At 41.5% G+C, this 125299-nt stretch overlaps 1 protein-coding gene across 1 annotated transcript; it reads right to left on the bottom strand.

Annotated features, from left to right (window-relative positions):
• Positions 1–32815: 32815 nt before the first annotated feature.
• LOC124553485 lies at positions 32816–98079 on the bottom strand. Its single transcript, XM_047127341.1, has 4 exons — positions 98056–98079; positions 83142–83335; positions 59636–59910; positions 32816–32956 (listed from the first exon to the last, which is right to left on the bottom strand). Exons 2-4 carry the CDS (start codon positions 83227–83229, stop codon positions 32816–32818), a joined length of 504 nt encoding a protein of 167 aa, XP_046983297.1. The 5' UTR covers positions 83230–83335; positions 98056–98079.
• Between the last annotated feature and the right edge of the window lie 27220 nt (positions 98080–125299).

Raw genomic sequence — 125299 nt, forward strand, 5'->3', positions numbered from 1 at the left:
TTCTTAAACGTTTTGAATTTACGTGTAGTAATGAACAGCTTATAATCAAAATCATCATGTCGGCGAGTCGCATGTGGGTCATTGTTACATCATTTTGGCGGTTCCATCTCAAAATTCGGTGCACCTTGCCAATTCCTTTCATAATTACCGAAATGCCCTGTGCTATTATTTTGTGGCTTTTCCGTATTTCTAAGTTCCTCTTCCCGTGTTGGAGCGCGAGTGTCCTCTGAAATATGTAATTCTTGTATTACCTACGTCAACTGATCTTGTAGTTCCCTGATTTCTCTTTTGTACTGTGTATTGATTTGATTTTGATTTTGTTTGAATTTTCTAATTTGTTCATACTCTTCTGTGTCAGTGAAGGCTACGGGTCTTGTCATTCAGATCATCATCTACCTTTGTAGATAATTTAGTGACCTGATCCGAAAGTTCAGCTACTTTCTCCGGTAGTGAACACATTTCCTCAGTGTGTTTTTCTGAACCAAGTTTCAGAGTGTCCATCTGTGTTGAAATCGAATCTACTGTGTTCTTCAATTTTTTTCTGTGTTTTTGCCAGTTGCATAACCGAATCGGTAGATGCAACTGAGTCAATTTTAGCCCACAAGGTCTCATGATTTTCATGAACAATGGTTTGCAGCTCTTGTATGGCTGCTTCGTGATTCTGTAATGCATTTTCATGCCGCGAAAAAATAGGTTGAAAATGCTCACAAATTTGTGTTTTTACGTCATTACAGACTTTTTGACATTTCGATTCAATGTTATGTAACTCAGTAGTTAAATCTTCACGTGTTTGTTCAAGTGTGGTATCTAACTTCCGAAGATTTTGTTCCATTGTGTCTAACTTTTGAAGCTTTTGCTGTGTTTGTCTCTGATTTTGTTCCATTGTGTCTAACTTTTGAAGATTTTGTTCCATTATGTCTAACTTTTGAAGATTTTGTCCCATTTGTCTCTGATTTTGTTCCATTTGTTGCATTAATTGCAATAATAATGTATTAGTGTCTGGAATCTGTTTCTCTATGCTTTTTGGCAGTGCATTTTCACCGGCAACATTCACACTTTGACAAGCAGAAAATGTGTCTTGACTCATTTGAGAAATCGGTGAGGACGCAAAACCTGAATCTACAGTATTTGCAAAATTGTGTCCTATCATTTCGGATTCCTGAGGCGAGCTGTTGCCGACCGATCGATCGATAATGCTTCCCTGTTCACTACCTGTTTGACTGTCTACACCATTATTTACCGCCCGCTCCATCTCCCTATGCACAAGTACCAAATTACTACTTCGTGAAATGCTTATGAATTGATGGGAAATATTCGTACATCTGCACACCTGATTATGACAAGTGTCTTTCTACGAGAGTTGAGAGCTACTGACTTACGAAATGCCACATAGCTATTGAATGATTTTTTTATGCTTTGGTTTGCGTAATTGCTTATTTCATTTGATACCTGTTTTCCAGCTGTGTTACAGCATTAGTTTTATAAAATAAACTTAGATGCATTTGCTAATCTGAACACTTTCTGTCAACAGATCTATTAAATGATAATTTTGTAATTCACATTCTTTAAAAAAAGGTGCACTTGGAAAGGAAAGAACAATAAGAACGGACTAGTAACAGTAACTGGACACATAATTTTCTTTTCAAGTACATGGTAATATTTTTTTTTTTACAATAAGTTGTTGTGGTGCACCACTTTAATTACATAGACATTAAGATGTGAATAGACATTTCCCTTTTCTGCATTGTTGTTTTTACTGTAATATTTTTTCTGCTTGAGCTATGTCATGTTTAGGTATAAGTTGCTGCTGTTTGCCAGGCATAGTGTTATTGAATTTGACTTTGTATTATTCTGTTAAGCCAGTTTTACTAATTATTTATTTTTATTGTTTGCTGCACATTGCCTTATATTAGTTGTAAGATTACAATTGCTTTGCTAATTTCTTAATGCTGATTGCTTCGCAAATCTGCGTTTTCTTTCATTGCTGTTTATATTAATTGTTTTTGTGATGCTGCATTGCCTCGTCCCTTGGTATATATATCTGAGCTCAGTAGATTTAAGTTAGCTTAAGAGGAGTAGACTATATAAGAAACTAACTATGATGAATTTATAAGAAATGCATTGAGAAGCTATCAGAAAATGGTCTGGCAAAAAAAAAAAAAAAAAAAGAAAAAGGGATACTGTACAGTGGAGACAAACTATTTTTGACAGAAGATGTGAACAGAATACAGATAGCAGGCTTAGGTAGGACTTTTGGGAATAATGATGAATGAAGGGAGATCTCCAAGAAGCAAAGAAAGTTTTGTTTGCAAAATACTGCAGTAAAACAAACCCTGTCCTTTCCTCTTTGCTGCTTTTTCTGAATATGTAATTGTGTGTTGTCCTTTCCTTTTGGTGTTATCCCACTATGTGTTTGTGTACCATTGTGTATTTGTTTTCTTCCTGTCTCTGTGTAGTATCATAGAATTTTTTCTTCTTCTAATATTAAGCTACATTCACTATGATGAGGAATACTGTTCTCCTCAAATATAATTGGCATTAATAATATGTTATTTACCTTGTAAAGATGTTTAGACATTATTTATTCTGTTTTGTTTTAATGCTCATGTGTAAAGTTGATGTTTCGAAAGTTATTCTGATCTTTTATGTATGTACTCATGTCATAATGCCTGTAAAGCTTGTACTACAAATGTTATCTGTATTGTTATGTTTTTAATGATGTATTTTGTACCTTTGTAATTGTATTCTTATGTTATAAAATTGTAATTGACACCAGTTCATCATATTATTAACTTGTAAGTTCCATTTCACTGCACACTTTTCTGTTGGTCATAGTATATGGACAATATGTGAGAAGTAGGGACTGTTAGTGTTTGAACATGTGTTAATAATTCAGCAAGGGACTGGATAACAGCATTGCTGGTTCTAAGGACAATTCCAAAAACTTTGTGAGTGCACAAGTGGTGGTTTATGGACTTGCTATCTTCTCTGCAAGACTCTTCGATGGTGATTGTGCACCTGCACAGTCGCAGCAGATGGCTGCTGGCCACCTCTACAAGGACTACAGTGGGTCTACATCTTTGATGACACACCAATACCATTATTTCTACAAGGACTACAGTGGGTCTACACCTTTGCTAACTCACCAGTACCATTATTTCTACTAGGACTGCAGTGGGTCTGCACCTCTAGTGGCCCACCAATACCATACTCTCTACCAGGACTGCAGTGGGTCTACTCTGTGATGACCTACCTACCAATATTCATCAACTTCGACTGACTCTGCTGTGGGTTTGCTCTGTTGTGGCCCATTACCTGTCAGCATATCAAAAGTCAGCACTGTCTTTCTGTTGGAAGAACACACTACTTCTTCAAGACAGCATGGAAATCCACTACTTCTGTGTGCAATTTCTTTTACTAATGAGACTTTGTGAAAAACAAAAACTGTAATTACTATTATGATGAATGATCAGGACTGTCTTTACGGACTGTGAGAAAATTTTAGCTTTTGACCAACATTGTATCAATAAGTGTGTGGAGTGGATATCTTTGTTAGTGTAATTATGAAAAATTTTATCAAATCATTATTGGCCACTGGCCAAAACAATTTGTAAAATTTTTTGTGGGGAGCATGGGGGCTATGTAAGTAGGCTGTTTATGTTTTCTTATTGGCAACGCTACATAGCGCTCTGTATGAAAATCACTGGCTGTGCTGTGTGCGGTCTGTGGCTAGTTTGCATTGTTGTCTGCCATTGTAGTGTTGGGCAGCTGGATGTTAACAGCGCATAGCGTTGAGCAGTTGGAGGTGAGCCGCCAGCAGTGGTGGATGTGGGGAGAGAGATGGCGGAGTTTTGTAATTTGTCATGAACTGCTATATATATTATGACTATTAAGGTAAATACATTGTTTGTTCTCTATTAATATCTTTCATTTGCTAACTATCCCTATCAGTAGTTAGTGCCCTCTGTAGTTTGAATCTTTTATTTAGCTGGCAATAGTGGCGCTCGCTGTATTGCAGTAGTTCGAGAAACGAAGATTTTTGTGAGGTAAGTGATTTGTGAAAGGTATAGGTTAAAGTTACTCAGGGCCATTCTTTTGCAGGGATCTTTGATAGTCAGATTGCGTTGCACTAAAAACATTGTGTGTCATTTTAAGCATAGTCTTGTACAATTTTTCTAAGGGGACGTTTAAATATGAGAAATACACAAATATGGGAAACACGCAAATATGGGAAACACACAAACATGGGAAAAACGCAAATATGGAAAAACGCAAATATAAGAAAAAGCAAATACGGGAAAATGGCAAATATGGGAAAAACGCATGTAGGTGAAAAACGCATATAGGTGAAAGACGAATATATGGAAAAAAGCATATATGGGAAAAACGTATATATGGGAAAAACGCAACTGTAGGAAAAACTCAAATATGGGAAAAACTCAAATCTGGTAAAAACGCAAGTGTGGGACAAACGCAAATAATGGGACAAACGCAAATAAGGGAAAAACGCAAATGTGGGAAAAATGCAAACATGGGAAAACCGCAAACATGGGGAAAACCCAAATATTGGAAAAACGCAAATATGGGAAAAATGAAAATATGGGAAAAACCCATATATTGGAAAAACGCAAAAATGGAGAAACGCCAATATGGCAAAAACCAAATATGGGAAATACGCAAATATGGGAAAAACAGAAATATGGGAAAAACACACATATGGGAAACACCCAGATGGGGGAAACAAGCAAATATGGGGAAAACGCAATTATGGGAAAAACGCATATATGGGAAATACGCAAATATGGGAAAAACACAAAAAAAGGGGGGTAAACGCGTATGGGAAAAACGCAAAAAAGGGAAAAACACAAATATGGCAAAAACGCATATAGGGGAAAAACGCATATATGGAAAAAACGCATATATTGGAAAAACGCAAATAAGGCAGAAACTCAAATATGGGGAAAACGCAAATACGGGAATAACGCAAATATGGGAATAACGCAAATGTGGGAAAAACGCAAATGTGGGAAAAACGCAAATGTGGGAAAAACGCAAATATGGGAAAAACGTAAATATGGGAGAAACGCAAATATGGGAAAAACCAAATATGGGAAAATCGCAAATATGGGATCAATTCAAATATGGGAAAAACGCAAAAATGGGAGAAATGAAAATATGGGAAAAACGAAAATATGGGAAAAACGAAAATATGGGGAAGTGCAAATATGGGAAAAACGAAAATATGGGGAAAGTGCAAATATGGGAAAAACGCAAGTATGGAAAATGCGCAAATATGGGAAAAATTCAAATATGGGAAAAACGCAAATATGAGAAAAACGCAAATATGGATAAAACCCAAATATAGGAAAAACGCAGATATGGGAAAAACGCATATATGGCAGTATCCAAATATGGGAAAAACGCAAAAATCGGAAATACACAAATATGCGAAACACGCAAATATGGGAAACACGCAACTATGGGAAAGACGCAAATATGGGAAAAACGCAAATATGAGAAATATGCAAATATGAGAAAAACGCAAAAATGCAAAACGCAAATATCGGAAAAATGTAACTGTGATATAAATGCAGATAAGGGAAAAAAGCAAATATGGGAAGAACGCAAATATGGGACAAATGCAAATATGGGACAAATTCAAATATGGGACAGACGCAAATATGGGAATTATGCAAATATGGGACATACGACAATATGACACAAACGCAAATATGGGACAAATGCAAATATGGGACAAACGTAAAAATGGGACAAATGCAAATCATGGAGAAGAGAAATGTTGGGCACAACTTGACTAAAGTAAGGAATCGGTTGGTAGCATGGGTTCATGAGTAATGTGAAAAACACAAATATGGGAAATACGCAAATATGAGAAAAACGAAAATATGGGGGAAGAGAAATGTGGGGCACAACTTGAATAAAGTAAGGAATCGGTTGGTAGCATGGGTTCATTAGTAAAGTGAAAAACGCAAAAGTGGAAAAAACGCAAATAATGGAAAAACGCAAACATGGGAAAAACGTAAATTTGTGAAGAAAGCAAATTTTAAAACCTTTAGTATGGGAAAAACGCAAGTACGGGTAAAACGCAAATATGGGAAGAAAGCAAATATGTGAAAAACGTAAGTACGTGAAAAACACAAGTATGGGAAAAACGAAAGTACGGGAAAAACCCAAGTACGGGGAAAACGAAGTACGGGGAAAACGCAAGTACAGGGAAAACGCAAGTATGGGATAAGCGCAAATGGGAAGAAAGCATATGCGAAAAACGCAGATATGGGAAAAACGCATACGGCACAAACGCAACTATGGGACATACGCAACTATGGGACAAATGCAAATATGGGACAAATGCAAATATGGGACATATGCCAATATGGCACAAACGTAAATATGGGACAATCGCAAAAATGGGAAAAACGCAATAATGGGAAAATCCCAAATATGGGACAAATGCAAATATGGGACAAACGCAAATATCGGACAAACGCAAATATCGGACAAACACATGTATGGGGCAGTCGCAAATTTGGGACAATCGCAAATATGGGACATTGACAAATATGGGAGAAGGTAAATTTTGGGACACAACTTGACTAAAAGAAGGAATCAGTTGGTAGCATGGGTTCATGAGTAATGGGAGATATGCAAATATGGGAGAAGAGAATTTTGTGGCAAACCTTCACTAGAAGAAGGTAACGGTTGGTAGGATAGGTTCATGAGTATTGGGAAAAACCCTAATATGGGAAAAACGCAGCTGTGTAAAACGCAAGTATAGGTAAAACGCAAGTATGCGTAAAATGCAAGTATGGGTAATACTCAAGTTTGGGGATAACGCATGTACAGGGAAAACGCAAGTATGGCTAAAATGCAAATATGGGAAAAACGCAAATATGGGAAAAACGCATATGAGACAAACGCAACAATGAGAGAAACGAAACAATGGGACAAACGCAAATATGGGACAAATGAAAATATTTGACCAACGCAAATATGGGGCAATCGCAAATATGGGACAAAAGCAAATATGAGAGAAGATAAATATTTGGCACAACCTGACTAAAAGAAGGAATCAGTTGGTAGCATGGGTTCATGAGTAATGGGAAAAACGCAAATATGGGTAAAACACAGATATGGGAAAAACGCAAATATAGGAAAAACGCGAATATAGGAAAAACGCAAATATAGAACGAAAGCAAATATGGGAAAAACGTAAATATGGGAAAAATGCAAATATGTGAAAAATGCGATAATGCGAAAATGCAAATATGGGAAAAATGCAAATATGTGAAAAATGCAAATATAGGAAAAACGCAAATATGGGAAAAACGCAAATATGGGAGGAACGCAAATATGGGAAAAACGCAAATATGGGAGAAACGCAAATATGCGGAAAACCAAATATGGGAAAAATGCAAATATGGGAAATACGCAAATATGGGAAAAACGCAAATATGGGAGAAATGCAAATATGGATAAAACGCAAACGTGGGAAAAACGCAAATATGGGGAAAACACAAATGTGGGAAAAATGCATATATGCGAAAAACGCAAATATGGAAAATACGCAAATATGGGAAAACGCAAATATGGGAAAAACGCAAATATGGGAAAAACACAAATATGGGAAAAATGCATATATGCGAAAAACGCAAACATGGAAAATACGCAAATATGCGAAAAACGCAAATATGGGAAAAACGCAAATATGGGAAAAACGCAAATCTGGATAAAACCCAAATATGGGAAAAACGCAATTATGGGAAAACGCGAATATGGCAATATCCAAATATGGGAAAATCGCAAAAATCGGAAATACACAAATATGGCAAACACGCAAATATGGGAAACACGCAAATATGGGAAAGACGCAAATATGAGATAATGCCAATATGGGAAAAACTCAAATATGGGAAAAACGCAAATCTGGATAAACCCCAAATATCGGAAAAACGCAAATATGGGAAAAACGCAAATATGGGAAAAACGCAAATATGGGAGAAATGCAAATATGGATCAAACGCAAACGTGGGAAAAACGCAAATATGGGGAAAACACAAATGTGGGAAAAATGCATATATGCGAAAAACGCAAATATGGAAAATACGCAAACATGGGAAAAACGCAAATATGGGGGAAAACGCAAATATGGGAAAAACGCAAATATGGGAAAAACACAAATATGGGAAAAACGCGTATATGCGAAAAACGCAAATATGGAAAATACGAAAATATGGGAAAAACGCAAATATGGGACAAACTCAAATATGGGACAATCGCAAATATGGGACAAATGCAAATATGGGACAAACGACAATATGGCACAAACGCAAATATGGGAAAAACGCAAAAATGGGAAAAACGCAAATATGGGAAAAACGCAAATATGGGAATAACGCTGATAGGTGTAAATCGCATGTAGGGGAAATCACATATATATGGAATGAACGCATACATGGGAGAACGCGAAAGTGCAAAAATGCATATATTTCAAAAACGCATATATTGGAAAAACACATATATGTGAAATTTGCAAATATCAATAAATTATAAAATTCTAAAAACCTCGAAATATGGGAAAGTCGCAAATACAGGAAAATCGCACATTTGGGAGATGTGAATTTTTTGGCACAACTTGAGTAGAAGAAGGACCATTTGGTAGCCCGGGTTTTTGAGTAAAGCAAACAAAAAGGAAAATATGGGAAAAACGCAAATATGAGAAAAACGCAAATACAGGAAAAACGCAAATATGGGAAAAACGCAAATATGGAGAAAAACGGAAGTATGGGAAAAACGCAAATATGGGAAGAACGCCAATATGGGAAAAACGCAAATATGGGAAAAACGCGAACATGGGAAAAACGCAATTATGGGAAAAACGCAAATATGAGAAATACTCAAACATGGGAAAAACAAAAAAATTGAAAAACGCAAATATGGGAAAAACGCAACTATGGGATAGACGCTGATATGGGAAAAAAACAAATATGGGAAGAACGCAAATATGGGACAAATGCAAATATGGGACAAACTCAAATATGGGACAAACGCAAATATGGGACAAATACAAATATGGGACAAACGACAATATGGCACAAACGCAAATAACTGACAAATGCAAATATCGGAAAAACGCAAATATGGAAAAACGCAAACATGGAAAAACGCAATAATGGGACAATCCCAAATATGGGACAAACACAAATACGGGACAAACGCAAATATCGGACAAACACATGTGTGGGACAGTTGCAAATTTGGGACAAACGCAAATTTGGGACAATCGCAAATATGGGACAATGACTAATATGGGAGAAGGTAAATTTTGGGACCTAACTTGACTAAAAGAAGGAATCAGTTGGTAGCATGGGTTCATGAGTAATGGGAGATGCGCAAATATGGGAGAAGAGAATTTAGTGGCAAACCTTCCCTAGAAGAAGGTAACGGTTGGTAGGATGGGTTAATGAGTACTGGGAAAAACCCTAATATGGGAAAAACGCGGCTTTGTAAAACGCAAGTTTGGGGAAAACGCAAGTACGGGGAAAACGCAAGTATGCCTACAATGGAAATATGGGAAAAACGCAAATATGGGAAAAACGTATATGAGACAAATGCAACAATGGGAGAAACGCAACTATGGGACAAACGTAAATATGGGAAAAATGAAAATATGGGACCAACGAAAATATGGGGCAATCGCAATAATGGGAAAAACGCAAATACGGGGAAAACCCAAATATTGAAAAAATGTAAATATGGGGAAAACGCAAATATGGGAAAAATGCGAATATAGGAAAAACGCAAATATAGAACGAAAGCAAATATGGGAAAAACGCAAATATGGGAAAAATGCAAATATGGGAAAAATGCGATAATGGGAATATGCAAATATGGGAAAAACGTAAATATGTGAAAAATGCAAATATGAGAAAAACGCAAATATGGGAAAAACGCAAATACGGGAAAAACGCAAATATGGGAAGAACGCAAGTGTGGAAAAACGCAAATATGGGAAAAACACATATATGGGAAAAACGCATATATGGGAAAACCGCAAATATGGGAAAAATGCATATCTCGGAAAAAGGCATATATAGCAAAAACGCATATATGAGAAAACGCATATATGTGAAAATTGCAAATATCGAAAACCTGCAAGATTCGAAAGACTGGAAATATCGGAAAGTCGCAAATATCGGAAAATCGCAAATATTGGAGACGAGAAGTTTTTGGCACAACTTGAGTAGAAGAAGGTATTCTGGGTTTTTGAATAAAAAAAAATATCGGAAAAATGCAAATATGGAAAAACGCGAATATGGGAGGAACGCAAGTATGGGAAAAACGTAAATATGTGAAAAATGCAAATATGAGAAAATCGCAAATATGGGAAAAAAGCAAATACGGGAAAAACGCAAACATGGGAAAAACGCAAATATGTGAAAAACGCAGATATGGGAAAAACGCAGATATGGGAAAAACGCAGAATTTTAAAAAACGCAGATATGGGACAAACGCAAATATCGGACAAATGAACATATGGGACAAACGCAGATATGGGACAACCGCAAATATGATGCAAATGCGAATATGGGGCAAGTGCAAATATGGGACAAATGCAAATATGGGACAAATGCAAATATGGGACAAAAGTATATATGGGACAAATGCAGATATGGGACAAACGCAGATATGGGACAAACGCAAATATGGGACAATCGCAAATATGGGACAATCACAAATATGGGAGAAGATAAATTTTGGGACACAACTTGACTATACGAAGGAATCAGTTGGTAGCATGGGTGCATGAGTAATGGGAGAAATGCAAATATGCAAGAAGAGGATTTTGTGCAAACCTTCACTAGAAGAAGGTAACGGTTGGTAGGATGGGTTCATGAGTATTGGGAAAAACGCTAATATGGGAAAAACGCATATGGGTAAAACGCAAGTATGGGTAAAACGCAAGTATGGGTAAAACGGAAGTGCGGGTAAAAGGCAAGTTTGGGGAAAACGCAAGTATGGGGAAAATGCAAGTAACGGTAAACCAGAAGTTCGGATAAAACGCAAGTACAGGTAAAATGTAAGTACGGGGAAAACACAAGTACGGGAAAAATCCAAATACGGGGAAAACGCAAATACGGGGAAAATGCAAGTATGCAAAAAACGCATATGGGAAAAGCACATACGGGGTAAAAGCAAATACGAGACAAACGCATATGGAACAACGTAACTATGGGACAAACGCAACTATGGGGCAATTGCAAATATGGGAGAAACACAAATATGTTACAAACACAAATATGTGACAAACGCAAATACGGGACAAACGCAAATATGGGAGAAAGTAAATATGGGAGGGACGCAAATTTTGGTGGAAACGCAAATATGGGAAAAACGCAAATATGGAAAAAACGCAAATACAATAAAATCACACATACGGGAAAAACGCCAGTACGGGTAATGCGCAAGTACGGGGAAAACGCAAGTACGAGGAAAACGCAAGTACGGGGAAATCGCAAGTACAGGGAAAACGCAAGTACGGGGAAAAATGCAAATGGGAAAAACGATTATGGGAAAAACGCAAATGTGGGAAAATCGCAACTATGAGAAAAATGCAACTATGGGACAAACGCAAATATGGGACAAATGCAAATATGGGACAAACGCAAATATGGAACAAACGCAAATATAGGAATAACGCAAATATGGGAAAACGCAAATATGGGAAAGACGCAAATATGGCAAAAACGCAAATATCGGAAAAACGCAAATATGGGAAAAACGCAAATATGGGAAAACGCAAACATGGGAAAAACGCAAATTTGGGAAAAACGCAAATATGGGAAAATCGCAAATATGGGAAAAGCGCAAATATGGGAAAATCGCAGATTTGTAAAAAATGCAAATATGGGAAAAACGCAAATATAGGAAAAACGCAAGTGTGGGAAAGAAGGAAATATGGGAAAACGCAAATATGGGAAAACGCAAATATGGAAAAAACGCAAACATGGGAAAAACGCAAATATGGGAAGAACGCAAAAATGGCACAAACGCAAATATGCAAGAAACGCAAATATGGGACAAACGCAAATATGGGACAAACGCAAATAACGGACATACGCAAATACAGGAAAAATGCAAATATGGGGAAAACGCACATATGGGAGAATAGACATGCGGGGCACAACTTGACTAAAAGAAGGAATCGGTTGGTAGCATGGGTTCATAAGTAATGGGAAAATCGCTAATATGGGATAAACGCAAACATGGGAAAAACGCAAATATGGGAAAAACGTAAATTTGTAAAGAAAGCAAATATGTGAAAAACGTAAGTATGGGAAAAACGCAAGTACGGGTACAACTCAAATATGGGAAGAAAGCAAATATGTGAAAAACGTAAGTACATGAAAAACACAAGTATGGGAAAAACGCAAGTACGGGAAAAACGCAAGTTCAGGTAAAATGCAAGTACGGGGAAAATGCAAGTACGGGGAACATGCAAGTATGGAAAAAACGCATATGAGAAAAACACATTTGGGGTAAAAGCAAATATGGGACAAACGCATATGGGACTATGTAACTATGGGACAAACGCAACTATGGGACAAACGCAAATATGGGAGATATGCAAATATGGGAAAAACGCAAATAGGGAAGACGCATATGGGAAAAACGCAAATATGGGAGAAACGCAATTATGGGAAAAACACAACTATGGGACAAACGTAAATATGGGACAAACGCAAATATGAGACAAACGCAAATATGCGACAATCGCAAATATGGGAAAAACGCAAATATCGGAAAAACGCCAATATGGAAAAATTGCAAATATGGGAAAAACGCAAATATGGGAAAAACGCAAATTTGGAAATAACGCAAATATGGGAAAATGCGCATATATGGGAGAAACGCATGTATGGAAAAAACGCATATATGGGAAACACGCAAATATGGCAAAAACGCAAATATTTAAAAAACGTAAATGTGGGAAAAACGCAAATATGGGAAAACGCAAATATTTAAAAAACGTAAATGTGGGAAAAACGCAAATATGGGATAACGCAAATATGGGAAAAACGCAAGTATGGGACAAACGCAAATATGCGACAAACGCAAATATGGGAGAACGCAAGTATGGGAAAAATGCAAATATGGGAGAAAAGCAAATATGGGAAAAACGCAAATATTGGAAAAACGCAATTATGGGAAAAAAGGAAATATGGGAAGAACGTAAATATGGGAAAAGCGCAAAAAAAAGAGAAAAACGCAAATATGGGAAAAACGCAAATATGGGAGATGAGAAATGTGGGGGCAACTTGACTAAAAGAAGGAATCGGTTGGTAGCATGGGTTCATGAGTAATGGGAAAAACGCAAATATGTTATTAACGCAAATATGGGAAAAACGTAAGTACGTGAAAAACGCAAGTACGTGAAAAACGCAAGTATGGGAAAAACGCAAGTACGGGAAAAACGCAAGTTCGGGTAAAACGGAAGTACGGGGAAAACGCAAGTATGGGTAAAACTTAAGTACGGGTAAATCGCAAGTACGACTAAAATGCAAGTATGGGTAAAACGCAAGTACGGGTAAAACACAAGTACGAATAATGCGCAAAAATGACTAAAATGGAAGTAGAGGTAACACGCAAGTGGAAGCAAAACGCAAGTACGGGTAAAACGCAAGTATGGGAAAAACGCAAGTATGAGAAATACGCAAATATGGGAAAAACGCAAGTACGGGAAATACGCTAATATAGGAAAAACGCAAATATGGGTAAAACGCAAATATAAGACAAATGTAAATATCGGACTAACACATGTATGAGACAAACGCAAATATGGGACAATCGCAAATATGGGACACTCACAAATATGGGAGAAGATAAATTTTGGGACACAACATGACTAAAAGAAGGAATCGGTTGGTAGCATGGGTTCATGACTAATGGGAGAAACGCAAATATGGGAGAAGAGAATTTTGTGGCAAACCTTCACTAGAAGAAGGTAACAGTTGGTAGGATGGGTTCATGAGATATGGGAAAAACGCAAATACGGGAAAAACGCAAATTTGTGAAGAAAGCAGATATGTGAAATACGTAAGTATTGGAAAAACGCAAGTAGGGGAAAAACGCAAATATGGGAAGTAAGCAAATATGTGAAAAAGGTAAGCATGGGAAAAACACAAGTATGGGAAAAACGCAAGTACGGGAAAAACGCAAGTATGTGTAGCGCGCAAGTACGGGTAAAACGCAAGTACGGGTAAAACGCAAGTATGGGTAAAACGCAAGTACGGATTCAACACAAGTACAGGATAATCTTAAGTACGGGTAAAACCCAAGTAATGGAAAAACGCAAGTACGAGAGAAACGCAAATATGGGAAAAACGCAAGTACAGGAAAAACGTAAATATGTGAAAAACGCAAATATGGGAAAAACGCAAATATGGGAAAAACGCAAATATTGGAAAAACGCAAATATGAGAGAAACGCAAATCTGAGACAAACACAAAAATTGGACAAACGCTAATATGGGAGAAGAGAAATCTGGGGGCACAACTTGACTAGAAGAAGGTGACGGTTGGTAGGATGAGATCATTAGTAATGGGAAAAACGTAAATATGGGAAGAACGCAAATATGGGAAAAACCCAAATATGGGAAAAACGCAAATATGGGAAAAACCCAAATATGGGAATAACGCAAATATGGGAAAAACGCAAATATGGGAAAAACGCAAATACGGGAAAAACGTAAATACGGGATAGACGCAAATATGGGAAAATTGCAAATACGGGAAAGACGTAAATACAGGAAAAACGCAAGTACAGGTAAAGTGCAAGTATGAGTAAAACAGAAGTACGGGTAAAACGCAAGTATGGGCAAAACGCAAGTACGGGTAAATCGGATGTACGGGTAAAACGCAAGTACGGGTAAAATACAAGTACAGGGAAAAAGAAATTATGGGGAAAATGCAAGTACGGCGAAAACGCAAGTACGGGGAAAACGCAAGTATGGGAAAAACGCAAATGGTAAAAACGCATATGGGGTAAAAGCAAATATGGGATAAACGCATATGGGACAACATAACTATGGAACAAACGCAACTATGGGGCAAATGCAAGCATGGGACAAATGGAAATATGGGACAAATGCAAATAGGGGGCAAACACAATAATGGGTAAAACGCAAGTATGGGAAAAACGCAAATACGGAAAAAATGCAAATATGCGAAAACGCAAATATGGGAGAAACACAAATATGGGAGAATTGAAAATATGGGAGAAACGCAAATATGGGAAAAACACAAATATGGGAAAAACGCAAATATTGCAAAAATGCAAATATGGGAAAAACCCAAATATGGGAAAAACGCAAATATGGGAAAAACGCAAATATGGGAGAAGAGAAATGTGGGTCACAGCTTAAATAAAAGAAGGAATCGGTTGGTAGCATGGGTTCAAGAGTAATGGAAAAATTCAAACGTGGGAGAAGAGGATTTAGTGGCACACATTGACTAGAAGAAGGAAATGGTTGGTGGGTTGGGTTCATGAGATATGGCAAAAACGCAAATATGGGAAAAACGCAAATATGCGAAAAACGCAAATATGGGAGAAACGCAAATATGGGCGAAATGCAAATATGGGAGACACGCAAATATGGGAACAACGCAAATATGGGAAAAACGCAAATATGGGAAAAACGCAAATATGGGAAAAATGCAAATACAGGAACAATGCAAATATGGGAATAACACAAATATGGGAATAACGCAAATATGGGAAACGACGCAAATTTGTGAACAACGCAAGTATGGGAAAAATGCAAATATGGGGAAAAACGCAATTATGATGGAAACGCAATTATGGGAAAAACGCAAATATGGGAAAAACGCCAATATGGGAAAAACGCGAATATGGGAGAAGAGAAATGTGGGGCACAACTTGACTAAAAGAAGGAATCGGATGGTAGCATGGGTTCATGAGTAATGTGAAAAACCCAAATATGGGAAAAACGCAAATACGGGAAAAACGCAAATACGGGAAAAACTCAAATACGGGAAAAACGTAAATACGGGAAAAACACAAGTACAGGAAAAGCGCAAGTACGGGTAAAACACAAGTACGGGTAAAACGCAAGTATGGGCAAAATGCAAGTAGGGGTAAAATGCAAGTACGCGGAAAACGCAATTACGTGGAAAACGCAATTACGGGGCAAACGCAAGTACGGGGAAAACGCAGGTACGTGGAAAACGCAAGTACGGGAAAAACGCAAATGGGAAAAACGCATATGGGGTAAAAGCAAATATGGGACAAACACATATGGGACAACGTAACTATGGGACAAATGCAAGAATGGGACAAACGCAATCATGGGACAAATGCAAATATGGGACAAACGCAAATATGGGACAAACGCAAATATGGGTAAAACGCAAATATGGGAAAAACGCAAATATGGGAAAAACGCAAATATGCGAAAAACGCAAATATGGGAGAAACGCAAATATGGGAGAAATGCAAATATGGGAGAAACGCAAATATGGGAGAAACACAAATATGGGAAAAAAGCCAATATGGGAATAACGCAAATATGGGAAAAATGCAAATATGGGAAAACACAAATATGGTGAAAACGCAAATAAGGCAAAAACGCAAATACGGGAGAAACGCAAATATGGGAAAAACGCAAATATGGGAAAAACGTAAGTACGGGAAAAACGCAAATATGGGAAAAACGCAAATATGGGAAAAATGCAAATATGGGAAAAACGGAAATATGGGAAAATCGCAAATATGGGATAAACGCAAGTATGGGAGAAGAGGAATGTGGGGCACAACTTAAATAAAAGAAGGAATCGGTTGGTAGCATGGGTTCATGTGTAATGGAAAATCTCAAATATGGGAACTTTGTTTCTTTGTCATTGGTAAAGTACTTAACAGTGGCGATTCGGTTATCATTTCACCTACTTTACTCCGTTTTGATTTTACTTCGGATTAATTGCCTTTTCTCCAAATATTAGGGTTTTTAGGTGCAGGGTCATATGGGAAATGATAATTAGCTGGAGTGGTAGGAGGGTTATAGTCTCACAGAAAGGAAAACAACATATAAACGGGAGTGAACTATGTTACAAGAAAGGAATTCAAAAGTCAAAGCTTCCAAAAAGAAACGCAAATTCAAAAAAGTTAAAAAAATAGTTTCGACTGAGCACAGAGAAATTGTGTGATTATGAAACTGTTGCCTTCATCATTTCCTTGGGAGTGATCACGTTCACATTCTTAGGAACACCTACATAGGGCAAACAGGCGTATGTCATTTAGTTACCGGTCGTACAAACTAGGTGCGTCGGTAAGAGACGCCTCTCATATGACGCACGTACTGTCACTAACGCCGTGTGTGACACAGCGGACATGTTTTCCGGTGGAGGATTCGGCTGACATGTCGCCTTGTCATCAAAGGTCTGCGGTTCCCATTGGAAAGCCGCTTCCTTTCGGCTGCTAATAGTAAGGTTGTGCAGAATCATCTGTCATTATAGGTCCCTATCTTACAACTCGCTGTTGCAAACGGACGTTACACAACGACACAGGCACAAATTTGAATAAAGCGAAGCACTGAAAGAAATGAAAGCACGAGAGAGATTTGAACACCGTAACCACTTAACCACGACGCCATTTTTCGTTTTGGCTGCTCTGTATCGTAGTTCTTGTTCTTTGACCGTTCACTGTTTCAATTTTGCTTTTTTTTGGCTTCTTCTTCTTTTTTTAATATTCCAGTATAAGTTGTTCCTGTTTTCATACTTGATCTGTGTGCAGTTTCTGACGGGCCATCCACTGGGGCTTTTTACCACTGAATCTGAGGGCCGGGGGGGGGGGGGGGGGGGGGGGGCGGGGGTTACGAACGGGAGCTTCCCTTGTTAAGGTGACAGCAACTACTGCTGCTATTGCTGGAGCTAATAATAACAACAATGACGTGCACTTTTATTTGCAAACGAACTGCTACAGAGTGGGCACCTGAACGTTGGTAGTTGTGAAACAAGTTACCTCGATGGTCCTTCTGGAATCTTTCACATCCACCTACTTCTACATAGATTCCGTATATAACGGACTATAAGATGTACCTTAATTTTTAATCAATTTCTTAAATGAAGAATTTTTTTACCATTTTTGTTATTGTATTGCAAAGCAGTGCTGAGAAAGATTCTTAGTTTATAAAACCGAACCGACTTTTAAAATACCGGAAAATCGTCATCTGATCTTTCTTTTTCGTCTTCTTCTTCTTCCTCTTCATCGTCATCGTTGTCCTCTTCATATATAAGACGGCCTTCACTGCCAGAGACTGTTTCTTATGTCGCACTTCTTGGGAGATTTAACAATAAGTCTTCTCTCACTCTAGACCATGCCTGTTTTATCCACTGGCACAGTTGTTTGATTGTAGGTCGCTTTAAAGCTCTCTTGGGCGTGAATTCATGTTGGATTTTATCCAATATCCATTTGTTCCACTCCTCTCTCATATACAGTTCAAATGGATTTCTCAGTCTAGTGGACTGATGACCTCAGATGTTAAGTCCCATAGTGCTTAGAGCCATTTGAACCATCTGAACCCTGCCACAGAATCTTTCAAATGACTAGTAAACTGATCTAGCACAAGAAGAGAACTCTTCTTCAAAAAAGCATTTTTCCTTGTCTCCCACACTCTGTAAATCCATAACTTCATACCACTCTCGTCCATCCAACCCTTGTCATGTACTTGATCAACACCACCTGGCTGCATTTAACAACATTTTGGCAATGTTTTGCGCTCGAAAATGACCATTGGATTAAGTTTAGTACCGTCAGCACAACATGAAAGGACACCAGTGTAGCACATATTTTCTTGTCCACTTGTTTTTATAATCACGGTGTTAGCACCTTTCATGTGAACAGTTCTGTTACTCGGCACATCGAATACCAGAGGAGTTTCGTCCATATTCGCTATGTAGTTTAGTTCCATACTGTTTTTCTTTGATTGCTGAATAATAAAACGGTGAAAAGATAATATTTTCTCCTCATACTGTTGTGGCAATTTCTGAGGTAGTTTGGTTTGGTTCGCATGCTAAGTCCATGACGCTTCATAAACCTGTAGCACCAACCAACATAACATCTGTTAAGTTGCACTGTAGCGCTAGCTTACGAGCGTGTATTTGAATCATTTTTGCATTAAGTCCCATACCATTTTGACTGTGTTCTTGAATCCATTTCAATACGTCATTTTCTAGTTTTGGCTATTTTGCACTCAGTCCTCTTTTGCACATTTAGTCTTCATTTATTTCAACTTTTTTACTAGCCCGCCCATCGCGAAAGGCTTTTTCTGTTGCTGGAGGGCCCAAGTGCCGCTCAGGTGTTCTGTTTCCGTGTTCTTCTGCATATGCTATTTATAGCTCGCACCATATGAATACCTTTTATTTTTTTCCATTACGAAACTAGCTATTACCAAGAATAATGTACTTTTACCGATAACACAAATCACTTTCAAGTCAAGTTCATTGGCACCGTAGACTGCATTGACACATCATAGGCCAGACAGTGTGTTCTGGGTTTGTGTTAGCAGGCTTGTGAACCCTCGCAACTCGCGTCCGTCGCATCGGTGCACTGTTGCTGCCAGCTGAATCGAATGTTCCCAGGTAGAGATAGTTTTGTATGGCAATTTTTAAGACTGGCGGAAATTTTAAATGAAACACTGGACATTTTTATTTTTATTTCCAGTATAAGACACATCCGAATTTTGAAAGCAGCTTTTCGAAGAAAAAAGTGCGTCTTGTAGTCCGTAAAGTAGTACAGTACTCAGCAATCCACCTTACGGCGCGTGGCGGAGGGTGCCCTGTCCCACTAATAGCCATTCCTTTCCTGCTCCACACGCAAACAGGGTGAGGGAAATTGACTGTCTGTACCCCTCCGTATGAGTCCTAATTTCTCGTATCTTATCTTCGTCGTACTTGAGTGCAATGTATGTTGGATCGTTCTGCGGTCAGCTGCAAATGCCGAATTTCTAAGTTTTCTTAATAGTGTTTCTCGAAAATAAAATTGACTTACCTCCAGTGATTCCCATATTGGTTCCCGAAGCATGCCCGCAACACTTGCGTGTTGTGCGAACCTAGCAGTAAGAAATATAGCAGCCCACCTCTGAAGTGCTTCCATGTCTTCCTTCAGTCTGACCTGGTATGGATCCCAAACACTAGAGCAGTACTCAAGAATAGGTCATACCAGTGTTCTACAAGCGGCCTCCTTCACGGGTGGGCCACTCTTTCCGGAAATTCCGCCAATAAACCGAAGTCGACCATTCGCCTTCCCTACCACAGTTCTCTCATGATCGTTCCGCCTCATATCGCTTTGCAACGCTACGCCCAGATACTTAGAGCAAGGCAAGGATCCAGTGCTGTAGAGCGCTCTTTGTGAAACCGAATTGGGATTCCATTCGCACCTGGTGTCTTATTTGCTTTTAACTCTTTCAGTTCTTTCTCTACGCCAGGGATGTTTACTACTATGTCGTCCATATGGGAGTATGTTGGATGATCAAACGACGGTATGTTTGTACGATTCTCCTGCTTGAACGATTGCTTGAACGTGATATTTACAACTTTGGCTCTCCTTTTGTTGTCAACAGCCATACCAGACCGCTCAACAAGTGACTGCATAGAAGCCCTAGATCTTTTGTTGACATAGTCATACTGTGTTTCTATACCGTGTATCGGCCTTCAAGTATTCGGAGCGGTGGTTTTTCAACTGAGATCCAAGGAAGAGCTGATAAGCGATACTAGACCATACTGTTTCTCAAATACTTTTTTATGCGTGTAAGAAAAAAACTCCTTTCAACTGAAACATGCGTAGCAGGAATGGCGGCATTTAGACAAAATAGTTTGAAAACTTCTGAATGAATTTGGTTCGTTTCATTCTCAGTCATTCGTTTGATAACGTCTCGCCACGTTTCTTTATGCTGGGAAGAAAATACAGTCTCCAGTTGTACACACAAGACCGAATGATTGAGGGACTCACTATAGTGAATCCACATCGTGTTCACGGAAGTGCTGAGCATATTTGGCGAATTGATCACCATTCCTTAAATTAAGGGAGTGAAGTTTATCACGATGCAAAAACCTTGTATCTGGCTGTGTTACGTTATTGTCCCATACCTCGAAGTACACCTCTTTTTATTTTGAAATGAATGGATTTCCAATGTATTTGTCCATGATTTCATCTCTATTAACGGAAGCTTCAGGTTACGGATTAGTAGACCATTTCGTGCAATTTAAAAAAAAATTTCTGAAGAATATTGGAAAGCAGCCAGTCTTCAGAAACCTGCTTTGAAAAAGAGGGAAAAAAGAAACTCTTTTAGAGGAAGATTAAATGGTGAGTAAGGAAGAGTTTCAACCGATTATAGATGTGGATATTAATGGTATCGAAGCAGTAGCAGTCATTGATCCAGGTAGTGAGTTGTGCGCCATAGCATAGAGGCTTTCTGACCAAATGAGAGATCAAGAACAGGTACCTAAGTTACCGTTATAAGGAGTTAGAGTCGTGGGTGCAGTAGGAGGAAAAAGCAAGGTAAGAGGTGAGATTTCAAGGAATTGTATTAGAAGTTAATGCTATAGTGCTACCTGACCTTTGCATAGGGCTTATATTAGGGATGAATTTATTGGTAGACCATGCAGCTGTTGTAGATTTAGAAAGGGGTAGTGTGATCCTGACGGTAAATGGTACTAGAAACGAGTTTAGGTTTGGCAGGGCCATTGAAGCTAAAGAGAAGGCGCAGGGAAAATTCTACCTGAAAATAATGCGTGAGTGTTTCCAGTGAGAAGCAGATTCGAAAGAGACGAGAGCCAGTTGAGGCAGAATGGTCAGTAGAAGATATCAAAGCTAAATTAAATAATATCGATGATATGGACCAAGGTGCAATAAAAGAACTAGGAGAGTTGCTGGCAAAGTATCAGAAAGTATTTTCAAATAGACCTGGGTTAATGAAAGGAGAACCTTATGAGTGTAAAGTCAAACCGCACCAACCATTCAAACTGAGACCCCATGTGATACCTTTGGCAAGAAGGGAGGCAGCAGAAAAAGAGTTACAAAGGATGATAAAATTGCAAATTATCGAAAGATGGACGAGTCAATATTGCAATCCCTTAGTATATGTGACAAAGAAAGATGGTTGAGTGAGAGTAACCTTGGATGCTGGATGCTAGGATATTGAATAAGATAATAGAGCCTTAGAATGATAGGCCAGAATCTCTTAAAGAATTATTGCAAAACTTCGAAGGGGCCAGTAAATTATCTAGCCTCGATATGACTGCCAGGTACTGGCAAATAAAATTGGCTGAAAAATGTAAACAGTACACAGCTTTTGTATATAGAGGCAGATGTTATCATTTCAAAGTTCTCCCATTCGGATTGAATATATCGGTAGCAGCGTTCATAAGGGTGTTGGATAACATACTGGGATAAGAATTTTTGTCTAGAATGACCGTTTATGTGGACGACATCCGGACTGCTGACAGTGATTGGCAAGAGCACAATAGGATTCTGGAAGACGTGTTGAAAGCGTTTCAAGAGGGCAATGTTACCGTGAATTTAGAAAAAAGGCTCTGAGCACTATGGGACTTAACATCTGAGGTCATCAGTCCCCTAGAACTGAGAACTAATTAAACCAAACTAACCTAAGGATAGCACACACATCCATGCCCGAGGCAGGATTCGAACCTGCGACCGTAGCAGTCCCGCGGTTCCGGACTGAAGCGCCTAGAACCGCTTGGCCACAATGGCCGGCCCGTGAATTTAACTAAGTCCGAATTCGGAAAGAGCGAAATACAATTTTTAGGACATATTATATCAGCAGAGGGTATTAAGCCGAATCCTAAGAAATGGGAGTCTATCAAAGAATTCCCACAGCCAAAAAACAAGAAACAAATAAAGTCGTTTTTCGGTTTGTGTAGATTTTACCGAAAATTCACTGATAAACAGGTATTAAATGCAAAGTGACTGCATAATTTAACCGGAAAGTATGTACCTTGGATGTGGACAGAGCAGTGTGAGAAATAGTCCGATGACATAAAAGAAGCTCTATGTAAAGGAGGAATACTCTACCACCCTAAACTGGACACAGAATTTTGTTTGTCAGCAGATAGTTCGGACTTTGGAATTGGTGCCCACCGATTACAAATAGAGACGGAAGAGGGGGTAGAACATCGTACTATCGGATTCGCGAGTAGATTGTTGACAAAATGCGAGCGTAACTATAACGTTAATGAAAAGGAGGCAATGGCCATAGTATGGGCCTTCAAAAAGTTCAGATACTATTTAATGGACCACAAGGCTTTATCTTTTATGAAAAGCTGCAGATTAACACATGGCAGACTCACTCGTTGGACTATAGCTCTTCAGGAATGCCAATATGAGATACATTGCAGACCTGGTAAAGACAACGTAGTAGCGGACGCGCTGTCCAGATTGCCATTGGGGATGAACCAGGAGAATCAAGATTTGTCGGATTTTCGAGAAATCCATGCGAGAAGTGCCAGAAAACGAAGACACCTACAACTAGTAGCAAGGGTCGGATGTATTGTATTATACCGGAAGAAATAGGAGAGATGGCATCGGCGCATGTATTCGGGCCACTACCGGCCTCAAGAGGGCGGTTTATATACGTTTTTGTGATAATGGATGTATTTTCGAAATTTTTGAGAGAGATGTACAAGGAAAGTAATGACAAATAAGTTAAAAAAAAAAAGATTACGTTCGCACCGTGGATAAACCAAAAAAAAATGCTCAGTTATAATGGGTCTCAATTCGTATCCAGAGTATGGGAGAAGATGTTGGAGAAGCTAGACACCAAAGCCATATATATAACAAGGTTTGACCCAGCTTCGAACCTGGTAGAGAGAGTGATGAAAGAGCAGGGACGGCTCTGCAGGGCTTACTGCCATGACCATCACACTGCTTGGGGAATGTATATTAAAGAGTTTGAGGAGATACTGAACAAACTGCCACATTCGACAACTGGGGTGTCTCCATATGAGTTGCTAACGGACAGAAAGCCTAGAAATTTGATTGAGAATATGGTGAAATTCCCAAAGAGATCAGACGTGACTGTAGAAGAAAAACGGGAATTGGTGTTAAGCAGGACGAAAGCAAAAGGGTCTTATCGGAAGGCAAGGCATGATAGGAATATTATACCCAAGGAATGTGTAGCCGGAGACGTAGTACTGTTTAGAGTCCACAGGAAATCGTCCAAAATTGACGCTGAAATGATGAACTTTTTTGAGATTTTTGAAGGTTCTTATGTGGTTAGTAGGGTACCACACCCTAATGTCGTGGAAGTGGCTCACCCTGAGTCGAAAGTAGTCAGAGGAATTTAAAATGTAGTGGATGTAAAACGATATCGTGGTAGTTACGGGGAAGCCTCTTATGTTGACGAGCATGAATAGTAGCTGCCAGGAAGATATCTCTTTAGCGTAAAAAAAAAATAATGAAAAAACACTCTAATCCGACGTAGCAACTAACTTCTTTGTGTATTAAATATAGAAAGACATGATAATATGGAAAGAGTCTGTAATAAACATAAGGGGAATGAGGAAATGATAATATTTAGTTTATGAGTAGGTCTGTAGGTGAATGACCCAGTGTCGATGAATGAGGGGCGGGGTGTTACGTCACGCGAGGCACCGGTTGGTCTTAATGAGCTTTCCTCTGACCGGCCCAGCTGACGGGTCGGTGCCCTAGCGTCTGAGAGTGACGTCATGAGGGTGTGTCTACGACTTTGTTAACAAACGAAGGCTTACATACTGACACAGTGGTGTTTAGCAGGACGAACTGTAATGAAATGTGGTACTAAATCTTAGTATTATTGTTGTTTTAGAGCTTTGTTATTTGATTTCTCAGGAACTGTTGTAAAATATTATCGTATTCTTCTGTCTAAAGTAGTCTTTTTCTGTTTCATGTACCATTGTAAAGTAGCTGATGAATGATGAGATGTAATGTGGACGCCCTTGTAAGCAGTCCAAGGAATATGGGAAACCTATCCAAAGCAATATCAATTAAAGGGGAAAACTGATAATGGCTGTTGCCTCCGGATCCCAGCGGAACCAGGGAACCGAAGAACCCTAACTTCGGGATTACAGTGGATACTGGTTCGAAAGAAAGTGTTGTCAGTGGCGCGCGAAAAAAGAAATAAATAAAACTGTCTTGAGGCATCAGTGTTCAGTGGTGTAGTGGACGGCCTGGTGCTGTAAAGTAGGGCAGATAACTTTGCTGTGTCTCTTTAGGCCGGGCCACACGAGCGGATTGTTTCCGCAACGGTCGACGGCCTGCGGCTAGACGCAAGAGCCCTGTAGCCATGCGGCTAGCTGCGGAATGTTCGTGCGGAGAGCCAAATATCTAGTCATCTATTTTGTCTCGAAAAAATTTGTTTCATGTAAACGAAGGAAAGCTACATCCGTCCATGTAGTTAGTTTCTCATTACAACTTATACTTTTCGTGTAAAAAATTAAAAACCACTGTTTTTGAATTCGTCTGTGTTCTGCGCTACGCAATCTCTCTCATTCGATTGTGAGGAAACTATTCGACGAAAAACATTTATTTTTACGCATGTTATAGCCTGATATCACAGCTTGATAACGAACTGGTTTTCTTTTCGCTGCTGCCCCTGGTTATCGTGATACTTCATAATTAAGTAAAATGCAGCGCATATTTTGAAAAGTTTGCAGTAAAAAATGTCGTCGCTGGCTACTTTGCGTTTGGTGCATTAGAGGTCGTATAATGCTGCGTACGATTTGTAGCTAAGATATCGAAATTGTTTTTTACACTGGAAGGAGAGCCATATTTCTTTCCAGTCTCGAGTAATCGAGTGATATATATAGGCGCTTGGCCGCAGCTCCCTATGGCGCGCCACGCTCGAGGCTATTCTCGCTCACAATGCAGAGTTGTGCCTCGTTTATTTTCCGCATGTCGTCCGTGAAGGCATTTACAGTCACACTTTATGTTAACGTTGCATCTTTAAGAGGTTCATCATTTTATAAGTAGAAAGAGACATTTGCAGATTCAGGTGCAGAGTTATCTATTTGCTGTATGTGTCATTTTTTCTTGTCTACACTGTTTCATTCACGAAATATTAAATAACTATTATCAACACAATTTTTAAGAAAGTAAGTAAAATCGACCCGGTAACTGTTTACCTTGCGATTAAATGACAATAGAGACGAGAATAAAAATACACTTTTCATTCTATTACAGTGCGAAATGTTCTTAGAATGAAGATAGTTCGCTTCGTAGCCGCGAGGAGGCCAAGCAAATAGACTGAATTGTTCTCTCCTTCATTTTTTTTTAAGCTGGTAGTCCCGATGGATGCTCGACACTCTGCATTAGTGGCATACGTAGGGTTAAAAACACTGAAAAAGAGACGAATACACCGAAAGTACTGGGTGCATCCAATGGTGAGTAGTCGGTTGTTGCAAGGAGCGTTTTACGTTTTATTTAACGAGCTACGAGAGGATGAAATGAAAATTTTCAACTATTTCCGAATGTCTTTCTCAAGCTTCGATGAATTACATCACACGCTTAGAAACGCTTTACAGAAGCAAGACAATAACATGAGACTCGCTATACCTTCAATGGAAATGCTGGCTATAACTTTAAGGTAAGTGAATTCTAATGTGTAAGTATCCTGTCTCAGCCAAAAATTATCTCAGCTAAAATTAATGAAATCGAGTAATGTCTATCACTAGTTTTAACAACACCTTCATTTCAATTAACAAAAAAGATAATGATTAGGTCAATAAACGAACAATTTCAATTCTCTTTTCTTTATTGATATTGAATGAAATGTTACATGTAAATCTGTCTTTTGAGGATAAGAAACATCAATTAACAGTAAATGAAATTAACAGAATGGACATGCAAAAAAGGAAAGTAACTCCTTTTAATTCACTTTTCTGCGAAAACCCTCTACTTAAGAGTCAGAATCAATAAACTCTGGTGAAGTAGAAGGCGATTGTTCTCTAGACGTCAGAATTCTTTCAGCTCGATACTGTTGACTGCATCTGCACTAATTGAGGAGCTGCACGCTGGTTGTACATATTTCCTTGTAATGTTTGGAAATGTCCTGGGCATACGGCGTGCGTTGGTGAACGTTATATAGGTTGCTGACACGCTGCATAACAGCCATGAAATGCGTTTCGGATGCGCTGAAGTAGGCGTAAAATTTCCATACGGAATTCTAGATTTTGATCTAAATCAAACTTACGCAGAGTGGGCAACAAGGAATAAAAAAAGATTTGTCTTCGTCCTCAGCGGACGGAGAACGGAGAACGAATTGGAGGACTATCCAGAAATTTGCATAATTTAGCTTCAAGATCTGTTGTCACTCTTCTCACTTTCGTTTTCTTTTGTGGAACTGATGAGCCTACTGAAATCTGCTCAGGTGTTGAGGCGTCAGCTGAAGTTACCGGATTGCCTGTGTCGTCTTCTGCCAGGGAAAATTCCTAAGGATGTTCCAAATGCTGAATTTCGTCTTCCTGTAGACTTGAAACTGAATCTCTTGTTTCTAAAACAGGTGCCAAGAACCCCAGCTGGTCAGCGTACACGTATTTTAATATTCTTACTGCTTCTCAACCAGATTTCTTCACTTTCCTTACATATTTCCGATAATAGTCCCTAATGTTACGCCACATTTGTTGTGCCTTGTGGCCTACAAAGGAGAAAAAAAGAAACGGAAATTTAACGTAACTTTAAAATCTTTAACATCATTAAATAATGACTAAATATTGAACGTAATTTTTGTACATTTATATCTCTGGTTTTAGGTATTTGGCTACTGGTTGTCACTTAGTTGATCTGCACTATACATACAGAATAGGCAAGTCGACAGCCAGTGACATAGTGAGGAAAGTGTGCTGTGCGATTTGGGGCTGCCTGCGTGACAAGTGTCTGCCTGAGCCGACAGAGGAGGAGTGGAAGAATATTGCCAATGGATTCCAAATCCGTGCAAACTTCCCAAATTGCATAGGGGCAATCGGTTGGTCAGACCTAAGACGAGTGGTTCACTGTTTTATAATTATAAGGACTTCTTTTCCATTGTTCTTTTAGCAGTGGCAGACTCAGATTATAGATTCGTTTTTGTTGACATTGGCTCGTTTGGAAAACATTCAGACAGCACAAATTTTAAAAAATCTACCCTGTGGAAACGTCTGAATGGAAATACATTGTGTATACCAGAGCCCTCTGGCTTACCAAATGCCACTGGGACAGTATGTGTTTGTTGGTGACGAAGCATTTAGACTCTCAGAACACGTACTACGACCATATGATTGTAAAATGTTGACGTGCGAGAAGAGAATTTTCAACTACCGTTTGTCACGGGCTCGTAGGTACGTTGAATGTTCCTTCGGCATATTGTCGAACAAATGGCGCGTGTTCCAGCGAGCCATGAATGTGAAATTGGATTTTGCTGTTGACATAACAAAAGCATGTTGTGTTCTGCATAATTATGTGCGCGAGAGAGATGGGCACCAAATTGAAGACACATTTATTGTGAATGGATTTGAGACTGCAACGAACTTGGTTGAAAGAAGAACAAGTGTGTCAGCAATAAGAAACGGAGATGTAATGGGAAATTATTTTGTAAGTGAGGCTTTAAAGTGCCTTGGTAGAACAGCAAAATCTGAGGTGTTACATAGAGCAGAAAATGAACTTTTTTATGCATTTTCCTTAATATTTACAGTTTTATTAATTTTATTGTTCTAGCTTGTTATTATCGGTAATTACACCTGTAAATTCACCTGAGACTTAATAAAAGTAACTAATCAGCTATTGTTGATTCTTTCAGATACTATCCAGAAACTCGTTTGAGGGCAGTGCTTACTGAACCTGGTTTGTTTAGTGTTCTATTTTTAGTGATTTATCACTCTATCCAATATTGTAATTGCCCAAGGCGATCATGTGCCTTAATTCGTGCCATGCAAAAGAATCGATACCATTGTTGCCTATTCTTACATATTATTGTCCAAATATACTGTTCTTTTCTATCGTTATATTTGTGCATTGTTGTTACATTATCAATGTGTAACAAGTCAACAATAATAGAAATGCAGGACTTTCTCAACACTTATCATTCTTCAGCAACCTCTGAAGAAAAATACTTAACGAGTTACAGAAAACTAATTCGCTATGTCGCAATTCAGAGCGATCTTTTAACCAATTGTATTATTCTAATAGTGGACGAAAAACTTAGCAAGGGATTTTTTTCTCTGTGCTCGAATGATCTGCGAAATCATCGAATAGTGCAGAGCAGATTTCATGCCATGCTGCATCCTTCTTATTTCTGTCCTTGTATTCCTCGGTCCTTACATCCCAAATTCAAGGCCTTTTTTCCACTTCCATTATATCTCCATATCTATTTTCTCAATGTCTAGTGGGCACATCGTGGAAGTCACTTTGTAGTCACACGGAACGGAGCACGCAACTGCCTGCTGCAGATGGCCCTCTACTCCGCTCCCAGCACTGACTGCTGTCAGCTGGCCCTTCTCCGCACACCTGTCGCACCGCCCGTGTGAAACGCCTAATTGATTCTCGTGACCCACAGCGCTGCGAGTGCCGCAGCGGGTTTTCCGCCTCGCTATGGGCGATGCGGCTGGCAAGCGGCAGAATTCCGCAGCCGCAGACGTTCCGCCCCGTGTGGACTGCTGCGTCTGCGTCTGCCCCATGCGCCACAGCGGTGCGGTCATTTGCCGCGCGTCCGACGTTCCGCAGCTGTTCCGCTCGTGTGGCCCTGGCCTAAGTGTGCTGAAGGTATAGTTCATCATCAATGTATATAGTGGTCTGTTTGAACGAAAGAAAGGACGCTCTTGGTAACTTTTTGAAAAACGGCGATAGAGCCGATACGAAAGTCGCGCGTCTTGTTTAGTGATGAGGTGACGTATTCTTCGACAGGCGTCACGAATTATTGAAAACGTATCTAAATAAAATGTATATCTAATGTTCTGTAAACTGAATTGTATAACAAATTGTCTTGTATCTTCGTTATTCATTTTGTATTGGTGTTATTTGGGAAATGTTTATACTCTTTCACTATTTCAATTATTCATTTATATGTTGTGCTTTATCTGAAAGTATAGATGTTCATAACCAGAGCATGGGAATTAATATTCTAATAATATGGTGACATAGAAGAGCAATAAGACAGAACGATTAGTAATTTTGTAATGAAAATTTAAAAAAAAATTGTTTACGTCCAATTACAAGAAAAAAGAAATACTGAGTTAAAGGGAAAGTTAAAGATCTCAATAGAAAGCAAATACCAAAATGTAAAGGCTACTCCTAGAATTTTGCAATACCGCGATTTTGTTATTTCAAAATTGCGATTTTGCCTCACGAAAAACGCACAGTTTTGGAAAGAAGCAACAGGGGGAATGTGTAAGATGCCTCTTACGTGAGGAAGACATTTTTACCAGTTTTAATAAATTATTGTCTCTTACTGATGTATTCACGATAGTTAGGAAGTGCTGTAGTCCGTAGCCGCTGGCTGGCTAGGTGACGACGCGACCGTGTGTCGCTTGTAGTGGGGTGGGCCTCGGCGCTGGACCGTAGAAACAGGCGTCAGCCTGGGAAATATACGTGACGGGAAGTACCGCCATCTTGGCGCCAAACTCACCGATTTTGTTTATTTATATTTAATAATTAAAGTCATTTATGACAACATGAATACTAGGAGGAGCCTCTGGATTTTAAAACTATTTATCATGATTCTGCCTCGTTAAAATTCACACCCGTTCATGAACAAATGCATATCTTAGTAAGTACGAACACGATCGGGAATCCACGAACTGTGACGAGCCTAGTAAGAGCCGCGCGCCAAAGTCGGCAGTCGGCGTTAAGAGCTCTTCCTGTCTTGTTCGATGGTAGCTGTGCTCTCAGTTACGAGTAGTTTGTGACACGAGTGTTTCATTATTGATGTAATAGGAATAAAAGTGATATTACGTAATTCTGAATGTTAGTTTCGAGTAAGTAGATGCCCCAAAGTTGATCGACAGCAATTTCAGATCATTAGCTTCCACCGACAGAGACATCCAATGCGCCAATGAAGAATCTGCACGGGACGACATTTACGAGAGCTGCACCGCGCACAGGTAGGAGGAAGTCCGACGACACGGCCCACCGAGGCGGATCGAGCAAGGTCCGACTCACACTCGCAATTTCCTGGCGGAAATGCTGACCAGTCATACTGTACGTCACATATACCACCCTCTAGGGACTCGCGGCTAAGCAGAGTAGTAACAGTACCAGTTTAGAAGCGAGGGGATCTTGCAAGTTTAAGTCTAGAAGGGTATTTCCGAAACCATAGAACTCTCTTGTAGTCCTTGCGCTAGAGTCTGGACTCCGAATTATGTCATGTAAAACCTAAATTAGCCTGGGACGATTTTCGGGATTAGCTGACATTATTTTGGCGTTAGAGTTCCATCTCGTTTCACTGTTAGAAGGAATACGTTTACTAACAATACTGTCAAGATTTGCTGTGCGTCTGGTAGACGGTTGGATGAAAGTAGGAACACCCTGAACTGTCCAAACAAAATCTCTACTCGTATTATACAATAACAGCTGTCCTGCTGAACTAAATCGAAACGATGTTCAAAACAGAGATGTCTGTTCAACAAATTCCGGAGCTTTTCTTTTACTTATTGTGCGTGGTATCCTTCCAAATACTCTCCTCCACAACTGATACACTGCTCCCAATGCTATTTCCACTTTCGGGAGCAGACTCGGTACGCCTCTTGCTGGGTCGCGCGAAGAGCCGCCTGTGCCAAATTTATTTTATCTCGTCTATCGTTGCAGGTCGTCATCCTCTGAACACGGTTTTCAACTCTGGGAATAAAAAAACTCCCTATGGGCCAGGTATGGAGAGTGCGGAAGATGCGGCAGCGCAGTGATTTCGTTTTTCGAGCGACAGTCACGCACCGACAGGGATGCACGTACGGGTGCGTTATTGTGACGCAAGAGCCACGAACTGTCTCGCCACATTTCGGGCCGTTTCCATGTTGCATTTCCTCACAGAAGCCGCAATGCGTCCCGATAGTACCACCGATCAACAGTTTGTTCTTGTGGCACGAATTCGTGACGAACTAAACCATCAAAGTCAAAGAAACCTTTCAGCACGGCTTTGGCACTTAATCCGACCTGACGAGCCCTTTTTGGAGAACCTTCCCCGACCGGCTGTCAAGATTGACCCTTGGTCTCAACATCATAACTGTAGACCCACGTCTTATCAGCATTTATGAGTCTCTTAAGCAGCATCTAGTTCTCATCTGCGCGATGCGAAAGCTCTTCGCAGATTGTGAGGCAGAGGTCTTTCCGGTCTTCACTCACCAGCAGTGGGACGAACTTGGCGGTGACACGATGCATTGCGAGATGCCGTGTCAGGATTTCGTGACGTGATCCGACTGAAATGTTACATTCTTTTGCAGTCTCTCTGGGACAGTCGGTCTTCGATTGGCACGTGCAATTTCGCTGGCGTTCCTGACACTTGCGTCGTCGAAGGGCATCCTGAACTGTGGTCATCTTTAACTTCCGCCCGGCCATTTTTAAACCTTGTGAACCCTCCGTAACACCGAGTACGGCTTCAAGCACTCATCACCGTAGGCTTCCTGCATCATTCGGCGTGTCTCCGTAAAGGTGTTCTTGAGCTTCACGCAAAATGTAATGCAGACGCGTCGCTCCTGCAACTCTGGCATCTGGGAATTCGCAGACTGTGCGACACGACGCTCTGCTCGACACAGTGCTGAACAACAGCTCAGGCCCTCCGCACTCGCAGCCGCCGCCGCCGCCGCCAGCTGCCCGCCCCACCACTCCCCGGGCTGTCAGGCTGCTGCGGCTGCGCAGGCGGGGCGACCAGCTGCGAGCGACTCGGCGGTCCGAGTTGCCTCGTGTCCTCCTGTTTTCGCGCCATCAGTGGCCATACAAAAATTTGTGTTAGATCAGGATGTGCTAAAATTGGTGCTGCTGTTAGTGCGTTTTTCACTTTTAAAAATTCTTCATTGGCTTGTTGGTCCCATACCCATGGCGTGTTTTTTCCAGTCGACGCACATAGCCGTGGTGTTGCGAGAGAGTCGATCCAAATAAATTTTTTATAGAATCCAGTGAGACCTAGAAATCCTCTGAGAGTTTTCTTATCATATGGAGTACAGAATTCGTTGCTTGCTGTTAGTTTTTCTGGGTTGGGCGTTACCCCTTTCTCTGAAAATAGATGTCCTAGAAATTTGACCTCTCGCCTTCCGAATTAGGATTTCGTTATATTTACTGTGACCCCATGCTCTTTCATGATCTGTAAAAACTGATTTAATGTGTCGTTGTGATGTTCCCAAGAGGGTTCTGCTATAATTACATCATCAACATAACAAGTAATTTTTTGTAAAATTTCAGGACTGAGTATAGTATCAAATCCCCTAATAACCGCTGCTGATGATATGTTTAAACCAAATGGCAATCGTTTAAATTGGTAACATCTACCGAATACGATAAACGCTGTAAATTTTCTACATTCTGGGGCCAATTCTATTTGCCAGAAACTACTCCGTAAATCAATTGATGAAAATATCTTAGTACCGTGGAAGTTTTGTATCAGTACCTCTAATTTTTGTGGGCGATCTGTCTCAGTGATAATGATTGCGTTGATCTGTTTGGAATCAAGCACTAACCTGATGCTCCCATCTCGTTTTTGTACAATATGGAGTGGGCTGTTATATGTGGAGGTAGCTGGTTCAATAATATCATCATCTAGATATCTCCTAGAATACTTTATTCCTGTAGCTTAATGGGATTGTATAGGGTGGCACTCTAAATGGTTTGTGCTGTTTTACTTCAGACTTGTACTGAAAGTGTTTAATACTGCCAGTCTTAGGTAAAAATACCTCTGCTTTATCTCGTAAAATACCCTCTAATTCTCTTTTACTGTGTCCCGAAATACCTTGAACTTTTTGCAATTTTTCGTCGATTTCTTTATGGACTTCTAACATGAGTTGAGGCGATTCCCCCTTTTGTGCATACCATTCTAATTCTTCATCCTCTTTATCTCGCATCATTCTAATTTTAGCTTTTGCTCAAAGAGAAGTGTGACATTCCCGAATGTTACGCTACCTTTCCCCATATCTATCATCGCTCGTCTCTCACTTAAAAAATCTGCATCTATAATCAAATCTACAGTTAGTTTAGGTATAATCACGAAGTTGGCTTCGATCTTTTGACCTTGACACGAAAGAGTTAACCTTGTTAGTCTCGTAACTTCCGCAGCATTGTTTCTAATAGGACCTCTTACTTTAATCTTACGTGTTTTCAGAACTGGCAATTCCTCATTGGCATTACACTGCATGAATAAATTTTCTGAGATCGCGGTCAGTTCACTTCCGCTATCAATTACAATATTGACTGGGATATGCTTTACCATGGCCTTCAAAATTGGTTGAATTTGAAAGGGTTGGTTCTGTTCTTCTTCTTCTTGCATCAACGAATCCTCCACTGAATCATACATGAGTCTTTTCAGGACTTTCCCCTGTGAATTCGAACTTTCTGTAGGATAGGCTTCGACTGCTACTTCTCTCTCTTTTATTTCCTCTTCTCTATTTCTTCCTTCATTTACGCTTTCTTCAACATCCTCTACTTTTTCCTCATCCTCGTCTATCTTCTCCTTCTTCGTCACTACTTCCACATAATCGCATCTAAATGCTCTAATTATCGCTTCATAACTTCCTTAATTATATACGTTGGGTTGTGTGCCCACTAATAACTTATTTTCAACTTCTGTCGACTGCGCATTATCCTCCTTGAATTCGCTTTCCCTGGTTTCCATCTCAAATAGCTCTGCAATACTCATTACTTCGTCCTGTCCTCCTACATTCGTTTTGCATGCCTCTCGTAATTCATCTTCCTCGTCAGTATTCTCCCAATTAATTTCGTCCCAACACGATATTATTATTTTCCTGTCTTCGTTTTCATCTGGTCCCTGCGGATTTGTTTCTTCCTTCTTCTCTTCTCGTGATAACGTATTTACTTCTCTGTTCAAGGTGCTGCAATTGTCCTGCGTCATTTTCTTTGGCATGGGCGTTTAGCTGTCAATTCGAACGTTTTTCGGGGTTTGGTGGTCTTACCTCCACCTCTTCTATCTGTATTCTCTTTTCTTGTTCAGCTAGTTGATATTGGTTTCTTTGTTGATAATTTGTCGGTCTATTGGTTCTCCAATACCCGTTCCAGTTGTTGTTATTCCCTCTGTAATAGTTGTTGCCGTTCCTGGGTGAATTATAGTTATTGCCATATTCTCTTCTAGATCCATAACCGTTTCTTTGTTGAAATCTGTTGTCGTTTCGTGGTGCGAAGTTATCACGTGGTTCGTAATTATTGTTTCTTCGTACTGTGTCTTGTGGATTCCACTGCTTTTTGCTTTCGTTTTCACGTGCGCTTCGTCTTTTTTTGCGTCATCTTCCGAAAATATGAACTCTAGTTCCCTTAGAATACCTTTAAATGCTTCGACGTCATTGCCTCCGCGACCTACTAATGATTGCTGGTATTTTAATGGTAACTTGATCGCGCATAATTTAATCAACTCTCCGTCACTATATGGTACATCTAAGCATTGATTTTTCTTTGCCATTACTTCGAAAAGTTTCACGGGACTCTTCTCTCCTGAATTTTCAAAATATGGGTTCTGTAATAATTCGTACTTCACTCTGTTCTGTGCTTCGCTGGACCAATATCGTGAGAGAAGCTTCTCTCTGAAATCTTCGTACGATCGGCATGTCGCTGCAATATTCTGCATGGTTTCTGCGACTGTTCCTGACATGTGTGCACATATAAAGTCTAATTTGTGTTCTGGTAATCCTACTCGGAACTGATCAATAAAAGTTCGTGGATGTAATGAGTTTCCTTCTCGAAAGTGTTGTAATTTTATGACTGCGAGGAAATGATCGTTGTTGTACTTCGTCATAGTTCCATATGAAATTCGCGATTCTTCGCCACTTTTGTTTCTGATCATTTCTCCAGTCGTTCTTTCCGGTTGTTATAGATCCATTGGATACTGTCCACTGTAACTTTCGCCTACCCTTGCGTAGCATCGTTGGAGTGGTACGCAATAATTTTCTTCCATCGGTTGTGAACGTGTAGCTGAATGCACTGCACTGTACTCTTCGCGACCTGGCCGGCCGAAGTGGCCGTGCGGTTCTAGGCGCTGCAGTCTGGAACTGCGAGACAGCTACGATTGCAGGTTCGAATCCTGCCTCGGGCGTGGATGTGTGTGATGTCCTTAGGTTAGTTAGGTTTAATTAGTACTAAGTTCTAGGGGACTAATGACCTCAGAAGTTGAGTCCCATAGTGCTCAGAGCCTTTTGAAACATTTGAATCTTCGCGACCTGGCTTTCCATTGTCAGGTATTGGTTCGGTATCTTGTCTGGCTAACCTTGCCGCTTCATTGCACGATCCAGACTGTCTTGAAACATACATTTGTGGTTCCACATGTGTTTGTGGTGCCGTTTGTTCATCAAGAATTTCGAAACGTGTTTTTTGCGGTGCAGGCTGTCTGGAAATTTTATTCTACTCACAAAACATTGTTTACAAATTACACTATTGATAAAAGGAAATATTTTAATACAGGATGATAAAAACCAACTGTGTTCAACAAAAATGTGAACGAATATTCCCTGAGTGGGTTTCCAAGTTCTACAATGGATCGAAGGATGACCTATGCCATATCACATCTATAATCTAGGTTTAAATTAAGTTTCACAAAAGAGAAAACTATCAAAAAGGTCTACAGTGACCCTCAATTATCTTTAATTACTTATGTAACAAGTCGTTAATTACAGTGGCTGATGTGGCTTCTCAATAACTATATAACAGAAAAATCATCGCGTTTCAGATTTTAGCTTACGTAGCAAATGTGAATACCATCAGCTTTAATTGGAAGCAACTCTCTCCTAACTTCTCCTTACTACAATTTACCGAAGTTGGTTTAAAAAAAACTATCTGGCTGCGTTTTCATCTGACCAATCAGGGTCTCAATGTTAACCTTAAGATCCGCCTACAAAAATTCTGTCTATCCAATGAGAAACGTTATAATTTTCGTGGTGGGGCAATGTTTTTAACGTTTGCAACGTAACAGAGACGCGAAAAAGTCTCACGTTAAAACTTGCAGCTGGTGTGGCCCTTTTAGTGTTATCGTAAGGTCTATACAGTTCTTCTGGAGGGCTCTATCTTTCAACATGGGCTGGGGGGTGGTCCTGGCGGTTGGCTGGAAACGTGGGTGTCCGTCCCTTATCGTCGGGCCTTCTAGCTTAACACGGTTCTGCCCTCGGCTTCTGTTCTCGTTTCTCCCCTCGGAACTGCGTCTGTCTCACTGTGGGAAGGTATGACACGCATTTAGGCATTCTTGTGTTAGTCTGTGGTATTCCATTTGCTCACTCGTTACTCGTATTACTTTGGTTAATTGAATGTCACGATTTATTCGGAGCTATGTGACATACTGCTGGATTTGCTTATCATGTCAGGGTTTTCATGCCTGACACCTTACATATCACCACCCTTCGAACTTCAATTTTGCGCTGAAGTTAGGCAATGATTGAATCGTTGTCTAAGTCAGTCAAAAATTATTCCTTTATCTAAATTTTGTTGCCTACTGTTCAGCCACGTTATTCTCGTTATATGCTAGTTTGTATTACTAATTTATATCTTTATATTCTTCCACATTATTCTCAAAAATATGTTTATATTGACAAGAGAAGAATATTTTATGCTATTATTATTGTTATTATTAATTTTTAATTTTTTTCTTTCTTTATTTAAGTGTGAATGTTTTTTTAAGGACTTTGTTATCGAAAGTGAGGAGTCTTTCACATCGATTTTCTTAGAAATTTTTTTAATAAATGTAGTAATTAAGTATAATCTATTCCTAACACATTTTCTAAATATCATGTACAAGTAAAATGTTTTTGTTTCTAGACACTCATTTGTTACACTAACAAATAAGAATTATTTCCAAGAATTGCTTTGACAAAGAAATATACATACACAAATATTGAGATATTATCCTAACAAATGGTACAAATGTTAAAAAAAAGGGAAAACATCCAACAAGATAATTTTTTAATTTTTTGTTTTTATAAGGAGAAAATAAATGGCATATAGTTTTAGTGTTTATTATGCCATACTTTTGTTCTTTATATACCGTCCATTTCAGAACTATTGGTTGTAATTGCCGCTCACAGGCGAAAAACAACGTTGGTTAGGACAACGTGAATTTTTATTAGTGACTGCCGGCCGGAGTGGCCGAGCGGTTCTAGGCGCTTCAGTCTGGAACCGCGCGACCGCTATAGTCGCAGGTTCAAATCCTGCCTCGGGCATGGATGTGTGTGACGTCCTTAGGTTATTTAGGTTTAAGTTGTGCTAAGTTCTAGGGGACTGATGACCTCAGAAGTTAAGTCCCATAGTGCTCAGAGCCATTTTATTAGTCACTGGCAATTGTTTACAGTTACACCGTAATTATCGGTTATTGAGGAGTTTTTAGAGTAAGCCTAAGTGGAAAAGAATGGCTTGCATCGCGTCCTAAAACCGGTGAAACGAAAAGAAGATTGTTAAACGCTTCTACACTTCGAGAATCTGTAACCAGGACGGAGCTGAACTCCCCTCTTGTTGTACGGCACTGTCAGTTGTACAAGTCATTCTCCCTAAATACGAACCGGGGAAGGACCTCATCTTGTGGTATATTTAATGTAAAACTTAACTTCAGTTCCGTAAGCATCTGGTGCATTGCTCACTTTAGGTGGTCTCAATTGTTTTTCACTAACAACAGAGCTAATATCCATATCCCTCCTTTTTGATTCTGTGCAGTGGTCAAACATTCTACGAATACATTTTTAAATTACTAATTTAAAAACTACTTGCACAATTGTCCCCATTTATTATTTTTCGATCAGGCCAGATTTTTATCACTTGTGTGTCAACCGCGGCCCTCAGCTGACTCTTTACCAACTACTGAGCGTTTCTCGACGCCTGCGGCACATAAGGTCGCTACAGCTTTCTTGAAGATGTTTCGGCATTGTGTGCCTTATTCCTGGTTACTTGCGCCTATTCTTCTAGATCTATTTTGACGTCGACATAGAAGGTTTTATTGTACATCGTTTCGAATCAAAAATCTAGAATATGCGTTTCGTCCTCTTGCACTAATTGATTGTCGCCACGTATGCAAACAGCGGGTTCAATAAGCTCTGACGTTACTTCGAAATAAAACACAATGTGGTGTTAGAGACGTGTACTGCAGTATCAGTTTTCAGCTCACATTCGGTCAATTGAAACACATTCACAGCACTGACGTAGAGGCCCTCCATCACGTTTCCACTGCCTTTGACTGAAACGATGTCCACGCTCGCTGTCCGTTGCATTCCCTTGAACAGTCCGCCCCCCTCTCCAGTAGAGATCTCAGTCTGAGCTAGAGCACGAAGCCGACTGGGACCAGATCACGGCGATATGTTAAATGTTGCAGGATTGTGTTCCTCTCTAGGCCAAAAACTGACACACGAGGGCGCTGCTATGGGCCTGGTAGCAATGACAGAAATATGTACACCATCACACACCTCGCGTAATCTGTTCGAAGCAGATGGTTGCCCAGTGATTCTAACTTAACACTGCTAGTGCACAAAACTTGAGGCTGCGTTGGTCCATAATATATTCTCATCCTAAAATTCAGTCTTGGATTCTATTGATTCTAAATACACAAGTGTTTTCTACTATCTGAAAAAGACTCGTTTCGGGGCAAAAAATAGACGAATATGCTCCTCTCTGTCGGAAAAGTGGGGAACCAGCTGCCTCTTCCTCTTTCTACCTTTCTCACAAAATATTTTGTCATGCAAACGTGTTTGCGCTATTTTTACACAAATTATTATAAATAGCTTTATCTAGACAATCTTTGTAGTAAAATCTTTATACTCAGCATCTTCCTTTCAGCGGGCGTTTATAATTAAATGCTCCCTATTTAACAAGTTATAACGCAGAAACTAATTACTGTACAAGTACCAAACTTGGTAACATTAATGTCAGGAGTACGGGGTGCATTATTTCCAAGCATCACAGTGCCACCATCCAGTTCCAGCTGTGGCCACCAGATGCCGTGATTCATAGTCTCACACACCTGACCAGTCCCAGTGACTTGGTGACGTGTCAACATTAGCTTGGACGAAAGGAGCAAGGAATTATTGGCGAAGCTCTATTATCAAAACAACAGTAATGCTGCAGTTGCACTTCGAGAATATCGCCGGCTGATAGGATTACAGAAGGGTCCTCTTTCTCCACCTGCTGTGCGGAGCATGATGAAGAAGTTTGGATCAACTGGAGAACTGTGAGTCGCTCTGGGAAGAGGCCTACGACCGGTCGTGAAATCGCGGCTGCTATGGCAGACAACGCTGTGCGCAATTTTCGATCGTCAGGGGGTGCACGTGCGGTGTCACGACAGTTGAACATCCCGCGCACTGTACTGAAGGTGCTTCGAACCATTCTCAAATGGTATCCGCAAAAGACCTGTACCACACAGCAGCTTGTACCGCTGGACACACAACCACGTGCTGACTTCGCTCTCCACAGGAACTGAAGTTGGTGAGGCCTGCCCCTGGACCATCCTATGGAAAGAAAAAGTTCATTTTCTTCTGACAGGTAAACACACAGAACTGCCGAGTGTGGGAATTTTCAGCTCCAGTCACTGTGCATGAAGTTCCTCTGTATGGTGAACGTGTCACCGTATGGTGTGGCTTACATCCATATTCATCATTGGCCCATTCTTTTTTGAACAGGTTGGCACTCATGGGACCAAAGACGTGCAGTGTGACTGGCTAGCGCTACTGTGATATGCTTCACCAACACGCCGTACCCGCTCTACACGAGAGAGACGCATTGAACTCGGCAGTTTTCATGCAAGATGGGGCCCCACACTACATCGAGTTATCAGCTGATCGTTTCCCAATGCTTGGCCGGAACGATCACCTGGTCTCACTCCCTGTGGTTTCTGGTTGTGGGGCTACCTCAAGGACAGGGTTTACCAGGACCAGCGACACATTCACACATGTGCTGATCTGAAGGGCAGTGTATCAAGAAAGGTAGCAAGTATACCTACAGACATGATTCGTTCTGCTGTAGAGAATGCAATCTCGCGCTTCCAGATTTATCTGGACACTGATGGGCGCCATATAGAGCCCCTTTTGTAGCAGTAATGGTAGCGGTATGTAATGGTATGATATACTGTAGCAGCACATTGAAAGTGTTTCAATTTAACTGATTCTGCATTATTTCTCTTCCACATGTCCTTGACATTAATGCTACCAAGTTTGGTACTTGTACAGTACCTAGTATCTGTGTTATAACATGTTAAATAGGGGAAGTTTAATGATAAACACCCAGTATCTATATCTCTCTCCCACTGCCTTCTATGCTCCCATTGGAAATTTCAGCTGTCCGTCTCTCTCACTGTCGCTGTCTTCATCTCTTTCTCTCGCACTTCCTTGCCACTCTCTCCTTCTCTGCCACTTTCTCTCGGTACCACTCCCATTGCCATTCTTTTTCTCTTCCATTGCCGTTGGCTCTTTATTTCTCGCTTACAGTCTGCTGTCAGTCTGTGCAACCACTATTGTTTTCCCTCTACACATCTCCTTGGGTATCGTTTCCTTGGAAGCTTGACCTATAGGCTGGGAAAGTTTAACATACATGTATAGGGACTGGGGAAAAGTAGGCAAAGCCGGTTTCAGAGGGGAGAGGGGTGGGGGGGGGGGGGTTTGGAAGGCAGGTGTCCAGACACCCAATACTTAGCATGTGTGCTCTGCACGCATTTATCTTTTTTATTTGCACTACCCCTCTCTCTTCTCTGATCCCTTCCTCTTTTACAACCACTGTCTCTCATTGACCATCAATGTCTTGTCTCTCTTTGGCTCCAACCGCTATTGTATTAATCCATCACTTTTCCTCTTTCCGTGCCATTTTACCTCTCCACCACCAATGTTTCCTCTCTCTTTCTCTCTCACTGGCACTGTCGTCTCCCTCTTCCACCGTTATTCTCTCTCTTGCATCCTCGTTAAGGAGAAGCGAGAGCGAGTAGTCCTCACGCCAAAATTTCTGGTGAGGAAGGCGGACTGAGCGTTGCGGGAGCTGGTTCTCTAGATTTCTGTCAGAGTCTTTTAAAGAGGGACATATTCGCTACTTTGCACCCTGAGAGGAGAATTTTCCCGGTCATTATATTCTGTTCTCTGGCACAGGAAAGTGTGGTATTTATATAAAAACGAATTTTGCACATCACAAAGCTTTGACAGCTTATTGTGTACTCCAACACATTTACATACTTTGGGACATGTAAACAACAAATCAGTAAGTGTAATATAAGGTTAACATAAAATCGTCGCTCATCCAACACTACTTTACATAAAAATGCACAAAGTTTTGTGCCTACATAGGCTACACCTACCGTATACCAAGAAATGCTACGTTTGATTTGAATTAAAAAAATATTTGATGATAAAAGAAAAATTTGTAGAGTAGTTACGCTACCAGGTGATACCCTCGAATAATTTCCGGGTGAAGAAGGGTTGTATGGACGTGAAGTGCCCATTATACAGAGAAAGCAGGTCGTAAAGTTCTAATGGTAAAACAATGATTACTAAAAACAACATTTGGTGACCTCAGAACCCTAGCGATGGCTCCAGGACCCTTGACATATGTTCACTACGTTAATTAACACTACATGTACGTCTCAGACTTGATATTACGTTCAGACGTATGGTAATTCTGATACCCTGCATGTCTTCATGAATTTAATTTATTAAACACAGAGGGTACCTGTGGTCTAGGGGTCCCGCCCCTCGTGGTCTCGCGGTAGCGTTCTCGCTTCCCGAGCACGGGGTCCCGGGTTCGATTCCCGGCGGGGTCACGAATTTTAGCCGGCACGGTAGCTCAGCGTGTTCGGTCAGAGGGTTACGTGCCCTCTCTAATAAAAAAAACTGAGTTAATCGATCATCAACGAACTTAGAAGGATGTCTCACGCCGTCCGCCCCGAGCAGACGAAACGAACAAAAGCGAACAAAATGAGATTAAGAAAAAAAAGGGGGGAGGGGTAGCGTCTTTGATTCATAATCACAACGTCTTCGGTCCCGGGTTCGATCCCCGCCACTGCCTAAATTTTGATAAATAATCTGCATTGGCGACCGAAGACTTCCGGCATAAGAAGTCAGCCTCATTCAGCCAATGGCCTTGTCAAAGAGGGCGGAGGAGCGGATAGAGGTTCAGGGCACTCTCTTGTCCTAGGGGTGGGAAATTTCCCCTAAAGGCGGAAGAATCAGCAATGATCAACGACATGAGGATGCAGAAGGCAATGGAAACCACTGCATTAAAGACACATAACGTGTATCCACAGGACATGTGGCCTGTAATTGAAGAAGTGTCATCATGATCTCTCCATTGGCAAAAGATTCCGGAATAGTCCCCCATTCGGATCTCCGGGAGGGGACTGCCAAGGGGCAGGTTACCATGAGAAAAAGATTGAATAATCAACGAAAGGATAACGTTCTACGAGTGGGGGTGTGGAATGTCAGAAGCTTGAACGTGGTAGGGAAACTAGAAAATCTGAAGAGGGAAATGCAAAGGCTCAATCTAGATATAGTAGGGGTCAGTGAAGTGAAGTGGAAGGAAGACAAGGATTTCTGGTCAGATGAGTATCGGGTAATATCAACAGCAGCAGAAAATGGTATAACAGGTGTAGGATTTGTTAGGAATAGGAAGATAGGGCAGAGGGTGTGTTACTGTGAACAGTTCAGTGACCGGGTTGTTCTAACCAGAATCGACAGCAGACCAACACCGACGACGATAGTTCGGTATACATGCCGACGTCGCAAGCTGAAGATGAACAGATAGAGAAAGTGTATGAGGATATTGAAAGGGTAATCCAGTATGTAAAGGGGGACGAAAATCTAATAGTCATGGGAGACTGGAATGTAGTTGTAGGGGAAGGAGTAGAAGAAAAGGTTACAGGAGAATATGGGCTTGGGACAAGGAATGAAAGAGGAGAAAGACTAATTGAGTTCTGTAACAAGTTTCAGCTAGTAATAGCGAATACCCTGTTCAAGAATCACAAGAGGAGGAGGTATACTTGGAAAAGGCCGGGAGATATGGGAAGATTTCAATTAGATTACATCATGGTCAGACAGAGATTCCGAAATCAGATACTGGATTGTAAGGCGTACCCAGGAGCAGATATAGACTCAGATCACAATATAGTAGTGATGAAGAGTAGGCTGAAGTTCAAGACATTAGTCATGAAGAATCAATACGCAAAGAAGTGGGATAGGGAAGTACTAAGGAATGACAAGATACGTTAAGTTCTCTAACGCTATAGATACAGCAATAAGGAAGGCAGTACAGTTGAAGAGGAATGGACATCTCTAAAAAGGGCCATCACAGAAGTTGGGAAGGAAAACATAGGTACAAAGAAGGTAGCTGCGAAGAAACCATGGCTAACAGAAGAAATACTTCAGTTAACTGATGAAAGGAGGAAGTACAAACATGTTCCGGGAAAATCAGGAATACAGAAATACAAGTCGCTGAGGAATGAAACAAATAGGAAGCTAAGACGAAATCTCTGCAGGAAAAAAGTTAAGACATCGTAAAAGATATGATTGTCGGAAGGACAGACTCAGCATACAGGAAAGTCAAAACAACCTTTGGTGACATTAAAAGCAACGGTGGTAACATTAAGAGTGCAACGGGAATTCCACTGTTAAATGCAGAGGAGAGAGCAGATAGGTGGAAAGAATACATTGAAAGCCTCTATGAGGGTGAAGGTTTGTCTGATGTGATAGAAGAAGAAACAGGAGTCGATTTAGAAGAGATAGGGGATCCAGTATTAGAATCGGAATTTAAAAGAGCTTTGGAGGACTTACGGTCAAATAAGGCAGTAGGGATAGATAACATTCCATCAGAATTTCTAAAATCATTGGGGGAAGTGGCAACAAAACGACTATTCACGTTGGTGTGTAGAATATATGAGTCTGGCGATATACCATCTGACTTTCGGAAAAGCATCATCCACACAATTCCGAAGACGGCAAGAGCTGACAAGTGCGAGAAATATCGCACAATCAGCTTAACAGCTCATACATCGAAGCTGCTTACAAGAATGATATACAGAAGAATGGAAAAGAAAATTGAGATGCGCTAGGTGACGATCAGTTTGGCTTTATGAAAAGTAAAGGGACGAGAGAGGCAATTCTGACGTTACGGCTAATAGTGGAAGCAAGGCTAAAGAAAAATCAAGACACTTTCATAGGATTTGTCGACCTGGAAAAAGCGTTCGACAGTATAAAATGGTGCAAGCTGTTCGAGATTCTGAAAAAAGTAGGGGTAAGCTATAGGGAGAGACGGGTCATACACAATATGTACAACAACCAAGAGGGAATAATAAGAGTGGACGATCAAGAACGAAGTGCTCGTATTAAGAAGGGTGTAAGACAAGGCTGTAGCCTTTCGCCCCTACTCTTCAATCTGTACATCGAGGAAGCAATGGCGGAAATAAAAGAAAGGTTCAGGAGTGGAATTAAAATACAAGGTGAAAGGATATCAATGATACGATTCGCTGATGACATTGCTATCCTGAGTGAAAGTGAAGAAGAATTAAATGATCTGCTGAACGGAATGAACAGTCTAATGAGTACACAGTATGGTTTGAGAGTAAATCGGAGAAAGACGAAGGTAATGCGAAGTGTAGAAATGAGAACAGCGAGAAACTTAACATCAGGATTGATGGTCACGAAGTCAATGAAGTTAAGGAATTCTGCTACCTAGGCAGTAAAATAACCAATGACGGACGGAGCAAGGAGGACATCGAAAGCAGACTCGCTATGGCAAAAAAGGCATTTCTGGCCAAGAGAAGTCTACTAATATCAAATACCGGCCTTAATTTGAGGAAGAAATTTCTGAGGATGTACGTCTGGAGTACAGCATTGTGTGGTAGTGAAACATGGACTGTGGGAAAACCGGAACAGAAGAGAATCGAAGCATTTGAGATGTGGTGCTATAGACGAATGTTGAAAATTAGGTGGACTGATAAGGTAAGAAATGAGGAGGTTCTACGCAGAATCGGAGAGGAAAGGAATATGTGGAAAACACTGATAAGGAGAAGGGACAGGATGATAGGACATCTACTAAGACATGAGGGTATGACTTCCATGGTACTAGAGGGAGCTGTAGAGGGCAAAAACTGTAGAGGAAGACAGAGATAGGAATACGTCAAGGAAATAATTGATGACGTAGGTTGCAAGTGCTACTCTGAGATGAAGAGGTTAGCACAGGAAAGGAATTCGTGGCGGGCCGCATCAAACCAGTCAGTAGACTGATGACCAAAAAAAAAAAAAAAAAAAAAAAAAAAGGAACACTACAAAACCCTGTTTGTTACAATTTGCTGTGAAGTTCAACTTAAGCTCACGTACTTCCCATCACTTCGTCTGTGAATACCGTAGTCGCTCACCATGCTTAGAGTTACTGATGCCTGCGAGAAGTTAGCTGTGGCGGCTGGAAATTCTAAGTGATTTGACTTCTACCGGAGGCTGTTCTCCCTCAGAGCCCAGAATCCAGGTCCCCCTCTCATCTGTAGTGTCCTCTGGTGAGTCTTGGATCGCAATAAATTCCGCGAAGCAGTCCCAGCAAGAAGCAAAATTTCCCTGTGGATAATATGCGGAATAATGGTAGTGAATCTTCTGAGAGGTACCCAATAAGTCCATTATAAAGTTGCAACAATCTCCCTTCCATACTCAATTTAAAGATAATTAACCAGCTTCGTGGCTTTTTGGTGCCGGAAATCTGAAACGGACAACTCTTAACTCCCACTATCTGTCCTATTCAATGTTTTAGCCAATAAGCTCTCTTCTCAATGTACAGAAAGCGATTTCTCTTTCCCTACTTTACACTTCATTCATATTAAACAATCGTAGCTGTTCTATTTCTCAAAAAAGTCAACAAGAAAGCACCGACCTTATGGTTGGGGGTCCCACGTCGCTTAAACCAAAAGTCCCCTACAGCTTCCCATCTCGCCCCACTTTAGAGATCGTATCTGCCCACAGCATCTGGTCTGTTGTTCCCCAGAAAGCTGGATACTTGCGGAGACAAGAGCGCTATGAAACTGATCTCCCACACTGTATGCAATCTCTTCATCACCAACGAATGCCTACTTCAAAGACATGATGAAATAGCGTACCATCGTTTAGGACGCAGAATAGATGAAGCCATATTACGAAGTTCAAATGACATTCAGTGTACTGTTCCGGACATTCTACCTGCTCTCCTTGTTCACCTAGCAGGGTTCGCCTTCCGGAAGACATACAGTAACTCTCATTGGGTGAATGCTGGCTGTCTCCCCTGCTGAGGTGGGCTCTTCTTATCTTGTATTCAGTAAGATCCCCAAGTACATTATACAGATGCCAACAAGATGAATTTAATATACAGGGCGCACATAAAGTCCGGGAAAAATTTCAGTTATTTATTGCGCAAGAACTAAACATTGTACACATGTCATAGATTCAGCTTTTTGAAGAGAACCTCTGAAAGTTTTTTTTACAAACATTTGATACGTGAACCGTGAGTGACCCGACAGACGTCAATACGGTAATCGAATACTTGCCATACCTGTCCCATGGCTGGCATGCGTGGCATCGCCGACTGTGGCATTCAGTTCCCGTATTCTCTCCCGGAGCTCTGCTACATCACGTGGTAGAGGCGGTAGACACACCAGATCTTTAATGTGTCCCCACAGAAAAAACTCACACGGAGTGGCACCTCAACTCGCCATATTTGGGACTAGCGCTGACTATCGGCAAATAGGATACTGCGTGAAGAGTTTGACAGAGTACTGAAAGACCTGAGTCGAAACAAGGCCCCAGGCGTGGACAACATTCCATTAGAACTACTGACAGCCTTGGGAGAGGCAGTCCTGACAAAACTCTACTATCTGGTGAGCAAGATATATCAGACAGGCGAAATACCCTCAGACTTCAAGAAGAACATAATAATTCCAATCCCAAAGAAAGCAGGTGTTGACAGATGCGAAAATTATCGAACTATCAGTTTAATAAGTCACGGCTGCAAAATATTAACGCGAATTCTTTACAGACGAATGGAAAAACTAGTAGAAACCAACCTCGGGGAAGATCAGTTTGTATTCCGTAGAAATAGTGGAACACGTGGGGCAATACTGACCGTATGACTTATCTTAGGAGATAGATTAAGGAAAGGCAAACCTACGTTTCTAGCATTTGTAGACTTAGAGAAAGCATTTGACAATGTTGACTGGAACACTCTCTTTCAAATTTTGAAGGTGGCAGGAGTAAAATACAGGGAGCGAAAGGCTATTTACAATTTGTACAGAAACCAGATGGCAGTTGTAAGAGTCGAGGGGTATGAAAGGGAAGCAGTGGTTGGGAAGGGAGTGAGACAGGGTTGTAGCCTCTCCCTGATGTTGTTCAATCTGTATATTGAGCAAGCAGTGAAGAAAACAAAAGAAAAATTCGGAGTAGGTATTAAAATCCATGGAGAAGAAATAAAAACTTTGAGGTTCGCCGATGACATTGTAATTCTGTCAGGGACAGCAAAGGACTTGGAAGAGTAGTTGAACGGAATGGATAGTGTCTTGAATGGAGGATATAAGATGAACATCAACTAAAACAAAACGAGGATAATGGAATGTAGTCGAATTAAGTCGGGTGATGCTGAGGGAATTAGATTAGGAAATGAGACACACAAAGTAGTAAAGGAGTTTTGCTGTTTGGGGAGCAAAATAAATGATGATGATCGAAGTACATATAAAATGTAGACTGGCAATGGCAAGGAAAGCGTTACTGAAGAAGAGAAATTTGTTAACATCGAGTATATATTTAAGTGTCAGGAAGTCGGTTCTGGAAGTATTTGTATGAAGAGTAGCCATGTATGGAAGTGAAACATGGATGATAAATAGTTTGGACAAGAAGAGAATAGAAGCTTTTGAGATGTCGTGCTACAGAAGAATGCTCAAGATTAGATGGGTAGATCACATAACTAATGAGGAGGTATTGAACAGAATTGGGGAGAAGAGGAGTTTGTGGCACAACTTGACTAGAAGAAGGGATCGGTTGATAGGACATGTTCTGAGGCATCAAGGGATCACCAATTTAGCATTGGAGGGCAGCATGGAGCCTAAAAATCGTAGAGGGAGGCCAAGAGATGAATACACTAAGCAGATTCAGAAAGATGTAGGTTGCAGTAGGTTCTGGGAGATGAAGAAGCTTGCACAGGATAGAGTAGCATGGAGAGCTGCACCAAACCAGTCTCAGGACTGAAGACCATAACAACAACCAAACTACGCTGTGGCGGTATACAGGAGAAATCTTTCAGGGTTTCTCTTCAAAATGCAGTATATATGGGATCTGTACGATGTTTGGTTCTTGTGCAATAAATAATTGAAAATGTTCCCAGACTTGATGTACACCCTGTACAAATACAGTAATCAGATGTGGCTAGCACTGATGTAACCTTAGTCATAGCAGTGCTCTCGGTTCTACCTTTTAGTTAACTGAGATTTGCTAGATTCATCAATTTGTTAGTATTTGGTTATGGGATATGACAGTTTTGACATGAGTAGTCATACAACTATATAACGGTCAACCATGAGAGTGGATCCACGCAGTTCCTCTTCCGCTCGCAGTCTGACACACGGTTTGTTTGGTGTTGCAGTTGCTTCAGGTCAGTACGTAGTATCAATCTTTTTGTCTGAGTGGTGTGTGTTAACCTCGGCACTGTTTTTTTCGGAATTTTAAGTCCAGAACAAAATGAAGTAGATTGCTTTATCTTAGTGGATTGTGCAGTGCTTTGACGATTTCATTGCTGTCTACATTTTCTAGAGTAATTATTGTTGATTAATGGTAGTTTGTTTCAAACTTTGTTAGGATGCCGTCAGATGCTTTGCTTGCTGGAGACCTGCGTCTGGATGTAACCACATGAGAAGCTGCTCAATCACGAGAGTCAGAGGCGTCAGTCGTGGAAAGCTGTTCCCTTAAAGGTGCTTCACAGGATGTAGACGTGTGGCCATTTTGAATGTCGGGTGTAACGTTTGTGGGTACGTTTAGTATTTCTGTCAGCCTTGTTGGCTAGTTAGTTTCCTCTCGCCTTGCTCGGCTTTGTTGCAAGTGTAGTTTGTTGTCTCATTTTGGTGTGTTGCACGTTGTTGTTGCGCGTTGGGAACAGGACAATCTAGACTTCCCATGCCCTGCTCATGAACCCGTGCCCTCAGCCCTGAGTTACATCCTTACCTCAGCAGCCAAGAGCCGGTGAGCCTCACTTCCCGTCACTAACTCTAACTGTCCTAATCTGTAGTGTCCTGACAATGAACAACACAGTCTTGCACATAACAAGAGCGGCATATGATGCGCACAATGCAGTTGGCAGCAAGTTTCTCTGAGTGAAATATATGCTAAAGACCCAATAGGAACATTATCAAAACAAAACTTTTACATCTGGAAAGACGACGTCTATTTTGATCCGACGACGATATATGCCATGAAGGCTCAGGTCTGAAGCAAGCAGGCAACCATGCCACGGTAAAACTGTGGCGGGATGGTCCTTTCGGACAACTGCCACTCAAGAGGGCGCTGCTGTGTCATTTGTGCAATGACGCTGGTACCAGTGGTCACGTGAACATTCTCAAGAGCATAGACGAGGTTCTGGACGCCCAAGTAGCAGAGACACCAGCCCATGTCTCTGTATTGTCAGGGCAGCACTGGTAGGTTGTACAGCCAGCACAGCACAGGTGAGAGGGACTCTGAGCCCAGACGCGTCCACGCGAACTTTTGCGAACCTGTTATTAGGAGTGATGCTGTGGGCAGGCGAAGCTGTAGCCTGTGTCCCCCTCACGCCGCAGCATGGCCGTGGACCACTCGACTGGCGTCATCAGAGGATCACTTGGATTGGCGTACCGTGGTCTTCAGCGACGAAAGCAGATTCTGCCTCCACGCAAGTGATGGTAGTTTGCTCGTACGTCGCAGACCTGGTAAGCGCTGTCTCGTAGACGAGACACACTGGTCCCAGCCACTACAGCTCCCTTTCATTTTTGCTGCTTCTGGACGGGACTTTAACATGCACCTGATATGTGCAGAATATTGTTACACCTGTTCAATGCCGCTCTTGTAACAGGAAGGTAATGTGTTGTTCCAACAGGACAATCCTCCCCCACACGCTGCCTGTGGAACTCAACGTGCTCTGCAAGATGTGCAGCAAACTACCTGGCGAGCAATGTCCCTGGAGTTGTCTGCAACCGAGCAAATGTGGGATACGATGGGACGAGAAGTGACTTGTGCGACTCGACAACCAACAACTCTTACACAACTGTGTGAACCGGTCCAGCAGGGATGGCATAATGTATCGCAGTATTCTACATATGTGCGATCGACTGGATACCAGAGTCAGTGCCTGCATTACCACCTGTGGAAGCTACGCCGTATACTAATACGTGTGTTTCAGCAGAGGCCGATACGTGCTACATCAGAACCGCTGGTGCTACTGATCTGTAAACGTAACAATTTCATGTACTCCATTTGCACAGTGCCAGCAATAAATCGTGAGTGAACTGGAAACCTCTAAATGGGTGCACTAATCTTTTTCCACAGAGTATAACAGCAGTTAAGTGTTTTCTCTGCCAGAGCGCTCCTAAAATAGTTTCGTTTTGTTCAGTATAATAGGAAAGTTTTTAATACACACATAAAAAAAGTATTGCTTCACTCCGGTTCCCAGAACTCCTGAAGTGAGACCTTGACTGTGGATATTCTATCACAGACACAGTCCCTTTGACAGTTCAGAGATATCACTAAACCCGCCCAAAGATGTAAACAACCGTGCATGAGCAGCGCGTATTAGACGGAGGGGGTCCCACAGCGGATCAGTTACAGTCATTCCACCAGGAAGGCTCGCGTTGTCTGAGTTCAACCGCGCCTAGACAGTCAATACCGCGGGGCCAACGCGTCCGCATTGTTACTTTGTGCCAGGAGGGACTCTCAACACGGGAAGTGTCGAGGAGTCTCGGAGTGAACCCTCCGCAGCTCGTGGTCGTGCGGTAGCGTTCTCGCTTCCCACGCCCGGGTTCCCGGGTTCGATTCCCGGCGGGGTCAGAGATTTTCTCTGCCTCGTGATGACTGGGTGTTGTGTGCTGTCCTTAGGTTAGTTAGGTTTAAGTAGTTCTAGGGGACTGATGACCGTTGAAGTTAAGTCCCATAGTGCTCACAGCCATTTGAACCATTTTTTTTTTTTTTTTCGGAGTGAACCAAAGCTATGTTGTTAGGAGATAGAGAGAGACAGGAAGTGTCGATGACATGCCTCGCTCAGGCCGCCCCAGGTCTACTACTGCAGTGGATGACCACTAACGACGGATTATGGTTCGGAGGAACCCTGACAGGCGTGCCACCATGTTGAATAATGTTTTTCGTGCAGCCACAGGACGTCGTGTTACGACTCAAGCTGTGCGCAATAGGCTGCATGATGCGCAACTTCACTCTCGACATCCATGTCGAGGCACATATTTGCAACCACGACACCATGCAGCGCGGTACAGATGGGCCCGACAAGACGCCGAATGGACCGCTCACGACTGGCATCACGTTTTCTTCGCTGATGAGTGTCGCCTATGCCTTCAACCAGACAATCATCTTAGAGGTGTTTGGAGGCAACCCAGTCAGGCTGAACGCCTTTGACACACTGTCCAAAGAGTGCATCAAGGTGGAGGGTCCCAGGTGTTTTGGGGTGGCATTATGTGGGGCCGACGTACGCCGATGGTGGTCATGGAAGGCGCCGTAACGTCTGTACGATACGTGAATGTCATCCTCCAACCGATAGTGCAAACATATTGGCAGCATATTGGCGAGGCATTCGTCTTCCTGGACTACATCTGCGACCCCATCGTACAGATCTTGTGAATGACTTCCTTCAGGATCACATCATCAAAAAAAAAAAAAAAAAAAAAAAATGGTTCAAATGGCTCTGAGCACTATGGGACTTAACATCTGAGGTCATCAGTCCCCTAGAACTTAGAACTACTTAAACCTAACTAACCTAAGGACATCACACACCTCCATGCCCGAGGCAGGATTCGAACCTGCGACCGTACCGGTCGCGTGGTTCCAGACTGAAGTGCCTAGAACCTTTCGGCCACACCGGCCGGCTTGTTCGTGTGTGGTATCTTCGTTGTTTCTCCCCTGTGAACCGAGGTATTAAATTCCCTTGCACATTGCTTCCTCCTTGCAGTTGTGCGTCGAGATTGGCAGGGTGTGCTCCTGTCGAAATATCGGCTGTGGTCGACGACGTCACCAGGCAGCAAACCTGTAAGTTCTTTGAACATTCGATTCGCCGAAAAAAGATAAGGTCTCACATGTCTGGGACAGATTGAAAAGGGTTGTTTATGGATGACGTGACCCACCAACCACTCTGAGGGACCAACGTCGAATCGCCGTTGAGGAGTGGGACAGTCTGAACCTGCAGTGCCTTGAAGAACTTGTGGATAGTATGCCACGACGAATACAGGCATGCGTCAATGTAAGAGGACGTTTTTCCGGGTATTAGAGGTACCGGTGTGTACAGCAATCTGGACAACCACCTCTGAAGGTCTCGATGTATGGTGGTACAACATGCAATATGTGATTTTCATGAGCAATAGAAAGGGCGCTAATGATGTTTATGTTGATCTGTATTCCAATTTTCTGTACAGGTTCCGGAAATCTCGGAACCTAGGTGATGTAAACCTTTTTTTTGAGCTGCGTATGTGTACTGGTTCAAAATATTAATGTTTCTAGACTCTAGGTGCACACAATCATTTGTGGCTATCCATGTGTGCCAGCTTATTCGCCTTTCTCGTCGTTTGAACCAATTTATTGCTGCATGTTGGAGGGGATTTTCGCCAATTGTCTTAGACGGGTCAGTGGTAGCCTACTTGATGGGCTTACTGGGAGGGTAATTCCCACACGACCGCCGCTGCAGGTAAGGTTCTGAACGTCCTGCCAGAAGGAATCACCTTACAGGAGAGCCAGCAAGCAGCAGCAGGGAGTGGCCAGTGATGTGGTTTCCAGTCGGCTGCTTATTCCGACAGGCTGAATGGGCTGTGTGCTGGATGTTATCCTGGAGAAGTTCAGAGCTCGCGAAATCGGCAAGTCGGCTGTCAATTCTCTTGGGATGGATGTGCTAAGTCGCGGGTCCCACTGAGGCGTAGTTTGTGTTTGACATGATTACTACATCGGTCTTCTGGAGGGAGTGATCCTCCACGATTAACGGAGTTACGTCAAAGTATTAGAAAGTGTGTTCCCGTGTGCTGGGCGTCTATTGCCTCTGACATACTTCCCTGTGATTTGGAAAATCTGGAAATTTGTGGTAAGTTCCTATGGGACTAAACTGCTGAGGTCATCCGTCCCTAGGCTTACACACTACTTAATCTAACTTACGTTAAGGACAACAAACACTCCCATGTCCGGGGGAGGACTCGAACCTCTGACGGGGGGAGCCGCGCGAATTGTGACAAGGAGCGCTAGACGGTGCGGCTACCCCGCGCGGCCCTGTTGTTCCCTGTGTGGATGTTCTGGACCGCTCTTAAGTCCATCGCAAAAATGTATTTACACTGACCCATGTTGTCCAAAATTTCTTTTGCATTCAATGTTGGACGTGCACCAGTGATAGTCCTTGTGTTGAGGTATCTGTAGTCACAGCATAATCTGTACATTCTTGTGCCATCCGACAACTTTTTTGGGAACACTTAAAGCATCTACACCTCTTCAATAGTCCCCTCAGACAATTTCTGATGGAGAAATTCTTCCGTTATTGGCTGTAGGTGTTCTGGAAGCCTGTATGGTTTCCTGTAGACAGGAGCGTTATTGTCGGTGAGCTCAGAGGAAACTTGGACATGTTAAGTAGCTGGAACCAGCGGTTAGGTAGAAAGTGACTGGCGTGGCTAGGCTGAATTCACATATATAAACTGAACTTTTCCCGTGCAGATCTGAGAGTGATGTTTTCCAAGTCACCGTTTTCCTGCTGGCTTTGAATTTTATATTGCATGCAGCCAATTCAAGGTCATTTATTCAACTTAGATGGTTATCTCCCCAGTCCTGCGGTCTCATCTTTGGAACCTTACTCGATAGTAGTAACGTTACTACACTGAAACGCCAAGGAAAAAAAAACAGCATTTCCGAGGTAACGATGAACTGGGGACTTTCCCGTACGACGATTTCGCGAGTGTACTGTGAATATCAGGAATCCGATGAAACATCAAATCACCGACACCGCAGCGGCCGGAAAAAGATCCTGCAAGAACAGGACCAACGACGACTGAAGAGAATCGTTCAACGTGACAGAAGTGCAACCGTTCCGCAAATTGCTGCAGATTTCAATGCTGCGCCATCAACAAGTTTCAGTGTGTGAACCATTCAACGAAACATAATCGATATGGGCTCTCTGATCCGAACGCCCACTCCTGTACCCTTGATAACTGCACGACACAGAGCTTTACGCCTCGCCTGGGCGTCAGCACCGACATTGGGCTGCTGATGGCTGGAAACATTTTGTCTGGTCCGACGCGTCTCGTTTCATATTGTATCGAGCGGTTGAACGTGAATCGGTACCGAGACAACTTCATGAATCCATGGACCCTGCACGTGAACAGGGGACTGTTCAAGCTGGTGGAGGCTCCGTAATGGAGTGCAGCTAGAGTGATACGGGACCCCTGATACATCTAGATACGACTCTGACAGCTGACACGTATGCAACTATCCTGGCCGATCACCTGCATCCATTCATGTCCATCGTGCATTTCGACGGACTTTGGTAAATCCAGCAGGACAATGTGACACCCCACACGTCCAGAATTGCTACAGAGTGGCTCCAGAAACACTTTTCTGAGTTTAAACGCTTTCGCTGGCCACCAAACTCCCCAGATATGAACATTATTGAGCAGATCTGGGATGTAATGTGCTGTTCAGAAGAGATCTCCACCCCTCGTACTCTCACGGATGTATGGACAGCCCTGCATGATTCATGGTCTCAGTTCCCTCCAGCACTACTTCAGACATTAGTCGAGTCCATGCCACGTCGCGTTGCGGCACTTCTGCGTACTCGCGGGGCGCTACACGATGTTAGGCAGGTATACAGGTTTATTTGGCTCCTCAGTGTACTAACAGTGCTGGTAATTGCCGGTGCTGGACTTAGATTGGTGAAGCTTAACTATGCCTCGCTGATCAAAGCGAAGATGACGACGTCACATTTAGAGCGGTTTTACTAGTGTAGCAAAATTTATCCGGGTCTGCCAGTAAACTGCTTGCAACTAAACACGCGGAGTAGAGCGTCACGTGATGTGTTTAATGCGAGGCAAAAAAAAAAAAAAAATTAAAAAAATTGGCTCTGAGCACTATGGGACTTAACATCTGAGGTCATCACTCACCTAGAACTTAGAACTACTTAAACCTAACTAACCTAAGGACATTAGACACATCCATGCCCCAGGCAGGATACGAATCTGCGATCGTAGCGGTCTCGCGGTTCGAGACTGGAGCGCCTAGAACCGCTCGGCCACTCCGGCTGGCTGACGCGGGGCAAACTGCGATTGTGTTTTCGCGACGCGGCGGGAGTTCCGAAGAAACGACGGAAAGAGTTCATCACTTTGTTTCGGTTCTGCAGCGTGCTCGCGCGCGCGCACCTGTGTGTGTGTGTGTGTGTGTGTGTGTGTTTGTTTGAAAGTGAGTGAGTGTGTATGTGATCAAATAGGTATGTAGGTAGGCTGAGCTGCACGTCACACCTACCTCGTGTCATACGAAGATGGCGAGGGATGCTGCAATCTCTAGTTCCTCTACATCCAAAATAGAAATCCCTCCTCCACGAAATTCACCGTTAAGGTTCGCTGTAATTTGACACTTTCTGAAAAAATGACTCTATGTAATACCGTCTGTGGCAGTGATGCTCAGTAGGAGTGTATATTAAATTCACACAGGGATCGGTTCCATTTGCACTGTTCGCTCACTCTGTTTTTATTCGAACAAATTGGCCATCATCTGTTGATTACAAATCACACTAAATTCGAGGTACTACGTCCTTACAGTTTAACTCTTGCCAGACATATGTTCTTTCACATTAACTTTTGACAAATTTTTTTCCCTTCCACTATATTAATTGTAAAAATACACTTTTAAGCAACATGGTTTCTTCTTTACAAGTGCTACACAGTATATACATTAATTTTTAACGTTTTCTTTAATACCTTACTGTATTTCTCAATCAGTATGTCAACATCCTGTACAACAACTGCTCTTATTCCTGTGTCCTGTGCAATTGTCCTTTAACACTATGCATTCACTTCAAACAACATGTCACAACGACACTTGTTTGTTACTGTCTCATACTATAACATTTTGTACCCCTCTGACCAATCAGAACACTAATCAGCGCTACGAACACCATTACATGTTCTTCCACACAGTTGAGTTATCTCCATCTTCCTGCTCCTCTGGTTTGACACTGATACTAATTTTTCTTGGCACAGTACTGAACATACACGTAATACACACATACAATTCTTATTTAAGACTTGCATATTTCCAAAAAATAAATACTGTCATGGAACAATGTAGATAAGTAAATAAATTCGCAAAAAAATTCTGTATCAAGCTGAAGTTAAATATGGTACAAGGGAATAATTTTCAGATACACAATGCATTGCCAGAGGTGAAAGTCATGTAAATTGTCATTAAAAAATTCCTAGTACTAGTCGGAGACAGAATTTTGGGTTGAGCGATCTAGTGTGAGACAAAAGACGAAGCACAGTTCTGCAGTTATTTGCAAGATAAGAAGGGTAACGTAGACATCTTTTTGAAGCTTTGTAGGAATAAATGGGAAAGGCAAACATTCCTGTAAAGACATTGCAAGAGTATATTCTGTTCCCTTCACTGCCCAGTGGTTGAAATATTTTTTTCATATGCAAGAAATTCTTGCAGTATTTTCGTTTTTATCATATGCTATGGGTAACAAAATATTTTTGTGAAAATTTCGGAGACCAAGTTAACATGTTATCACAGGGTGGGTTGGAAGAAATAGAGCAAGAAATTCTTATTATCTTGTAGCAAATTACATTTTAATAGTAGTTACTTAAAGTCAATTCATTAAATTAACTAGACAAACACAGACATGTAGAATAATTTAGAACAAGTGAGAAAAATACAAAGGTTTTGCGTTAGCAGTAGGAGTTAATTTTGTGTTGTCAGCTGGATTCAATCATTATGACTGGTCACTGGCTTCAGTCCTGCCTACAGTCGAGACAGCCCTTTGGAAACAATATCCATGTAACTTACAACGAGGATTGCGCAAGGAGAGACCGTTCATTTCTCCTCCTTTCCAGATTTCTCTCAGCTGTTGAACAGAGCTCCTGTCCTGGGCGGATGATATCCGGATTCCACCACGACAGCACTCTGTTCCTGAGCAGAGGCAGCGTCGTTCCATTACAAATGAAGAAAACGAACTGCAGTGGTCCCTGCACCATCGTGGCTATGTGTACGTAGTACACAAACTGCGCTATGCCTTGTGCCTGGTGGAACCCAATTCTAATAATTATACCTATCCCGCTCAATATAACACCCTTAACTGACATAAAAACATATTGTTTCTTAGAGGCAAATTTATCGTTACTAAAAATTTTGAGTTGCCGCATGGAGTTCCGAGCATGTAAGTACATGTATCCCACCGACCCAAGACAAACCAAATTGAAAGTTATCGATAGAGAAATCCCCGCAAGGAATATTATCCGACTGTGCATCAGGTAATATTTGCTCATCTTTTCGAAAGCAATAGTTGCTATGCATACCACACTCCACGGTATCAGTGCGTACAGCGCTTGACCACGGAATACCCTTCTGGCTTCAGCAGGTGGCAGGTCGTCAGGGAGCCTAAGATGACGGACACACGCGTACATTTGGTAGCAGAATAAGTTTAGCCAGATACATCTTAGAAGAGTGAGGGCACTATCAATGTGGACCATCGTAGATAGGTCGGGGACACCTGTCATACGATAAATGACCTCAGAACACAAGATCTGCGTTATACCCGTGATCTGAATGGACAAGAATATCTTTCCCGGGACATTACGTAACTGGGGCAGGTACATGTATACAACAGTGGTCAAAAAGCGGAAAATAATATTTAAGGCTATAAATGACATTTCTAAAGGTTTTAAGCTGTCGATTTTGAAATCTTTGTATTTCAAGGTGGCACTGTTCAAGCTGTCTTTGTACTTAAGAGCCCTTTCTGTTGGCCTCACATACCCTTTGTAGAACTCTCTTTCCCACGTTAAATAGTACGTCGTGAAGTGCGATCCGTTTGTGTAGAAACTGACGCCGCATAAATCGAAAGACTTATGGAAAGACAAATCGCCACACATCAGCAACAGGACTGCTCTGGAAACAGAGCAGATGGCGTCTGTAGCGTTCGACTGCAGGCAGGACTGATCGCCAGGGCTGTCGAAATAGCAGCGAGCATCATGTACGGATTGTAGCATACTAAACGGGACGTCCTGACAAACGCCGAACGAGTTGGCTGTCATCCAGGCCACCAGGCAGAGGTTGACGTTTGCCCTCTGCGTGTAGGCCAGGTAGCTGGTGACGGGTATGTGGGGCGACCTCTGCACCACGTCGTCCCACAGCTGCACGCGGCACCGCTCGCGCAGGTTTTTGGTTTCCGGTGGCAGGTCTTCCAGCGGACACGTGGGGTGGTCGAGGGCGTTCGCCAACAGCTGCACGCAGTCAGTGTCCACGGAGACCATGGCGTTGCTTCTGTCCTCCCTCTGCCACTCCTCATCTGCAAAAGATTCACTGCGAGTTGAGTGGTGCTCACACACCAAATGTATGCAGAAGCAGATGTACACATCTGATCCCAGAGGCTCCTCTGGATCACAAGACCAGGTGTATTTTAACTACATCATCGATGATAAATAATGTCAACAAAATTTTTTGTATTTGGAAAGATATATACCAGAGTTGAATCGAGAGAAGAGTACGCAATTCGTTTTCATCTACAGAGTATCCAGGAAGTCCCCCAAACCCTCTTGACTATCTACAGTAACTCTTCATCATTTCCTTGCGCCTTTTTCCCACGTCAACGCAGGGTCGGCGTTGTTACTATGGATTTGCCATTGTTAGTGTAGAGGGCATCCAGATCCCCTTCCTATCCCCACCCCATAACCTCGCCCCCCCCCCCCAAGATGGAATTAGTGTAGACCCAGCTGTCTGCGTCTAGTGAAAGCAGTGGAATAGTGTGAACGTGTTCAGATGTCTGTGAGTCGTGTAATGGAGACGGGACGTGGGGACCGCCCGGTATTCACCTAGTGGGATGTGGAAAACCGCCTAAAAACCACATCCAGGCTGGCTGGCACACCGACGCTCGTCGGTAATCCACCAGGCGGATTCGATCTGGGGCCGGCGCGCCTACCCTAGTCCAGGAAGCAGCGCATTTGTGCTCTCGGTTAACATGGTGGGTGACTTTGTGCAATCATTGAGGACATACATTCGTTTGCTTGGTATCCCTCCTTTGAAGCTGACGAAAAGCGTTGGTGTAATTACTATACTCTTTTGTTTCACTGCAGCACCATTTCAGTTGTGAATTCGTGTTGAAACAGTTACACTGTAAAGGAGCGTTTAGTGGCGCGTGTATGAATGTACGAAGGTGCACAGAGAGGGCAAACAACGAAAAACATTATGAGAGTATTTGCCATGGTGCAAATCGTAAAGCAGCTCTGCTTGTTTGAGCGCAATAAGCTGGTTATGTATCGAAGGCTGGTAGCGTGCTGGACGTAAAAAATACAAATGAAAGCGTGTTTCCTCAACCGGCCGAGCAGTCTGGAATGAAATCCTTTCGCAAGAGTTGCTCACATTCAAATATTGTGGTCACCAACATATGACCACATTAAAAAATATTTGATAATGAAAGGATTTAGGCCGAAGTTAATGAGTAAAGAATCTGACTGCTGCTTGGAGCGACGAGTTGCGACCTGCCGTGTCTCGCCCAAGAGTGTTAACAACAAGTATTATTTTTTATAGTCTCTAGCCGTATTTTGGATTCTGAAGCGAAGCCTAATCTCAGGCTCTACTGTAGAGATTTTGGCGCAATTTCCACTAAGAGAGAGACAGGTTCACGAAATAGGTTTTTGTATATCATCTGTAAATTTTTAGTGCAAACTTCCTGAGCTTTGATAAATTAAAGTCCTTGCCTGAGTGAAAACCATGCGATTACCATGGCACGTTTACCTGTCTACATGTGAACGCTAATCTCAGTAACTGCTGCAGGTGTGCGTGTGTGTGTGATTGTGTGTTTGTGTGTGTGTGTGTGTGTGTGTGTGTGTGTGTGTGTGTGTGTGTCTGGAGCTTACAGTCGGTCAACAGCGAGATTATCAGCACCCTTACTCACATTAAAAGAAACATATGTGGATAAAACTAAGAAAATGGTATCACACAGTGAGGAGGAAACCTTTAAAGTGACGCTCATCCTCTCTCTCCCACCTCACTCGCGTTGACCACACAAGCACTCTGTCTCGCACCAGTTAAGACAACGGATAAAGGGTGGAAGGTGCTATATCTGGGATTAAAACGGAAATAAAAGGACAGGTGAGCTAAAAAAAGAGACTCTAAGAAATCTGATTGGCTGACCACATACGAAAAAGATGGGTTAGCTGGGCACACAATTAATACGTTAAAATCATCTCCCTAAAATTTTCGGAAACATAGTGGACAAATTACAAAACCATAAGACTCTCATCACATTCGTTTGAACGTTAATTAAAACGGAGGGCAGATCTATCAGCAAATCAGTCGCTGCCCACTGGTCGAAGAATAAAACACAGTGTGATAAAATCTGGCACACTATGATCTGTATGCCACAAGTACTACACAATGGACTGAGTTCTCACCGGAGCAAGAAGCCATGTGTCACAGGGCTGTGGCCTGTGTGAAGACGACTGGGGAGCCGCTCATCCTCCCACCGACCCAAAAGCCAGGAGACAGCAGGCAGGTGGATGGCACACCGCGCCAACTCAGCAGCGCGGCACGCCTCCCTGCTTGCTAGACCTGCCCTTTCGTTTCCAGCAATATCCACATGCCCTGGCACTCAGCAGACTGACTTCTCCTTCCCCTGCCGTTGTAGTAGGAGGAGGACGTCCTGGATATTGTGCACTACTTTAGCTACTGGGTACAAACGCTGTAGAGAGTGAAGAACACTCAGCGAATCAGACAAGACAAGGAATTTAGCACTTTAAGCACATCTCGTCTGCTACAGTGCCTGCAAGGTTGCATGTCAATCTGCATCAAAGACAAAAAACTTGCAAGGCAGTCAGACATTGAGTATACAAACAGAGAAAACAATAGTGCAACCAACAGTGTCCCCCTGTTTCGACCCATCCATAAAGACAGTTATAATGGTTTGGTGACCATTAAAAAAGTCCTTTGGAGTGCTACATCTGCTATACTACACTAAATCTAAAGTTACTCTGGACCTCTACAGTAGTCAGGGTAGCAGACTGTTAAAACACTGCATTTGGGGTTGCACTTGTTCCACACCAAGTGACTACAGCACATGCCCTACCTAGTGTCCATATGTCCATGTTGCTCATGGAGAAATGGCATTCCAGAGGTGGAGGAGCAATGGTATGGTGTGCAGGTGAAGTTGGAGCTACAAGAAACTTACATGCCTGATTCACCATGAGGAGGTGTCGCTAGATGGTGAATGGCGGTTTCCCAACCTTAGCACTGAGACTGGGTATGGGGCTGGTTCTGTAAGCGCATCCTAATATCCTTATGCGTCAATAATCTTGAGGTAAAAAGACCTCGTTGACCTGTGCACTGTGCATCCATAGTCTAGCCACGAACACACAAGAGCCCTATAAAACTGGAGCAGACACACCCTGTCTCATCCCCTAGACCTTAGGTCAAGGCACTTTACAGTATTCAGTGCCTTCTGGGTTCTGGCTTTCAGGTATCACAGGTGTGGCAACCACGAAAATTTGGAGTTCAAACTGAGGCCCAGAAACTTGATTGATGTCGACTTGTATCCCTCACATGCAAGTCAGGTAAATTAAAATTACAATGAGAATAATTAAAATTCTTATCTGCAGAAAACTGAAAACCTGTCTTTGCAGCCCACCTCCCTAACTTCCGCACTCTAAGTGCAACTGGTGGGTCGCCGTAGCAGTTCTGGAGGAGGAACATGAAACAGCAAAATTGTCCACAGTTAAGAAGCACTGTACAGGACTCCTTTCTGTATATGTGATACTGTTTATCGCTAAAAAAAAAAAGAGGTTAAAACTCAAAACATTCCTCTAGGAACACCATTCCCTTGCTCAAAACATTCCAACAGCGTGTTACGAAATCAAAACCTAAAAAAGCGCTTAGACATGAGGGACCATATGAAGATGGTGAGATGACCATGAAAGCCCCATTCGTGGAGTTGCACGAGAATACTGTGCCTTCTGGTTTCTGGCTTTCAGGTCTCACAGGTGTGGCAACCACGAAAATTTGGAGTTAAAACTGAAGCCCACAAACATAGCGTTGTACACCTTACCGATATCAGAGAATATGCCAAGACAGTGCTGTCTACATAGTAAGGCCTGCTGAATAGCCACCTCTAGTAGAGTCAGGTTGACAACAGTGGATCGAAACCTCCAGAATCCACACTGAGAGTGGTTAAGCAGTTGCCTGGTTTCTAACAGCCAGACCAAACGACGGTTAACTATTCGCTCGAGGGTCTTCCCTTCACAGCTTGTGAAGGCTGGCATCAGCAGTAGTCGCTGCAAAATGATCTGCCAGAGTTTGAGTGATGTTTCTGGGTGTAGTTTGGAGACACTTCTGTTTCAGCACTGGTGTTATTGGTAGACGACTGTGTTTGCCAGAAACCCTCATAATGGGTTCCAGTACTTTTGTAGAAGAAGTGGAATGGTTGACAAAGTCCAGAAACGCTTGGTACGCCGTTTTCTTGCTCTCCTTAATGATGTGTCAAGTATTGGCTCTCGTGACCTGAAAGGCTGTGAGATTGTGTGTTGCTGGGCTGTACTTAAATAGTTGAAGAGCTAACTGTACGCCTGTCCTGGATTGCTGAGCGACACACACCAGTCCAACAAGCAACAGGACCTTGGGATTGATAAGTCAGTGGTGTGATGGATCTATCGTGTGATGTGGTCCACCCATTCGTTGACACTGTTGCAGTCTTCAGACACAGCCAGATGGACGAAAAGCATCCAGTTAGCCCTACTGACCAACAATTTTGGTGGCTTCTGTGCAGGTAATGCTCCATCCAGTAGATGAATACAGACTGTGACGTGGTCACTGAGTGAAGATCATCAGTGACTGCCCACTGAACCTGGTCTGCGAAGCCTGGAGAGCAGAAAGAGAGGTCGCTGGCTCACAGTGACCCAGTGGCAGCACAGAAAGGAGTGGGAGTGCCTGTGTTGAGGATATGCAGCGTGTGAGACATCAGAAAGCTCTCCGAAACGCGACGGTGAGGACAAGTAGAGATTGATCTGCACAAGATATTTAGGACATTAAAGTCTCCAAGTAGGAAGAATGATTGGAAGGGCTCTTTCATAAGGTCTGTGACAGTCTCAGTGTGCAAATGGATAGGGTACAGTAAACCAAATTTAGTGAGTAGATAGCACACGAGTAGGCAGTTAATGTTATATGTGGCCCCCCATGACAGGACGTTGTTGATTTTACAGCTTTGCAGTATTACGTGTTTTACAAGAGTAAAGTGAGCATAAAACGTCCAGCTGCACGAACTTGCAGCCAATTTGAAAGAGTAAATAGCAGAAAGTTATCTAAGATTGAAAGTGAAATATATATGAATATAATATTAACTAAAATGGACAAGAAACTAGAAATGAATAGATTTAGATGAGAATGAATTCTCGGAGGTAGAGGAAAGTGAGTACACATTTACCGAAAGACGATACAAAAGAATGAGTGACAATCTTTCCAAACAAAATCCAGAATGTGAAGCAAAACCGAAAGAGCCACTGGTGATGCTATGCTGGGGCATGCTTTAATTAATCTCATGAAAGAATTTGAATTGCAGGAACCAGAAGAACTACCTGATGAAATCATAGAGGGACGAGAACTGTTAAAGATCGCTAGAGATATAGAGATCAAGAAACCTAAAAAGCCACCCAGTATACAACAGAAATAAGCAGGTAACATTTCCTGGAAGGACATAATGGTTGAACATAATTTATTGTGGGAAGAACAGGAGGTGAAAGACTCTAGAACTGTTAAACAAAACCATTATCCCCAGTAATGTTTATAATATTGAGTTGCAAGTATTTTTGGGTATAGGATCACAAATTAGTGCTGTATCAGAATCATTTTTTGAACATATTTCAAGTAAGCCAGGGTTAGTAATAATGTCTGTGAGTGGAGTGAAGATTGTAGGAGCTACTGGCAAGTCCAGTAAACCCATTTGGAAAAATGTACTGATTGAATTTAAAATGCAAGGACAGAAATTTGAACATGACATTTTATGGTACCTGAATTAAGTGCTGAGATGATTTCGGGTATTGATTGACTGGACAAAGAAAAAGTGTTTTTAGATTGTCGTAATGGAATTGTTAAAATTAATAGGGAGCCTAATACATTAGAAATTAAATTTACAGAAGATGACACTGTACATGGCGCTAATGTAGAATCCATAATGCTAGAGATAGAATCTGAAAATGATGGTTTGTCCCACTTATATGAAATCTACCATGTGAAAAATTTAATACTGAATGAATAAAAAATTGACAATTTTAAGGAAATTGTTGATGCTATCTAAGAACTCTTGTGTGAACAGAGAGATGAACTATTTGCTGTTTTAAATAACAACAGGGAAGTATTCTCTGATAATCCAGGTGTTGTCACGAACTTTGAATACCATATCGATGCAGCTGAACATGAACCATTCTGTGTAAGACCCTATCCAGTGCCAATAGCTAGGAAAGAAGTGGTACAGGCCGAAATTCACAGAATGTTAGAATGGGGAGTGATTGAAAGAAGCAACAGTAAATATAATAGTCCACTTATTATAGTAAATAAGGAATACAGTGGCATGCAAGTTGTTGTTCATGCATGAACACTGAACAAGATTGTCAGGAGAGAGGTAGACAGGCCAGAAAATGTGGGTGATCTGTTGCAAAAATTCCATAATGTAATGTACTTAACTAGTCTTGACCTCACTGCGGGATATTGGCAAATAATCATTACACAAAGATTCCCAGAGACATACAGCATTCGTGTTTGCAGGGAAATGCTATCAGTATAAAGTTGAACCTTTTGGTTTAAATACTTCTGTTTCAGTTTTTATAAGAGCATTAGATACTGTGTTAGAAAAAGAACTTTGTGCCAGATTAACTGTTTGTATAGATGATTTGTTGATTGCTACTGAAAGTCGGGAAGAACATTGTGAACTATTGAACAAAACTCTCGTTGCTCTTCAAGCAGGAGGAATGACTTTGAAATTGAAGAAATGTGAATTTGTAAAACAGGAGATTAAGTTTTTAGGACACATCGTAACTACAGCTGAGATTGGCAAGGACCCAGAGAAGCTAAATGCAATTGAAAAGTGTTCTCCACCTAAGAACAGAACACAACTGAAAGCATTTCTTGGTCTTTGTGGTTTTTATCGCAAATTTGCGAAGGGGTAAGCTTTTAATAGCCCATACTTGAACAGTTTGCTAAAGAAAAACAGTGCATATATTTGGACGTCAGAATGTCAGAAAGACTTCAGAGACTTGAAAACTGAGTTAATAAGAGAAACTATTTTACATCATCCTATTTTAAGTGAATCATTCCACATGATGACAGACAGTAGCGCATAGGGAATTAGTATTGAAATCTTTCAAGAAAGCACAGAATTTGCGGAAGCAAAACATAGAACTATAGCTTTTGCTAGTAGAGATCTAACTAAATATGAAAAAAATAACACTATTTCAAAGAAAGAAGCTTTAACCATAATTTGGGGCTTAAAGAAATTTAGAAATTACTTATGGGGAACAAAACTGTTATTCATACTGACCATAGAGCCTTAACTTTTTTGAAAGACTGTCGATTGTTTACTGGCAGGTTAAGTTAATGAGCTCTTTACTTACAACAGTTTGATTATGAAATTTTGTATATCAAAGGCAGTGAAAGTCGTGTGGCTGATGCTTCATCTCCATTGCCAGAGGATATGAATAACCTACTGAAAGAATGTAATAAAGGTGGTAAGTTTCACATGAGATGTATCAAAGACGTTCCAGGTAGAAAAAGAACTGAACAGATTTGTAAGAGTATGCGGCCTGGAAATCTGTTAAAACAAATTTCATTAACCCCAACTTCCCACAAATCAGTAAATTTTATAAGATATTTAATGGAATATTGTATAGGAGGAAGATGCAAGTACTCAGGAATGGAAAGTTTATTGGGCTATGCAGTTTGAAAATGAAGTTATTGATTATTTCCATTTTGCCTTAGGGCACTGTGGTCTAAAAAGTGTATTGAGAAATTAACTGATGTAATTGTGATTAATGTGGGTGCCACCGAGCAAATTGCTGACAGAATTAAATCTTGTGATGTGTGTCATAGGGCACAAGTTGCTAACCAGACCAACCAGGGTATATGCAAAACACAGTGCCAAAAGACATCTTGGAATTGTTATCAGTAGATTTGTATGGTCCTCTGCCTAAAACATAAGGAAGTAGGTCTTATATTGTGGTATTTTTAGGAGTTTTCTCTAAATTTATTAAGTTTTACCCTATCAGAAAAGCTACTGCAAAAGCAATCTTTAGTAAAATGAATGAATATTTTAACACCATTGGTAAACCCAGAGCAGTTCTATCTGATAATGGACCTCAGTTTATTTCTAAAATATGGAAAGAAGGTATGAGACAACATGGTATACAAGTGAAATATATTTTTACCTACCACCCTGCAAGTAACCCTGTCGAAAGGTATGTGTGGGCATTACGAAGATTAGGTAGAACATATTGCCACCATAATCACAAGGCCTGGGGCAGATTTGCGACAGATTTTGAAAACGCCATGAGCACTCTCTACCATGAGACAATGGGGTTTACACCCAAATAAATTCTGTTGAACCATAAAAGCAAAAGAGTTATTGAAGAGATCTTGAAATTTCCACCTGTTTTAGGGATTAACTTGCATGAGCAAAAAGAACTAGTTAGGAGGAGAATGAAATGAAAGTGGCTGTTAGATCGAAAAGGCATAATAAGTGCCTCAAAACAACTAAATTTAAACTTGGTGACTACGTTCTGGTGAAAGCACATGAAAAATCTAGTGAAATTAATGACGAAATTTCTAAATTTAAATACATTTACAATGGACCATTTGAAGTGCAAGGAGCTCCACATGCCAGTGCTTATTTTCTTCTATACCCTAGATCAAGAAAACCTTTGGGAGTTACAAACATTGTTAACCTAAAATAGTATGTCCACAGAAACAAATAATGAATGAAATCAAAACCCTCAGAGGGCACTGCACTCTATGCGATGCTAGGTGTCTGGCAAACACCAGGTACTCAAGTTATTGACAATACTATTTCCTTTTCTTTTCCTGTTGTCAATCTTCCTCTTCTAGCATTCAGAACTTCTACTATCATCTTTCCTTCTTCCCTATTAGAATAGATATCAGAATAAATAGATGCGTGTATGCCAAAGGGATGTGATAAATAAATGCAAAATACAGTAATTGTTTGTGGATAAAGAAGTAAATAAGTAATACACGTGCACTAGAAAATGACTAAACATGTTGTAAGTAAAGTGGGTACTGTAATAAGAAGTAGAATCACGCAATGCAAATGAATGGCTAAAGTTCTTGGAAGAAAGGTGTTCAAGAATAAGTAAAAGTAGAGTTTCAATGGATACTCTAGTATGATTAATGTCTAAAAGTTTTTGTATAAAAATGGTGATGAAAAAGTTTGTCAAAAACAAAGGAAAAGTATCTACTATATGTGTATGAGTTAGAAGTGAGATGTTCCTTTTTCTAAACCACAGGAGTTGACGGAAATCACTTGCAATAAAATATAAGATGATTTCCTGAGTTGATATGTGTAATGACCTAGAAGCGTGTGAAAAAGCAATGACAAATGAATAGAAAAAATCTCATTCTTGACTTAATCCTGCATATGACATTTAAATTCACAGGTTTATGATGTACTCATTTGAAAAGAAATGTTTTTTGTTACCAGTGTCTAATATATGTGTTTAAGTTTCACATTCTGTATAACATAAAAAGATATATTGAACCAAATGTGTAATATTTACTGGAGATGATGTAATAGGGACTGCAAGGATAAAATTTCTGCAGTATAAAATAAAATAAAATAAAATGGCAAAAATGTGTTGTCGGGCAACAAACCAAAATAGTAAAGAGAATACAATAGAGTTAATGACAGAGGACTGCCAATTGCAGCAGGCAATAACAAAGACTTGCCAACCAGGGCAAGAATACAGTTAAAATATTTCCTTTTTAAAGAAAATTTGTACGTGTTTCTGTGTACCTAAATGTTTACAGACATGGTTTGCCGAGTGCTATTGCAGGCAACAAAATAAGCTGAATTTTCTGGATTAATGTTGTGTATGTTTTAATTATGAGTTGCAAAAATGGACTGACTATTTCTATAGAAGTCAGTGAAAAACAATATTAAATCTGATGTAACTATAGGTATGTCTGTGCAATCAACCAAAAATGGACTGTCTGGTTGTAACATGAGGGCAGTGAAAATTAAAGCTAGGTTCTAAATAAATATATTAGAGTGTTTATGTGCTTCTCTAGAACAAAAGTTTTGAATTGCTATTAATTAAATGTGCAATGTAGGATGCTTTTGTGTTTGGTTAATGTATGTCTTAGTTTATGTATATTTGCTTTTCTACAGAATGCTATACTTGTTTTATAAATGTGTGGGTTGTTTTATGAACTGGTTGTCTGTTAATGGATAATATATGTATGAGATGAAGATGATTAAGGATGTCCTGTTTAACGATGGATTTTTTTGTCTGTTTATAATAATGTTAAAATGACTTTCTCTGTAGTAAAGAAAATATTTGGACAGTCTGTGTATGAGATGATAATGGGTAATGATGTCCTGTTTTACGATAAACCTGTTATTCATAAAGTAAATGATATATATGCTTCTTTTTGAACAATCTTTTGGAAGAAATGTATGATTCTTCTTAGTGTATTTACTGTATGTATGTAACATGTTTTCTCTTACCCAACGAAAGTTGGATGGAATATTTTTTTTTTAGCCAGTACTACTTGAGTGTTATAGATGTTTGGGAAACCTCACTGAACCATGGGGCATGTGTAACACCATAGTAAGATCTTATGTATTGTTGTTCTTCTGATTATTATGCTTTACATAAAGTGTATTTTCTTTAGTATGTGCTTTTGATATGTTGTACTATGTTTTCTCTTCATTGACTAATAGCTTTGGTTGTATTTGGAAATGGATGATTTTGGTTAAGTAATTTTGTATTGATTTGTTAATATGGGTAAATGCAATGTTTACTTAAAAATGTTTACTTTGTAATGGTACTTTGACTACCGCGCCTCCGCCAATACAAAGATATAATTTACGATCGCGCACGCAGATGAGCGCTGCGCCAGCGACCGATTTTTATAAATAATTTTGTTCGTTTTTTTTTTACTTTTGCGTAGGTTTTTGTTTTTAACGACTAATTGATTAGACTCTATCTCTTGTCTTCATACTAAAGACGTGTATTTTTCGGCGATGTGTTGAATGTGCTTTTGGGTGGAAATTAAAATTACATTACAAAGCGAGGTTGTTTCAATAGTGACTCGAGGTGGTTATCATCAAATATGTAAATTGATCATGACAGCGACAACTTGAAGAAGTTTTCAACAGACGGAGAAAAGTGAAAGACGGGTCGTCCTACAAGAGAAATTAGGAGGACAGCCATGAAGACTACATTGTAATTAATACTGCGTACCTAACAAGATTATAAGATAAATTTCAATTAGTTTCTGATGCTATTTCCGTACAGTCTCTTTTTGTAGTGTTGCCAACCCGGTCTGCCATGCACGGTCAAATTACAGCACGATCTCAATCAATAATGCGAAGTCCGCCTTATCTGTAACTGAAACCACCAAAATTCCAAACCCAATCAGATTTTCTATTTTATATTTTTCACGGCAGAACCCCGAGGAGAACAGTACACTACAACTTGATACTTGTAATTGCTGATCCAAATTTAGCTCTCTTGGTTCATGTTATGGTAAAATATGGAGTGGTTCCCCTCTAAACAGAAGTTATTTAGCACGTACAAAATGTGATTTGTGTGAGTGAAATCTTTTCATGAGAGTCAGTTGGAGGCTAGCTACTGTACAGTTGGCAGCTAGTGGTTGGGAAGTTAACTGTGCAGGTGTCGAGTTACGCTTTTAGTGCTTGTATTTGTTATGCCAAAGCCTTGGGTGGATGAATGGATTTAATATGATGCTCTGTGGCCTGTAAGTATTATATAACGTGATGACCTCCATGAAGAAATAACAGAGTATTCGATTCGAATGGCAAGTCCCTCTGCCATCATATACTCGCCACCAATATTGCGCAATCACATTAACAGAGAGGAGGAATTATGAAGTGATGGATCAGCACAATTAGTATGTGCAAATACAAGTTAACTCATACCAAAATTTATGTACATAACTTGATTCTGTTCCTCACCTAAATATCTCTCAGGATCCTCTCTGCTTGAACAATGATTTCTGAGTGTCCAGATTGTTAGAAATGATTATAAAAAAAAGAAAGACGATTAACTGCTTAAATTTGTTCAAAATTGAGTGAAATAGGTTATCTAAAAGTAATGTAGATTTTGGTAAAGTTGAAGAGGAAGTAAGTGTAGCTTTGTGAAAACCTCCCAGTAATTGAACTTCTTCACTCTAAAGTTTTGTGTTCTCTTAAATTACTTGCTTAACTTCTGGTTTCAAATGTAGACAACTGAGATGATAACAGACAACAAGCCATTTTGTGGTCACTTTAAAGTTAATGTTCTTAATGAATGGTTTGAAAACCAGTACCTAGTAAAAATATTCACTGTAAAATCAGTTATAAAAATGCATAAAAGGCGAATCAATATTTCAAAAAGAGAATTCCAAAAGTTGGCATTCTTTAAATTATTCATGAAAGTGGGATAGTTTGTTTTATTGTAGTAGTAAAGATTAGGGGATTCCCCATTGAAAGTTGCACAAAATGCACAAAGTTACATGATAGTAGTAAGTTCTAACGGCTTTTGAAATTTATGTTGCGTTTTGTGCGCATTGTGTGTTAAAAGGTCCAATTTCAGTTTATGAGCACCCATTTGCGAATGCGAATGTGAAATAATCTGGGTTAAGTATCAAAGGTGGGTCAGATATGATAGTCGGATGCTTCTATAGACCACCTGCATCAGCAACCGTAGTAGTTGAGCGCCTCAGAGAGAACCTGCAGAACGTCGTGAAGATGTTTCGTGATCGTACTATTGTAATAGGGGGAGACTTCAATCTACCAGGTATAGAATGGGATAGTCACACAATCAGAACTGGAGCCAGGGACAGAGACTCTTGTGACATTATCCTGACTGCCTTGTCCGAGAATTACTTCGAGCAGATAGTTAGAGAACCAACTGGTGAAGCTAACGTTTTAGACCTCATAGCAACAAATACACCGGAGCTTTTCGACTCCGTGAATGTAGAAGAGGGTATCAGTGATCATAAGTCAGTGGTTGCATCAATGACTACAAGTGTAATAAGAAATGCCAAGAAAGGAAGGAAAATATATTTGCTTAACAAGAGTGATAGGGCACAAATCGCAGAATATCTGAGTGACCACCATCAAACGTTCATTTCTGAGGAAGAGGATGTGGAACAAAAATGGAAAAAATTCAGAAACATCGTCCAGTACGCCTTAGATAAGTTCGTACCGACTAAGGTCCAAAGCGAGGGGAAAGATCCACCGTGGTATAACAATCATGTACAAAAGGTACTACGGAAACAAAGAAAGCTTCATCATAGGTTTAAGAGTAGTCGAATCATAGCTGATAAGGAAAAGCTGAACGAAGCGAAAAAGAGCGTAAAGAGAGCAATGAGAGAAGCATTCAACGAATTCGAACATAAAACATTGGCAAACAATCTAAACAAGAACCCTAGAAAGTTTTGGTTATATGTAAAATCGGTAAGCGGATCTAAATCCCCTATTCAGTCACTCGTTGACCACGATGGCACCGAAACAGAGGACGACCGAAGAAAGGCAGAAATACTGAATTCAGTGTTCCGAAACTGTTTCACTGCGGAAAATCGTAACACGGTCCCTGACTTCAGCCGTCGCACGGACGCCAAAATGGAAAATATTGAAATAAACGATATCGGAATTGAAAAACAACTGCTATCACTTAGTAGCGGAAAAGCATCCGGACCAGACGAGATACCCTTAAGATTCTACAGTGATTATGCTAAAGAACTTGCCCCCTTTCTATCAGCAATTTATCGTAGATCGCTGGAAGAACGTAAAGTACCTAGCGACTGGAAGAAAGCGCAGGTCGTTCCCATTTTCAAGAAGGGTCATAAATCAGATGCGAATAATTATAGGCCTATTTCGCTTACGTCAATCTGTTGTAGAATAATGGAACATGTTTTGTGTTCTCGTATTATGACGTTCTTAGATAATACAAATCTCCTTCATCATAACCAACATGGATTCCGCAAACAGAGATCATGTGAAACTCAGCTCGCCCTATTTGCCCAAGAAATTCACAGTGCCGTAGACACTGGCGAGCAGATTGATGCCGTATTCCTGGACTTCAGGAAGGCATTTGATACGGTTCCGCACTTACGTTTAGTGAAAAAAATACGAGCTTACGGAGTATCGGACCAGGTTTGTGATTGGATTCAGGATTTCCTAGAAGAAAGAACACAACATGTCATTCTTAACGGTTCAAAATCTGCAGATGTAGAGGTAATTTCGGGAGTACCGCAGGGAAGCGTGATAGGACCTTTATTGTTTACAATATACATAAATGACTTAGTTGACAACATCGGTAGCTCCGTGAGGCTATTTGCAGATGACACGGTTGTCTACAAGAAAGTAGCAACATCAGAAGACTTGTACGTACTCCAGGAGGACCTGCAGAGGATTAATGCATGGTGCGACAGCTGGCAGCTTTCCCTAAACGTAGATAAATGTAATATAATGCGCATACATAGGGGCAGAAATCCATTCCAGTACGATTATGCCATAGGTGGTAAATCATTGGAAGCGGTAACGACCGTAAAATACTTAGGAGTTACTATCCGGAGCGATCTGAAGTGGAATGATCACATAAAACAAATAGTGGGAAAAGCAGGCGCCAGGTTGAGATTCATAGGAAGAATTCTAAGAAAATGTGACTCATCGACGAAAGAAGTAGCTTACAAAACGCTTGTTCGTCCGATTCTTGAGTATTGCTCATCAGTATGGGACCCTTACCAGGTTGGATTAATAGAAGAGATAGGCATGATCCAGCGAAAAGCAGCGCGATTCGTCATGGGGACATTTAGTCAGCGCGAGAGCGTTACGGAGATGCTGAACAAGCTCCAGTGGCGGACACTTCAAGAAAGGCGTTACGCAATACGGAGAGGTTTATTATCGAAATTACGAGAGAGCACATTCCGGGAAGAGATGGGCAACATATTACTACCGCCCACATATATCTCGCGTAATGATCACAACGAAAAGATCCGAGAAATTAGAGCAAATACGGAGACTTACAAGCAGTCGTTCTTCCCACGCATAATTCGTGAATGGAACAGGGAAGGGGGGATCAGATAGTGGTACAATAAGTACCCTCCGCCACACACCGTAAGGTGGCTCGCGGAGTATAGATGTAGATGTAGATGTAGATGTTATTCTGACTGAAGGTAAGGTTACTATGAATGCCATTATCCATGAAAACAGTTACTTTTTTGCTTTTAAAGAATAGAGTGAATCTTAATGCAAGTGAAATCTAATTGAATTCGTGCTGTGTTGAAAATATCACAAAATGAAACTAGACCTGTGTCCAATCTCCAGTTAGTGTAGGCTTGGAATTGTTGCGCTGATTAAGTTACTCAGGTTTGACAAAGTATTTAAAATTGATGAGTGTAACAATGTCTTTTGTGTTTCAGAGGCCAATCATGTTTTACAATAACTGCTAGTATCCACTTTACCACTTTTTTGCTTGTGATTGGTTTCACTGAATTTTCGTAGGAAACAAGTATAGACTGAGTTTTTCCACTAAAACTGGCTACTTTTTCTTTAAAAGAAATGTTTCGCATTTCTATGCCTAATTAGTCTGGCGACCGTATTCTATTTCATTTGAGTACGTTTGAGTAATTAAAACTTTATCTAAATTGGATCTGACACTTTCTGTGTTTTTATGTATCTTTCATTTCAAGTCCAATTAGCAAAAAATGGTTCAAATGATTCAAAAAATGGTTCAAATGATTCAAAAAATGGTTCAAATGGCTCTGAGCACTATGGGACTTAACTGCTGTGGTCATCAGTCCCCTAGAACTTAGAACTACTGAAACTTAACTAACCTAAGGACATCACACACATCCATGCCCGAGGCAGGATTCGAACCTGCGACCGTAGCAGTCCCGCGGTTCCGGACTGAGCGCCTAGAACCGCTAGACCACCGTAGCCGGCTCCAATAAGCAAAATGCTCTACGCATTTCATGGTTAAATTTTGCAAAAATTCTCACATTATACTGCATCTACATACCAAAATTGGCTATAAATATTATATCTATATACTAAATGGTGCAGTATAGTGTTACACATGACTTTTCCCATGACAGGACAGTTTGTTCAATTGTGGCACAGTGCATAGTAAACCAAATTTGGTAAATAGATACCACATGTGTAGGCTGTTAGTGTCATACCCTCCCACATGTGCACCAAAGTTAACGTAGGCTGCAAATGTCTTGCTAAAGAAATAGGTTTCAACCTCCTGAATCTACTCTGTAAACTTGGCCAATTTTTAATCAGTTATGGTATATGGGGGTCAGATCAGGGACTGAGGGGAACGAACAGGATTGGGTTGATTTTGGGGGAAGAGACCAAACCGCAAGGTCATCGGTGTCATCAGATTAGGGAAGGATGAGGAAGGAAGTCGGCCGTGCCCTTTCAAAGGAACCATCCCGGCATTTGCCTGAAGCGATTCAGGGAAATCAAGGAAAACCTAAATCAGGATGGGCGGACACGGGATAGAACCGTTGTCCTCCTAAATATGGTAGATGGAATTAGCATTGTTTTCACAGTTTGGCCATATAGATTCAAGTGTCCATTGGAGGCGCCCATGATAGCGTTAAATAAATCACTCCTTATTCTAAATAAATCTATCCCTATAGCTGAGTATGCTTCTGGACGAACATCGTAACTTTGAACTACAAATAGAGAAAACTGGCAGAAAAGGTATAAATGTGATGAATAAAGTTATAACCGTAGCTAACAGGCAACAACAATCAGAGTTTACCATCAATCTATATTAGCATCAATTACAGGATATCGTGTGAGACTTCGGGCTCAGAGGTTGGAGCTCGTTAAGGCAGCTGCATTAGTGAGGAGAGTTCAGTCAGGAGTGCTGCCAAAATTAATGGGTGTCTATTGAACTGCCCCATATGATGCTTTGTCAGTAATTCTAGGAATATGCTCACTATAGTTGGAAAATAAAAAAAACTGGTCTTTTACTGGCTACAGAAAGGGAATCAAATGAAAGTATGAAGGGTGCCTGGAACTGAGGCCAATCCGAAAAAGTAATAAATAAAAGATCACGTATTACAACTGTGGCAAAACGAGTGGGAGGGAGTAAAAACGAGATTTCTTAACCCGTCGAGTGGACTGATTCATTAGCTGACTGTTATGGCCCTTATGCTAAGTATCTATACAAAATTAGAAGATAGATACATGATAGCTGTTCCTAGGACAGTGCAGGCACACCAGAACACACATTGTGGGAGTGCATGATCTGTGAAGATAAATAATAACCAAATAATAGTAAATAATAAATAATAAATCACCACTCAGTTCAGTTCAAGTCCTTGATTATCCAGTTAATGAAACCTCTCATGGCTTGGCACCTGTCTGCTAATGCAATCCACCTACTATGCCAAGAACACTGTAGTGTTATTCTAACGCTGATTTTCGGAAGGGAAACTCATTTGTAGCTGTGTTTGTAGATTGTACACACATGTGAGTCTTGTTCTGCTGTCCGTCAATATCATAGGTTACCACATGTCTATCCTAAAATCCATGATGCTGTGTGGTGCTCTGAATAATTTAGCATAACTAATAGGTGGAGGCACTGAGTACTAATGAACAGTTAATTAATTCATTCCATGTGAGGACGAACCTGAATTACATAATTATCTATGCTTTTTTGTTTAACGTTACCCACTCATCTATGGTTTAATAAATCTTGTGTGAAATTCCTTAGAGATCTACTCCTACAGCTATCAGTATCAAGATTTTACTTTAAATACTGATCCTAATTGCTGTGCGTTGTTTGAAAAGAATATTACTTCGGCTGGTATTGGCCAGTGGAGACCAAAGAGACTCAAGTTGATTACCCTTGTCTACAAGAAGTCAGTGGGTAAATTGTTTCCCATTGCCACTTTTAAATCCATTGAGCATTAATCTCATTAATGGTGTCCCATTACAATGCTAGTGAACTTGCATTTGAACCACCACAACTAGCCTGTTGGATATAACTGATGATACTCGAAAATCTCTTATTGTCATAGTTCATAAACCGAGTCATTCAGTTCAATGGTTACGTTTTATTTGATAAACCTTGGTACAACGTTTTGGCAGGCACTCAGGTCTGTCTCCAGTAAGTCCTTACATTTTATTTAATTGACACTGCCAGAATCTTTTGATAGACAGTTGGATCCTGTCAAGAAATCTCATTTCCAGTAAAGTGAAAGTAATAGTTATGTCTTATTTTGTGTCCCTGTCAGGATAGAACTTTTGATATGATTTCGTATACACTAGTTAGGTGGTAATATTGGCTTATACATATTTTGTAGGTATATTATATCAATATTAATATTGATGATTACTCATGTTTATCACTGTCCTAGAGGTACTATGCAGGTGCTGCATTAGCAGAATGTCACAGCAAAGTTTGCAGCTAGTCATGTATGAATTGGCATACCTACATCCGACGGCACTTCCTCCTTAGGCCAGGGATCAGTTAGTTATACATGCAACCCTTGTCTGGTACTAAGTTTCTAACGGTCAGAACGACCATAACACCTCTTTCATCATGAACATATCATACTGTACAATCCAGTACTTTCCTTGCGCAGAATGCAGTAACACTGACCTTTTAAAATGATTTTTTCAACCAACACTACTGTTTATACACATCATTCATACAAAGTTTTCTCAGTATTATTAGGATTCACAGAATCAACATTTATAAGAAAATTATTAACAATTTTTATTCCATAATTAACTATTCAATTTTAAATAAAAATATTAATCATTAATGAAAAATAGAAAATTATAAGAAATATTATACTTAGATCATATACGAAACGTTAAAATAACTGCAGCATTTACAATATTAACACTTTCACTGTCTCAGACGTGCTGGGTGTAATGTGGATACTGCTGGCCAAATTATTATACCTGTGCTGTCATGAACTACTTATCATCTGATCTTTGGAAAAGTATTGCGTGAAGAAGTTTCGTCTTTGCACGTACTACTGTCTGACATCTTATCTCCATAAGGTACAGAATTTCATTTCCTTCTTGTCATATTTCACTACGTCAAATTAAGTAAAACATTGCACGAAATATGGAAGAGTTTCCATAACTAATAACACATTGCATTAACCGTGTGTATGTTTAATTTTACTTCATTCGTTGCATTATAGGAAATGTAGATAAAATATGGAAATTTTATTTCAAACTTAGTTCAGATCGTTATCTCATTCCGTCCTCCAGTTATTGATTTTTATATCTGTTGGACACTTCCGTGAAATGCGTTCATTTCCGTCCCTGTGCATCATAGTAATGTGATCGTAATCAACATAATATTTCATAAACCGTTCGAGATAGTGAAACAAGGTTTACGCAAATGACAGCACTCAAAGACGTACATTGTTTGTATGATGAATAATCGAAACTTTTCTGTTAATCGAGATGAAGTAGCTGCTATGCAGCAGGGAGAGGTCGGCAGAGTGGGACACATAAATACGTCAACAGTGCTGTAGGAAATCCCAGGGAGCGCACTTACACGTGCCCTCAGTGTGCTGGTGTAAGCTGTCGCCAGCACAGCAGTTGGCAAAGATGATATGCAAAGTTCAATAGTAGACGCCTCTAAAAGGCGGATTGTGGCGCCCTGAAAGTATTCCAAGTTCGGAGTTGTCATGGTCGCGTGGACCGCTCGGCAGGCCGACCACGTGGTGCCGGACGTTGGCCGAAGCAAGAGGGCTGCAGCCCGGCCACGAGGCTGGCAGTTCCACGGTGAGGCTGCGTCAGTGAAAGAGGCTTGCACGCCGAGAGTGCCAAAGGTGGCGGACTCTGTGAAACCATCGTGGCAGACATTTCGCAGTTTGTATAGATGTTAATACTAGCCAGATGAATCATGATACCTCAAAAAGAAACATGTAAATTACTATCATTTGCGCGACGATTCTGATGCTGTAATCAGATTTTCAATATCTTTATTAGTTTAAAGTTTAGTATCTGCGGGTAAATTGTACAAGTAACACCCAGCAGTGAATTTCCAAAATTTAAACACTTCATTCGATTTCGTCGATCGACGTGTCTTTGGAAAGCTATTAGATTAAACCTAAAGTGGTATGAATTACAGGCATCTAACGTCAATAGTACAGGAGTTATTGGAGGTGAAAATAGCCGATTACTATAGATAGCGTCAGGCCATAAGTACTCCACAGCATGCTTATAAATATATTTATTCATCTGTGTCTTTGTTTAAATCCGATATATGCTATTCGTGAAGAAAATGGTCAATTATTTACCGTGTTTTAGAAAGCACGGAGACACTAGGCTACTGGGTTACTTTGGCTCGCTATTCCTTTGATATATGTTTATATAATTTGTTGATGTATTTAATAATGGATGTTAGAGCTTGTTTATAGTCCAGCCGTAGGAATATTTATTTAATTTCAAGTTATTTAGATGTAAATCCAGTATTTCGAGAGTGTTTGATGTTTGTGAGCGTACTTTGGCTTGAAGACATGGCGGGAGCGCTCTAGCCAATCACAGCGCTCGTGAATGGGGAGACTCGATGGAAGTGGGAGAGGGGTACGGGAGAGGACACGGGGGAGGTGCTTGACGCGGCAGTCGAGGCAGAGACTTGGAGAGTGGGCAGCGGTTTGCTCCTGGTCGCCACAGATAGAAATACTTCGGAATGCCGACGTTTGCACTTGTGAGATTTCCGTGGCTTCTACAGTGAAGACGTAGTGTGCCTGTAGAAGTGAATATCTCGCGAGCTATGTTGTCGTTCATAACTAATTACGTGCAGTAGGAATCTATTGTTTTCCTGTTATTCAACTTATATTTTATTTAATTATTGGACCATCGACACCAATAAGTGTTCTCCAGAAATATATACCACACTGTCAAAAGTACTTCTACTGTCGTACTCATCATTTAAAGTCGTTAAGATAATCTGCAGATTTATTTAATTGCAATGCTTCATTTATAAACTTTTTTTTTACGTCCTAAATTCGCAATTGTTGAGTCATAGGAAGCTTCGACCATTCGATTCATGTGTACATCCATATTGTATACTGTAGACTCAGCTGTATTTGGCCTGTAATGCGACAACTACGTATCCCAGCCCCTAGACAACGAAACCAGCCAAAACTTTTCATATTGCAACTCTGTCGTAGGGCACATAGTTGAGGGCCATCCATTCACATCATCACATTTTTATTGAGAACGCCCGCACGGTGAATGAAGCGCGCCTGTCACGAGAGAGGCCAGAGACACACCCACAAGCAAGATGTCGCCAACGCCCTCTAGGCCTCACTCACGAACTCAAACTCCTGTTTGGCATCTGTCAGTACGTTTGCAGAGCACATCACAGCCTATGACAGTACACTGTGACCAGATTGTTAACTATAATGGGACTAGCAATGACACTAAAGTTTGTAATATCAAGGTTACCGACATTGCGTGCAACAGGACTATTACTGATGAACTTGTACCAAAACACATGAACTCTATTGAAATTAAGTAAAAGTCTGTTCATGTAAATAAAGAACCATATTAGTCCACGTGTGCATTTGTAGTGTAGAGAGAGGATACCAACCATCCATAACAACGTCTGCTCCCTTGCTTCCTTGCGGTACAAGACTTGACACTCAGTAACTGGGGTGCAGCGGAACACGACGATTTAGCTCGTCCACAGCAGTTCAGTGCTTAGCAAACAATTTATATCTGTAGCTGTTGAGCTACAGAAAACAAACATATTTAAAACCGGCCTTTTGTTCGGTCTCAAGAGAACTGTGTATGCAAAGCTTTACACTGTTCAGCGAAGATGAGAAGAAAAGTTTCTCTCATGTGACAGAACTCTCACAGACGTACCGTTATCCCGCTAGCTGTCCATGAAGTTTTGACATAATGTATGTTCAGAGACCTTGTTCAGATGGCTGTGTGATGAATATTGTTTTCAGGATGCTGCTGATCTCGTACTGAGGGACATGAAGCCTTCGGTGTATGGGGCAACGATAGACACTCCAGAAGAACTGATTTTTCATTTGATTAAAGAATCTAGACGTATCAGAGGTCCCATATCACTCCAACTGCACACGCTCCACACAATTACAGAGCCTACACCAGCTTCAACAGACCGCTGCGACCATGCAGTGTCCACCGATTCATGAGGTTCTCACCATACCCGTACACTTCCATCCGCTCGTCTGACCAGGCAACATATTTGCAGTCATCAAGACTCAAATGTCGGTATACATAGGCCCAGACAAGGCATAAAGCTTTGTGTCGTGCATTCATCAAGGGTACATGAGTGGGGCCTCTGCTCCGGAAGCCCATATCGATGAGGTTTCATTGAATGGTTCGCACACTGGCACTTGGTGATGGCCCACCATTGAAATCTGTAGCAAATTGCGGAAGGGTTGCACTTCCGTCACGTTGAACGATTGTCTTGAGTCGTTGTTGGACCATTCTTGCAGGATCTTTTTCGGGCCGCAGCTATGTCGGAGATATGATGTTTTACAAGATTCCTGATATTCACGGTACACTGAAATGCTCGTATCGGAAAATCCTCTCTTCAGCTCTACCTCGGAGATGCTGTGTCCATTGCTCCGACTGTAACACCACTTTAAAACTCACTTAAATCTTGATAATCTGTCGTTGTAGCACAAGTCACCGATCTAACATCTTCTCCAGACCGCAGCGCCGTATTCTGCCTGTTTACATATCTCTGCATTTGAATACACATACCTATACCAGTTTCTTTGGCGTATTGGTGAACACTAGTCAGTTGGTTGTTTTGATGGAATTAGGCTAGCATTGCTATGGTGATGGCAGCAATGGGTAAATGTAATAGCGCGACGTTTCCAGCAACGTCTCTAAAACCATACTAGTCACGCAGCAGTATTAACAACGTCTGTGAATATCACTAGCGTCGCAAAATTCACGGATGCCTAGTGGAGAACCGACGCTCCAGTGACGTTTTTGTAACATTTATAGTGATTCTTTTTATCTCTTCCAAACACTGTAATATTTGCTATACGTAGGTTTTTACATCCTATTGGCCAGGAGTCTATAGATACGTCGTACTGGAGTAGTCAGCTTGCAATAGAACTAGGGGGAGAGTTGCCAACCAGTCGAGGAACCAGCAATGAAAAGCACACCAGTAGTTAACGCAGGTCACATGGGAAATTACGGAAAATGTGAAACCACACATCATTAGCTGTTTACGAGGCTCAGTCCTCGAATTGGAATACAGTAGGGAGTCACCAGTGCACAAAAATGAAGTGGCTGACTGCCAAAATTATTCTTACCTAAACTCTCGATGTCACCTACAAACTGTAGGTCGAAGAACCAGTTATAATAATAGAAGGAATACAGTGCGTCGGCGAGACCAAACATTTGTGACGCCCGTCGATGTCGAGCGACGCACAGCGCAGTAAAGTCGTCCCTGAAGGAGAGGAACCGCTCGTGGTAGGACAGTAGGTCATGATTCAACAGAGGTCGTCTGTAACAAAAAAAAGTTGCGACATTAAAAGTTAAAAACAAGTTAATTCAGCGTGCCAGATCATGTGCAGCTCACGTGTGATGTAGAGGTATCCGCAAAGTATTTACTTCACGGCAAATAAAAATTGTGTGTCGGTCTGTCACTAGAACATTTTGCTCAACTAAAAGTCGTTTATTGTGATGAATTACGATGAATTACAGTGCTATACATTGAGGTGACAAAAGTCTGGGGGTAGCGATATGCACATGCACAAATGGCAACAGTATCACGTACACGAAGTTTAAAAGGGGAGTGCTTTGGTGGAGCTGTCATTTGTAATCAGGCAGTTCACGTGAAAACGGTTTCTATGCGATTACGATCGCATGACAGGTATCACCAGACTCTGAACACGGAATGCTAGTTGGATCTGGACGCATAGGCATTTCGGGAATCGTTAGAGAATTCAATATTCCGAGATTGACAGTTCCAACAGAGTGTGCCAAAAATACCAAATATCCGGTATTACTTCTCATCACAGACAACACAGTGGCCGATGGTCTCGACCACAGAGAGCAGCACTGTTTGCGTAGAGTTGTCAGTGGCAACAGGCAAGCAGTTCTGTGTGAAACAACCGCAGAAATCAGTGTTGGACGTAAGACGAGCGAATCCGTCAGGAAAGTGCAATGGAATTTGTTGTCAATGGGGAATGATAGTAGGAGATGCTGCTACTGCTCCTGCGCTAGTGACCGTATTGGTTGCGCCCTAGAGTAAGGGAAACTGTGGCCTTTTCAGATGTTTCCCGATTTCATTGTGCAGGAGCTGATGGTAGGGTCCGAGTGTAGACCAGACACCATAATGCCGTGAACCCAAGTTCCCAACACGGCAGTGTGCAAGCGAATGGTGGCTCCATAATGGAGTGAACAGGGTCCTCTGGTCCATCTGGACTGATAAATGATTGTAAACGGTCTCGTTCGGCTATTTGGAGACCATTTGCAGTTCTTCATGCAGTAATGTTCCCAAACAAAGTTGGAAATTTTATAGAGGACCATGCATCATGTCAGTAGTGGGACTGAGAGGTAGACAGGTTGTCTACATCAGAGGCAGTTATGCACTCAGGGGAATCCTATTGTTCTCCTTTGTTTGACAGGTACTTAACATATTATTCTGCTAAATGCTTTACCATGTTGCGGCACATAACCTATTGTCCCTTCCAGCCCCTCCCACTCCCCTCCCCCCTCACGAAGGGGATGCTGTCGCATTTTGTTAGTGCAGGTTACCTACGACGGGGGCAGTATGCATTCAGAGGCGATCCTATTGTTCTCCTTTGATTGACAGGTACTTCACCTATTGTCCTGTTAAGTGGTTTTCCAAGTCACTGCAGTTAACCTATTGTCCCCCCCACCCCACCCACTCCAACTCTCCTGCCCCCTCACTGCTACAGGTACACTTTGAGGTCTGAGTTATTGGAATAGCCCCTGTCACTACTATTTCACATGATGACGCAAGTACCATTAGACCTGTGACGTCACAGACATACTGATGGAGCTCCCATCGCAAATTCATGATGGGGGGCCATGATGGCACACGTACCGTTACCGAAGATGGCGGCGGCGGGAAATTCAAAAAGTGCCATTCCCCCCTTGCAGGTGGGAAACGAAAATTTTGTCAGTTTTTCGCGAGGGCCACGCTCACCTGGACTTGGAATGAGTTTTTGTGAGCGCCACGCCCACCTGAACTTGGAAGGGAATAGCTAAAGTCTCCACTACGCACCTCATCCAACTGCCACATCCCCTTACCAACCCATGTTAGCAGGCTAACAGGTACTAACGTGCACTAACATGTACTAATGTACACAGTGCGTGATGTCATCTAAGATGGCGTCTGTGATATCAGTTGATGATGGAAGTGCCACACACCCCCTGGTGGGAAGTTGGAATTTCAGCGGGAAGATAGGTCAATTGGGCTACCTCTGCTAACCTAACACCCCTCCTTTTCCCACAAAAAATGGTGGGAAGTTCAAATTCCAACAGGATAATGCAACATACCTAAGAAAATAGCAGGAAAAAAGAGCACCTTCACTGACCTAAGTCACCCAACCAACACCTCTTTCCAGGAATTGGTAGGAAAAAGACTCAGTTGATCGATCATTTGGAGCGTATTTGATTGCTCTGTATGGAATATTGTTTAAACAATTAAGAAAATCTATGTAATATATGGAAAAGGTATATTGTTTATTTATAAGAAATTCAGTTTGTGGGGGTTGGATTTCTCTGGCTCATCATTCTCTGCTCTTTGGAAACATCTAGGTCTTGCAATAATCAATGACATGGGGAAAACATGTTGTGTAACGTAATGTTCAGCACTGTACTCTGGTTGTTTAACCTAATTTTTCGCCCTTTGTCAGCACTTAACCTGTTGTTCTGTTAAATGGTTTTCATTGTCATCCCCATCCCCTTAAACTATTGAACTGCATTTCACATAAAAATTATTCAAATTAACTTAGTGTTCTGCAGTTAACCTGCTGTTCTGCTCCATGTCACCCCTCCCCTTGACTATTGTACCGTTAATACCACACTGACATAAAAAATTTATGCAAATTAATTAAATCGATATTCTTCACATGTATGGTGTAGTTGTTTTTAATTTGTGGCATCCTATTGGTCTTTGAGTATTATTTGTATGTATGGGGGTTCTTACCAGTTGGGTCTGATTCAAGAGATTGAGAAGGTTCAGAGAAGAACAGCAAGATTCGTGACTGGTACCTTTAAGCATCAAGAGAGTGTTACAAATCTGATTGAAATATTTGAAGTGGAGCACACTTGCAGATAGACTATGCACTAAATGGAAGGGCTGCACACTAAATTCAAAATTCTATCTTTGCCGAGGATGCAGAGCATATATTATTACCACCAACTTTCATATCGAACAATGATCACCATTCAAAGATAAGGGGAATTGGAGCTCATACTGAGGTGACCAGACAGACGTTTTTCCCACACACGAACTGAGAGTGCAACAGAAGTAGGGAAATATAACTTTGGTGTGAATAGTGCCCTCCACCACACACCGCTTGGTGGCTAGCAGAGTATATATTTAGATGGACTACAGTTTAAGTAAAAGATTGCTAATAATAAAAAACACATCCCACCACCTGACACCTGACGCTGCACTGGCACTCCCAGCGAAGCTATGACGCAATAGTTTGGGCTCTGTGAGTGTGAGACGCTGTCATCTCTTTCATACTTTACACTTGAGAAATTCCTATCGAAATACGTGTTCACCTAGGCACCATTGCTGGTGTGATGACACATAGCTGCAGTTTGGTCCACCACCTAGAGATGTTGCAATGCTTCCCAGGGCACATTCCTAACAGGAGATCCTGTCCACCAGTGAACTTACCCGTCAAACTGCTGGTCTGGGAGCACCATCTGCCATTGTTTCCTGCAGACAAGACTTTCAGAGACAAAATTATTTTGCACGGATCGCTACATTGCACTGGCAGTTAACCCTGCAAAAATTGTCTACAGATCATCAAATACATACAAGACTCAAAAGAATATTTAACAGTCTAACTACAATTAAATATTACGATTGCAACTGCAGTCTGACATCGATAGATGTGCAGCTAATTTTTCCTCTGGAACGAATCTCATTATCTACAGTGCACATAATTTCCCATGTAAAAAATCGCTTGTGGTTATCGATGTCCCTAATATTTACGTCCCTCACGATAGGACACACAGTCATCTTCTCTAGTCATGCCACACCATAAACCACAGTAACTTTACAATGCAGTATATACACATTTTGCACAAACAGTGCAGTTATCGTTTGTATCTGCACAGCATCCAAAAAAAGGCCCACACTCACACTGGCTATATGTCTCGATTCTCCTCAGTCCTAGGAAATTACCCGACAAAGTCGTCGAATCATCACTTCTGGAAGGTGCTGCACCCTGCCGAGATTCTTCAAACCGGTGTTATGAAGGGCAGGCGCCGGGCACTGTGTGGTAATGAATACCCCATCCGCGGATGTAATGCTAAGAAAGGCGTCACAGACACGGGTTGGCGTACTGAATCAATATCACTTCTGACACACAACAAGGAAAATACTAGGGTACCCATACGGGGTGCCGATGAGGGGACGTATTGTAACAGCTGTATTGACTGTCCTGTTTGTACACTATAGCAGCTCCAGATGAACACTTGCATTGCTATATTGTGCAGCTGCTTATGAAATGAATCTATCACCACGTATGTTCGGATATACTTTTCGATGCATTGAAATCACAATTCACCATTTTCAATCCATCGTTCTGTTATGACTAGACATACGCAGTCTTTTTTGTTTTTACGTGAATAGTAGTTTGATCACTTCCCACAAACGTATGTCAGAACATAAGCCACGTTCAAGCAGCAGCATAACATTTCCGATCGTCAACAGTAAACCTGTCGGTCATCAGAGGACTTCCATCTCATGTGTGATGAGACGTGACACATCCCACTAAACGAACTTTGATTTATGTGATGTACTCCATCCTCCTGCCACATCTTGGGTGTAAAATCTAGACTTCAGCGTCATAACTAAATTAGTGATACTGCATTCCCAGTGTACATATTTGCCCGACAGGAGTGCTGTTTACAGAGTTAGTGACAGATGGACTTAACATCTAAGGTCATCAGTCCCCTAGACTAAGAACTACTTAAACCTAACTAACCTAAGGACAGCACACACATCCATGCCTGAGGCAGGATTCGAAACGGCAGTTAGTGATGGAATGACTGGTAATTTTCACATGTCAGTCGCTGCTGCTGTACGTTTATCTGTTTCCTTGTAAGAGGTATTCGGAGTTACTAACAATCATTTTATATAGGGCTGATGCAGGTTCAAAATGGTACAAATGGCTCTGAGCACTATGGGACTCAACATCTTAGGTCATAAGTCCCCTAGAACTTAGAACTACTTAAACCTAACTAACCTAAGGACATCACACACACCCATGCCCAAGGCAGGATTCGAACCTGCGACCGTAGCAGCCTCGTGGTTTCGGACTGCAGCGCCAGAACCGCACGGCCACCGCGGCCGGCGCTGATGCAGGCGTAGTATAATTTTGGAACCATGATCGGATGTGTACAGTGGGTGCTATACATCACCTGAAAGCTATATTGTACCCGAATCACACAGAGCCAATGTTTTAAGGAAGTAGTTTTTTCGTTTTATGGTCCGATAACATAGTTTGTCATAGAGAATCCGAGAAGAACAATTTATGTCCCGTGCTTGAAATATATTTCTTACATTGGAATATTAACAGTGCTACATTCCATACATCTAATAGGTTGGAAATGCAGGCGACCTAACATTATAGCCCGTTTTAAGTGCAGAACGTTGTAGCCCTAGAAGTGCATGTGTCTATGTTCTCTCTTACCAATACCTTCTAGGTACTCATCCTAGACTCTAGAACAATACTTTAGAGCATGCTCTGTGACTCTCATAGGCAGAGAGATAGAACATAAATTAAGCACTGTGCTCAAGGTGTAAGAAATATGCAGAGCTCTGCCATTTACTTAGGTGTGATGCATTATCCTGTTGGAATTTGAGCTTTCTGCCATTTTTCTGGAGTGAGGGGAGGGGGGTTAAGTTAGGGGAGATAGCCCAGTTGACCTATCTTCCCGCCAAAATTTCAACTTCCTGCCAGTGGGGTGTGGCACTTGCATCATCAACTGATGTCACAGCCGCCATCTTAGATGACTCTATGCACTGTGCACGTTAGTACACGTTAGTGCACGTTAGTACTCGTTAGACCACCAACATGGTAAGGGGATGTGGTGGTCGGTTGAAGATTGTGGTGGAGGCTTTAACTATTTCCTTCAAAGTCCAGGTGGGTATGGCACTCACAAAAACTCATTCCACGTCCAGGTGAGCATGGCCCTCGCGAAAAACTGACAAAATTTCAATTTTCCACCTGTGAGGGGGTACGGCACTTTTTGAATTTCCCACCACCGCTATCTTGGGTAATGATACTTGCGCCATCACGGCCGCCATCTTGGATTTGCGATGGGAGGTCAATCAGTCTATCTGTGGCATCACAGGTCTAATTGTACTTGTGTCCTCATGTGAAATAGTAGTGGCAGTTTCTATTCCAGTAACTCAGACTTCAAAGTGTACCTGTAGCAGTGAAAGGGGTAGGGGAGTTGGAGTGGGTGGGGGGGGGGGGGGGACAATAGGTTATCTGCAGTGACATGGAAAACCACTTAATGGGACAATAGGTTAAGTATGTGTCAATCAAAGGAGAACAATAGGATTGCCTCTGAGTGCATACCTGCCGCTGATGGAGGCAACCCGCAGTAACAAAATGGCCCCGCATCCCCATTGTCCCACTAATGTCACCAGGCAATAATTATCTGCAACTGGTTCAAAGGACATTCTGGACAATCAAGGACATGAGTGCCATGGAACACTAATTTAACATAATTGTGAGGTCTGTTTGTGCACAAAATCGTGCACTGGAAACACTTTCGCTATTATAGATGGTTACAGAGGCAGCATGATTCAATATTTCTGCAGGGGATTTCCAATGAATCAATGCCGCATGTAGTTGCTGCACTACTCCAGGCAAATGGAGACCTGACACGATATTACGAGGTATCCCGTGACTTTTGTCTCTTCAGAGTACAAACGCCAATGCAAAAATTTACCATTATCAACACACCCTTCAAATTATACCCATAATGCATGGAATGTTTTGCAGTAAGGTGGCAGTAACAGTGTTCATTTAGGAGAGGACCGAAGTAGCTGATTGTCACATCAATCATGAGAAGCCCAGTGACTTCACCAACGATCTTTTTACTTTCATTTACATTCAAAATAATTTTAGTTTAGGGGTTTTATGCGCCCATTGGGGCACCTGTTGAGGCATACGTTTTATCGGTATGAATTAGCAGGGCCAGTAAGATAGGAAGAATAACCATTACTGGAGGAGTGGCGGTGGTGCATGGCAGTAGCTGTTAGAACGCACCAAGGCGGCGTGGGAGTCGCTGGTTGAGTACTCGTTGTTCTTCTTGCTAGTAAATATCGATTAAAGTGAATGTAGATTAAAGAGGGAATACTTTATTGAATGGAGGCGGAAATCTTCGATTTAAAAAAACGTGAAAGGAACTACTGAGACAACCTAATGAATCCATGGACCCTATATGTGAGCAAGGGCTGTTCAAGCTGGTGGGGGCTCTGTAATGGTGTGGGGCATGTGCAGTTGGAGTGATGTGGGATCCCTGATGAGTCTAGATATGACTGTGACGGGTGACACATACATGAGTAGCTTGTCTGTTCACATGTGTCCATTCATGTCCATTGTGCATTCTGACAGACTTGAACAAATCCAGTAGGACAGTGCGACATGCCCGAAATATTATGTAAGATCAGAGTGTGTTTGAGGCATACAAGCCTACAATAGCTTGTTTAAATCTAATGTGGTGTCGTTACCGAATGAAGATCACTTAGAAATTTCAGTTTGTCTTGTAGACACTGCATCAGCATTTCATAGGAAATGACCAAAAACTGGTGGCTTTAGAAGTTAATGACGTTCAGTTAATTAAAAAACAAATGAAAAATGAGAATTGTCACATTTCACATAAGCTGCAGTGATTCACTGGATAAAGTGTATGCAAATCTCTTTCTAGTATAAGAGATCTATTTAAAATCAAATGTAATGAGGTTGCAGGCGAACTGTCTTTCGATCTGAGATTGCGGTGAAATAGAGATTAGATAAGTTGAACATATGGATTTGCTAGCTATTTTCGCCAGCCATCGTTAGGTAGCTATCTAAGGCACCCTGAAAAGCGAAGCATTCTGCACTTATGGAATAACGTACAATTACCGGAAATTAAATTTACCTGACTCACTCAAAAATTACACACGTCACACCACATGGAAATACAAATGGAGACAGGAGGGTGATGGGTGACGTATCAGGTTCGTATGAAGTCCGATCATGTACATTAACGACAAAGGGATTGCACAAAGTAAAATTCTTGAAGGTACCAAGGAGAGTAAAACAGAAACGGCCCAAGAAAACAGTATGGGTTAACACATATGGAAATGAAACCAATCACCCATGTGAAGAGAACATAGACATCGTAAATACACTCCTGGAAATTGAAATAAGAACACCGTGAATTCATTGTCCCAGGAAGGGGAAACTTTATTGACACATTCCTGGGGTCAGATACATCACATGATCACACTGACAGAACCACAGGCACATAGACACAGGCAACAGAGCATGCACAATGTCGGCACTAGTACAGTGTATATCCACCTTTCGCAGCAATGGAGGCTGCTATTCTCCCATGGAGACGATCGTAGAGATGCTGGATGTAGTCCTGTGGAACGGCTTGCCATGCCATTTCCACCTGGCGCCTCAGTTGGACCAGCGTTCGTGCTGGACGTGCAGACCGCGTGAGACGACGCTTCATCCAGTCCCAAACATGCTCAATGGGGGACAGATCCGGAGATCTTGCTGGCCAGGGTAGTTGACTTACACCTTCTAGAGCACGTTGGGTGGCACGGGATACATGCGGACGTGCATTGTCCTGTTGGAACAGCAAGTTCCCTTGCCGGTCTAGGAATGGTAGAACGATGGGTTCGATGACAGTTTGGATGTACCGTGCACTATTCAGTGTCCCCTCGACGATCACCAGTGGTGTACGGCCAGTGTAGGAGATCGCTCCCCACACCATGATGCCGGGTGTTGGCCCTGTGTGCCTCGGTCGTATGCAGTCCTGATTGTGGCGCTCACCTGCACGGCGCCAAACACGCATAAGACCATCATTGGCACCAAGGCAGAAGCGACTCTCATCGCTGAAGACGACACGTCTCCATTCGTCCCTCCATTCACGCCTGTCGCGACACCACTGGAGGCGGGCTGCACGATGTTGGGGCGTGAGCGGAAGACGGCCTAACGGTGTGCGGGACCGTAGCCCAGCTTCATGGAGACGGTTGCGAATGGTCCTCGCCGATACCCCAGGAGCAACAGTGTCCATAATTTGCTGGGAAGTGGCGGTGCGGTCCCCTACGGCACTGCGTAGGATCCTACGGTCTTGGCGTGCATCCGTGCGTCGCTGCGGCCCGGTCCCAGGTCGACGGGCACGTGCACCTTCCGCCGACCACTGGCGACAACATCGATGTACTGTGGAGACCTCACGCCCCACGTGTTGAGCAATTCGGCGGTACGTCCACCCGGCCTCCCGCATGCCCACTATACGCCCTCGCTCAAAGTCCGTCAACTGCACATACGGTTCACGTCCACGCTGTCGCGGCATGCTACCAGTGTTAAAGACTGCGATGGAGCTCCGTATGCCACGGCAAACTGGCTGACACTGACGGCGGCGGTGCACAAATGCTGCGCAGCTAGCGCCATTCGACGGCCAACACCGCGGTTCCTGGTGTGTCCGCTGTGCCGTGCGTGTGATCATTGCTTGTACAGCCCTCTCGCAGTGTCCGGAGCAAGTATGGTGGGTCTGACACACCGGTGTCAATGTGTTCTTTTTTCCATTTCCAGCAGTGTACGTGTATGGCGATTGGATAAAGGAGTCTGCTAAATACAGGGAGGACGCAAGTAATGTCTCATGTGACTGTGTTGCAAAAGAGGTATATTTCAACAAGCCAAGAATGAATCCAGTGACAGATAAGTCGCTAAACATTTGCTATTCAGAAAATGATATTTATGAGAGAAGGGAGAAGTATAAATCAGATTATAAAGAAAGGACAAACGAGAAACAAAAGTAAAATCGAAGTTACAGCGATCTGATACCTGATGAAGAGAAAATGGATACATTTGACGAGAAAATGTACTTATTAGAAACTAGAGATGAGTACAAAATTTAAACTCATCGCTGTAGCTTATACTAAGTAACCTCAGGGGACGCACAACTGTTCTGCAGCTATGAAATTCGCCATTATAGGGCCCATAGCTACGGTGGTGCTATCTAGTTTATATCACAATTCTGCACTACTGCCAACTCTCCTATCAAGAGTACTCTTTAATCGTGGATTTAAGGGGACTGAAGTAGAACTAAATGTGACACTCAATTATGGAGCAAAAGACAATGTCAACGAAAGAAAAACGAGGTAGATTGAGTCCCAGCATTAAACAAAATCTCTGTTGCTGTGCAGCTATACAGAACATGCGGATAAGGAGCATAAGGGCTTAAGTTCATGTTTGGTAATCTCTCCATTTAGGTTTTTTGTATGACAATGCGTTTTTCAAATATCGTGTCAATCTTTAAAGCATAAACCTAAATTCTGTTAACTATACCTAATGACAAATATGCTAAACAGACGGAAGTCATAGAAATCATGAATATAAAATAGATCAAGAGACACGTTAGTCTTTGATAGGTGCATAGATGTGAAAATGTAAAGTCACATGGGTGGATAAGATGTACTCAGAAACACACAAAATATATTCTGTAGTAACAACGACGCAGCACCTAAGAAATCACTACTACCCTATGGAGACGTAATTGACACTAAAGTTTGATGAGTATACAGAAATAAACGCGAAAGAATAAGGATTAGAAGGTAAAAGGCAAAGAACAGATAAGTGAATAACACTATAAGGATAGTAGATATCTGCGTTAATAAGTCAAAAATGTAGGACTTCGGAGGAAACCAGCTGGAGCAGGCAGTTCAGATCATTAAAGTGTATAAAGGAGTCGAAAGTAACAGAACACTAAATAGCGTTAACAACTTGCAGTGTATTACAGATTAATAAGATATGTGAAGGGGAAGGAAGTGAGAGAATATCCAATAATATAGACAACTGGCACTTGTTTAAAACGAATTCATTTTGTAGGTGTTCAGGTAAGCCTCGCCACCTCCCAAGTTAGTGAGAGGATATTGGGTAGGAGGAGTCATTCCCCATGTTGGTGTTGCTGTGGTCTTCAGTCTGAAGACTGGTTTGATGCATCTCTCCATGTTAATCTATTCTTTGCAAGCCTCTTCATGCCCGAGTAACTACTGCAACCTACACCGCTCTGAATCTGCTTGCTGAATTCATCCCTTGGTCTCCCTCTATGATTTTTATCCACCACGCTTCCTTCCAGTACTAAATTGGTGATCCCTTTATGCCTCAGAACATGTCCTGCCAACCGATCCCTTCTTCTAGTCAAGTTGTGCCACAAACTCCTCTTCTCCCCAATACTGTTCAGTACTTTCTCTTTAGTCATGTGATTTACCCTACCCAACAATCACTGCCTATATCTTTCTGAGTTGTCGTACACTATTTCCTTGCTCACTTTGATTAACCCTTCTACACCTACATTATCGTTGTGGACCTGTATATCCACAGCAGTTACCATGTTGAACGTAGCAGAGGACAAATGATCTACTTCCTTTCATGTCTCAACTCCCCTATCACTGAAATGATTCGTCTGTCTACCTCCTCAGACGCATAACTGCACATATCCTTCATCTGATTGAAAGTGATCACGAGTTCATGCAAAAGTCAACCCTTATTCTCACTCCATCTCATATCCACCCCACAATAACCCACGTAAAATAATTCTAGAACAGTACCATAAAATCTAGGACGTTTACTGGAAGCTTGTACAGACTGAAATCAGAAAATACCTTGTCACTCTCCATATCCTGAAGGTATATCCGATACAAATTCCTTCCTGCAGCAAATTTCAACAAAAGTCACTATCACACACACACACACACACACACAGACACACACACACACATACACACACACTCATCCCAGCTATCAGTCCCATTTAAATTCTCCCTACTCCTTGACCTCTTGAAATATTCAAAGAATCTCATGGGTACTACTGTTCCTTCTTCCTCACCAATGTCTTGAACACACTAACTCGCCACTAGGAATTAGAGAGATGCCACAGCAATATACTTCATACAAAAAGACGCCTGAACTGACGACAGACAAGCTCTGAGTATACCAACTATAAACTCAAGTACTGGCAAGCTTTCTATTGACTTATCAGCCATGATCCACTCAACATTACCCTCTCTTTCTCAATAATCAACCCCTGACTGACAGTCTAACAAGGACCCTCTTGAGTCCAAGATCACAACTTCAGTCTTTAGTAAAGCTAATTTGAAAGCGTTGTGTTAACAATTCTGACAGGAACAACATTAGCTGCAAATGACTCACCATGTGCATCAGGAGGGTGACAGAAAATAAGTGTCCAGGAGGTGCACAGGTCATACTTCTATGGCACGTATGTATTATGCTTCACAGACAGACATTGTCGATATTCAAGACATGTTAAAAGCAAACCATGAAATTGCACTATGAACACCAAATGAAAAATAGTGCGTCATAGTCGTCAAAGAGGTGCCAACCATCAAGACCCAAGGCGAACTTCTTTGGGGTTACAAACCGAAAAGGACGTCCAACTGCATATTCACTCTTAAAGAAAGCATACAGAATCATATTGGTGTAATAGGGTGGTGAAACCAGATGGAATGTGATTCATCCAGCCTAATGCAGAACAGCGCGCCGAAGAGCTTATTGTGAAACTGATATCCTTGAAGACATAGCTCCAGAAAGTGCTATAATATGGTTTATAGACGTGCAAAAAGCAGACATCCAGAGGTCGAATTTACACAGTGGTTCCAGGTGGCGTGAAATGCAATGTCACACATTTTTTGGGAGGAATAGTTTGCTCTAAAGGAGCATGATTTTTATCTGGAGACGAGGAATCAAGCAAAAGCAAGTTAAATGGACCAGCGATTGGCCCAAACCACTGCTCTTACCATAGCTGTTGTTTTCTTACGCCGCTATTCCATTCTTGCTTTCTGTGACATAAATATATCCTACTGCCCTTGCAAGATCACACACACGAGAAAGAGTCGTAGGGAGCAGAGCACCTTCAGCTTGTCGCAGCACAATAAATAACTTTATAGCCGATTTACCATCAAGTTAAACAATCGGTATAATTGTATACTAATGTATTGAGGCATTGATTTTACTCGACTTTGACACAACTCTCTTAGTACCTCTAATTTCCTGGATTCCTTTTAAATGCATTTCTTCTTCAAACAAATTCCTTACTGAAGGATAGAATAATCATCTACAAATTTTCGGGTCGATTCCGTATTTTGCTGTGCATATCAAGTGGACACTTCGTTTGAAATGTCGTTATCTTATGTCTTCCAATTCTATAGCACTGTTTCAAGTTATGCTACCGTCTACTACTTCCCTTGAAATCACTGTAATCTACGTCACACACAATTTGATGTGCATAATGTAGTAGGTAACTATCATGGACATCCCATAAATCTTATCAAGAAACCTTGAAACGCGCGGAGATCAGTTTTTGTAAAAAGTGCTTCTTGTTCTACCCTGAATATTTGTCCTTTTTCTTATGCAGAACACGGTCATACTGCTGTGGAATTATTCGAAATCTATTCACAGTTGCGCTATTCCTATCCTGCGGATGATCTTCCATATATGTTATTATGTTTAATACCAGCTGCTTGGACAACGATTGGCCTTTACTACGTTTCAATGGAGCCGAGATTTCTGGCTCCCTGCCCTACAAGTGTGATGAACTACATAGCTGGGACTCGTTTCAGTATCAGTTTCACTTGTTAAGCACATATTATCATCATTGCACTCGTTATTTATACCATCTGTACAGTCAAACATATACGATGCCACACATCCCACTGAATCATCTTGCAGAAGTCTTAATATTTCATCTGCCACTTCTTTCTCACTCTGCAAAAATCCCTGTGTTTCTTTCTGACGAATCATCAACTTCGTGAAGTGTTGTTGTAGATATATTGCAATGATTGTTTCTTTATTGTTGCCATTGCTCTGATTCATATCAGCACCACTAGCATTGTAACACTATTGCGAGTTACTCGTTGACTAAGCAGTTCAGTTATGTTCCATAGCCTCATGTTGTGCTCGCAGCTGGAGACCTCCAGTCCCACCTCTGTTGCCATTGGCAGTCAATATTGTGGTTGCATGATAGACAATATGTGAGCAGTCGAATGCCACAAACATCATTGGCCTTTCGCCACCCCGCACTCAAAGGGGTCGTCGTAAGTATAGTAAAACTTGTCGCCCTCCACCTCCAAGACACACTCACCATCCTCGACAATCCCAAGCTGGCCACTCCGTGACCCCACACGCCCAGTGGTGGAGAGGCATACACGTTGTACCTCTCACTTCTATCTTCCAGTATTTATGCACTGTGCTATGAGCGGATTTAAAACCGCACGTCACAGTGTAAGACATGAAAACTATGATCAATTACCACCCCACACCCTCCTATCGACACCTCTTCATCTTTTGTTTAATCGTTATCGCTGGTTAGCCCTTAGATTAATATAACTTTTGTACGCTCTTCCTTCCCTAATTGGTGCCATCATCTAGGCTAGACGTGGAAATACACGTTATTAGCATGACTTTCCTCGATTAGACAAATTGTTTTAGCCCTGTTTGACCTCTATACTAGGTTTATGTGTCAAGTACCACAAATTTTCAGAGGTTCTCACCGTTTCCATAAATTATGTAAACTTATGTAGTATCTGGCAGCAACGATATTTGACTGTTGTCCACTAGTCACATTTTCTGCTCAGTCCTGAATTAAATTATCGCAGCTGTTTACGTAACTGTAAAAAATACGTACGAGGGGAAGGAATGGAATAAAAATTCATGAATCGTAATGAGTTCGACAAAAGTTACAAAGTACACTCGCTTTTACCTAAGTATGTAAGTCCCAGGCCTGTTCTTGTGACCCTCCACTTTGTAGTACGCCATCTGCTCGCTGACGGATTGCACATCATGAACCCAGCCGCTTAATCTCGTGTGCAGCATGTCTCTCAGATGTTTCATGCTGTTAATCCATTCATGGCGTTGCAGATCATTTGAGTGGATACCCTGAGACACACAGAAGGTGGTTCAAATTACTTACAATATTCACAATTAGCAGCCAACTTTAAGTTACACGTGTAGATGCGACTATTGCATAATGCTTAAGTTAATGCCAGCTTATGACTAAATATTCAGTTTTGTGCAACATATTATAACATTAATGCAAAGTGGGTTGTGTTGATGTCTTATCAAACACACGATTCTCAAGCTACAAAGTCAGTTCAGAGAGTAGCATTTATTTGTACACAGTGGAGTCGAATTAATGTGACCACCACCTACATTCGACGTTAACACACACTAGCTATGGATGTGTATGGGTAGTTATAGATAAACTTTCCCTAAACAGATTATAAATGGATCTAATGGATACGTTCGTCATACGCCGCGCACTGATTTCTGCCGTTATTTCACGCAGTGCTGGTTGTCTGTTAGCAGTGACAGCTGTAGTCAAACGCCGCTGCTCTCGATCATCAACTGAAGGGTGTCAGCCACTGCATTGTCCGTGGTGAGAGGAAATCCCTGAAATTTGCTATTCTCGGCACAGTCTTTATACTGTAGGCAGCAGGATACTGAATTCTCTGACGATTTCTGAAATGGAATTGCCCATGAATCTAGCTCTAACAACTATTCCGCGTACAAAGCCTGTTAACTGCCGTGGTGCGATCATAACCACGTCAGACACGAATCACCCGAGTACAGTCGGCAGCTGCGCCAATGCTCTGCCCTTCCACGCCTTGTGCACGCGACATTACCACCGTCAGTAAGTGAGCACATCGTTACCCCGTGCGTTGTCATCTCAGTGTAATTTCGCAGAAGGAGCAGGAATACTGGAGTGTGAGGTAGGTAGTGGTTGGTCATGATGTCCACGGTGCATAAGCTTAAGTTTGCGCCCATTAAATTCTTCATGTGTGGATAGACATTCTCCAAGTTATTTCTGAACGATGAAGCCTTTAAAAAATCAACATAGGCTGTCAAATTCTATTACGCAAGGTGATCTTTATAGCAGACCGTAATCCCTGACCCGCCTCTCCCGCGTATTACCTATCGAGTAATAGACTCCAAATAAGCAGATTCTCAGATAGTGAGATAAAGGACGGTTTAGTAACATCTGGACCATCCCCTAAGAAATATGTGGCCATCAGGCTTAGGCTTGTACTGTAGGATCTGACAGGGAGTTTTCCTGCTGGTTTAGGAAGTTACGAGAAACTACGAACAAGAAAGGTACGGATGATTTTCTTGGCTATCCTTAACCGTTCCGACTGTGCTTGCTTTGCCTAATAACCGCACAAGGTAGAGGGGGTCCGATCTCTTGCAGTGAGTTAACATTGCAGTCAGAGCGGCGGAGACAGCGACAGTGCGAGCCACGTAAGCCAGTAAACAGACCAAGAGGTCTGACCACGTAATCGTGGCTGGGTGTATCACTTTCTCATCCCGCGTACATATAACATAAAACACCAAAAGAATCTCCACTTACCATTTGCTCGAAAGCGAGGGGGACGAGCAGCTGAGAGAAATGTTTGACACCCAGTGAGAGCAGCTGCGCCGAGTCCCGCCAGTAGTCAGAGAGGTGCTCCAGGAAGACCGGTATCTCGGCCTGGAATTCTGGACAAGAAGACAGACGACAAAGTGGTGAAGAGGTCAGTGAATCAGATTTCTATGCGAGCACAACATTCACTTTCTGCATTCACAAGGATAAAGAGGGTATGAAGGTAGAATTTACTAAATATGTATACACTGTCAGACTACAGTCGCACTACAGTATGGACACCTTTTTCGGACCGAAGCGGTACACGAGTAGTATATCTGTGCCTGTATCATATGTTGATGGAAATGTCATCTCTATGTCAGCTTACTTTTAGCATTTTAAACACTGGCGTCACCAGCACTAAATTCCAGGGGGGGGGGGGGGGGGGGGGAGGGGGACCAAATAGGTAGGATTACATCATAAAAGACTCTAAATGGGAGATCTCCTTGAAGAAAGTAAAAAAATTGGAAGGTAAAATCATTTTTTGGAGGATTGGTAAGGTCTCAGACCACATAAACTGACGGGGAAAGAAAACGCAATGCCAAGAAAGAATTGTGTGACATAAACGAAAGTAGGAGTGTTTCTATATCTTAATGATGACGCCTATTCCAATTTCGCGCCAGTCGCGTATGACGATACAAATTACATTTATTTAAATACACACTGTAACTGTTATGATGGTCAGTTACCTTTGATACTGGATGTGGCAGATTGACGTTAGTCAAGAATATCTTTAAGGCGACAGACACGCTACTATCAACACCTCACAGCGTTTGTAATAGGGCTATGGGAACCTGGATGTTCCTTTGTGATATTGCAGAAAGACTTGACAGGTAGGTAGGTAGCCACTGTACATGACTGCTGGCCACGGTGGGCACGAGAATGCACGGTCGCAAGAAGACTGGGCTCCAGACGACCACATGGCTCTATGGAGAGGGAAAACCATCGTGTTCAGCAGATGGCTGAAGGAATGTGAGCAGCAGTTGGAACAACAGTAACATAATGAACTGTTACAAATTGGTTACTTCAAGGACAGCTCCGAGCAAAACTCCCTGTACTGTGTGCATTCTCCTCACCCCAAACCACCGCCATTTGCGACTTCAGTGCTGTCAAGAGAGAGCACTCTTGGAGGGGGAGGGGGGGGGGGAGCTGGGTGGAGGTTTGTGGTGTTTTCTGATGAGAGTTGGTTCTGCCGCGGTGCCAGTGACGGCCATGTGTCAGTTAGGAGGAGCCCAGAGGCCTGCAGCCAGCTTGTCTGTGTGCTAGACACATTCAGCCTACATCTGGAGTTATGGTAGGAGGTGCGATTTCCTATAGTAGCAGGAACACCCTCGTGGTTATCACATGCCTCTGACGCAAATTTGTACGTCAGTCTGATGACTCGACCTATTGAGCTGCCATTCACGAACAGCGTCCTAAGGAGTGTTTTCCAACAGGATAACGCTCGCTGTAGTGGCCCCAACATGCTCTACATAGTGTCGACATGTTGCCTTGGGCTGTTCGACCATCAGATTTCCGATCGAGCACGTATGAGACATCATCACACCACGATTCCAGCGTCATCCTTACCAAGCTTTAACCATCCCTGCATTCAGTGAGCACGTGCAACAGGCACGAGACTCCATCCGACAAACTGAAATCAGGCACCTCTATAACACAATGGATGCTCGTTTTGCATGCCTGCATTCTAAATTCCGGCAGTTACACGTTTATTAATGTACCAGCATTTCACATTTGGAATGGCTTTCGCCATGCTTACATTGAGCTGTTATCTACCAGCGCTAATCATCTAAATATGGTACCTAGACATGTATATTCCCGAAATTTAGTTATTCTACATTAAATAGGTTTTTGTGTTGCAATTTTTTCCGTCACTCTTATTCAGTAGCTTTTTAAACTTCTACAGCTTTCGAATTTAAGCCCAGATTAAAACTTGTTTTGTTATTACCTAGTACAAAAACATATATGATATTAACATATGCACTATCGAGGGTATGTGCATGATTAAAGTGTATTGCGTCCTAAACAAACATGGAAACCATTTCGAACTTCAAAATTTTTCAAAGCAAATAAAAGATTCGTCCATCCAAGATTTCGTCTCAGTCGCTTGAGTATAAAAAAAAGAGGCGGAGATCACATTTTTAAATATTGTATTAGTTTCATTATTAAAACCAGCTTCAGAAAGTGAAAATAACCCGTTACAAAACACAATGTACTTCATAGTTTCAAGTACAGACCTGCTGTTTACATATGCTTGTGTACATATCTCTGCATTTGAATACGTGTGCCGGCCGGGGCGGCCGAGCGGTTCTAGGCGCTAGCCGGCCGGAGTGGCCGTGCGGTTCTGGGCGCTACAGTCTGGAGCCGAGAGCCGAGCGGCCGCTACGGTCGCAGGTTCGAATCCTGCCTCAGGCATGGATGTGTGTGATGTCCTTAGGTTAGTTAGGTTTAATTAGTTCTACGTTCTAGGCGACTGATGACCTCAGAAGATAAGTCGCATAGTGCTCAGAGCCATTTGAACCATTTCTAGGCGCTACAGTCAGGAACCGCGTGACCGGTACGGTCGCAGGTTCGAATCCTGCCTCGGGCATGGATGTGTGTGATGTCCTTAGGTTTGTTAGGTTTAAGTAGTTCTAAGTTCTAGGGGACTGATGACCTCAGCAGTTAAGTCCCATAGTGCTCAGAGCCATTTGAACCATTTTTGAATACGTGTGCCTATACCAGTTTCTTTGGCGCTTCAGTGTAGTTCATAATAAGTTGAGCTACCCTATAATAGAATTAAAAATATCAGGAGCCCTTGTGTACTGAACATAAAAATTCAATCTGTACATCTAGTTTCATGTAAACAGAGAGAAAAGCTTAGGCAAGTGTTACTCAAGCATAACACTGCGTTTTCAAATGTATGGAAACATATTACTAATGCATTTTAAATGTAAGACTTTGGAAATATTTTTCAAGTACCATATCCAATGATGACCAGTTGCCAAGAACCTATTAAGAAACGATTCAACGAACGTTAGATTCGGGGATATTGTAACACGCAATACATATTTTTAAAAATCCACTGGCGGTAGCACTGAATTGTTATAGAATTGTAAGGCTGGTACTAGATGCTCATACTTTAAACAAAATTTAATGAGGGACAGCGCACAAAATATACAAAGTTATTGCAATAATTCAGAGGAGCTACTTGTTTCACATGAATCGTTCGATATAATTTGTGGTTACTCGAATTTTCCATTGGCAAAAGACTGAAGAAAATATGTGTTCCGTATATATAATGGATTTTCTCGTGGGTATGGAGTATTTCCGTCTGTCTTTAATACAGGGTGATTCAAAAAGAATACCACAACTTTAAAAATGTGTATTTAATGAAAGAAACATAATATAACCTTCTGTTATACATCATTACAAAGAGTATTTAAAAAGGTTTTTTTTCACTCAAAAACAAGTTCAGAGATGTTCAATATGGCCCCCTCCAGACACTCGAGCAATATCAACCCGATACTCCAACTCGTTCCACACTCTCTGTAGCATATCAGGCGTAACAGTTTGGATAGCTGCGGTTATTTCTCGTTTCAAATCATCAATGGTGGCTGGGAGAGGTGGCCGAAACACCATATCCTTAACATACCCCCATAAGAAAAAATCGCAGGGGGTAAGATCAGGGCTTCTTGGAGGCCAGTGATGAAGTGCTCTGTCACGGGCTGCCTGGCGGCCGATCCATCGCCTCGGGTAGTTGACGTTCAGGTAGTTACGGACAGATAAGTGCCAATGTGGTGGCGCTCCATCCTGCTGAAATATGAATTGTTGTGCTTCTTGTTCGAGCTGAGGGAACAGCCAATTCTCTAACATCTCCAGATACTGTAGTCCAGTTACAGTAGCACCTTCGAAGAAAAAGGGACCAAAAACTTTATTGGGTGAAATGGCACAGAAAACGTTCACCTTAGGCGAGTCACGTTCATACTGAGTTGTTTCCCGCGGATTCTCAGTGCCCCATCCTTCGTTCGAAATGCACTGTCGATTCACTTCTGCTGTACTCAATAACACAAAAAGCTTTCTGTTGAGCGGTCGCCATCTTAGCATCAACTGACGCTGACGCCTAGTCAACAGCGCCTCAAGCGAACAAATGTACAACTAAATGAAACTTTATAGCTCCCTTAATTCGCCGACAGATAGTGCTTAGCTCTGCCTTTTGTCGTTGCAGAGTTTTAAATTCCTAAAGTTGTGGTATTCTTTTTGAATCACCCTGTATATCGGTCTTTGCCATTTTAAGAGATATGGCGCTGTTACAGGGGCAGGAACCATTAGGGCAAGTGACATTTTACGTAGACAACATGAAGTTGCATGTCCTACTTGGGAAGAGTATTTTAGTTTTCTGGACAATGTATGAGATGAAGTAGGAAAAGGTGGCACAAAACTGAATTAAGAAAGTATGGCATGCACTAAGAATCAATTGAATTTCTTGCTCCATGTGTTTAGCAGAGAACGTATTTTAGCGAAACCATCCACGTTCTCAGTGACTGAGCTGTTTGAAACGTCAAAGAAAAAGCAACAACGTAAAGCCATGTTTGGCCTGTTTACGTCTGATCGGCGTTTTGTGGAAGGAGTCATTCTACGCTCCTTACACACATCAGTTGTTAAAAGAGGATAGCCCCTGGGTTCAGACTGAAGGATATCAGCCCACATTTCGAAAGCTGATAAATTGTTTCTTAAATAACCCGCTGCTGAATCACTCAGATTTTGAGAAGACTTCTTTTATTTTAGTGAGCTCTGATGCATATGGTATAAGAGTGTAGGTGTTTAAAATAAAAAAGAAGGGGATATTGAAGTGCATAAGATGATTGTTTTTACGACTTAATCAGGACAATCAGTGGAGCATAATAACGGGTATCAGATCTAGACGCAGTGGCCATCGTATTTGGAATGCAGAAATTTGAGCATTCTTTGTTGAGTCACCAAGTAAAAATATGCAATGGTCTTAAAGCATTAACATTTTTGTAAACTTGTAAGTTGAAACACGCAAGGTGAGCAATGTTCCTGCAACAGTTCGATCATGAAATTAAAAACATATGAAGGAAGTGTACTTTGGCGTCCAACAGGTTGCCTAGAAATGCTGAGCTATATAAGGCGTCTGAAATTACATTAACTGAAAACGATTCGGTACTCACTTTAGCTATAAATTAAATCAAGGTGGAAAATGCTTTGAACAAAATATGTCAGTACTCTGAAAGAGAACAGAATAGGGTGATCATCGGAGATTAAAAAACGTCATTTGCGAGACCCTAATTATCTCATGGTAACACAATATTACATCCATCAAGGAATTTGGTTCAGGAGAACGAACATGGATTTGCCAGAACGGCTACTATGCTTCCCCTCCAAAAATCTGCGCTTTTAATAGACTATGTGAATTTACAGTAAGAGCATTAAGGGACTAAGAAATGTATTGCAAACTTCAGTGACACAGTAACTTTTGAAAATATGCGTTTTGAGTTAGAGACTAGTAAGTAGCATTGTGCAAAGGAATATGCAATCCCTTTAACACAGTGGAATTATTAGCATTAGATCATTTTCGACCTACACGTAGTTCTAGAGGAGGGTGTTTTGGTCTACGTCAGGGGATTCAGTAAATACATTAAGCTATTTCCAGACAGAAGAGCTAATGCCACAACACCTACAGAAAAGTTGGGTAACAACAATTTTGTTGATTTAGGTATGCCTGAGAGTATTGTGTTGAATAATGGTAAACAGTTTCGTGCTAAAAAATTTATGAAATGTTGTCGGGACACGATACATAATTATCTTAGGGGTTTCCTTTGGATAAATATGAGCGGTAGGGTTACAGGGGACTTTGCAGGAGATGTAGAGGAAACATTCCACATGGCGTAATAATATTAGGTATTTAGAAGGCATCCTTAACAACCACGAGCATGATGCAACAGTATTTGCACCACGCGAATTGACGCATGGTGCAGGGAATGGCAATTGAATCTCAATCTAGATAAGTGTAATGTGCTGCGTATACATAGAAAGAAAGATCCCATATCATTTAGCTACAATATAGCAGTTAATTCCATAAATTATCTGGGAGTACGCATTACGAGTGATTTAAAAAGGAATGATCATATAAAGTTGATCGTCGGTAAAGCAGATGCCAGACTGAGATTCATTGGAAGAATCCTAAGGAAATGCAATCCGAAAACAAAGGAAGTAGGTTACAGTACGCTTGTTCGCCCACTGCTTGAATACTGCTCAGCAGTGTGGGATCCGTACCAGATAGGGTTGATAGAAGAGATAGAGAAGATCCAACGGAGAGCAGCGCGCTTCGTTACAGGATCATTTAGTAATCGCGAAAGCGTTACGGAGATGATAGATAAACTCCAGTGGAAGACTCTGCAGGAGAGACGCTCAGTAGCTCGGTACGGGCTTTTTTGGAAGTTTCGAGGACATACCTTCACCGAGGAGTCAAGCAGTATATTGCTCCCTCCTACGTATATCTCGCGAAGAGACCATGAGGATAAAATCAGAGAGATTAGAGCCCGCACAGAGGCATACCGACAATCCTTCTTTCCACGAACAATACGAGACTGGAACAGAAGGGAGAACCGATAGAGGTACTCAAGGTACCCTCCGCCTCACACCGTCAGGTGGCTTGCGGGGTATGGATGTAGATGTAGATGTGAATGCAAATTAATATGTAACCATGAACCAGAGCTGACTGACTTTTCTTGTTTTATTCGATATCTCATTAGGCAACAATCAAGCACAAGAAAGAGTAAATATAGGGGAAAGAGTGTTAGATGCGAAATGGTGATATGATGTAAAATCTATCACCTACCTCTAGTTTCAAAGTAGGATAACTGGTACTAGTAATGAAAAACGCAGAATGGCACAAACTAAAATGGATAAGCAGGTATATCAGCAACCATTCAGAATTGTACGAAACCCCACATGAATGTCTCTCGAATATCTGAAAATTTGGAAGGAATTGAAACTCAGGAACATTATAGCCCTGAAAAAATTATAAGTAACTGTAACTAAGAGTTTTTTGGGAAGGTGTTTCTGCATGGTAGTTACCAGTTTGGCGACCAGTGAGATCTGATATAGATGGAACTTTATTTTCAAATTCAAGTTTCATACTTCCATTCATCTTTCGTTCTTGATAATTACGTGTTATTTGTCTTCATTTTTGACTATATTGATTAGAATGGCGCAGCTGAAACAGTTACCTGATACTGACCACTCTGAATCAAGACAGAAATCTGAAAAGAGAGTTTGCATCTGAGAACTACGTAAACAAATATACATGTTGCAACAATAAAGTAATGTTACTGGTGTGAAAAAAATGTTGCTTACCGTTTTAGTCAAGTTTAGTGTTGTCTCCTTCAAAGTAGTTCCAATCTGATTGCACACACTTTTTCCAGCGCTTCTGCCATTGATGGTAACATTTCTGGAACTCATCTTCTGTAATATTCTCCAAGACCCTCGTCACAGCTTTTTGACGTCTTGTTTTGTTTGAAAATGGTGTACCTCGACCGCCGTTTTGACTCTTGGAAATAGAAAAAAGTCGCACGGAGCGATATCTGGTGAATAAGGTGTCTGTGGTAGTACTGAAATTTGTTTTGAGGTAAAAAATTGCTGTACTGACAGAGCAGTATGGGATAGTGCATTATCGTGATGCAGAATCCAGCTATCAGCAATGTTGGCACGGACACGAACAACTCTTTTGCAAAGTCTTTCTAAAATTTCTTTGTAGTAATATCGGTTAACTGTTTGTCCAGGAAGCACTCACTCTTTATGAACAGTTCCCTTGGAATCAAAGAAGCACACAAGCGTGCATTTCACTTTTGACTTTGACATGCGAGCTTTTTTGGTCTGAGTGATCCCTTTGAGCACCATTGCGAACTTTGGCCTTTTGTCTCTGGATCGTACTGAAAAAACCAACTTTCGTCACCAGTGATAACACGGCCCAACAATTCTGGATTCATTTCTGTTTGCTCTAACAGATCGGCTGCCACATTTTTCCATGTTTCTCGGTGTTGTGGTGTGAGATTTTTGGGGACCAATTTTGCAGGAATTTTTCTCATACCAAGATCTTCAGTTATTACTAGACGAACCGTTTCTCGATTGATGTTCAGTTCTTCTGCAATCATTTTCACAGATAATCTTCGATCAGATCGTACGAGTTCACACACCTTGGCCAAGTTGACACACGTCCTTGAGGTTGATGGTCGTCCATTGCAGTCTTCATCTTCAACATTGGTTCTGCCTTCACTCAACATTTTTTGCCAACGAAAAACTTGAGCGCTTGACATAACCTCCTCTCTAAAAGCCTTCTGAAGCTTACCGTAAGTTGTCGACGCGTTCCCACCCAATTTCATGCAAAAAGAAATGACATACCGTTGCGCAATATTATCTGGTTCCATTTCCGTGACGAGAGACGCAAACACGTGTTAACTTATTACAGCACAACTCACGACTGAGCAGTTGCATCGATGTGCCACTTGGACTAGAAACATAGATCAAAGTCAAAAGTACTGCAGGGTTGCCACATCTTGCAAAGAAAATCAGTTCATTACTTTATTGTCGCACCTCAGATATACATTTATATCTTATGTAGATAGTAGAGAATATGACGTGTATGGAGGCACAGACCTATATTAAATCAGATCTATGTTCGTTGCATTGAAGATGACGCTAGTAAAAGCCTGAAGATGCCACTAAGTGTAGTTATTAGGTATTACTTAAAAGAACTGAAGATGTGGCATGAAGTAGACGCCCCTATACGTTGAAAGGGGTCAGTATAATGATGAAGTATGGAGATATACTGGATAAAAAGAGTATAAAACGTCGTGTATATTGAGGAGAAAAAGAGGTTTGGGGCAGTAGGGAGAAGTTTTCTCGGAAATGACTCAGGAAAACGCAGATAACTGCAGTGCGGCAAGAAGTGGTAGAGACAAATAAAGGGCAAGTACAACCAGAAGTAATGTCTCAGTTATATAAGGGACGATCAAAAAGTTTCCACCTGAAAGCTCTTGCTACAGGATATCTGCAGTGTAGCATGACTCTGACGCGGGTATAGAAGCACCCACATGTAGGCAAGGGACTAGTGTGCCATTTGTGTCTCTTCGAGGAGTGTGCGGTAAACACAGCCCCATAATCTATGTGTTCTCTGTCTTAGACAAGATTTACTTCCTAACATAACTTAAAGGGTACATTCCGCTTCATTTAACAATTATCTTAGCACCCACTGCTTCTCTTGTGTGGAGTGTATGGTCTAAACAGATTATTTCTTTATCGAATTCTTACGTCGTTCAGAAATCGCTACATCTTCTAAAGTTTTCACGCTAATTAAGGCCGTAGAAGTATGGTCTTTTCCGAATGCACTTCCGACCAGAAATCAATTCTGGTAGCTGGAGTCAGACATCCTCGTTAATCCACCATTGTGAGTTCTTGTGGTGACATTTACTTTCATCAAAACTTTCATTGCCTAACGCATATTGCCTTACAAGTCAAATACCAATTTTATAGATTAAACTTGAAATATGTTTTAATATAAAGAATTTTTTTATAAAACTTTCGTCCCTTATTTCACCCCCTTAGAGGTTGCATTTCCAGAAAACGTTTAAACATGAATTTCTTTACGTCTAACCAAGAAGCCAAATACAAATTTTGAGACATTTTATTTGAAAAATTCCTTCGTAATCAAATATTTCCAGAACCATTTTTATTCCCAATTTCGCCTCCTTATCGGCTGAATTTCCAGAAACACCGAAACATATTTTTTTTTTAATTTCCAACCAAGAACGCAAATACAAATTTTCTTAAACTTAGCTTCAAAAAGGATTACTTAATGAAATACTTTCATAAAAATTTACATCGTCTGTTTCACCCCCTTAGGCGTTGAATTTCCAAATACGTTGAAAACCGTATTTCTTTGTATTTCTAAGCAAAAATTCAACTAACATAGATGTAGCTTCAATAATTACTTCAATAGTTCTTTAATAACGATTTGTTTTTTTAAAAAGACAGTCACACACTGTTTCTCCCCCCCCCCCCCCCCAGGAGTTCAGTTCCCAAAAGTGCTGAAACACTGTTTCTTTAGCCCTCTCCAAATTTCGAATTTGTATCCTTGGTGGTTAAGGCTGGGTCGTGACGAGTGAGTCACCCAGGACATTGCCATTAATATATAGAGATAACAAACTGCCAAAGGAGATACTCACCAGTTCCGCTGATGTTGTGGTCATTATGAAGAAATTCCCAATTATAATCCAAGACAAGGCGATTCCTGTGGTTTATGGCTCTTGTGATCTGCTGTACAGCGTGCAGTAACTTGGAGAGGGTCGCACCCCTCAGCCGATCCGTTTGCAGTGTCTCCAGGTTCCATTCCATGTTATCCAACCTTAAACAATAAAATGCGGTCACCTGATGTAACAAGTGACATTTTGGTACTAGACCGTCTTTTCTTGAACAGAACAATGAAACCAAACTCAGGCAGCCACTTCTCAAGTTTTTATGTCGCCCTTCGACACTGACATCCAGGTCATTAGGTATGAATCAAGATATTAGACTGAGTTATTCCAGCGTGAATTGTGAATGGTATGCGAGTCTGTTGACACGTTATGGTAAAGTGAGCGGTCTTTGTTGAAATACAAGAATACTTGTGCACAAATTCATCCAATACTATGATAGAACAAGTACAAACTCTAGTACAGATAGATCATTACTAACGTACTCCTTATAGAACATACAAACATATACATTATGTTGATTGGTGAATGTTCAAATTTCATAATGAGATCATAGCACTTGACGCAAGTCTTTCAGGCTAAGATTCGAAACATGCTGTTGACAGTTCTCTACAAGTGTCTGTTCCTGCACAGCACAGCCACATGCAACACTTTCACTATAAAGCCACCACTTCATCAGGAGGTGGCCATATCTCCCTTGCACCGCTCGGGTGCAGCTGAGTCATGACCATTCACCACAACGAAGATCAGACTCTGCATGCTTCACCATTGGTTTCTGAATAAGATGCGCCTTTTGGGTGGATGTTCATTCCCACATTCTTTCTACATCTCGGTGACATCGAAGATAAATACGCAAATAAACACAAAGTGGCGTGTGTGACTTTCTTCAGGTGTGCAGTCAGTGGATTTATGGAATACGGTATTTAGAACTGAGTTCATACAGGGCTTCAAAAATTTGCACCTCGGTCGCTTTACATATCAGGTAAGCAGGAGCAATGTTGGATAGGACAGGCAACCATTGAGTGGCACTTGATCTGGCAGTGCCATTAACGGTTCTCAAGGCCTCATTGTGCATAATCGTCACTACATTTTCATGCTGTGGCATTGCGTAGCATATCTGCATTTAATCCCCAGTCGTTTCCAGAAAATTGGTTTACTGTTGACCCAAACTTTGTCAGGTTCATTAAGTGCAGCACAAATGACACAGATAGATAAAAGAAGACACCTACAGTAGGTGTTGCGGGAAGCAGTTAAAGGAGACTTTTATTTAATCTAGTAGCATCTGGAACTTGCTGCGAACCTCTTTATTGTGCAGATGTAACGCTATGATCTTTATTTTATTTGGGTTTGGACAGGGTCAGCGCACTGGTCAACCAAAGCACTGTGACCACCAAATTACTATCGATACGTAACCGTCCAGACTGTAGCAGCGTTACCTGGCGAGGAACGTGTGCTAGTCACACACACACACACACACACACACACCATGTGGTATCAGTGGGCGAGCTGTCTGTGTGTAGAATGGGAAGGCACGCAGCCCATCTGAGTTCCTCCAAGGGCGGATTGTGATGGCCCAGAGGCTCGGCACGAGCATTTCAGAAACTGCACGACTCGACGGATGTTCCGGGAGTGCTGCGGGAGTGTCTTCAATGCGAGGCGACGCTAAGGCGAAACCACATCCAGACATCCTACAACTCCAGCACCTGATCAAACCAGAGCAACTCCCTACAGATCATCTTACCGCCCTCAATTAAACGGGAAAGCATAAAATTAAAAAGACTGAAAATCGAACGAGATATGAATAATGAAACAGACGTCTTTGCCACACCAAGAAATGGAGGAACACAGGCCTGCTGGCCTGGATGATGTCTGCAATACAGGAATAACGCATTTTGGTACTACAGCACTAAAATGTAATGTACGGTTAATGAATAGCTGTATCACTAGCATGCACATTCCGAAACTCTAGAGGAAAGCCAGAGTGGTAGCCCTGCTAAAAACCCTACAGATACTCAAACTTCTCGCCTTTCTCACATTCGTGTCATCTCTATGGGGCCATTGAAAGAATACTTTTTGAAAGACTTTTTGTAGCATTAGAGACCAAATTCATACCAGAACCAGTAGGATTTATGCCTGGTGTTTGTGGTAAAATAGTCTCATTCAACATGTAGAGGACGGCCTCCAACAGAAACAGATAATGGGACTCGCTTTTACAGATCTTTCGGCTGGCTATGATACTGTCAGTCACCAACGGCTGCTCATTAAGTTTTATAACAAGGACTTCCGAATGACAAAATTAGGGGAACGTCTATTTCAAAATAGACTTTTTATGTGACGCTACAAACAAGAAATAGGCACAGGAGAAGGCGAAAAAATGACACAAACACAAAATTGGCTCAAATGGCTCAGAGCATTATGGGACTTAGCTTCTGAGGTCATCAGTCCCCTAGAACTTACAACAACTTAAATCTAACTAACCTGAGGACATCACACACATCCATGCCCGAGGCAGGATTCGAACCTGCGACCGTTGTAGTCATTCGATTCCAAACTGTAGCGCGAAGAACGGCTCGGCCACTTCGGCCGGTCTACACACACACACACACACACACACACACACATACATATATATATATCGACGATATTGCCATGGGCTCACAAGGAAAATCGTTTGTGGTGTGAATTCTCAAAGACATACTATGGAGAACACTTCCGCACATCAAATCCCAGTAGAACTCTGATGTGTGACTTTCACTTTACAAATAAAGACGCACATACACAATTTAAAGTGGCGAGGCTGTGTCAAGAACTAAACCAGATGAACCGCTGAAATATTTGGGTATCCGACTTGACAACAATGTGACATTTTGGACGTTAAGGGAAAAGTGTGTGCGAATAATAACATCATCCAAAAATTCAGCGGCACGAATGGGGAGTTCATCCTCAAATTCTGAGAACATCGGCTCTCGTCCTATGTTTCTCTGCAGCTGAGAATGCGACAAATGCCTGGTACCACTCTGCAGTTGCCACATATGCCGACGTGGCAAACAATGAGAAAGAGCGCGTAGTGTCTGTCTCCTAAAATCAACGCTAGTTCGGCAAATTTACCCAACTTTCGACATAGCTCGACCCATAAACAGAAGGTAAGTTGCAATCCGATTATCACCGGCACCATTTATGCGGTTACGAAATACAGCACAGGCTACTGGTATCCCAGTGGAGTTTAATGCGAAGGACTAACTCTGTAAACGAGCCTCCTGAAATAGGAGAAAAAAATTATTGCAAAACTGTACTGATCAGATGCTCATAAAGCCTGAAGAACCACTGGCTGCTGCGAATCATCTGCTGTTTCCGACATGGCAGGTGCTTCACCACTTAAGAACTACCATCACACACTGCAATACCAATCTGAGAAAATGGAGGTGTAACAAGAACAACTCCTGTGAATGTGCCGCAACACAAGACTTAACGATATGTCCAAAAACAGGCAAAAAGATCACAGTGGCATACTTTATGATGGCAAATGACAAAGCCACCCATGTGTCTCAGTACTGGAAATTCATTTATCAGCCGGAACATTATGACCTTATAGCCTGTACGTTCACGTTTGGCATGGATAATAGTGGATTCTTATCATGGTATGGAAGCAGTGAGTCCTTTCTAGGCCTCTGCAGGTAGCTGGAACTACATCTGCACACACAAATCCCCAATTCCCTTAAATTCCGGGGAGGAGGGCCATGAGCTGCGACGCCACGTTGGAGCACATCCCAGATGTGTTCGACCAGGTTCAGATCTGGTGTGTTGGAGGACCAGAAAACCAAATGGGACTTGTCACTGTGTTCCTTGGACCTTTCCGTCACTCTCCTGGCCATGTGACATAGTGCATTATCTAGCTGAAAAAAAGCTGTCAGAAAACATGATCGTCATGTAGGGGTGTATGTGCTCTGCAAACCAGTGTACTATTCTCCTCGGCCGTCATGGTGCCTTACGCGAGCTCCATTGGACCCACGGAAGTCCATGTGAGTGTTCCCTGGAGCATAATGGAGCCGCCACCAGTCTGTCTCCACCTCACAGTACATGTGTCAAGGAACTGTTCCCCTGGAAGACGACGGACTGGGGCCCTTGCAGCTGAATGATGAAGAAGGTATAGGGATTCAGCATATCATGCCACAATATACCACTGCGCCAAGTTCGGGAGTCGATGGTAGTGTGCCCACTTCAGTCACAGTTGCTGACGTCGTTAACATTTGGAGGCACATAGGCCCTCAGCTGCAGAGGCCTGTCATTAGGAGTGTTTGGTGCACTGTGTGTCTAGACACACTTGAACTCTGACCAGCACTAAAGTTTGATGTTAGTCCCGCCACAGTTCGCTGCCTGTCGTGGTTCACCAGTCTGCACAGCCTACGACGTACGACATCTGTAATGATGGGTGGCCACCCAACCCCACGACGTGTGGACGTGCTTTCACCTTGGCGTCGCCACATGTTTAACACACCCACCACTGCAGTCCCAGAACACCAGACAAGTCGTGCAGTTTCCGTACTGAACCTCTGGGCCATCACACTCTGTCCTCAGTCACACTAAGGTATATCACGTGCCTTCCACATTATAAACATGGACAGAATACTCACTGATACTAGAGATGCTATTACTAGAGTATCGGGTGATATCAACAGCAGCAGAAAATGGTATAACAGGTGTAGGATTCGTTATGAATAGGAAGGTAGGGCAGACGGTGTGTTACTGTGAACAGTTCAGTGACCGGGTTGTTCGAATCAGAATCGACAGCAGGCCAACACCGACAACGATAGTTCAGGTATACATGCCGACGTCGCAAGCTGAAGATGAACAGATAGATAAAGTGTATGAGGATATTGAAAGGGTAATGCAGTATGTAAAGGGGGACGAAAATCTAATAGTCATGGGCGACTGGAATGCAGTTGTAGGGGAAGGAGTAGAAGAAAAGGTTACAGGAGAATATGGGCCTGGGAAAAGAAATGAAAGAGGAGAAAGACTAATTGAATTCTGTAACAAGTTTCAGCTAAGAATAGCGAATACTCTGTTCAAGAATCACAAGAGGAGGAGGTGATACACTTGGAAAAGGCCTGGAGATACGGGAAGATTTCAATTAGATTACATCATGGTCAGACAGAGATTCCGAAATCAGATACTGGATTGTAAGGCGTACCCAGGAGCAGATATAGACTCAGATCACAATATAGTAGTGATGAAGAGTAGGCTGAAGTTCAAGACATTAGTCAGGAAGAATCAATACGCAAAGAAATGGGATACGGAAGTACTTAGGAATGACGAGATACGTTTGAAGTTCTCTAACGCTATAGATACAGCAATAAGGAATAGCGCAGTAGGCAGTACAGTTGAAGAGGAATGGACATCTCTAAAAAGGGCCATCACAGAAGTTGGGAAGGAAAACATAGGTGCAAAGAAGGTAGCTGTGAAGAAACCATGGGTAACAGAAGAAATACTTCAGTTGATTGATGAAAGGAGGAAGTACAAACATGTTCCGGGAAAATCAGGAATACAGAAATACAAGTCGCTGAGGAATGAAATAAATAGGAAGTGCAGGGAAGCTAAGACGAAATGGCTGCAGGAAAAATGTGAAGACATCGAAAAAGATATGATTGTCGGAAGGACAGACTCAGCATGCAGGAAAGTCAAAACAACCTTTGGTGACATTAAAAACAACGATGGTAACATTAAGAGTGCAACGGGAATTCCACTGTTAAATGCAGAGGAGAGAGCAGATAGGTGGAAAGAATACACTGAAAGCCTCTATGAGGGTGAAGATTTGTCTGATGTGATAGAAGAAGAAACAGGAGTCGATTTAGAAGAGCTAGGGGATCCAGTATTAGAATCGGAATTTAAAAGAGCTTTGGAGGACTTACGGTCAAATAAGGCAGAAGGGATAGATAACATTCCATCAGAATTTCTAATATCATTGGGGGAAGTGGCAACAAAACGACTATTCACGTTTGTGTGTAGAATATATGAGTCTGGCGATATACCATCTGACTTTCGGAAAAGCATCATCCACACAATTCCGAAGACGACAAGTGCGAGAATTATCGCACAATCAGCTTAACAGCTCATGCATCGAAGTTGCTTACAAGAATAATATACAGAAGAATTGAAAAGAAAATTGAGAATGCGCTAGGTGACGATCAGTTTGACTTTAGGAAAAGTAAAGGGACGAGAGAGGCAATTCTGACGTTAAGGCTAATAATGGAAGCAAGGCTAAAGAAAAATCAAGACACTTTCATAAGATTTGTCGACCTGGAGAAAGCGTTCGACAATATAAAATGGTGCAAGCTGTTCGAGATTCTGAAAAAAGTAGGGATAACCTATAGGGAGAGACGGGTCATATATAATATGTACAACAACCAAGAGGGAATAATAAGAGTGGACAAGCAAGAACGAAGTGCTCGTATTAAGAAGGGTGTAAGACAAGGCTGTAGCCTTTCGCCCCTACTCTTCAATCTGTACATCGAGGAAGCAATGATGGAAATAAAAGAAATGTTCAGGAGTGGAATTAAAATACAAGGTGAAAAGATATCAAAGATACGATTCACTGATGACATTGCTATCCTGAGTGAAAGTAAAGAAGAATTAAATGATCTGCTGAACGGAATGAACAGTCTAATGAGTACACAGTATGGTTTGAGAGTAAATCGGAGAAAGACGAAGGTAATGAGAAGTAGTAGAAATGAGAACAGCGAGAAACTTAACATGAAGGATTGATGATCACGAAGTCAATGAAGTTAAGGAATTCCGCTACCTAGGCAGTAAAATAACCAATGACGGACGGAGCAAGGAGGACATCAAAAGCAGATTCGCTATGGCAAAAAAGGCATTTCTAGCCAAGAGAAGTCTACTAATATCAAATACCGGCCTTAATTTGAGGAAGAAATTTCAGAGGATGTACGTCTGGAGTACAGCATTGTATGGTAGCGAAACATGGACTGTGGGAAAACCGGAACAGAAGAGAATCGAAGCATTTGAGATGTGGTGCTATAGACGAATGTTGAAAATTAGGTGGACTGATAAGGTAAGGAATGAGGAGGTTCTACGCAGAATTGGAGAGGAAAGGAATATGTGGAAAACACTGATAAGGAGAAGGGACAGGATGATATGACATCTGCTAAGACATGAGGGAATGACTTCCATGGTACTAGAGGGAGCTGTAGAGGGCAAAAACTGTAGAAGAAGAGAGAGATTGGAATGCGTCAAGCAAATAATTGAGGACGTAGGTTGCAAGTACTACTCTGAGATGAAGAGGTTAGCACAGGAAAGGAATTCGTGGCGGGCCGCATCAAACCAGTCAGTAGACTGATGACCAAAAAAAAAAAAGAACTAGAGATGCACTGTGCGTGTGTCGACTGGCAATTATTCCTCACAGGGTGACAGTTCCATCGCCTGGGTGGGTTTATATCACTGGTAGGTCGGTGGCCATAATGTTCTGGCTGATCGGGTCTCTAGTACAGTTACCAATCTGCACACATAAGGTAAGTGAGTATTGACATAAAGCCTGAGGTTATTACAAATTATGCTCCCAGGTCGTTAATACCAAACATGAACAACAAGGTCCCTGACACGCTTCTGTGGGACACATTGCTAGTGACTCTTGGCATGCTGTCTGCAAAGTGGTCGATTCATCGCTGCCCAGGCCTACCACACTCTTCCATGGAGCCATTCCTGACACCATCGAATGAGTACGGAGAGAGTTCTCGTGGTGGTGGACCCACACTTTCACCAGGTCTAAAGCATGCTCAACCTGGTTCATGTAACAGCTGGAATGGTTGTTTTATGCCTGTGTGGATCAATGTTTTAAGGATGTTGTACATGTCGTTGTTTTACAGCTTGAAGACAACAAACATAATTCTTACGATTCTTATGGACAGACATTTAGGTATCTGCACATCTATTTTGACAAGAAGGGGCAGTTAGTCAGCCGGGGCCTCATAGCAGAAACCATATGGGCATTTGCCTGAAGTGATTTAGGGGAAACAGAATACTGAAGTTAGAATATCTGGGTTGTGAATAGAGCAGACTGGTGGTGTACTGTCCGTTCATCCCTTAGAAACTGACCTGCATACTCTATGTACACAATATCAACTGCAATCAACAGTATGACGATGATGTAAGGTTTTAATTTCATGTACCATAACTTCCCATTGGCTTGCCAGAAAATACTGAGCTAACATCCCTCCACAATGAGTGAGATATTGGGCTCAGAGGTGTGTCAGTATTTTCCAGTACAGAACATTGTGATGAAGTTTTACATAAAAACAAAATGCAGATGACTGTGGTGTGTTATTATTATTTACTTGTGTTACATTCTTAGGAAACCTCTGTGTTATCAAGTAATACTTCACTGTATAGAACTTACTGTTTAACAGGTGGTTATTAACTGCATCTGTAAATATTTTCGTTTCTAGTCTCTTTTGTCTTCTTAAGCAATCTATTGGATATTTTTATTCCTCGGTACATACCCATGCTCATGAACACAGCAATTTCTGCTCTAATTAACTGACTGATAAATGTACTCACTGCTGTTCTTGCTTCATGTTAATGTTCTATTATTTTACTGGCATCAGCAGACAGAATTAGTGATTTTCACAGGTGATACATGCATTATTGTGAAGGCTAGTAAAAGATCATGAGCAGAAAATATAGTAAATTGTGCTTTTGGAAAAGTTACTGACTTGTAGCCTCTAATGGGCTGCCTTTAAAATTTGAAAACACACTCACACACAGACACACCAACTAGTTTTGTACTGTCAAAAGCATCCTACCACTGATTAACTGAGAATACAGAACAGAAATAGTTAACAGTGTAGAAGTTTTAAGTTGTTGAGTGCCCATACTGATGAAAAGTTGAACGGGAAAACCCGTTGAGTAGACTTGCTAAAATGTTTAGCTTTGTTTACTGTTGCAATGAGAATAATTTCCAACTCTGGGGATATAGAAGTCAGTAAGTTGATATGCTTTCCATATTTTCATTCACTGATGTCTTAATGGAAAATATTCTTGGCTAACTCCTCAGAGAGGCAAAAAGTATCATTTCCCCAAAGAAATTACTTACAATTATGTGAGTGGTCCTCACACATACGTCCAGAAAGTATCCCTTTAATAATCCGAGAATATTAATCACAGCCTCATAATTCATTTACGAACTTTACAATTTGTTACAATCAGTGAATCCGAGTTTGAAAGTAACAGAGATATTCATAACACTAGAAACATTTGCTTTGCCCTTCATGCAACCTTGTCACAGAAAAACTGCAATATACACCATCTGAAAAAATTTCAGATCATAGAAGAGTTTTTCCACGTAGATTCAAGATGTGTCTCCTTAACAACTCCTTTTATTCCACAGAGGATTTCTTCAACTGAGTAGCACATAGTCATGTGAATAGTATATTTTGGTTTAAAAATTGTGTGCTATTTTTCTTCAAATAAGACGCTTCCCATCAAAACGTTTATTTATTTATTTATCGTGACTATGATTTATGGAACACGTCGTTAAGTAACTTGACATGCTAGAGCCGTTTCTTTTTCTAATATACCTTAATGACAATGTAGCAACTTCAGCAGATGACTCTGGAGAGGTTTTTCTTGTGGAGGGGATAGACACTATGTTTACACACTCGAATTAGGAGCTGAATAAATTATATTCTGGAGGAAGTAGCTTTTCGTTTATAGCTGATAAAATAAAAGTAGGTACATGCACTTTCTTGTGAATGAATATGTCCTTCCTGGTGTTCAACTCCTACAATGGTGGTGTGAGTAATGCATCAGGACACAGTGTGTTCTCGTGTCTGGTGGTATACTATATTCTTAAACGACAGGCACTTTTTTTTAATCCACCAGGTTTCTGACAAGTTTGATGCACCTCACCATGAATTCCTCTCCTGTGCTAATCTCTCCATTTCAGAGTTGCACTTCCAACGTTTGTCTTCAATTATTTGCTGGATGTACTCCAATCTCTGCTTCTCTTTGTGGTTTCTGCCCTCGACAGCTCCCTCTAGTGCCATAGAAGCTGTCCCCCAATATCTTAAAAGATGTCCTACAGTCTTGTGTCTTCTTCTTGTCAGTGCTCGAATATATTCCTCTCCTAACTGACTCACCAGAGAACCACCCCATTCCTTACCTCATCAGTCAGCCTAATTTTCAGCATTCTTCTGTAGCACCACATCACAAATGCTTCGATACTCTTCTTTTCCGGTTTTCCGAAAGTCCATATTTCACTTACCATACAATCCTATGCTCCAAATGTAAATTTTCAGAAATTTCTTTCACAAATTAGGGCCTATGTCTGATACTGACATACTCCTCTTGGCCATAAATGCTCTTCTCGCCAATGCTAGGCTGCATTTTTTGCTCCGTCTGTCATGGGTTATTTTGCTGCCTAGGTAACAGAATTCCTTAATTTCATCTACTTCGTGACCACCAGTTCTGATGTTAAGTTCGTTGCTGTTCTAATTTGTGCTACTTTCGTATTTCTTACTCTCAGTCCATGTTCTGCACTCATTAGACTGTTCATTCCACTCAGAAAATCCTGTAATTCTTGATCACTTCCACTGTAGACAGCAAGGTCATCAGCGAATGTTATCATTGATATCCTTTCACCTCGAACTTTAATTCCACTCTTGAACCTTTCCTTTAAGTTCCATCATTGCTTTTACGGAGAACAGATTGAGCATTAGGGGCGAAAGAGTAAATCCCAGTCTTACAATCTTTTTAATTCGAACACTTCACTCTTGATCTTCCACTCTCATTGTACCCTGTTGATTCTTGTACATGTCGTATACTACCCGCTATTCACTATAGCTTACCCTTATTTTACTCAGAATTTCGGACATCTTACACCATTTGACCCCATCGAACGCTTTTTCCAGGTCGTCAAATCCAATGAAAGTGTCTTTTTTTCTTTCATGCTTCCATTATCGACCGCAACGTCAGAATTGCCTCTCTAGTGGTTTACCTTTCCTAAAGCCAAGGTGATAGTCATCTAACGGATTCTCCATATTAATTTTGTTTCTTCTGAATGTTATTCTTATCAGAAATTTGGATATGTCAGATGTTAAGATGATTGTGCGATAATTCTCGCACTTGTCAGGTCTTGCAATCTTCAGAATTATGTTGATGATGCTTCTTTAAAACTCAGATGGAATGTCCTCAAACTCATACATTCTACACTCCAACGTGAATAATCGTTTACTTTCGACTTCCCAAATGATTTTAAAAATTTCGATGGAATGGTATCCATCCCCTTTGCTTTATTTGATCTTAAGTCTTCCAAAGCACTTTAAATTCCGATAGTAATACTGGATCCCGTATCTCTTCTATATTGATTCCTGTTTCATCCTCCTTTTCAGGTTAGAAGGTCTTTTTTAGGTTAGCGGGTATCAGGAAACAACAGAAAAGGATTTTGCTAAAAGGGGGCAGGTAAAACACAGTGAGGCAATTGTAGCAACAGCCGGTATTGTAAATTGTCGTAGCTGTTTTGGGAAAGAGCCAGAAAGCCCTAATAGAAAGCGTTGAAGCTGAAATAGTTATAGGTACGGAAAGCTGGCTAAAGCCGGAAATAAGTTCAGCCGAAAATTTTTCAATGCACCTTTCAAAAAGGATACATTAAACACAGTTGGTAGTGGAGTATTTATCACTGTCAGGAGTAGTTTACCTTGTAGCGAAATTGAAGTAGATAGTTCCTGCGAAATTGTATGGGTACAGGTTGTACTTGACAATCGTACTAAACTATTAATAGGCTCGTTTTACCGACCCCCCGACTCAGAAGATATATTTACTGAACAGTTCAAAGAAAACTTGAGTCTCATTTCCAATAAGTACCCCACTCATAAAATTATACTCGTTGGTGACTTTAATCTACCCTCGATATGCTGGAAAAATTATACGATTAAAGCCTGCTGCAGGCATAAAACGTCATTCGAAATTGTACTGAATGCTTTCACAGATAATAATTTTGAACAATTAGTTCATAAGCCCACTCGAAACGTAAATTGTTTCGAAAGCATACTTGACCTGTTAGCAACAAATCCTGCATAAATAGTATCATGACGAATACAGGGATTAGCGACCACAAGGTAGTTGCTGCTAGGCTGAATACCGTAACACCTACAACGATCAAAAAGAAACGCGATGTATACCTATCTAAAAAAGCTGATAAAAGAGCTCTTAACGCCTTTTGAAGAGACAGTGTCCAGTCCTTCCCATCTGATCATGTAAGCGTAGAAAAGATGTGGAATGATATCAAACATAGTATCGATGGCAAGTGAGAGATATATAACACATAAATTAATAAGTGATAGTACTGACCCCCATGGTACACAAAACGGGTCAAATGGCTGTTGCAGAAGCAATGAAAAAAGCATGCCAAATTCAAAAGAACGCAAAATCCAAAAGACTGGTAAAGTTTTACAGAAGTTAGAAATATAGCGCGTACTTCAATGTGAGATGCTTTTAATAATTTCGACAACGAAACTCTGTCTCGGAATCCGGGAGAAAACCCGAAGAGATTCTGGTCATACATAAAGCACACCAGTGGGAAGACGCAATCAATACCTTCACTGTGCGATAACAACAGGGAAGTCACTGATGACAGTGCTGCCAAAGCAGAGTTTCCGGAACTCCTTCATCAAAGAAGTCGAACTAAATGTTCCTGAGTTCCAATCAAGAGCAACTGCCGAGATGAGAAACGTAGAAGTAGACATCCTCGCAGCAGCAAAGCAGCTTAAGTCACTTAATAAAGGGAAGGCCTCCGGTCCAGATTGTATACCAGTCAGGTTCCTTGTAGAGTAAGCTGATACAATAGCCCCACATTTAGCTCACAGGAAGATCCGTACCTAAAGACTGGAAAATTGCTCAAGTCGCAACAATATCCAAAAAGGGAAATAGGAGTAATCAGCTCAGTTACAGGCCCTTATCACTAACGTCGATTTGAAGTTGAGTTTTGGAACATATACTATATTAGAACATTACGAATTACCTCGAAGAAAACGATTTATTGACACATAGTCAGCATGGCTTCAGAAAATATCGTTCTTGTGAAACGCAACTGGATTTGTGATTTCCTGTCAGAAAGGTCAGTTAGTAGTAACAGACGGGAAGTCATCGAGTAAAACAGAAGTAAAATCCAGCGTTCCCCAAGGAAGTGTTATAGGCCCTCTGTTGTTCCTGATCTGTATTAACGACATAGGAGACAATCTGAGTAGCCTTCTTAGGGTGTTTGGAGATGACCCGGTCATTTACCGTCTTGTAAAGTCATCAGATGATCAAAACGACTCGCAAAATGATTTAGATAAGATATCCGTATGGTGCGAAAAGTGGCAATTGTCTCTGAATAAAGAGAAGTTTGAAGTCATTCACATGAGCAATAAAAGAATTTAGCTAAATTTCGATTACGCAGTAAGTCACACAAAACTGAAGCCTGTAAATTCAACTAAATACTTAGGGATTACAATTGCAAATAACCTAAATTGGAACTATCACATAGATAATGTTGTGGGTAGAGCAAACCAAAGACGGCGATTCATTGGCAGATCACTTAGAAAGTGCGACAGGTCTACTAAAGAGACTGCTTACACCAGCTTGTCCGCCCTATTCTGGAGTACTGCTGTGCGGTGTGGGATCCGCATCAGGTGGGACTGACGGATGACATCTAAATTGTTCAAAGAAGGGCAGCTCGTTTTGTATTATGGCGAAATTGGGGAGATAGTACCACAGATATGATACGTGAATCGGAGTGGCAATCACTAAAACTGCCTGAAAATTACTTACAAGTTCTTGGCGCCCTCCATCAGTAACGCTGTAATTCAATATGGTGTTGGCCCAACCTTGATGACAGCTTCCACTCTCGCAGGCATGCGTTCAATGAGGTGCTGGAAGGTTTCTTGGGGAATGGCAGCCCATTCTTCACGGAGTGCTGCACTGAGAAGAGGTATCGATGTCGGTCGGAGAGGCCTGGCACGAAGTCGGCGTTCCAAAATATCCCAGAGGTGTTCTATAGGATTCAGGTCAGGACTCTGTGCAGGCCAGTCCTTTACAGGGATGTTATTGTCGTTTAAGCACTCCGCCACAGGCAGTGCATTATGAACAGATGCTCGATCGTGTTGAAAGATGCAGTAGCCACCACCGAATAGCTCTTCAACAGTGGGAATCGAGAAGGTGCTTAAAACATCAGTGTACGCCTGTGTTGTGATTGTGCCAAGCAAAACACCAAACGGTGCAAGCCTCCTCCATGAAAAACACGACCACACCATAACACCAACGCCTCCGAATTTTACTGTTGACACTACACACGCTGGTAGATGACGTTCACTGGGCATTCGCCATCCCACACCCTGCCATCGGATCGCCACATTGTGTACCGTGGTTTGTCACTCCCACTGGTCAACTGTCCAATGTTTACGCTCCTTACATCAAGCGGGGCGTCGTTTGGCATTTACTGGTGTGATGTGTGGCTTATGAGCAGTCTCTCGACCATGAAATCCAAGTTTTCTCACCTCCTGCCAAACTGTCATAGTACTTGCAGTGGATCTTGATGCAGTTTGGAATTCCTGTGTGATGGTCTGGATAGATGTCTGCTTATTAAACACTACGATCCTCTTCAACTGTCGGCGGTCTCTGTCAGTCAACAGACGAGGTCGGCCTGTACGCTTTCGTGCTGTACGTGCCCCTTCACATTCCCACTTCACTATCAGATTGCAAACAGTGGTCCTAGAGATGTTTAGGAGTGTGGAAATCTTGCGTACAGACGTATGACACAAGTGACACCCAACGACCTGACCAAGTTCCAAATCCGTGAGTTCCGCAGAGCGCTCCATTCTGCTCTCTCACGCTGTCTAATTACTACTAAGTTTGCTGATATGGAGTACCTGGCAGTAGGTGACAGCATGATGCACCTAACATGAAAAACGTTTGTTTTTGGGGGTGCCCGGATACATTTGATCACATAGCGTATGTAGACGGATGTAAACTTTTATTAAAGAGAGGTTAGGGAAAACTACAACATGATCCGAACCTGGAATCAAGAGGGATTAGAATTTTGTTTCTAACTGCCTAATTTTCAGAATATGACAGCTACAAGAAATCATTGAAGCGCAAGAGCAAGACAGTGCCCACAAAAATCCCAAGTTTGGCTTGTCGCGTCAGGAGAAAAAGTACTGTGTAATTTGCAGAGACAGACACCCCCTGAGGTGCTAACAGGTGAAACAGTCACAGGCAGTGTAGAACTGAAAGGAAAAATAGTCCCTCCC

The sequence above is a fragment of the Schistocerca americana genome, chromosome 11 (assembly GCF_021461395.2).
Source record: "Schistocerca americana isolate TAMUIC-IGC-003095 chromosome 11, iqSchAmer2.1, whole genome shotgun sequence".
Lineage (NCBI taxonomy): Eukaryota > Metazoa > Arthropoda > Insecta > Orthoptera > Acrididae > Schistocerca > Schistocerca americana.

Coding starts and splice junctions, on each gene's coding strand:
- LOC124553485 (XM_047127341.1), bottom strand. CDS start 83,229: ATGTTTGGTCTCGCCGACGCACTGTATTCCTTCTATTATTATAACTGG. Junction 59,911..83,141: donor AGGTGACATCGAGAGTTTAG/GTAAGAATAATT, acceptor AATCTTTTGCAG/ATGAGGAGTGGCAGAGGGAG. Junction 32,957..59,635: donor TGACAGCCAACTCGTTCGGC/GTTTGTCAGGAC, acceptor GCGCGAAAACAG/GAGGACACGAGGCAACTCGG.